Source organism: Dromiciops gliroides, chromosome 1 (assembly GCF_019393635.1).
Source record: "Dromiciops gliroides isolate mDroGli1 chromosome 1, mDroGli1.pri, whole genome shotgun sequence".
NCBI lineage: Eukaryota > Metazoa > Chordata > Mammalia > Microbiotheria > Microbiotheriidae > Dromiciops > Dromiciops gliroides.
Window position 1 is genome coordinate 620,947,079 of NC_057861.1, and position 121,896 is coordinate 621,068,974.

General features: G+C 45.7%; 2 protein-coding genes across 2 annotated transcripts; one reads left to right on the forward strand and one right to left on the reverse strand.

Moving 5' to 3' along the window:
• The first annotated feature begins 5,246 nt into the window (after positions 1-5,246).
• LOC122734259 (coronin-7-like) lies at positions 5,247-120,042 on the forward strand. Its single transcript, XM_043974970.1, has 28 exons — positions 5,247-5,443; positions 17,158-17,254; positions 18,024-18,098; positions 22,583-22,653; positions 24,447-24,636; positions 26,647-26,723; positions 37,837-37,887; positions 51,452-51,538; positions 52,662-52,744; positions 107,121-107,175; positions 109,263-109,320; positions 109,490-109,635; positions 109,814-109,906; positions 110,227-110,358; positions 110,748-110,877; positions 111,661-111,836; positions 112,706-112,814; positions 113,148-113,234; positions 113,370-113,512; positions 113,769-113,873; positions 113,985-114,070; positions 115,233-115,374; positions 115,578-115,667; positions 116,135-116,251; positions 116,536-116,671; positions 117,306-117,394; positions 117,751-117,837; positions 118,035-120,042. The coding sequence occupies exons 1-28, from the start codon at positions 5,384-5,386 to the stop codon at positions 118,038-118,040; spliced, it is 2,778 nt and encodes a 925-aa protein (XP_043830905.1). The 5' UTR covers positions 5,247-5,383; the 3' UTR covers positions 118,041-120,042.
• Positions 64,257-80,463, reverse strand: VASN (vasorin). Its single transcript, XM_043974979.1, has 2 exons — positions 80,286-80,463; positions 64,257-67,093 (listed from the first exon to the last, which is right to left on the reverse strand). The coding sequence occupies exon 2, from the start codon at positions 67,082-67,084 to the stop codon at positions 65,063-65,065; it is 2,022 nt and encodes a 673-aa protein (XP_043830914.1). The 5' UTR covers positions 67,085-67,093; positions 80,286-80,463; the 3' UTR covers positions 64,257-65,062.
• Positions 120,043-121,896: the final 1,854 nt, after the last annotated feature.

Here is a 121,896-nt window from a genome sequence, read left to right on the forward strand (position 1 = left end):
GCAAATAAATATTGGAAGTCCTCATGTACTGGTATGGAGAAAAAAGCAGAGCAGAGGTCTACCACTGTAAAGCATGTAGCAACAGGGAATGGACACACTATCGTGGCAGGATTCAGGACTATAGGGTGCCTAGGAATAACATGATTGTTAATCTCTCTAAGATCTTGCACAAAATGATAAACAGGTTTACCATCTGGCCCAGGCTTGGGTTTTTTAACTGGCAAAATGGGAGTATTGCATGGAGAGTGATGACATGGAATAATAATACCCTGGCTTTTCAAAGCCTCAATTATAGGCGTGATCCCTTCTATTGCTTCCTTAGACAATGGATACTGTGGAATGGAGGGGAGTGGTCCCCCTTTAACCTTAAAGGTAACAGGCATGGCAGATTTAAGGAGCCCCACCTCAGTAGGAGATGAGGCCCATAAAGACTCAGGCATTTAATAAATGTTTGATGAATAAAGGAAGGTGAAAGGGTGATGGAGTGTATTTGGGCCCAATACTAAAAAAAAAACAGGATATATTTTTGTGTCTCTCAATTCAGTTAAATAGAACTACTAAGCTATCTATAATGAATTTGGCACTTTTAAAGGTTTGCCACAAGTTATACCTTTACTTGTTATCTCATTTGATTCTCATAATACTCCTCTGAGGTAGGTGCAATTGTTATCTTAATTTTACAGATGAGGTTAAATGATGTGCAGGTCAGAGAATTAGTGTTTATTCAGGCAGGATTCAAAATCAGGTCTTACTGTTTCCAAGTCCAACACTGTGCCACCTAGCTATCCTAGATCTATCCAGACCTCACCTTGAACTCCAGCAGGCACATGACTATTAGTTTAAAATACCTACTAAGCTTTTTGATTGACTAGCTGCTGCTTTAATTGAAAAATACTTTAGGGGCAGCTAGATGGCACAGTGGTTAAAGCACCAGCTCTGGATTCAGGAGTACCTGAGTTCAAATCTGGCTTCAGACACTTGACACTTACTAGCTGTGTGACCCTGGGCAAGTCACTTAACCCCCATTGCCTGAACACACAAAAAAAGAAAAAAGAAAAATACTTGAATTGAAGTTGAAATTAGCAGTAACACATTAGGAAATACTCATATCCCTCACCACACATTCTTTACATCAGGATCAAAGTCCCATTTCCAGTGTGGTCTCTTTAGTTTCACTGGAATTCATGTTTCAACATTCCCTAGCAAAAAACAAGTGCCATGGAATCAAGAAAACAGTGTTTTGTTTGGGTATGTGAAACCAGGAATCTCTATTATGTACAGATTGCTTTTCCATGTAAGTATGTAATAAATTTTAACTTTCAAAGCTGTCCTGTTTGTTTCTGTGCATTTCTGGCACTAAGACAATTCCTGAAGCACAATCCAGGAGGGTCCTGCAACAAGAGGAAGTCCTTTTTGGAAGGCCAGTTTAGGGTAGGACACATTCACAGGATTCCAGATGCCAGGTCTCCCAAGTTTTATGTATGAGATCACAAGTCACTGATTTTTTTCTGTGCCTGTGATTTGTTACTGATTTCTCAATAAGGCCTAATGTCAATATATCCAATGTCAAAGGTGACCCAGTTCAAATGCTACCTCCACCCCTCCCCCCAACTGAAAGTGATTTAACTCTGATCTAATCCCATAGCCCTTTATGATCATCTTATGAAATTATAATATGTTGTTATACTTACTATATGACATTGGATTGGAAGTCAGAAATGTCTGAGTTAAAGACCAAGCTCCACCCCAATCCATCAACAAAGTGTTAAGATGGGAAAACAAAGACAAAAACGAAATGATCCTTGCCCTCTGTGATCTTCCATTTTAGCAGGGGAGACAACACGTTCATATAGAAAAATACACCAAATTCGAGGCAATATTGGCAACTTGGATGAATTTGGCAAGGACAGCATTAGAAGCTAGTAGAAGGGGGGTGAATCAGGAAAGGATTTATGAATATGGTAACACTTGAGCTGAATTTTGAAGGAAATAAGGGATTCAAAGAAGGACCAGTGAAGAGGGAGTGAATTCTAAGCATGGAAGATAGCAAGTACAGAGGTATAGAGAGAAGAGATGGAGTGCTATGTGTGAGCAACTGCAAGACAGTCTGACTGGACCACAAGAATATAGGAAGGGAAGTAATAAATAAAAAATTGGAAAGGTGGACTGGGACCAGATTATGAAGGGCATTAAAAGCCAGACAGAGTGTATCTTGGATCCTAAAGGTAATAGAAAGCCATTAGAGCCAGGATTCTTCTTCTTTTTTTGGGGGGGGGTGGGACAATGAGAGTTAAGTGACTTGCCCCAGGTCACACAGCTAGTATTCATCAAGTGTCTTAGGCTAAATTTGAACTCAGGTCCTCCTGAATCCAGGGCCAGTGCTTTCTACACTGTGCCACCTAGCTGCCCCTAGAGCCAGGATTCTTAAACTTTTTTTTTTATATCTTGACACCTTTGGCAATCTGATGAAGCCTATGGAACTCTTCTCAAAATATTTTTCAATAATTGAAGTCAATTTCAGTTAGAGATAGTGAAAATAAAGATGTGACTTCTTTCCTCATTCAAGTTCATGGACCTACAAGTACATGATCCATAGATCAAGGGGTCATGGACCCCAAATTAAGAATTCCTGGGGCAGCTAGATGGCGCAGTGGTTAAAGCACCGGCCCTGAATTCAGGAGTACCTGAGTTCAAATCCGGCCTCAGACACTTGACACTTACTAGCTGTGTGACCCTGGGCAAGTCACTTAACCCCCATTGCCTGCAAAAAAAAAAAAAAAAAAAAGAATTCCTACATTTGAGTCAAGTAGCTGTAGGCAAATCACTTTAGCATCTCTGAATATAGTTTGGACTGGGAGAGACTAAGGTAGAAAGAATAAGTAATCCAGAGGGAAGGGGACAGGTGCAAGAGATATTGTGGAAGTGAATAAGTGAATTAAGGAAAGTGAAGAGTTGAGGTTACAAACCTAGGTGACCAAAGAAACAGTGCTATTCTCATCATAAGTGGGAAAGTTCAGAAGAGGTGTGGATCTGGGGGGAAAGTTAAAGAGCTCTGTTTTGGACATACTGAAATAACTGAAGAACAACATCCACTTTCAAATGTCCAGCTAAAAATTTAGGCAGCTAAAATCCAACAACTTAAGCTCATGGAAGAGCTTCAAGTCACTGGTATAGAGGCAATAATTGAACCCACAGGATTTGATGAGGTCACCAAGTGAGAGACTAGAAAGAAAAGAGGTTGGGGCAGCTAGGTGGTGCAGTGGATAAAGCACCGGCCCTGGATTCAGGAGTGCCTGAGTTCAAATACGGCCTCAGACACTTAACACTTACTAGCTGTGTGACTCTGGGCAAGTCATTTAACCCCAATTGCCTCAACAAAAAAAAAAAAAGAAAAAGAAAAAAAAGAAAGAAAAGAGGTCAAAGAGAGCCTTGGGGTACACTAAAGTTAGGAGGCCTTATATGGATGATGAACTAGCAAAAGAGACAGGGGGGGAAATAACTAAGACTGAGGAACAGGGAAAGAAATATATTACAGGAGGAAAGGATGATCAATAGTGTCAAATGCTACAGGGAAGTCAGGAAGTATGAAGATTAAGAAAACACCATCATATTTGACAGTGAAAGGCTTATTGGTAACTTCAGAGAGAATAGTTTCAGTTGAGTTGGAACCCTGATTTCAAAGGGCTAAGAAGCAAGCAGAGAAAGTGAAGGTAATGAGCATAGAAAGGTTTTTCTAGAAGTTTGGCTGAGAAAAAGAAGAGAGCTATGGGATGGTAACTTGAGGGGATTGTAGTATTTGGTATGGTAGGCTTGGAGTTTTTTGGGGGGCAGTTTGTTTTGTTTTTTAAGGACGGGCAAATGTATGCAGGTAGCAAAAAGGAACTAGTCGGGAGAAGATGAAGATGGGCAAGAATGATTGTTGGAGATGCAGGGCAGACCTTACTTAGTTAAAGAGAAAAAGGAGCTCACAGATAATGATCTCCATTTTTTCAGTAGAGTATAAATTAAGACCCTCAGCTGAGAGGGTGGGTGCAAAGCAGTAGAGAGGCAAGCTTTTTAGGAGAGAGAAGGGGTCGAACAGCCTCAGTTGAACAGCCTAATCTGGGAGTGAGAATCATTTAGGGAGAATTAAAGGGATTGCTTTGTCCAAATAACTTAATCTTTTTGCCTTGGTTTCCTTATCTGTAAAAATGAGGATGTTTTCTACACCCTACCTCTCAGAACTCTTGTGAACGAAGTATTTAGTAATTTGGTATCATTACTAAACTAAGCTCCACGAGGTCGTGGAACTCTAATTTTATTTCCACGTCTCCTCCGTCCCCTACAGTACCCAGTAGAGTAAATGTACAATAGCCTCTTCGGGGTCTTCAATGACAGTAAGCAATGGAGAAGCTGAACCGTTGGCTTGGTGAAATGTTTAGGGGTGGAGTGTTATTTGGGCTACTCTCCCTCTGCCTCGTTGAATCCCTAGCTTCTGCTGAGTCTCTGCTCATCCGAGGTCTTTCCTGGTGGTAAAATTATAGATTTAAAGGAGTAAGGTGGCTTGGGGATCAAGGAGCCCCAATCCCGCCGTTCGACAGGTGAGCGAACTGCGCACCGAGAGGTTGTGACTTCCCAGGGTCACACAGCTCATGCCAGGTCTGGCAGAGCCCGAGACCTTTCCACTACACCCTGCTTGATGCCTGTCTTTATTCTTCCCCGCTCTGGTGCTCCCCGAATTAAGCAGTATCGACTTGGCTGTCTACGGCTGTATTACTTATTACTGTATTACTCAGTGGAGCGTAAGCTCGTAGAGGGCAGGGAATCGGAGTTTGTAGTTTTTGTTTTGTCTTTGATCCCAACTAGGACTTGTCTAACCCAACGGAGGTTGTAAGTCACTAGATTCAACGAGAGATCCACTAGGAAAGTCGCACCGGCCACGTCTTCCGGGAGAAATGCCACCGCGCCGAACAGCCGACAAGCGGTCCCCCTCCTCACTCTCGGAGGCGAGGGCGGAGGCCCAGAGCAGCATCCGCACGTGACCCTCTTCCCAGATTCTCTCCCTCCGCCCCCCGCTCTCCGCCGCCGCCGCCGGGGGGCCCCGCCACTCAGTATGGAATCGGGGTGGGGCCTAACGGGGCGGATGGGTTACGATTGGTAAGGAGGCAAGCCCTCGAGGCCGGTACGGAAGAAGAGGCTCCGGAGGCGTGGTCCGGAGAAGCGAAGGAGGCGGGGATTGGCTGAAAGGAGGATGGGGGCGTGGCCTCGAACGGCGTGCGGCGGGGTCTGAGTGGGGGTGGAGGTAGCTTCCTCGGATCTGGAGTTGCCGCTGTCGCTGCCGCCGCCTCCGCCGCTTCTCGCTGTGCACCTGAGAGCCGGCTCCGCCGCAGCCTCCGCCAGCGCTATGAACCGCTTCAAGGTGTCCAAATTCCGTCACACAGAGGCCCGGCCGCCTCGGAGGGAGGTAAGTCCCATCGCTCCGGAAGAGGGAGGGCGGCCGGGGGTGCGGAGCCCAGCCCGGAGCGTCCTGGGTTTGAGGGGAGCCGAGATGCGGAGGCTTCTCGTTTTACAGAGAGGATCCAGTCAGTTCCCAGGTGTCTCCCTCCCTCCCCGTCCCCACCCTGTTATGGCAGTTTCCCTGCATCCCCTCGCGCGCTAGGGGCTGGGGCTCCCCCCTCGAAGGGGGAAGATTTGTGGGGCCCTCTAGAGAAGGACCAGCATCCTCTCCTGCGGGCTGGGCACCCCTGCATCCCTGGAAGGCTCCACCTCACCTGAGGTCCCTCTCCTGCACCTGACCCATCCTGTTGTCTTTCCTTCCCTCCTCTTTCATTGCACTGTCTTCTCAGCTCATTCCTCTCCCATCGCCGAGGTCCGGCCAGAGTCCAGCTGTCCGATCACAAGCTTAAGCCCTGACCTAGAGCAGGCAAGCAGCGCCTGTATTTCCCTGGGTCGCTATTTTCCTATTTCTAAAGTGAGGATAATACTGTACTTTTACTATCTCCATCACAGGGTTGTTGTTTTTCGGGTGGTGGAGGGGCACCGGTTTGTAAGTGCTCTGTGAATATAGGCAATTTTTATCCACCCCAAAGACTGGTTTCAGGCTGCTGGACTAGCCTTAGTTTATTAGCCTCTGACTGTAAAAAAACCCAGCTCTGTTGCTTGAGGTAGAAAGAAGAGTTGCTTTGACTTTTGCTTTGTTGACCTGTCGTTCCTACAAGGTCTCTTATCCTAGAAAACTTTGGTAACCAAGAGCGATTAAAACCAAAAATAGATCATGCTGCATTACGTTCAAGAGGTGACAGAAGGATGGATTTAGGATCTCCATCTGCCGCCCTTCCCTCCCCCTTCCCCCCACCTTGTTGGGTGGAGGAAGATCTCAAGCTTCCCTTACAGCCATCACTATCTTCCGGTTTTGCTTCCTCAATTTAGACCTTGGTGTATTTTTTAATTTAGTTTCATATTCTCCTGTCCCCTTATTCAGCTTTGCTCCAGTGCAGTGAGAATCTCAGTTGGAGGGATTTTGTGGTGTTTGCTATCTTGAAATATGGTCCTCTTCTTCGAATCACTAATGCCTCTATATCTGAGTCGTTTGAATTGAAAAGTGAAGTCCTCTGCCAGAGGTTGTGCTCCCCATGCTTCCGCTGGCTCTGTCTCTTAATGTTTGCATAACCTCTTCCCAGTCTTAGAGGTTTCTCTTGACAGTAGTTTGCTGCTTAACCTTCCCTGGAAAGGTTCCAATATGTCTTTCTTCTTCTAGAGCTAAAGCTTTTCATTTCTGGCTAGGAAGAGAATGGGGAAGAAATTTTTAATGCCGTCTGTAGAATCTTGATCAGTTTGAACAGAGAAATTGCTGATCTCAGGTGTTCTAGCTGCCATCTCAGCAACATTAAATAGATTTTGTACTGGAGACCTGGTTACTCTTGGGAAGTATTGACTTTTTTCCTTTCTGCTGTGACTAATACGCAAAGATATTCTGGTTTCAGTGTCCTTACTAAAGGACCAGTAGGTACAGTGCTTGTGCCATGAATAGAAATATACAGCCAGGTCCCAATTAGTATACATAAGAAATTCCCCATGGAGTTGTTAAATTATTTTAATTTGCACTGTATATTTCTACTGGACTGAAACCATACTTAATTATTACTTTGAATAGTGTGAATTAAAATACATGCGACCTCTTTAGGAGATTCATTATTTGCTCTAAACAGGACCTAGCTGCATATGATCATAGAGAAAGGTATGCCAGTCACTTTGTGAGAGTGAGCAATAACCAGTGGACAGAGAGCCTATATGCTCTGTTTATGGAAATACATAAGTTGTATAGAGTGAAGAAGTATGGGTGTTATCTCCACCATCAGAGGGCCCATGGGCCCACAGATTTATAACTGAAAGGTACATTAAAAGCCATGTAGGGGGCAGCTAGGTGGCACAGTGGATAGAGCAACGGCCCTAGAATCAGGAAGACCTCAGTTCAAATCCAGCCTCAGACACTTGACACTTACTAGCTGTGTGACCCTGGGCAAGTCACTTAACCAAAATTGCCTCACACACAGAGAAAAAAAAAGCCATGTAAGCTTCCTCATTTTACAGACGAGGAAACTGAGGCCCAGAGAGGTTAAGTGATTTGTCCAAGGTCACACAGTGATGTTTAGATTTGAACTCAGATCCTCTGACTATAAATCCAGGGCTTTTTCCCACTGTACCATGCTGCATCTGAGAGAATACTCACATCGTGATAAATATATCAACATATTTGCAGAATACTGTATTAGTGAAGTAGGAGGTACAAATTTGGAAAAAAAAAAGATAGTCTCTGTCCTTAAAGGAACTTATCCAATAGGACAATGACGTATACATATAAATATAATAGAAATTATGAGGTCATCTCCATTCCCAGACAACAACAGTACAGGTAAGAGATAATGAGGACATTAATTAGAGTGAAAGTGAAAGGATGTGAGATTGGCATTGAACTTAGGTAACTGGGTGGTTTGTGGTATTGTCAGGAGAAATAAGGAAGTTGTAAGGAACTTGAAGTTTAGGTAGGAAATTTGAATTCAGTTTTGGATATTGGCATGACAGGACTTAGAGAGAGCTGTCCAGCACAGGCAAATGCGGATGCTTGAACCAGAGCTAAATGGTAGAGATTTACTGAGAAGACTGAGGCCATCTGTCCTGGACCCTCTCATCTTCCCTCATTTTCAACTTAACACTTCTTTTTTTTTTTTGAGGGGCAATGAGGGTTAAGTGACTTGCCCAGGGTCACACAGCTAGTAAGTGTCAAGTGTCTGAAGCCCAATTTGAACTCAGGTCCTCCTGAATCCAGGGCTAGTGCTTTATCCACTGCACCACCTAGCTGCCCCCCTTAACACTTCTTTATCTCTATACTTAAACTCTTCCCCTTCCTTCTAGTCTCAGGGGATGTCTTCTTGTCAACATTAAGCTTTCTCTTTGTGTCCATGATTCCGTCTTCCCTGAATCTGCTCTGGGACCTTGCTCCAACAGTCATTCTGCCCTCATCTCTCATCTTCAAACTTCCTCTTTGTACTGGTTCCTTACACTCTGCCTGCAAACATGCTCAGGTCTCCCTCATCCTAAAACAAATAAACACATAAAACACCGGTATCCGGTCTTCATTTGATCTTGCTACCTTGTTCCCCATACTTTCTCTTCCCTGTCACTGTTGAGTCTAGAACAAAAATAGGCTACACTGGTTAATTCTACTTCCTCACCACACACTCATAACTCATAACTTATCATAAAACTGTTTTCTCTAAGATCTTGGAAACTTCTTCTTTTTTTTTTTTTTTTTTAGTGAGGCAATTGGGGTTAAGTGACTTGCCCAGGGTCACACAGCTAGTAAGTGTTAAGTGTCTGAGACCGGATTTGAACCCAGGTACTCGTGACTCCAGGGCCGATGCTCTATCCACTGCGCTACCTAGCTGCCCCTTGGAAACTTCTTAAATGTTAAATCCACTGACCCTTTATAAACCTTTTTGATCTGGCTGTGGCATTTATTACTCTTGACCACCCTCCTCCTTCCTGGTACTTTCTCATCTGTGATTTTGATGACACTGCTTTCTCCTGGATTTCCTTGTCACCATTTGGTCATTCCTTTTCTATTTCCATGGCTGGTTCATCTGCCTCCCTTGGTCACCTAAGTGTAGGCCCTGCCCTCAGCCGCCTTCTCTTCTCACTTTCTGTTCTTTCTCTCAAGTACATCCACACCCACTGCTTCACAATTATCATCTGTATGCAGAAGACTGATACATCTGCACAACCCACCACAAATCCCCGCTAATCATCTCCATCTGGATTTCTTGACACCACCTCATTTGATGAACAAGTAGTTATTAAGCACTTCTATATATCTCAAACATAACATATCCAAAACTTAACTCATTATCTTCCTCCTAAAATCTTCCCTTTTTTTCAGATTCATTTCCTTTATCATCATCTTCCCAATACTTGGGCTCAAAACCTTAGGGTCATCTTTGCCTCTTCCTGTTTCCATACCTCCTACATTTCATCAGCCCCCAAGTTCTGTCTCTTCTGTCTTAGCATTATCTCTTTTTTTTTTTTAATGTATGAGGTATTTTATTTTTTCCGTTACATGTAAAAATAGTTCTCAACTTTTGTTTATACATGCTTTACAATTTCAGATTTTTCTCCCTCCCCCCTCCCCTAGACAGCAGGTAATCTGATATAGGTTATATCTATATATCTCTATACATATACATATAGGTATATATATATATATATACACACACACATATATATACACATAATAACATTAATCCTATTTCTGCATTAATCCTGTTACAAGAGAAAGAATCAGAGCAGTGATGCAAAACCTCAAAATAGAAAAAAAAACAACAGCACCCAAAACAAAAGAAATAATATGGTTCAATCAGCATCTATACTCCACAGTTCTTTCTTTCTTTTTTTTTCTTGGATTTGGAGATCCTCTTCTATCATGAGTTCCCTGGAACTCTTCTGTACCATTGCATTGGTGAGAAGAATATAGTCCATCACGGTAGGTCAACACTCAATGTTGATGATACTATGTACAGTGTTCTTCTGGTTCTGCTCATCTCACTCATCATCAGCTCACCCAAGACCCTCCAGGTTTCTCTGAACTCTTCCTGCTCATCATTTCTTACAGCACAATAGTATTCCATTATATTCATATACCACAACTTGTCCAGCCATTCCCCAATTGATGGGCACCCCCTCAACTTCCAATTCCTTGCTACCACGTAAAGAGCAGCTATAAATATTTTTGTACATGTGGGTCCCTTTCCCCCTTCCATTAGCATTATCTCTTTTATTGGTTCCCTGCTCTGCAGTCCCACCATCACTTCCCTCATTCAGGCCTTCCTTTATCTCTCACCTGTGCTCTTTTAATAGATTCCTAGCTGATTTTCCTCCTTGCTATCAGAATTCTCTTCCGAATGCTTAGGTTAGATTATGTCACTTTCTGCTCACAACAGTACAATATGGATAAAATGCAAAGTCTAACCTGATATTTAAGGCTCTCCACAATCTGGCCACAACCTATCTTTTCAGTCTTAATTTACATTAATCCTTTTCATGTACTTTCTCCTTCCTTTCTTTCTTTTCTTTTCTTTTTTTTTGGCAGGGCAGTGGGGGTTAAGTGACTTGCCCAGGGTCACACAGCTAGTAAGTGTCAAGTGTCTGAGACTGGATTTGAACTCAGGTCCTCCTGAATCCAGGGCCGGTGCTTTATCCACTGTGCCACCCAGCTGCCCCATACTTTCTACTTTCAAACAAAGTTATATGTTTCAAACAAGACTGGCCTCCTAACTATTTTCTGAGTTAGTCTTGCCCTACCCTGCTTCTGTTCATCTGTTCATTCTTGGAATATGCTCGCTCAATGGCATCTCCACTTATTGACATTCTCTCTTTCCAAATGCCTAGCACAGGTGCCACCTGCTTCCTAAAGTCTTAGATTCCTTGACTCCCAGGGATGAAAATGATCTCTCTTTTTTTTAAATCATAAAAGTATTTGATTATTTTCCGTTTATGTGTAAAGATAGTTTTCAACATTTGTTTTCATAAGATTTTTAGTTCCAAATTTTTCTTCCTCCCTCTCTTCCCCGCTTCCCCAAGACAGAAAGCAATCTGATATAGGTTATATATGTACAATCACATTAAACATATTTCTGCATTAGTCATGTTGTGAAAGAAGAATCAGGCTTACTAGCTGTGTGGCCCTGGGCAAGTCACTTAACCCTCATTGCCCTACAAAAAAGAAAAAAAGAAAGAAAGAAAGAAAGAAGAATCAGAACACAAGGGAAAAACCTCAAAAAAGAAAAAACAACCACCAAAAGGTAGAAATGGTATGGTTCAATCTGCATTCAGAATCCACGGTTCTTTTTTCTGGATGTGGAGAACATTTTCCATCATGAGATCTTTGGAATTGTCTTGGTGAAAATGATCTCTTTTAGAATCTGAGTTGGAAGGGATCTCAGGGGCAGCTAGGTGGCACAGTGGATAGAGCACCAGACTGGCCCTGGATTCAGGAGTACCTGAGTTCAAATCCGGCCTCAGATAATTGACACTTACTAACTGTGTGACCCTGGGCAACTCACTTAACCCCACTTAAATTTAAAAAAAAAAAAAAGAAAGGATCTCAGTGACCTTCTAGTTCAACCTGTTATCTGAACAAGAATCCCTGTACAACATACTGGACATATTTTCCAGGCCTTTTCTTGGAAGAGCTCTAGTGAGGAGAAACCAACTACCTCCCCAGGCAGCCTATTCCACTTTGATAGAGTTCTGATTCTTAGGAAGTTTTTCATTCTGTGAAGACTAAATTTGTTTTCCTCCAGCTTCTCCCTGTTATTCATAGTTTTGCTCCCTGGGATCAAGCAGAACAAATTTAATTCCTTTTGAAGCTCTTGGCTGTCTTTCATATACTTGAAAACAGCTGATGTCTCACCTAAGTCTTCTCTTCCCTGCGTTGAACATTCCCAAATATTTATTTCTTCAAACATTCCTTCAAATGATCCTTAGATGTTTTAATCTCAAGGCCTTTTACTACCCTAATTGCCCTCCTGAACTCTCCAGGCCATCTCTTCTTCTCTCTTAACTCATATACTTCACAACACTCATCTAGATGTCTTCATTTGCCTTTAGCAAAACGACTTTGTTTGTATACTTATCTTGTTGTTCAGTCATTTTGTTGTTGTTCACTCATGTCCAGCTTTTTATGACCCCATTTGGGGTTTTCTTGGCAAAGATATTAGAGTGGTTTTACCATATCCTTTTCCAGCTCATTTTAATGATGAGAAAACTGAAGCAAACAGGATTGAGTGACTTGTCCAGGGTCACACAGCCAGTAAATGTCTGAGGCCAGATTTGAATTTGAGTTTTCCTGACTCTAGGCCCGGTGTTCTATCTTCTTTGCCACCTAGCTGCCCATACTTTTCTTACTCCCACTTATTGAACTGTAAGTTTCCTGAGGAGAAATTACTAGATTTTTTTTTTCAAATTTATAACCCTGACATCTAAAGGACAGTAGGCATTTGTAAATGTTTATTCAAGTTGAGTTGGAGATAAGAATTATAGCATAGAGGTGATGATTAATTCCATATATGAGATTGCTAAGGTAGGGAGGGCAAAGAATAGAGTCTTGTGGGATGATCATAGCTGATGCTATTTCAGAAATTTTGGAGATGTGACAAAAATTATATTTGCAGAGAAACTTTTAGGTGATCTGAGGAGTATGAGCTCTCATCTTTTCCCCAAAATTCATCTCTCTTCTCAATTTCCTTTTCTCTATCAAGAATACCACTGTCCTTCCAAATGCCAAGGTTCATACTCTCAGTGTTATTTTTGACACCTTATTTTTCCTCACCTCATAAATCCAATCATTTTCTTTTCCCTTATTTCTTTTCTTTCTTTCTTCCTTCCTTCCTTCCTTCCTTCCTTCCTTTCTTTCTTTCTTTCTTTCTTTCTTTCTTTCTTTCTTTCTTTCTTTCTTTCTTTTTTTGGGGGGGAGTGGCAATTGGGGTTAAGTGACTTGCTCAGACACAATAAGTAAGTGTCTGAGGCAGGATTTGAACTCAGGTCCTCCTGACTCCAGAGCTGATGCTTTATCTCTACTATGCCTCCTAGCCGCTCCATAGCCAATCATTTTCTAAGTGTTGCCCATTCTACTTCTACATTATGTCTCTTATCTGTCCTCTTGTTTCTAACTTGACCACTGCCTTAGTTGAGACTCTCATCACCTCTTTCTTGGTGTATTATGATAGCTTTCTAACTAGTTTATCCGCCTCCAGTCTCTCCCCTTTCCTACCCATCCTCCACACAGCTGCTAAAATGATTTTTTCCACAGCTCTGACCACATCACTCCCCTGTGCAATAAACTCCAATGGCTTCCTTCAACTCCTCCATCTGACTTTTAAAGCTCTTCCCAAACCAGTCTTAACCTCCCTTTCTAGCCTTATTACTTCCCTTCTGAATTCTGTGGCCCAGCCCAACTGTCCATCCTCCACGTTTATACCTTGGCACTCCTCCCTCTCCCTCCTTTTGCTCTCTCCTGTGGACTTCCTTTTCACCTCTACTTCTTAGACTCTCTTCTTGCCTTCAAAATACAATTCAAGTACCATTTTCTTATTTTATTTTATTTTTATTTTTTTTGCAGGGCAATGGGGGTTAAGTGACTTGCCCAGGGTCACACAGCTAGTAAGTGTCAAGTGTTTGAGGCCAGATTTGAACTCAGGTATTCCTGAATCCAGGGCCAGTGTTTTATCCACTGCGCCACCTAGCTGCCCTCATCAAGTACCACTTTCTACATGAAGCCTTTCCAGATTTTGTCCCCCCAGCTGCTGCTGTCCTTCCCCTCCCCCCAACAACAATTGCTCTTCTGGTGTTTTTTATATATGTATTTATATATGCTCCCACTGCCTCCCATGGATAGAATGTAAACTCCATGAGGGTGTCCCCGGCATGATGCTTGGCACATTGTAGGTGCTTGTCGTTTGATTGCATAGCTAGAAATTCTTTGGCCTAGCACAAGGTATAGAACTGCAAGGTGGGCAGCTCAAGCAAAATCCCTGAAGGATTAAAGGCTAAGGAACTTGGAATTGGATTCTGCTTCTGCTCTCTACTTCTGAAAGAAGAGAAGGTGTAAGCAGTGTGCGTGGTCTACAATAGAGGTGTCAGATACTCCCAAGTATAGCCTGAACCAGATTGAAATGTAATTGGGAAAGATGATTCAAAATAAATAAAAACACAATAAACCTGAGATCATATTAATATTTGATTTTCTTTTCTTTCTTTCTTTTTTTTTTGGTGAGGTAATTTGGGGTTAAGTGACTTGCCCAGGGTCACACAGTGTCAAGTATCAAGTGTCTGAGGCCAGATTTGAACTCAGGTACTCCTGAATCCAGGGCCGGCTAGCTGCCCCCTATATTAATTTGAGATCTCTCTTCACTTAACACGATGAGGGCAGATCCATCAGATGTCACTGATCATTTCCATATTATGAATCCCGAAAGGCATCATTTGTGCTCATCATTTCCATTTGTGTCCAAACAGCCAGTCTGTTGATTTATTCTGCTGAGTTTTTAGCATCTTGAATTTCAGTGAATTTGCTGGTCTCTGAGAGTGAGAGGTTGTCAGATCACACATCAGTATTCTCTGTGTGAGGGACTTTTGGGAATATTTCCTTTGATAATTATATTATCTCAGTGAGAGGCAAGATCAGGAAAGGTGAAATTCTCTGTCTTCCTCTCCTTTTCCATTTGAAAGATGGGAAGTGGATTCTTTAGCTTAACAGTAGTCAGCCCATGACCAAAAATTTAATCTGTAAAGAAATCTCCCTGAGCATCTCTCTCTTTCCCCTGCCTCAACCTGTCACTCCTTTATGAATCCTCCTTGCTTTCTAGCTCATATTCCCTGAGATGATGGAATAATATATGTAAATTGCTTTGCTAAGTCTTAAAGAACTGTATAAATGTCAGCTGTTATTATCATTATTATTCTCTGCCGCTTATTTCTTCCTAGCCTCTAGAACATCTACATATTTTTCCAACTTTCCTGGCCTAGTCAAAGAAAGAAAACAGTTTTCCTTCAATCTTACTGAACTGCTGTTGTTTTGTTTTGGTTTGTTTTTGTTTTTTTGCAGGGCAATGAGGGTTAAGTGACTTGTCCAGGGTCACACAGCTAGTCAAGTGTCTGAGGCTGGATTTGAACTCAGGTCCTCCTGAATCCAAGGCCAGTGCTTTATCCACTGTGCCACCTATCTGCCCCCTCTGCGGTTGTTTTTTTGTTTTTGTTTTTTTTTAATATATTTTATTTTATTTATTTTGGGCAGGGCAATGAGGGTTAAGTGACTTGCCCAGGGTCACATAGCTAGTAAGTGTCTGAGGCTGGATTTGAACTCAGGTCCTCCTGAATCCAGGTCCAGTGCCTTATCCACTGCACCATCTAGCTGCCCCCTCTGCTGTTGTTTTAAAAGCAAAATTTTACCAGTGAATTAAGGGGAAAACAGTATGAAATAAAAGAAGGTACAAGGCTTAAAGATAGTCAGATTACAAAGGGGTAGAGTTTACTTGTGTAGTATAGAAGAGAAAAGAGGGCTGTACCCAGAGTCAATAGAAACCTTTGCTCATGCAAAGTCAGCAACATCAGTCAGCAACAAGTGTTTGTTTAAGCCCTCTACACTATGTCCCTGGAGATACAGTTGCAATGAGGAGATGGGCCTTGTCCTTAAGGAGCTTACATTTTACTGGGGTGAATTGGTGTGTTCACAGATAACTAAATACATAGTAAATTCCCCTCGAAGTTCAGTAATTTTAATGGAGGGGAGTGGGCACTAACAGATGACAAACTAGGTACATGGCACTTGACTTGAACCTTGAAGGGAATCAGGCTTGCAAGAGGTAGTCAAGGTCAGAAGGGAGACTGTTTCTGGCATGAGGAATAACATGAATAAAAGCATTGAGGTAAGAGATAAAATGTCTTGTTTGGAGAAGAGCAAGAAGTTTGGCTGGGCCCAAAAAAAAGGGGGGACAGCTAGATGGCCCAGTGGATAGAGCACTGGCCCTGGATTCAGGAGGACCTGAGTTCAAATCCAGCCTCAGATAATTGACACTTACTAGCTGTGTGACCCTGGGCAAGTCACTTAACCCCACTTGCCTCACCAAAAAAAAAAAAAAAGAGAGAGATGTATTGAAATAGCAAGGTTTCACACAAATTGATTGAATCACAGCTCACCTCTGCTTCCAACTTCCCTCCCCCAACAAAAAACCAAACAACTTTTTTATTAGGTCTACGATACCACACATAACATTCTAATTCTTAAATTCTAAAAATACTAATATGAAGGAAGAGCCATGACCAGTGAAATGTCACAGGTGGGGCCCCAGGTTTCAGCTAATCTATGCTTTCCTCTCTCACTGCTGTTTGCATATGCCAGTTTCTCCTCCCTCCTCCTCACTAGGGCTGCCTGAGACCATAGGGTAAAAAAAAGATCCTTATCTCTCCTTTCTCAGTTTTTCTCCTTTCCTTTCAGGACTTCTCTGTCTCCTCAGGGCCTCAGTATTTTTTAAATGATCTTTTCCTGCTCAGGAAGAGGTATTATATGTAAACTTGTACCAAGATTAATGTATGATCTTTCAGAGCCGTGGCAGGGAGAGGTGTGGTTTTTAACAGGAGGGAGAGGTCTCTAATGGTAAAATTTTAGGTTCTTTGGTACCTGGGTAGGGTAATACTCAAGAATAAGGAGCTTATCATGGATCAGAGATAAAGAACTAGAAGGGACTTTATAGGTCATTTAGTTCAGCCTCTTCATTTCACTGGTAAAGTAGCTGAAGCCTAGAGAGGTTAAATGATTTGAATCTGGGTTCTCTGAAGTCCCCCACCCTTTTTCCTTTTGGGTTCTAGTCCTTGACATAACTGTTGGTTACTGCCTGCTCCCTCTAAAGATATCACTAGGTGGGGCAGCTAGATGGTGCAGTGGATAAAGCACTGGCCTTGGATTCAGGAGGACCTGAGTTCAAATCCAGCCTCTGACACTTGGCACTAGCTGTGTGACCCTGGGCAAGTCACTTAACCCTCATTGCCCTGTAAAAACAAAACAAAACAAAGCAAGATATCACTAGGCCTCTCCATCATTACCATTCTTCTCTTATTACTTACTTCCAGGCCTGGATCAATGACATTCGAGCAGGAACAGCTTTGTCTTATGGGAACCACATCAAGTCAAGCTGTAGCTTGATTGTGTTTAACGCTGATCCATCAGGTATGAGGGATAGGCTGGAATTAGAGATGTGGACTGGATAGGGTGGAGAGGCAGAGAAGAGGACTGGGAAGGAAGGGAAAGGGCAGCATCTTCTAGACTCCAAGTCAGGAGTGGGGGGAGGGCTTAGCTTTACCTGCCTGCCTTTCTCCTTGTATTTTTCTCCATTCTACAGCTGCGAGGTGCAAAGATTCTTTGGAAGGGTGGGGTTTATCCAGGGTGGGATGAGCATGAGCAGAGGAAGAATTTACAGGCCTGAGAAATAGTGGAATGGTGTCCAGACCCAATACCCCTTTGGGATCTTGTAGTCCAGTCTTCTCCTTTTATCTTTTTTTGTTTGTTTGTTTGTTTTAGTGAGGCAATTGGGGTTAAGTGACTTGCCCAGGGTCACACAGCTAGTAAGTGTGTAAAGTGTTTGAGGCCGGATTTGAACTCAGGTACTCCTGACTCCAGGGTCGGTGCTCTATCCGCTGCGCCACCTAGCTGCCCCTTCCTTTTATCTTTGAGACATCTTAGTCTCAGCAAGGCAGAGTAACTTGTCTTGAGTCACACAGATAGTTGGTAGCATGTCTTTGCACTGTATGGTGGAGTCATTTAACCCAGTCCTGTCACTCCAGGGCTGTGACTTTTAATAACTTACACTAAACGGCCTTTTCCTGTAGGGTGCTCCCCTCACTGAAGCATGTATCTGGGTCTCCGTGGGATTGTGGGGATCTAGATAAGGGGTGTGATGGTTTTGTTGCAAATCCATGTCAATTCATTCGTCTAACAGGCTCCCTGGGCATCGTGCCCCTGGAAAGCCAGGGCAAGAACAAGAAGAATGTGGCGTACCTGGGTTGTCATTCAGGTAGGTCACTTCTTTAGTCCAGGACACACCTGCTATTTCCTTTTTTTGTTTGTTTGTTTGTTTTTTGCAGGGCAGTGAGGGTTAAGCAACTTGCCCAAGGTCACACAGCTAGTAAGTGTCAAGTGTCTGAGGCCGGGTTTGAACTCAGGTACTCCTGAATCCAGGGCTGGTGCTTTATCCACTGTGCCACCTACCTGCTCCCTGCTATTTCCTTTTTACACTGTGTCTCATTCAGTTGAAAAACTGCCTACCTTGTACAAGGAATTGTGCTACGTGATGGAGATAAAAAGACAAAATTAAGCAGTGTTCAGACTCATCTTGACCTGCCATTGAACATTTATTGGGCTTGCTGACATCCATGCTTCCTCCCACCTTTCCAATCCAGCAATCATTAATTAAGTTTGCAATGCCCCAGGATTACAAAGATTACATGGAAAGCAATCCCAGACCCAAAGGAGCTTCTGATTCGGAAGATTGGTCTCTAGGGTAAAGTTCAGAGGTGGGGGTGGGGTAGGGGTACAGAGGATCACCATTAGGGCCTAGGAAGAGAGGTAACCATACATACCCCCTTGTGAGGAAGTTCCTTTTATCCACCTGGCCCTTGATTCTTTGCTGACTGTGTTTTCTTCTTCTTCTTCTTTTTTTTTTAGTACTTTTTTTTTTTTTTGAGTGGGTCAATGAGGGTTAAGTGACTTGCCCAGAGTCACACAGCTAGTTAAGTGCCAAGTGTCTGAGGCCGGATTTGAACTCAGGATCTCCTGAATCCAGGGCTGGTACTTTATCCACTGCGCCATCTAGCTGCCCCCAGTTTCCTCTTCTGATGCCACGGCTCCTCAGTAGAGGAAGATTGTTTTTCCAGGTTACTCATGGCCTGTCACAGGGCAGCGAGTAGAACAAATGCTAGACTCCCTCTTTTGTTGCTGAAGCGTGGTAGTGTAGAGATGGGGAGGACTCTGCTGGACCCGTGGACTCTGGCCGAGATGGCCACAAAGGGGTTTTGGCAGGAGCAGTGGTAACTTCTTTAGGGTGGAGCTCTTTGTCCTGGCACGGCTCCAGCCCAGGCCAAGTGACTTGTTCTGTGCATGCTCCAATTGGCCTGGCCTGTATTTTCTTTCAGTTACAGCAGCTGTGCCAACAATCCTGAACTTCCAGTAGCCCTGTTCATGCATCATGACAGGGACTAAGGAGTGATCCCTGCTAAAGCTTTGGAGGGGTGTGAATGTGTGGGTGTGCTCGTTACAGTCTTTGATTCCTACATTCTAGAAATGTTTGTGGGGTGCCTGCGTTATACAGGGCCACAGCTGGGGATGTAGAGATGAATAAAACAGCTCCCTGCCTTCACAAAGAAATAGAGTCAGTGTAGGTGTGGGGGGGAGGGGGATGAAATAAAGCAAGATACATATGCTGATAAACTACAATACAGAGTAGAATGTGGTCTGTGCATAAGAAATGTGTTAAACTAGGAGATCTTTGGCAGTCTGGTGAAGCCTGTATTTCCCTTTTCCGAATAATGTTTTTAAACACATAAATCAAAATAAGATTATAAAGGAAATCAATTATATTGAAAGGTGCTTATCAATATTAAAAAAAAAAATTCAAGGACCTCAGATTAAAAGTATAAACAAAGTACTCTGAGAACTCTGAGAGGGAGATCATTTGTTTTAGTAGTCTAGAGGCTCTTCATCTTGGGAAATTGCTGTGATTAGGAGTGCTGCCTGGTAAAGGCTACATACCTTCTCTTTGGATTTTTCAGAGGCCATCAAGACCTCGATAAATGCCATTGGCACTCTAATGGTGACTGTGGTTTGTTAGTTTTGGGGGAAGGGTCATAGAGCATCAGCCCTATGAGGAACCTCAGGATGTTGACAGTGGAATGTAATTGCTGCAGGGGTTCTTAGAGAGCTTCGCATCCCCTCCTCTCACAGATGAAGAAATGATACAGGCTAGCACAGAGGTGAGAATAAATTTGTGCAGTTGGGGGAGCTAGGACAGGGTTCCTGGGAGTAAGAATGAAAGAGATAGTGACACCAGCTGGACAGTGTTCCATGACACAGAAAGGGTCCTTTAGTCTATGATTGTAGTATCACAAGTGGAAAACAAAATCTAGTCTTTTTTATACTCAGTGGCGAATTGATAAATGAGTCCCCTTACTGATCAAGTATGCTTACTGGATCCAAGCTCCCCATCCCAGCTCATCCATCACCAGAAGCCACACTACTAGAAAACCAGTTAAAGGGAAAGGGCTGAAATCCTGGGCATCCTAAGTACTTTGCCACAGCTTCTGTCCCAGACTCATAGGTGGCAATGTGCACAGCAGATGCCAAGACATGAGATAAGAAAGAGATGCTTCAAGGATGTTATCCAGGGGATACCTGGAGAAATAGAACATTCTTATCCCCAGTCTGAATGACCCCAAATCTCTCGACAGCCATAATCACTCGGGAAACTTCTTCCAGATGTATCTACTGTGCTGTCTTCAGGTGCCACAAGGGCAATAGAAACAGCTGTTCTGTTCACTAGTCCCATGGGTCCTCCCAAAAGCCGGCGAGGCAACTCCTGAAGCTTGCCGTGAGAGGCCCAAGGGAAACAAGGCCTGGCAGCCTCTTGGACCTGGGCTCTTGGGGCTCTCCTTTATCACAGGGCATCTACGAGGTAGGAAGAAGTACCAGCAGCCCAGCCTGAGTGTTCCCCTGAGTTACCTCCTAAGGGAAAGGTGTCCAGTTTTTGCCATCCCCACCCCGACTGCAGCAAGACTGAACAAGCATCCACAAACAGCTTGTCAAGGCTGCCATTCCAGAGGGCAGCTGTTGTGACTCACTATGAAGGAAGCATCAGAGTTCAGTGGAATAAGGGTACTAGGCAGGAGCTGTTCATTCAGGAGCCTGGGGGCCACCTTCCAGGATTCTGTGGATGGTAGTCAGGCCTCAGGGGAGTGTTCATAGAGTTGGAAGGAACTACACAGGTCATCGAGTCCAGTGGTGACAGACTTAAATAGAGCCACATATTGATTTTGAGAACCATGTATTAACATTATGTTGCATTGTATTTTAATTTTTTTTGTTAAATATTTCCCATTACATTTTAATCTGGCTCAGGAGGCATTTGGGACTTTTGCAGCCCCCCACTGGAGGTAATTAATACCTCTGGTCTGGTCTAACCCCTAGGTGATGTCCATCTAACTCTTAAGAGTTTATAAAGGAGATTAAAAGTGCTAGATGGGGAATAGACTGCTTGTTTCTCCTTGGCGTTCTGCCTTGCCACTAAAAAAAAATTTTGATCTCTGTTTTTATGTCATCTCCATTTCCAAATATATCCTTTTCCCTTACCATGCCCAACAAGCCATCCCTGGGATTAAAGAATAAAAAGATAATAACAAGAAAATAAAAGAAAGAACTAAATATATATTTATTCTATACATAATAAAAACATTTAAAAGAAAAGGTTTGAAGGGGGAAGCAGCTGAGCAAAACTAACCATTACAGTCATTGAATTTGATAGTGTGTGCTGTATTCCAAGTCTACAGTCCCATGGCATGTACAATATTCCAAGTCTAAAACCCCAGTATTCCAAGTCTATGGTTCCTGGAGGGAGGTAGTTTTCTTCTTTCTTCCTTGGGGCTAAGCATGGTGTTCATTGTAATTACCAAGAAATTGGGTGTTTTTTTCATTTACTTTATTATTTTTGTGGATTGTTTTCCTGGTTGTGCTTACTTCACTCCACATCAGTTTATATAAATCTTCCCTTTTTCTATTTTTTGCTTCCTGTAGTAGTATTCCATTAAGATTCATGTACATTGGGGCAGCTAGATGGCGCAGTGGTTAAAGCACCTGCCCTGGATTCAGGAGTACCTGGGTTCAGATCCGGCCTCAGACACTTGACACTTACTAGCTGTGTGACCCTGGGCAAGTCACTTAACCCCCATTGCCTTGCAAAAAAAAAAAAGATTCATGTACATTTCATTTAGTCATTCTATGATTGATGCTTGCCTTTTATACATGTTATATATGTGTGTGTGTATATGTTTATGTATATGTATGTTGTGTGTATGTATGTGTATATATATGTGTGTGTATGTGTATATATATAGTTCTAGAAACATAGGAGATGTTTTATAAATAGTTGATTGGTTCAGTGAATGGGGCAGGATTCCCCTAGGAATCCAGGGAAATATTCAGTTTTTCTTCTCATCCCTTTGCTAGCCTCCTTGACTCTGACTTTCATCCTAAACCAGAAAAGCCTTAGTTGGGGATGTGAAACTTGGGAAGGGCTTGTCTCCAAGGTGCCTGCATATTCCATTGTATTTCAGGGCTACTTGGGCTACTTTGGGATGGGGGAACTGTGTATAAGCAGTAGAAGGCAATTTAAGGGACCTTGCTTAGGGGATTCTGTCCCAGGGGTCCAGGAATTGAAACTACTTTGGGAATCAGACTAGGCACTCTAAGGGTGGTATCTCCTTCAACTCATTGACCATACTTCTTCTACAGATCTGGTGACGGATTTTGATTTCTCGCCATTTGATGACCACCTCCTTGCCACAGGATCAGCAGACAGAACGGTGAGCGGGGGGATTGGGGAGCCCATGGGAACTGCTCGGGCCCCTTTTCCCAAAACATCCTACCTGATGATTCTTGAGGTTACAGTAGGACTATAGCCAGGAGCTAACCTGAACCTCTCCCCAACAAGTTCCCATTGTAGGGACTTAGCTATCTACCCAGGGACTGGGAGCCTTTCAGATTACTCCTTTTTTTTTTTTGTGGCAGGGCAATGAGGGTTAAATGACTTGGTTAGGGTCACACAGCTAGTAAGTGTCAAGTGTCTGAGGCCAGATTTGAACTCAGGTCCTCCTGAATCCAGGGCTGGTGCTTTATCTACTGTGCCACCTAGCTGCCCCCTCAGATTACTCTTCATGGAGAGAGAACTCAGAAGAAACCCAAGTATATATCTTTAAAATTCTAGACTTCATGGCTTTTCTTTTTCTTATGGATTTTGCCTCCCACTAAGTCACAGAGGCCATATTGGATCCCCTGTGAAGGCTCTCCTTCTTTCATTCCACTCCTCTCACCCCACTTGAATACTTTTTAGTCTTGGGTTGTTCCATATGCTCAACGTTCTCCAGCCCCAAAGTTCAGCAGTGTAATTTAAGATTCTAAATGTGGGTTCTAATCTGTTCCCCCAGTTTTGGGGGAAACTGACTAAAATCACTGGTAAAACGAGTTTAGGTTTTTAAGGGTTTATTGAAAGATAGAAAGAGAAAGATTGAGAACAGAATTCCAACAGCCTGGCATTCCTATCTTTCCTCAAATTTCCTGTGAAGTCCTCTGCCACCACCACCACCACCAAGTCAGGATCCCAAAAAAGAACACAGAGCTCTCTGCGCAGGCCCTCCTTTCTCCTTCCTGTCCCTTCCCAGAAAATAGGAGGCTCCTCAAGTTGATTGGCTGGTAGCCTTGATAGACAGCACCCATGAGTAAAACTTCCTGATGCCAAGGAAAAGCCGCATGGCCTTGCCCTCTGAGGCATTCTCCTCATGGTGGAGCTTTCCTATAGTAAGTCTCCAGTAGGTGGCATCATTCCAATCATTACAGTACATGCCACCCTTTCTTGTGCCTGAATTCCTCTCCTGGGAGCTGTAGAAAGAGATAGAGGTTTCTAATTTCTCTTCTAACCTGCTATTAAAAACAAGCAAATGTATTTTTTGTTTATGAATATGTCACTTCCACCTGGTGGAATATAAGTACAAGGACAGGGTTTTTTGTTTGTTTGTTTTTTAGTGAGGCAGTTGGGGTTAAGTGAGTTGCCCAGGGTCACACAGCTAGTAAGTGTCAAGTGTCTGAGGTCGGATTTGAACTCAGGTCCTCCTGAATCCAGGGCTGGTGCTTTATCCACTGTGCCACCTAGCTGCCCCTGTCCCCATCTTTTTTCATAGAATACTAGTTCTGGAAGAGAGGTTCCTTAAAATTCCAACCCCTTCATGTTACAGATGGAGAAACTGAAGTTCAGAAGTTAAGTGACTTACCCAGAGTTATACAGCAAGTCAGTAGAAGAGGTTGGACTAGAACCCAGGGCTTCTGATCCCAGTTCAATGTTCTTTTCACTGTAACGTAGTTATTAAGTTGGAGAATCTGTGAGGAACTTGGACTCTCCAGACCAAATAGATAATAGATGGCAGGGGGTTAGCTAGTTTGAAAGAGCCCTGGGGTGGAAACAGTCTTCCTTCATTCAGCTTTACATGGACACCAGGGTTAGGAGGAGCAGAGCCCAACATGACTTGAGTGGAAGAGAAACCATCCTTCCCTGTTTCCATTCTCCCTCACAAAATCTAACACCTGAATCTGTTTGGTGTTGTAGGTGAAGCTATGGCGACTGCCGGCTGCCCCAGCTCATCAGGACCTGCCTTCTGCCCCTGGGGTGGTGTTGGGTCCTGAGGACTTCCAGGTGGACGTCCTGAAGTTCCACCCCACATCAGACACTGTGCTGGTGAGCGCCTCCAGCAAGGCTGTGAAAGTCTGGGATTTAGCCTTGCAACACACCTTGACTGGTAGGTATCCCAAGTTGGTCAGTCTACCCATAGTACCTCAAGCTGAGTGGCAGTACCTTGGAAAGAGTATGTCCAGTCACCTGAGTTATTTGAGTTGTTTCTTTCTTCTTCCTCCCCCAAATCTCTTTTTATTTCTTTTTTCTTTTTCTTTTTTTTTTTGCAAGGCAATCAGGATTAAGTGACTTGCCCAGGGTCACACAGCTAGTTAAGTGTCAAGTGGTTGAGGCCAGATTTGAACTCAGGTCCTCCTGACTTCAGGGCTGGTGCTCTATCCACTGTGGCACCTAGCTGCTCCTTTTATCCACTTTATAATACAGACCTGGAGTACTGGAAAGAATTTTGAACTTGGAGTCAGAAGAGACATTTTTTAGAATTCTTACCCTGCTCCCCCCCCACCCCCAAATCTGAAACAGAGACTTTCAAGTTGAGGCCCAGAGCAAGCCATTTAACCTTGGAGCCTCAGTTTCCTTATTTGTAAAGTGGGAATAATCATATGGTCACAACTTGTCTCACAGGGCTGTTAAGGATCAAAGGGAATAAGGTATTTAAAACTCTGAAAACTTTAAATCTCTACAGAAATTGATTATAAAAAGTTATTCTAAAATGTCACATACCCCAGAGTGACAACAGCATTGGAGGCACGAGTCCTGAACTTTATTCTCAACAGTACCACTAAGCCATCTGATGAAAGCATATTGCTTCATTTCTCTGGAAATTAAATGGGACTGGGTAAACTCTGAAGTCCCTCATGTTTCAAGGCCCCACAGACCTCCCCTGTGCTACTTGCCCTGCAGGATATGAACACATGGAGGACCCTGTTTCTGCCCTCAGGAGTTTTACTGTCCAATGTAAACAAAACTGGTCATAGCAGACAGTTAAATAGTACACAGCAGTCTGTGATGAGGTGTCAGGGCTAAACTGAGACGCCACAAGGGTGGGGATGGTGGGGGGACACGAGTGACCCCTTGTCAGGTATGTTAGAGTCAGGGGACTTTAGGTGTATAGGTTGACTGAATGACCACCGGGTTCTCTTCGAATTCTCAAATTTTATTAATTCAGAAAAGGGGGAAATGGTGTTATGGGCTTCCTGAAGGAGGGGGGCTTAGATAGGATTTAGATAGATAAAGAGGTGAGTGCTGAGCTTCCAAAAAAGGAAAGGAGCAAAAGACTGGAGGTCAGGAATTAGTGGGACCTATTCCAGAGATAGTGAGCCTAACAAGGGTAGAGAGTGAGTACGTCGAATAGTATGTCGGCACATGGATGCTTAACAAATATTTAATGCACTTGAATAATGTTGGTAAGGTTGGGACCAGATTACAGAGTCTTGAATGACAAGCTAAGTTATTTAGATTTGAAGAGGTTGGGGGCCAGCTAGGTGGCTCAGTGGATAAAGCACCGGCCCTGGAGTCAGGAGGACCTGAGTTCAAATCCGACCTCAGACACTTGACACTTACTAGCTGTGTGACCCTGGGCGAGTCACTTAACCCCAATTGCCTCACCAAAAAAAAAAAAGATTTGAGGAGGTTGGAAGGTTTTCACATAAGGTTTTCTGAGCAGGAGAATTTTGATGAAAGGAGTGATTCAAGAATGACTTTGGCACAAGTACAGGTGCAGTGAACACCTGTCGTTTCTCTCCTAAACAGAAAAACTTCTAGGGTGGGATATAATAATAGTTCATATTTCAATAGCACTTCAGACTTTTATATTCCCATTATACAGATGAGGAAACTGAGTCTTAGAGGGAATGGAGGATCTTGCCCAAAAGTTACACAGCTAATAAATGATGGTTTCTGGCTCCATATTCAAGTTTGCTGACTTCCAGTTCATTGCCTTTTCATAACACCAGGACTGCCTCTCTGGAAGGCCCCAGTTGCTGTCCATTGCCATCTGTAAGAGTCCCATTTGTCTTGAATTTCTCGAAGAATCCCCATCTGCTCCAGATTTTCCTCTGGTGACTAGATACCTCCCCTAATGCAGACTCCTTTTCCATTTTATTGTGCTTCTTCCTAGAGCTGGACACCCACAGTGACCAGGTTCAGAGCGTGGCCTGGAGCTCTGATGGTGTTCTCCTGGGTACATCTTGCAAGGTGAGTGAGCTAGAGGGCTGGGGTTATCGATGGGAGCCGTGCCTATGAACTGTCTCTCAGGATGGCAAAAGGGTAGCTAGTGTCTTAGGCTGAGCCTGATGCAGCCTTTGGCACTTCACAGCCTGGGTGTAGCAGGATTGAGGAGAGTCCTCAGGGCCAAAAACCCAGGGATCCAGTCCCTTATCTTCAGGATTGGGGGAGAGCTCTAATGGGAGCTTTCCTGCTCTTCTTTCCAGTTATCGGGCCAGTCCAGTAGGGACTGAATGTCCCAGCAAGCTTTCCCCTAGTGCTCTCTCCCTTCTCCACAGTCTTCCCTGAAGGCTCCCTTCTGACCTTGACTACCTCTTGCAAGCCTGATTCCAGGAAAGCTGAGGAGAGGAAAAAGTGAAAAGAGGTAATACATCTGCCCTGATCTCATGTTCTCTCTAGTCCAGAGGATCAGATGTACTTAGATTTGGGATTTCTTCCAGAGCAGTTAATCAAAGGCTCCTGAGTCTAGCAGGAGGCCCCCTCCCCTTCCTCACTCCTGTCCCTACCCACAAGGCCCTTTCAGGTTTCTTTTGGTTAGAGTCATACCCCAAAAGCTGGACTAGAGTTAGGGAGCCTAAGGTGGGGGTGGGAAGGCTTTCCAAAAAGGCACATTGACACCAGGGCATAGGAGTATTGGCTAGATTTTCAGGAGAGCCCTGTGCTTCCCTCTGTTGGTCACTGATTGGAAATCCCTTGTCCAGCCCATGCCCATCCAGATCTCTCTGAATTAATAATTCATTCACCAAACATTTGCTGAGTAACTGTCATGTGCAAAGCCCTGTGTTAGGTACTGAGGCAGATGCAAAGATGACTAAAAGAGACTTCTCCTGGATGTTAGAAATATTTCTTGGGCATTAATTATATGTCAGAGCTGTTGGAGATAAAGAGTGGCTGGCACAGTGGGACTGCTCCAGCTCTCATCTCTGTTTACTAAAAGGATAGCGCGTGTTTATGTGCTAAATAACATCTCTCTACTCAAGCACTTCTTAAGCCTTTTGGTGTTATTGATATTGCCCCTCAACAATCTGAAGCCTGTGGATTCTTTCTCAGAATACAGAGGATTATGAAGGACACCAATTACATTTCTATACAATTATCAACATATTAAAAATCAAGCTGGGGCAGCTAGGTGGCGCAGTGGATAGAGCACTGGCCCTGGAGTCAGGAATACCTGAGTTCAAATCTGGCCTCAGACACTTAACACTTACTAGCTGTGTGACCCTGGGCAAGTCACTTAACCCCAATTGCCTTACTTAAAAAAAAAAAATCAAGCTCCTTGACTGCAGGTCCTACAGAGCAGGAGGAGAGAGCTTACCAAGCAAGATGCTGTAGCACGTGTGTGAAGTGTGGTACAGGGGACAAGGGCGCAGGATTTGGAGTCAGAGGAACTGGGTTAAAATTCCAACTCTACTACTTAGTACTTGTGTGACTTTGGGGTAGTCACTTAACCCCCCCTAGATCTTCATCTGTGCAATGGAGTTAGATGAGGTAGCCTATGGGGTCCCTTCCAGCAATCGCTCTGAGAGCCTGTGAGCCTCTAGTGGTTGGTTTTAATGAGTCAGATATTTAGTGAGCACCTACTGTGTGCTCGTTAGCAGTGTGGTGCAGCAGATATCACCCTGGATTGGGAGTCAGAGGACCTAGATTTGAACTCTGCCTCTCCTCCCCTGCTGTGGCAGCCATGGACAATCTTCCAGCAGCTGGTAGTTGAGATAAGACTGAAGATTTAGGGAGGCATCAGATTTCACAGGACCTTGAATGTTTTTCCAGACTGTTAGAGCTAGAAGGGACCTTAAGAATTACCTGGTCAAGGGGCAGCTAGGTGGCACAGTGGATAAAGCACCAGCCCTGGATTCAGGAGGACCTGAGTTCAAATCTGGCCTCAGACACTTGACACTAGCTGTGTGACCCTGGGCAAGTCACTTAACCCCCATTGCCCTGCAAAAAAAAAAAAAAAAAAGAAAAAAAAGAATTACCTGGTCCAACACTTTCATTTTACAGATGAGGAAACTGAGATGCAGACAGAGAGGGGAGATATTTTTGCCCAAAGACACAGTGGCAGAGCTAGGCAGAGGATCCAGGGCTTCAGGCTTCTAGACCAGGGTTCCTTTCAAACATGTGGAAAAAAGAATTAAGACAAAGCAGTAAAAGAAATGACTGATAGGGGCAGCTAGGTGGCGCAGTGGATAAAGCACTGACCTTAGATTCAGGAGGACCTGAGTTCAAATCCAGCCTCAGACACTTGACACTGGCTGTGTGACCCTGGGAAAGTCACTTAACCCTCATTGCCCCACAAAACAAAACAAAACAAAACAAAACAAGAAATGACTGAGCTGCGAAGGAGGAGGCATAGATAATAATCTGGTTCTGCATTTATAGGCTCACCCAGTGTAGGGGCAGCTAGATAGTGCAGTGGATAGAGTGCTGGCCCTGAAGTTGGGAAGACCTGAGTTCAAATTTGACCGTAGACACTTACTAGCTGGTGTGACCCTGGGCAAGTCACTTAACCCTAATTGCCTTAAACATCCTGGGTCATCTCCAGTAACCCTGATGTGTATTTTGCCACTGTACCCAGATGGCTCTGGAAGACAGAGTGAGGGTGGTAACTTTGCACAGCCCTCCCTCATTTAAATCCAATTCACTGCAAGTCATGACATTACCCTGATATCATGGTCCTCTTTGAGAACAAAGGACAAATAACAATGAAGCCCTAAGAAGGTTCAGGAAGAACTTTTTTTTAACATCTATGGACCACTAGGTGTTGTCATAGTACACCCACCACTGGGCCTGGAGTCAGGAAATCCTGAGTTCAAATCCAGCCTCAGCTACTTTGCTTTGTGACCGCAGGCAAGTCATTTCACTTCTGCCACTTTCCTCAACTGTAAAAAAAGGATAATAACAGCACTTAACTTACAGGGTTGTTGTAAAGATCAAATGAGATAATATTTGTCAAGTGCTCTGCACATAGTAGGTGTTATATAAATGCTTATTCTCTTCCCTTCCTCCCCCATCTTTTGTGAAATTTTGTTCATCTGCAGTAAACTGCTCTGTTCTTTTTGTCTCCCTTTCCTTTTCCTCCCTCCTCACTTTCCCTCAACTTCTCCAGAGCTGAATGAGAGACTATCCTTTCACTTCCGGGCTGAGGCTTTTGTGGGAATGGGAGCTGTTCAGAAGCCCAACCTCCCTTCCCTCTACCCCCTCCCTCCTCCCTACCCTAATTGATTGAGAGTAGAGGGTACAGAGCCAATGGGTGTGGCAAGGGCAGCACTTAGAAGCATTGACAAGCTTCTTGGAGGAATTTCTTCCTTTCTGTGCCCAGGACTTTTGTAACAGAGTGGAGAAGCCTTAATTTTCTAAGCTTTCTGGAAACCCAGTCTTCTGTAGCCTGACTGTGAGGGACAGCCAGATGGAATGAGAAAAGGTTTATCTTTTTTATATAAATATTTTTATTTAAAGTTTTAAGTTTCAAATTCTATCCCTCCTTTCCTTTCTCCCCTCCCCCCTCCCTGAGGCAGTAAGCATTCAGATATAGTTTATACATGTGCAATTATGTAAAACATTACCATATTAATCTTTTTGTCTAAGAAAACTCAAAGAAAATTTAAAAATGAAAGGAAGTAAAAAACTGCATTCTTCAGCCTGTGTTCAATCAATATCAGTTCTTTCTTTGGAGGTGGATAGTATGCTTCATCATTAGTCCTTTGGGATTGTCTTGGATCATTGTATTTCTGAGAATAGTCATTCACAGTTCATCATCAAATAATATTGCTGTCTCTGTGCACAATGTTCTCTTGGTTCTACTCTCTTCACTATACATCAGTTCATACAAGTCTTTCCAGGCCTTTCTGAAATCATCCTGCTTGTCATTTCTTAGAGCACAATAATATCCCATCACCATTATATTCCACATCTTGTTTTGCCATTACCCAATTGATGGGAATCCCTTTGATTCCCAATTCTTAGCCACCACAAAAAAAAGCTACTATAAATATTTTTGTACAAATAGGTCATTTTTTGTTTTTGGAGATGTCTTTGGGATAAAAACCTAGTCGTGGTATTGCTGGATCAAAGGGTGTGCACAGTTTTATAACCCTTTGGGCATAGTTCCAAATTGCTCTCCAGAATGGTCGGGTCAGTTCATAACTCTATCAACAGAGGTTAGTGTCCCAGTAGCTGGGACTAACATTCAAGAGCTGTGTATGTTGCATATAAATCCTTGGAAGTAAAAAAAAAGCTTGTAAAATAAACAAACAAACAAATAAATAAATTCGTGGGAGTAAGCCAAGATAATCAAAATATAGTCTATTTCCCTGGGAGATAGGTATCTGTTTTACAGATGGGGAAACTGAGGCTCAGAGAAACAGAGGCGATTCGCCCAGGGTTATACAGATAGGTCTCCTGGCTCCTAGTTCAGTCCTCTGGACCCACTTCATGCTGTACCCTGAGGAGACAGAAGTGATGTTCAAGGTGCTCCTAAACTGGAGAGTGTCCCAGAGGGGACATTTGGTTGGGAAAATAGGTGTCTTCCAGGGAACTGGGTGTCCATATCCAGAGAGATACATACAGAATGGGAAATGCCCTAGACTATGGACTCCTCCTCTAAGGAGCAATATGGCCTTGAGCAAATGACTTCTTTCTGGCCTGGTAAAATGGTGGGACTGAACTCTGGTTTGACATTCTGTGATTTGGTTTCTTGCCATCTCTGTATCTGTCTACAGGCCCCCCCTTCTGCCCCTCTCATTCTCTTCCCTCTCTTCTCTTCTTCCCTCTTTCCATGCCTTCTCAGCAACCACTTATTAATCTCTTCTGCCTTTTCTCATTTGATGCCCTTAATATACCCTGCATCCTGTCAGGGCAGCCAGTGGGGCTGACTAGGAGGGGGCAAAGGGGAATCTCCAGTCCTAGGGGAGCTGAAGGGAGCCATTCTGACAGCTAAATGTGTCACCTGCCTGAGCAGGCTTCAGAAAACTTGGCTGTGGTTTCCACAGTAACAGTTCAAGTTCCCAGGGTCTGGGCTCACTGAGGCAGCAAAGCTGCCTCTGTTGGTTGACTCATAATTCTGTATCACTCTGGCAGGCGAGGTGGGGGAGGTATTACAGCGTGTGTGTGCACTTCACATGAAATAATTTGTACTTTAATAATGTGCTACATTTAGACTGGGTGGCAGCAGCCTCTTTAGTCCTGAGGGCCCACAGCAGGGATAAACAATGTTAGAAGATGCTACCAGCTCCCTTAGTGGAGGTAGCAGAGGAGAAAAGAAAGATAGGAAGGAGATCACAGACATCAAAAGACAGAGAGAAGAAAAACCCATGGTCAGCAGGGCAGGAGACCACCAACAATTAGGCAGTATCAGGGGCAGCTAGATGGCGAAGTGCATAGATGGCTGGGCCTGGAGTCAGGAAGACCTGAGTTTTGATCTGGTCTCAGACGTGTACTAGCTGTGTGACCCTGGGCAAGTCACTTAACCCTCTTTCCTTAGTTTCCTCATCTCTAAAATGAAATGGCAAGTCACTCGAGAAAATCCAGAAAATCCCAAAGTGGGTCAGGAAAAGTCGGCCACAATTGAAATAACTGAATAACAACAATTAAAGTCGAAGGAACACTGAACCCATACTAAGAAGACCTGGCTTTAAGTCCCTGATCTATTGTTTATTGATCATTATACTACTGTGGACAAGGCACTTTATGAAGTTTTAATTTTTTTAATTAAAAAAAATTTTTTTTAACAGGGCAGTGAGGGTTAAGTGACTTGCCCAGGGTCACACAGCTAGTAAGTGTCAAGTGTCTGAAGCCGGATTTGAATTCAGGTTCTCCTGAATCCAGGGCTAGTGCTTTATCTACTGTGCCACCTAGCTGCCCTTGACATGGCACTTTAATGCTCTGGTCTGTACTTTCTCATCTGGGAAGTGATCATGATAATATCTGCCTCCCTACCTCATTCAGTAAAAGTGTATTAATTGAATGCAGTGTGCAAAGCATTGTACTGAAAAGCTTTGATAAGGTACATTTCCTTTCCTTGTGGAGCTTATGATCTAGTCTAAGGATGACGTGTTCATGATTTTGGATGATAGTTTTTTGTGTTACTTCCATAAAACAGGTTAAAATAAAGGGTCATACGGGTCTTTTAGAAGGCTTCCTGGAAGAGGGGGCATTTAAGTTGGGCTTTAAATGATGAGGAGGAATTTGATTGCCTGAGGACAAAGTTGGGAAGGGGAAGGAGAAGTAATTCCAGATGAAGAAAACAGCATGAGTAATGCCATGGAGATGGGAAGGTAAAATATGTTGTATGGATTATAGTAAGTAGTCCAGTTTACCCAGAGTGTGGCATGTGGACAGCAACAGAAAAAAATTGAAGCTAGATGGTGACATCGAATTGTAGAAGACCCTGAATACCATGGAAAGGAGTTTGTACTTGGAAGGTAATAGGGAGCCATTGAGGATTTTGAGCATGGACTTGAATGAGAAGCCTTTATGTTGGGGCAGCTAGGTGGTGCAGTGGATAGAGCACTGTGCTTAGAACCAGAAAGACTGATCTTTATAAGTTCACATCTGGCCTCAGACACTTACTGGCTGTGTGAGTCACATTTGCTAGCTGGGCAAATCGTTTAACTGTTTCCCTCAGTTCCCTCATTGGTAAAATGAGCTGTAGAAGGAAGAAAACCCCCAAAAGGACTATGAGGAGTTGGACATGACTGACAAAGGACTTAACAACAACAAAATATCTGTTGCTGTATTGATGCCCTATAGGCAGCCTGGAGGCAGTGTGGTATAGTAAAACATACTATAGTTTTAAGAGTCAAAAAATGGGAATTCAAATCTTTGGTCTTTTATTGACTAGCTGTTTAACCCTGAGCAAGTCCCTTACCTCCTCTTTGCCCCAGCTGCCTTATCTAGGACAAGTAACTAGGGATGATCACACTCGTGCCACCTGCCTTGTGGGATTGCTATAAATAAAGCACTTTGTAAGCCTGAAAGCACTAAAGAAATGTGCAGGTATTGTTAGCCTGTTGGTTGTCAACCCCAGAGCTAGGCATTGACTCCAAATACCAGTTCCTTATAAACATATCTGGGCCTTGTCTCTAGTGCCATCTGTCCTTTCCCTGAAAACTTTATTTGTTTTTTATGATGACTGCCTCACCTCAGGGGACTCTGGCCACCGTATTTTGTTGTTGTTGTTGTTAAGGGGCTCAGGGTAGTTAGGTAGATAACTCTGTGGTGACTAAACTCCTTGTTGCCATTTTTGCCTTGAGTTCTGATCTGTCTCATTTCTGAGCTTGGCGTGGGGTGACAGCACCTGAAGTGGTAGATCCAAGGGACTTCACCTAGGGATGTCAGGGTGGCAACAGGTGTTGCCTGTGACAGATATGTACCCTTAGACAGGGCTTCTGACTCCAAGCCAAGCATTTTTATCATTTTACTGCTGGATTCTACTGTGTCCTGGGAAGAGCTATTTTAGTACATGAATAGATTTGTTCTTTGAGGAGTTTAGATGAAAAGATAAACACACTGGACTCATGCATAGCGTCACAAAAGCCCCAACCTGGGAGGGTCCTCAGAGGTCATCTACCTCATGCCCTCCCTGGAGTAGGAATCTTTTCTGCACCATCACTGCTGGGCTCCTGCAACGAGACCTTAATTCTTCCTCAATTCAGCCCATTCTTTTGCTGGATAATTCTTATGATAAGAGTTGTATGATTGGTTCCTTCTCATCCATTCTTAGTGTTGGAAAGGATGTTAAAGAGGTCTTATCCAGCCGCTGTTTTTTTCTGTTTGTGTTCCCTGTAGAGCTTAAGGGAAGCAGTGGAGAAGAGTGCCAAGAGCAATGAAAAACAGCAATCTCCTGGGGTTCTGGGTTCTAGTTCCAGTTATTCTACTAACTTAGTAGCACGATCTTGGGGAGCTTAGCCTCAGGGGAATTGGAGTTGTTGCTCCCACAGCCATTCTCTGGACCTTAGTTTCCCCATCTGCAAAACACCAAACAGATGCTTTGGAAGGCTTCTCTGTTTCTGGCATTCTCTTATACCAGGAGGCCAGGTCGCTGAAAAGGTTTCCTCGATGTAGAGAGTTTGGTGTGGAAGTGGCCACTAGAGGTCGCTCTCCCCTTGTTGATCCTCAAATGGGATGCTGCTTTGTGTCGTTCTGGTCAGGTTTGGAGTCGAGACAGCTCAGAAATGGATGATCCGAACATTGGATTCCCTGGCTTAGAAACTGTACCCCACCCTTCTTGTGCTGGTTGTCATCACCAACTATTGGCTCAGTTCTTTGTAGCTTTCAAACTAGCCCACCAGAGTAGCCGGAGGTCTAGACAAGTTCAGTCCCCTCGTATTTTTATTTTTTGTCATTCTCATTCTTTTGGTTCTTGAGCTAGAAAATAAATAATAATACCTGTTGTATAGACACATTCATAGTGCCATTGGGAGTCGTAAGCTTTATCCCAGCCTTTACTGTGTGTCTTGGTTTTGACCTATACCTTTTCCTCTCACCTCATGCATATTTCTTCAGTATTTCAGTAAGGTGCGACTACTCCCTCCAGCAAGGCAGATGACCGTACGTGTCTGCCATCTTGGCTTTTTCCTTCTATCCATATGCTCCCACAAATCTTCCATAACAGGCCTCTTGTTTTGCAAGTGAAGAAATGGGATCACAGTACAGGAAAGAAAAAAGGCCTGGGCTGGGTTCTTGCCTTTGCCCTTCTATCAGTTTGCTGTGTGATCTTGGACCTCCTTGGCCCTCAGTTTCCTCATCTGTAAAATGGGGCTTAGGATACCCACCAACTTAGAAGAATAAAGATAAAATGAGATAACTGAAAACCTTTTGGAGTTACAAAGTACTGCACAGCAGGGGTTATTATTTGAAATGGGGGGGGGGGTTGCCAGCTTCCATTCTATGTGAATTATGGGACCACTGTGGCTACAAGTTAACGAGACCGTATTAGGGCAGAGGATAGTTCTCCAGGAGAGACTGAGTCTACCATGTAGTACCTCAGTGCTCCACAGGCAGCCTTGGATTAGTTGGCCACAGGAGCTGAGGCTGTTACCGTGTAGCCTTCCGTCAATAACATCGTATTCCTGTGCAAATTAGGAGCCTTTGTTTGGGAGCTGGGAGATTAGTTCCCTTTTTTTTTTTTAACTGGATAGGGATCGCAGCAATAGGCTGGGTGTCCTGGCTTCACCCGTGAAGTCTGAAAGTGTGCTTTGTTTGCTTGGATACAAATCTTAAAGCAGAGGTGCTCCATTTATCATATTCTGCTCTCAAGGACTTGTATGAAGTCATGGTATGGTGGAAAGGGCTCTAGCTTTAGATGTTAACTAGAGTGAGAAAACCTGGGTTTGAATTCTACCTCTGCTTCTTAATATCTGGGGCTAGTCACTCAGCCTTTCTGGGCCTCAGTTTTCTCTTCTATAAAATGAGGGAGTTGTACTAAGATGTCTTTGAAGACTCCATCCTGCCCTGAATCTATGATCCTATGAATGTTGGAGCTAAAGAGGACCTTAAAATATAAAACAGCAGGGCAGCTAGGTGGCACAGTGGATAGAGCACCGGCCCTGGAGTCAGGAGGACCTGAGTTCAAATCCGGCCTCAGACACTTAACACTTACTAGCTGTGTGACCCTGGGCAAGTCACTTAACCCCAATTGCCTCAAAAAAAAAATATATATATATAAAACAGCTGGGGGAGAATTGTAGGGGTTCGCCCTATCCCCCATCTTGCAGATGAGGAAGACACTGAGGCCTGCTGCCCACCCAGAAAAGTCACGTCTTGCTCAGGAACACATTTAAACAATAGCTCACAGTGGAGCTTAGAACTTAGAACCCAAGGAACATGCTGTTATGTGTAGATTAGTGTAACTTCTTCTTACCTGGCATATAGGATTCCCCCACATTTTTACCTTGCCCTGTTTCTCTCATGGTTCTGCACCATGGACACTCTGCTTCTGCCTGGCCAGTCCTTTCCCTTCTCTGCCCTCCTTCCCAAGCTGTTTCTCATTCCTTTCTCTGTATCTTTGTTTTTTTGGGTTTTTTTTGAAGGGCAATGAGGGGTAAGTGATTTGCCCAGGGTCACACAGCTAGTCAAGTGTCTGAGGCTGGATTTGAACTCAGGTCCTCCTGAATCCAAGGCCAGTGCTTTATCCACTGAGCCACCTAGCTGCCCCTCTCTGTATCTTTGTTAATGCTCATGTTGAAAGGAACCCTAGAGGATTGGTTAGCTTCTCAAGACTCTGAAACTTTTTAGGTTATCCAGGTAACCAGGTACCTGAGGCAGGAACAGATCGTCTTCTAGGCTCTGGGGATTGGGAAGGGAGGTATGAGTACAATTAAAAACTGGAATGGGGGCTGGATTGGCATCAGTGCCTGACCCCTATGGCAGATAATTTATAACTGAAGAAACACAATCCAAATTATACTATTTATAAGCTAAACGGGTCAATGGACTCCTTCTCAGTACAAGGACTCTGTATACAGGGGGAGAGAGATTTTTATGTATTAAAAACAATTAATGAAGTAAGACCAATTAATTGAAAGAAAACAATTAACAGGAAACAAACCAGGATACAAAATTAGGTAATCTGATTCCTAATTTGAGAAGAGATTAGAGGCTTTCCAAGTTGGGAGGGAGGAAGAGTGAGTTTTGGTCAAGTTAGGAGAGGTTGAGTGGGTTCTGAGGACTTTTCTAGAATTGGGACATGCTGATTAATTGCATTCACCTGCATTAAAGAAACAATAGATGGCTTATACCATGTAGTTGCCCATGCATAATTTGCAGAAAAACAAGATGGAGGCTAATACTTGTGGCAGCACATTGTGGAGTCAGTGTTCATGAGAAAGAATCCAACTGATTTTCTCAGTTCTCACCCCAACCCAACTCCATTTTGTAACTAGCCTTCACTCTATCTCATCACCCCAAACCTTCCTATGGATCCTCAATGAGTGAAGCTCTACTATATTCCTGGTGGGTACTAACTCTAAGGAAGGATCAGGGATCACTACACTGGCCTCTTAGGCCTTCAGGGAAGGGAGCTTGGTCACTCTTGTTTCCCAAGGTATGGTAACAATACTGATTTCTTCTCCTTTATCTTTTCCAGGACAAGCAGCTACGGATCTTTGATCCCAGAACGAAGCCCACAGCCTCTCAGGTATTTATACAAGGATGATGCCAAAGATGGAGCTGGAAGGCATGTAAGGGGTCTTAGTGTACCCTCATTATATAGATGAAGAAACTGAGGCCTGGAAAAGTTGTGACTTGGTCAAGGAAACTCAGTAAGCAGAGCAAGGACTCAGGCCCAGCTCCTTTGATGTCACATGCACAGAAGCCTATAGTTGCAGTCCAAAGGAACTTAAATGTCGGTCTAGTTTAGACCATACCTAAATAGGAACCCATTCAAAAACATCCCCAACAAGTGGTCCTCTAGAAAGCCAGCAGTCCATTCCACTTTTAGGGAGCTCGAGGGAGGAAATGTTTTTGTCATATTGAACTTAAATCCTGTCTTTCGGCAACTTTTACTCATTGGTCTGGGTACAGAATCAGGAGCAGTGGACAGATACTCTTTCCACTTCCGTGGCATTGGCACAGGTCCTCTAGCTGAGGTGGAACTGCCAGGAAGGGCTTAGACTGCACTTCCCAGACACTGTGGGCTGCCACAGGGACAATGGCTCAGGTGGAAGAGGTAGGATGGTGTCACCCAGACTGTTAGGTGACAGTGGTTAGAAGCCATTTCTGGGAAATCAGTACTAACAAGCCTGATCCCATGTACAAACCTGAACCACGGGGTGGGGCACCGCCTCTAGCCTGGCTGTCCAAATGGTATCATTAGCTGTTTCCTGTGGCTTGAGAAGCAAATTTAAATGCTGACTTCCTCTTCTCCTTTGTCCCCTTAGCACAGTCTTGGGGATGGGGAGGACTTGGAGAGAAACGAACAAAAAAAAAAATCCATGACATTTGTCCCCAGACTTTTCTGAATACTTAACTTTCACCTCTGCCCCTTATATAGATCATAGCTGTAAAGCTAGATGAGATGTCAGAGGCTGTCTAATCTAGCTGCCTTATTTTTTTTTGTTTTTGTTTTTGTTTTGTTTTTTTTTGGGGGGTGAGGCAATTGGGGTTAAGTGACTTGCCCAGGGTCACACAGCTAGTAAGTGTTAAGTGTCTGAGGCTGGATTTGAACTCAGGTCTTCCTGACTCCAGGGCCAGTGCTCTATCCACTGCGCCACCTAGCTGCCCCTAGCTGCCTTATTTTAGAAGAGGAAACCATGGTCCAGGAAGGCCAAATCATTTTCCCAAAGTCACATAGGATTGGAACCCAGGTCAGTCAGTCAACCAAGAAACAGGAGACTTCAGGGAGAATGGCCCAGCTCTTGGGCTCTGTCAGGAGAAAGAGGGTTCAGAATTCAGGGCAGTGAGGACTGGGACAGACCTTGTTGGCTGTTGTGCATCTGGGGACTCATTGCAGGGTCAGGTGGAAACACTACTTGAAGAATCAAAAGACTGGATACATCACCTCTCTGAGACTCAATTTCTTCATCTTGTCTAATGGAGATAGTGAAGTTTGCACTCTACACCCCATAGGGTTAAAATAAAGAAATCGACTAAAGTCCCATCAAAATATGAACAGTGATGAGGATGGAGAGGCACATTAAAAGTCTGCAACTTCATTTTGCCTGATTTCCCCATAGGGTCAGTGCCAGATAGAACTGCTTTTCTTTTCTTGGCCAGCCTCAATTTACCTCCCTCCTCCTCCCATCTCAGCCTTTTGTTTTTCTTCCGAAGTCTTCCTGACTCCCTGGAGCCAGGCTGTCGAGCCCAGGAGCTCTGGGGGGTAGGAGCAGGGTGACTGCCCCAAGAGAGCAGGCTGTGAACCAGGCTGTTGGCAGGCCTCTTTGAGTAGGGGAACAGATGTGTCTGTAGCCACTTACCCTGGGCCAGCTGAGCCTTCAGAGACATGAGCTGACTTTTCCAGCAGTGATTCCGACACCATCACCTCCCTGCCAAGAGCATTTGGCACCTTAATAATCCTGCCTAGGCTTACTCAGTCCCAGCACCAGCCTAATATCCAGCTCCTTGACAAATGATGAGCCTGTGAGGATGCAGATAAAAGCCCCAGTTTGCCCAGGAGAGGCCTTTCCAGTAGATTTGGCACAAGTTGGGTACCTTAGAATCTCTGAGTGGGAAGCAGCCTCAGGCCATCCAAGACAACTGTGTCTGATAGGAGCTTGTGCTAGACTTAGAGAGATCACCTGGCCCAGAGATGGCAAGCATGTATGTGGCCCCCTCCGGAGGGCAGCCCAGGGATCCTTACGGATGGTTTAGCACCCCCGTTTCTCTTTGAGTTTGATACCACAGACCTAGTCCAATCCCCACATCTTACAGGTGAAGAAACGGAGCAGAATGCAGAAATAATTTGCCCATGGTCACACAAGAAATAACAAAGCCAGATTTCAAACTCAGCTTCTCTAACTACAGATCCCATAGGGTTTGGTGTTTTGGGTTTTTTGGGCTCCATTATGGTATTTTTCATCACTGATAAGTGTTTATCCAGCCTTCTATTTAAGGTCTTCACTGAAGGCAGCCCATCCCCCTGTTGACTGGCACTAATTATTGGGAAATTTTTCCTGACATCAAACCTCAATCTGTCCTTTTGCAACTCCCATCCATTGCTACTAGTAGCTCTGTGTTTTAATCCTTCTTGCATAATCTTTCTGATACTTCCGGTATGGATTTCCCAGTCTTTTCTCTTCTTCAGGCAAATCACAACCAGTTCTTTCTATATATCCTTTCTTTCTTTCTTTCTTTTTTTTGGTGAGGCAATTGGGGTTAAGTGACTTGCCCAGGGTCACACAGCTAGTAAGTGTTAAGTGTCTGAGGTCGGATTTGAACTCAGGTCCTCCTGACTCCAGGGCCGGTGCTCTATCCACTGCACCACCTAGCTGATCCCTCTATATATCCTTTCTAAGAGAGGATTTCCAGCCTCCTTCCCATTTTGCCTGGGCTCCAGCCAGTCTGTTCTTCCTAAGATGTGTCGCGTTGTGAACATACCACTAGATATGGTTGGACCAAGACCCGATAGAGTGACGCTTTAACTATGACTTTCTTTGTCAGAATGAGGCCCAGGAGGCCATGTAAACTCACGTTAGCCTCTTGGCCTGTCCTGTCACAGTTTACTCATAACTCCAACCCTCAGATCTTTTTCATCTAAATTGTCAAGCCTTATCATATCCCATCTTTGAGTCCAGTGTTAAATGCAGATACCCGTGGGAGTAGTAACACCTTCACTCAGCATTTAGCAAACTCATTTGACCAAGGAAACTTCTGGACTTGAAATATATTGACATAAGTCATAATAACAACAACTCACATTTATTTAGTGGCCTTAAGGTTTACAAGAGTGCTTTCCATAAGTGGTAACTCCAGGTCTGGGATTTTTTTTTTTTTTTTTTAGTGAGGCAATGGGGGTTAAGTGACTTGCCCAGGGTCACACAGCTAGTAAGTGTTTAAGTGTCTGAGGCCGGATTTGAACTCAGGTACTCCTGAATCCAGGGCCGGTGCTCTATCCACTGCGCCATCTAGCTGCCCCCAGGTCTGGGATTTTGATGTATCTTTGGAACAGATTCCAGGGTCAAGAGAGAGGGAAATTTTTATTTTTTGGGGGGGAGGGGTGGGGAAGCTAAGGAAAATTAAGCCTATTTTTGTGCTGAAATGTTTTAGCATATATTGAGCATTTTTATACATGTGCATCTTTTAATATTTTCAATGGGAAAATCTTGCTAGCATTGACAACTGTTTGTGGAAGCACTAGTCACATTGTACAGAACACTGGGGTTCTGCAAACACTGTTGGGGCCACATAGCCTTAAGCCATCCATTATCAACAAATCCCTCTAAAGGGACTTAACTGATGGATAGCTGAATGCGCTGTCTTCAGGGCCGAGTTCAGGCTGTGTTTGTTCAGGAGTAGGACTCTCCCAATGACAGATTTTTGCTGATTTTACCATTCTGTTTGTCTGACCCTTGGGAGGTAGGGGCGAGTAGAGACTTTAGGAGGTGGTGGGACCTGGCATATACATTATCTGGGAAACCTGTTTGTGGCAGTGTGATGGGTAATGGGAAGAGAAGGGACTGTGACCTAAGGAACCACTGGAAGAAGTTGGGGTTGAGGGAGGCACAAGGCTAGTTGATTGGGGGGGTGGGACTTTTAAGGAATGAGACAGTCTAGGTATCTAAAAAAGAGGGAAAGCCAGGCCCTTGAAGGCTGGCAGGGGGTAGGGGAGGTAGTTTCCTACTGATAATTCTTGTGGCCTATAAATCTGTCATTAAGGAGTTCCTCTGACTCCCCAGAGATGGGGAGCCACAGCTCAGATGTCCTCAGATCACACAGGGAAGTTGATATATAAAAATTCCCACCCTCTACTCCCTAACCCACCTCTCCCCAGTAACTTTCCCCTCAAAAAAATTAACCTGTAAGAAGCTGATCTGCACAAAAACCCCAGCCCCACTTGAGAACAGGAGACCCCCAAGGGGCTTTGCCCACAGAATTTCATCTTGTCTCTCCAGTGAAGGCTTGCCTGCCCTTCTCTCAGGAGGGCTCCCTCAGCTCCCAGAGGAGGCCCTCCAAAGGCCCACCCTAGGTGTCCTATGGTAACAGGATATATTAGAGATGAATAGGGTTCTAGAGCTGAAGGGGACCTAAGAAGCCACCTAGGCCAACACCCTCCTTTCATAGGCCAAGATAAAAGGTCTTGTCTGATGTCATGTGCAGAGGAAGCATCATGGCAGGATTAACTGGTGTCAATCACAGCCTCTGTTCTAGAATTCTAGACCCACCCAGTCCTGCCCTGAGTTGTGTACCTGAGCTAGGTGCTTCAGCCTCTTGGGGCCTGAGTATGTTTCTCTTCCTCCTCCAGCCTATTGAGAGAATGGTAGGGGCCTCCAGACCCTCTGGGAGACAGTGGTGGGGAAGAAATTCTTGTTGACCCAGTGATTTGAGCTCCTCTCTGAAGTGGGGGAAAGGGCCTGAGGAATGTGGATTTGGAGGGATTCATTCCTCCTACCTGACCCCTGCCTCACACCTTATTGGGGAATGGGTAAGGGCTGTGCCCAGTGTGTTCTCAATGGGGTCCTGTTAACTCTGTGTGTGTGTTGGGGGTGGAGGGGAAGGGGAGGGGGAGAGGAGTCAAAGGAGAGGGACTCTGAACTGTAGTAGAGGACTGGAATGCTACCCCTCCCAACCAGCCCTGCCCCCACTTCCGGTCGTGGCATCTGGCCCACACCTGGCTTCCATTAGGGAACACTGGCCCGCTTCAGTGTGCGAGTGATGCAGGGGCCTGGTGTGGGGGAGAGGGGCCTCACAGGGAGGGTGTTCTCACGAGAACCTCCCACTGCACACTCACCAACATAGTGGGGGCTTGGCATGGATTTTGGGGGAAATTCAGGGAGTCATAAAAGAAAGTTGTACTGGCCTGGAGGTTGACAAATCCCACTCTCCTCCCTCTCCTGCTAATGAGCCTTTGGGGAGAAGATAAGAGACATCAATCTCCATCCCCAGCCATTTCTGGGGTGTCTGCCACTGATTATACTCTGTGTCATATATCTGCTTCTTTCCCTCCTGGGGTAGAATAATAGAATGTCAGAATAATAAATTGGAGAACATGAAGAGAGCTGGGAGAGACCTTAAAACCTAGGAAAGAACCCTAAAGGTTGTTTATTTAGTCATCCCCTACCCCCCACCTCCACTTGAAAAAAAAAAAAAGATAAACCAAGGCTCAGAGAGTTTAAATGACTTCCCCAGTCACACAACCTATAATGAGATGGGAGTGGACCTCAGACTAAACTTGGGTCTCTTGCCTCTCAGTTCTACATTCTTTTTACTGTATCAGGAGGCCTTCTAGCTTGACTTTAGAGCATAGCTCACATCTCTGGGGGAAGACAGTCTGGTATGGTGGATCAAGAACTGGCCTGAGAGTCAGGAAGAACTGAGGTCGAGTCCCACTTCTGAACCTATTGGTTTTATGGGGGTTTTTTTGTTTTTTTTTTTGTTTTGGCGGGTCAATGGGGGTTAAATGACTTGCCCAAGGTCACACAGCTAGTAAGTATCAAGTGTCTGAGGCCGGATTTGAACTCAGGAACTCCTGAATCCAGGGCCGGTGCTTTATCCACTGCGCCACCTAGCTGCCCCAGAACCTATTGGTTTTGTGACCCAGGACAAATCATCTGATCTCTTGGTGCCCCAGCCTCTCTCTAGGATGCTTAAACTAAGGCCCAGTTGCCCATCTCCTTACACTAATAAAATCACATCAAAAGATTGATTCCCCTCTCTCTCTCTCTCTCTCTCTCTCTCTCTCTCTCTCTCTCTCTCTCTCTCTCTCTCCCTCCCTCCCTCCCTCCCTCCCTCCCTCCCTCCATTCTTCTGAGACAGACCCATAAGGTTGTAGATGGGCATCAAAATGAGAGATATACGGGGCAGCTAGGTGGCGCAGTGGATAGAGCACTGGCCCTGGAGTCAGGAGTACCTGAGTTCAAATCTGGCCTCAGACACTTAACACTTACTAGCTGTGTGACCCTGGGCAAGTCACTTAACCCCAATTGCCTCACTTAAAAAAAAAATTAGAGCTATGCCTTGGGGCTGTTGAACTTCAGTTGCCTGCAGAGTGTCCTGAAAGTGCCCATGGCATGGTCCTCCCCTGGGAAAGTTGGACCTGGGAACCCAGCCCTCATTGGTGCTGCCAGTGTCTAGGATCCCAGTGTTGCTGCTGGTTGAGCTCACCATCCCCTTTCTTTCTACCTCTGGCACTTACATTTGAACCATAAAAAGCCTTTTTGTGGAGGTCTTGTCCCTCTTTGCTGGTTCCAAGCAGGGTACCAAGGCCCTCCCTATTGCAGACTGAGGAGCCAGAGTGGTAATCTAATGGGTGATCTTAGGGTGATCTAGTGGGAAAAGCCTGAGACTTTTAGAGATGAAGGCATAGGACCATAAACCAGGAGGCTACTTAGTCCAATCCCTTCAATTTACAGATGAAGAAACAGACCCAGAGAAATTAAGAGACCTGCCTGATATGACACAGGTAGTATGTAATGATTGGGATGACGCCACCTGCTGGAGACTTACTGTAGAAAAGCTCCACCATAAAAGGAAGGTCTTTGAGGGCAAGACCAGGAGTCTTTTCTTTGGCATCAGGAAGTGAAGTTTGCTGGTGGGAGGAGGAAGGGGGAGCCAGGTGCTCTGCCTCCCTCTCTTTTCCTGAGGACGCTGGTGGAGAAGGGAGCTAGAAATGCGCTCTCCCTTTAATAGATAGGAATCTAGGCCTTTCTCTCTCTCTTTACCAAATTCTTATTCTTCTTAATAAATGCATAAAAGTCTCTTGCTAAAGCTTATAATTTATTGGCGACCACTCATGAGATATTTTAGACAGACTATCTAGAATTTTAGCCCTTAACAAGTATAAGGGGAAGAGCTGGGATTTGAACCCAGGTCCTCTGACCACAGAGTCAGCACAGTGGCCCTTCCACCACCTTCTTTCCTCACCACTAATAAGTGTTATGACCATGGCAAAGTCACTTAAATTCTTTGGGCCTCGGTTTCTTCCTCTTTCAAATGGGAATGAAAATAATAGCTCTCATTTAAGGTTTGCTGAGCACTTTACCGGTATTACTTCATTTGAGCCTCCCTAGCTCCTGCCTCTCTGCTTCCCAGGTATTGTTGTCAAACCCAATTGAGAAAATAGAAAAGCCTTTGAGAAAGTCAGAAGGTCAATGATTGTCAGTCTTCAAGCATTATTTAAGGTGATGTTACTCCCCAAGACTCCTGGTGGTGGGACCTGGAGACAGAGGTAAAACCCTTGGGCTTGATTGGGGTTTTCTCCCCTGGCCCAGCCACTATTTTATATAAGGATGATAGGAATAATACCTCTTGTTTGCACTGCACTCTTACAAGGAGAATAATCAACAATAATGCTGCAGATGCAGTAGTCACTCACATTTGTAAAGTACCGTAGCTATGAAAACCATAGGAGCTTCACAGCACCCTGCTAGGGAGCTGCTATGAAGGCCATCATTGTCATTTTACAAATAGGGACACTGAGGCAGGGGTTCAGTGACTCAGCCTTGGTCACCACTCCTTCCCCTCGGTAACACGGGTAACACAGGTACTATTGGACCATTTTACAAGGAAGGAAACTGAGGTTCAGTGACTTGTCTGGGTCCCTGCCTCTGTAGGTGGCAGAGTCACTGACTTTAGAATTCAGGCCTCCAGCTCCCAAGTCTACTGTTTCTCTGCTGCTACACTTGCTGTTTCCAGAGATGGGGAGGAAGGCACACTCTGGGACCCAGGAACCACGTCCTACCTCTGTTTTTCCATAGTGCTGATTTCCTGCTGCTTTTAGGGACTGGGGGAGCCTCCTGGACTCTCTTTGGAGCTTGGGGGGTGACCAGAATGTCCAGGAATGCTGCACCATGGAGCCTTCCCCGAGATTTCCATCTCTGAGGAGTTTGGTCTTCTACATTCTTTAGTCATAGACTATCAGAACCAGAAGGCACCTAGAAACATTTCTACCGTGCCCTTTAGAACTAGAAGGAACCTCGGAAGCCATCAAGTCGGAGCTACTCCCTCCTCCCATTTTTCAGAGGAGGAAACTGAGGCACAGAGAAAGTGATTTGCCCAAAGTCACAAGTCTAGTAAGTGGTAGAGTTAGCACTTGAACTCAGATTTCCTGACTCCCAGTCTAGTGATCTTATCTTTATTATGTCCTAACACCTTCTGAGTATGTGGCCTCAGGCCACAAGTAGTGGGTTTGCTTGGTGTTTGTTTTCTGCACCATTACCCAGGTCTTCCCCAGACCTCAGTGCTGGTGCCTGGTTCCCCAAGCCTCCGATCCCAAGGATGGAGCCCTACAGATCTTACCCACTGAGCTGCTTTTCCTTTGAGCCCTGGTTTGCCACACACAGGAAATGTTACTATGGAGACTTAGCAGGGGATTTGACTGATCTATAGATGGAATGCCTGCTATGCGCCCGAGAAAGCTCCATCTGGGCTCTGGGGGCTGGGAGCCCTGGATTTGGAGCTGACTCCCAAGGGGGCTTCTGGGAGAGCCCCAGGTGGGGCCAGGCTGGCCTTGGAGTGATGGTCCAGGTGGTGTGTGTGAGAGGGACAAAAGAAGGGGGAGAATGAAGGTGGTATCAGGGTTGGCTTCCTGTTGGTACTCACTAAAGGTGGCTAGAGCTGCTGCCTGGGTGAAACCAATGGAGATAGTGCTTTTCTGGCCTCCTGGGAGACCCCTGGTCTGGCCTCAGGGCACTCCTTGGACTTCTGTGACCTGGGGAGGTAGTAGGGAGGAGCTTTGATCTGGGGCTGCTGCCTTACTAAATGAGGGGGGAGGGCAGCTTTCCATAGAGATTTTGCAGGGGAGTTGAGAGATTCCCTGGGGGGGTGGGGATAGGGGGGCGTCTAGTGAGCAGGCCAAGCCATTTCTGTCTTCCCCTGTGGCTTTTGGCCAACCACAGTCTCAGAGCCATAGCCCCAGTGCCCTGAGTTCAGTTCTTATTTCCTCCTTTTCCCTCGGGGAGGGAAGCAGGGAGTTAAGGGGGGGGGGGGTAAAGTGTTATTAGGGCCTAAATAGACAGGCTTTTCCTCTCTTGGATTTTTAATAAGTCAGGGAGGAATAATTTCCTTTTTAAAAAACTTGGGGTTGGTTTCTTCCTTTTGGTGGAGAGGAAGTTAATGTGGGCCTCTCTCCACTCTGGTGGTTTAGGAAGGAGGAGAATATGAATGTATATCTCAGAAAGCTTGGGAGTGTATGCGTGAGCCAGCAGAAAAAGAGGGGGGTGATGGGAGGGTGGTCCTGGGGTGGCTCATGAGTGCAGGGGATAGGGGGTGACCCTCTTGTCACCTTCCTGGTGCCCAGGTCTGGCACATGAGCACTGCCACTTACCTAGCAGCTTTGTGACTCTGACCAAGACACTTAAAAACTCTGAGCTTCAGGGTCCTCTTCTGTAAAATGGGGATAGTAATGCCTGCCCAAGCTATCTCACAGGGTTGTGAGAAAAGTGCTTGGAAGAAAATAGCAGGGCGAGGGCTTAAACCCAGAAGTTCAAATCTGAGGTTCTTCCCACTGCACCATGCTGCTCTCCTAAAATATCAAAGGGGCCTTCATATCTATCTTCTCCAAATACCTCATTTTATAGATGAGGACACTGAGGCCCAGAGAGATTATTTAGCTCATCCAAGGATTCCCAGGTGGCCAAGTCAGGATTTGAACTCAGGTTCTCTGACTCTTTACCAAATAGGGAACTCTGGGAGACCTACAGCAAAAGGAAGTAATCTCTCATGGTGGGACATTAGGCCTCAGACAGTGCCCTCTCCTTGGTGGCCCTCCTAGGTGGCCACCTGTTCTGCTTATGGGTGAAGCTTTCTTCCAGTTCCCTTCAGTGACCTCCAGGCACGACTTCTCTGGGGAGAGCTCCTTTGAGGACTTGGTTCTCAGGCTTCAGCACTAACTTCCTGTGTTGGGTTAAGTCAAGGAGGGAAGGGAATGGTGAGAAAAGACCCTTTTAATGACATCGAGCTGTTTTAGATTGTCCCTCTTGGGGGGGGGGATGAGAGAGGCAGCGTCTCCCACGCTGGGGTCAGGCTTAGTGGGGGTCGGGGGAAGGGGAGAGGACTTGCAGATCATCAACTTCCATGCTTGAAGCAGGGCTGCCTGCCTTCCTTGTTCCCAAGGAGATCGTGGGAAGCACAGAGGAAGCTGGCCACAGTTTGGGGTGAGCTATTTTTGGTAACAGAGTCCACGCTCTCAGGCTCCAGGGGCCCGGGTGACTGGGAGGGATCTGTTCATATTTCCTTCTTCTCTTGTTGCCCCCCCACCCCCGCCCCCAGTTCTCCCCTGCCTCAGCACAGCTCCTTTCTGAGGTTGTGCGGCAGAGACCTGGCCATGGTGTGAAATCGTCTCCTCTGTCAGCCTGGTTTCCCTGAAGTCTCCCGTCTGGGAGCTAGTTCCCTGACGCTAAAAGGACTGAAGGAGGGCACTTCTTCTCTGCCTTCTCCAGGGACACCACAAAGCCTGGCATCATGATCCGTCTCCAGGGCTGGCCCTGGACAGCATTGTACAATAGACAGAATTTGTCCCAGCATCCTTTCTGTTCTCTTTGTAGACCCCTCTGCCTCCTCTCTTTGGCCTCCTTCCTTTTCCCGCTCTAGGTATCCAAGTCCTAAAGCTATCTCATCACCAGCCGGCCTTGGGCTTCACACAGGCCATACGACCTTCTTGGAGACTTCATTTTTCTGCACTCACTCACCTATCCATCCCATCCCCATCCAAAACTAATCTTGTGTCGTGTTCGTAGCATCTCAGAATCTAGACCTGAAAGGATGACGATGAGGGCAAATTAAGAGGCGGATTTTCACCCAGAGTGAGGAAGAATTTCCTAATAATTGGCCTGCCTCAGAAGACAGTGGCTCCTTGTCACGGGAGAGTGAAGCAGAGCTGTCGTCAGTATTGTAGAGGGGAGTGGGGTAGGGCCTGAACCAGGCCTTCTAATTCTGAAGCACTTTGACCTGGAAGGAAGGAGTACCACACATAGGCCCAGCCACAGTGCCTGAGTTCTAGTCCTAGAGCTGCCATAGGTTTATTCTGTGACTTTGAGCAAATCAATTCTCCTTGACAAGCCTCAGTTTCCTTCTTTATAAGATAAGGAGGTTGGACAAGATATGATCTCTGAGGTCCTTTCCAGCTAGTAAGTGACAGAATTAGGACTAGAACCCAGGCCTTCTCAGGGGCACTGGAAAGGGGAGACAAAATCTTGAAATTTGAGCTTTGAGGAAGAGGCAAGTTGGAAAGCCAGCTCTCCTTGGGGAGGGGGGGGGTTAGGAATAGACTCTTGGTCCCAGATGCCACTACAGCTTTAGTAAGTGGGTTCTTCGGGCCCAGCAGGGAAAATCCTTGTCAGCCTTTTGGAGAGGATGTTGAACCCAGTGGCAGCATCTGTGTTCCCAGGCTCCCAGGTGATATCCTGTGGCGTCTGGGAGTCAAAAAAACATACCACCATCCTTAAACTGGCCCCTGCCTTTTGAAAGCAAACACCCTCCTGTCCTTGATTCTTTCCTTATTTGTTTTTTTTTTTGAGGGGGCGGGGCAATGAAGGTTAAGTGACTTGCTCAGGGTCACACAGTAAGTAAGCATCAAGTGTCTGAGGCTGTATTTGAACTCAGGTCCTCCTGAATCCAGGGCTGGTGCTTTATCCAGTGCACCACCTAGCTGCCCCCTTTTTTCCTTAGTATTAAGTTGGTTTCCTCTCTTCTACATATCCTTCCTAATGGCTGATACCTCGAGACAATGTATCCTTCCATTAAAAGGGTCTTTCTCATTCTCTCCTTTAATCTCTCTATCACCTTCCAGGGTGCTCAGAGCCTTCTACCTTGGGGAGGCATAAAGGGTGAAGGAGCTAAGAGCATTGGGATTGGGCAAATGTGGCGTGGCCCTCAGCTTCACTGCATGGTCTCAGATTGGCAGCAGCAGGTTAAGGCACTTTCCACAGGGCCTCAAACTCAGGGCCCTGCTGAATTCTTCCCATCTTAGGGCCCATAAGTGTCAGCGCATCTGTCACTTAGGGATGACCAAGGGAGACTAGGTTCCCCTAGAAAGTGGCATTTAGGGTACAATGCTTCATTGAAGAGCATGAAGGGAATCACAGATGGTGTTTCGTCTCCTGTCTTCTCTCAACAACACTGTCATTTTCCCCAACCTCCTACTTCCCTTACTCATCACCTGGCAGTCCTTGTCCTGGCCACAGGCCCTAGGGCCAGGGCCCCGTTGGCCTTTGCCCCATTTTCTGTCCTTTTCAAAGAACTTTGCCCATCTCTCTACGTATGAAGATGAGCCTCTCCTTAGCAGGAAGAGGAGGATAACGTTTTTTTTAATGCCCCAGCACCTGAGTTCCCAGTCTCCCTTTTTTTTTTTTTAAGTGAGGCAATTGGGGTTAAGTGACTTGCCCAGGGTCACACAGCTAATAACTGTTAAGTGTCTGAGGCCCGATTTGAACTCAGGTACTCCTGACTCCAGGGCCCCCAGTCTCCCTTTTACAGGGAAAGGGAAAGTCTGGGGAGCCAGACTCCTGCCTCTGGGTCATGGCCATATTGCTCTGTGAGTCATTCACCCCATCCCTAGTCAGGAGGCAAGGCATAGGGAGAGAGAGTGGTCTGGGGCTGTGCCAAGAAGAATTCGGAGTTATCTTTACATTATAACTAGAAACTCTGGTGTCTTGGTTTCCCCCATCCACCCCAGGCTTTGTCTCTGAAGCCCCTCATTTTTTTTAGACAAGGGTTGGGTTAAACAGTTCTGAACTTGAAGTCAGGAGAAACCCCTGGGTTCAGATCCTCTCCTCACCATAAGTACTCAACAAACATGGATTGGATTAGATTGGATTGACCTTGGACAAGTCATGTCACCTCACTGAGTCTTAGTTTCTTCATCTACAAAATGGGGCTAAGATATTTGAACAACCTACCCATACGGGTTGTTTTAAGGAATGCACTTTGTAAATTTTAAAGTACCATAGAAATGTAAAGTGTTATTATTAGCTTGATGGCTGCCCTTCCTTGGGAAGGCTTCTATTCTCTGCTCTCCCCATCTCCTGCTCTCCAGGAAAGGCTGCACAGTCCTGTGTTTTAGGAAAACAGGCAGGTTTCTCATTTCTCCCCAACTGAATCTTTTCTTTCAGAGCACCCAGGGCCATGAGAACCACAAGGACAGTCGACTGATCTGGACCAACTCCCGGGAGCATCTGCTGTCTACTGGATTAAACCAGGTATGGTGTCTTTTTTCTTTTTTTTTGGCTGGGCAATGAGGGTTAAGTGACTTGCCCAGAGTCACACAGCTAGTATGTGTCAAGTGTCTAAGGCCAGATTTGAACTCAGGTCCTCCTGAATCTAGGGCTGGTGCTCTATCCACTGCACCACCTAGCTGCCCCTAGGTATGGTCTCTTTAAGGGAAAGAACTGGTCATCAGGGCCCAGAGCCTCTTGTGTAGGGAGGGGTTCTGCAGCCCAAGTTGGGGTAGTCTATATGCACACTCATCTAACCCTAAACAGCCTGGCTTGGTATATGTGATAACCTCATTTGAAGAAACACTCTGATTACTACAACTTTGTATGTATGTGTTTTGGGGGGAAGAGGGAAAAAGAAATCCCTCTCTCTTGGTGGCCTGAGGGGGAGTTAGAGATGGGCAGGGCCTGCATGAGCTCAGAGGGGTCACTGTCTGCCCAGGGAATGGGTGGAACCAGGCGTGCCTTACCCCAAATGTGCCCATATACGGCCACAGTCACATAGCCAGGTCTCAGAGCCCCCAGGGGACCCAGCTGCCGAAATCAACAAATTCCATTTGGAATAGCTAACCCTGACCCTAGGAACCATGGCCAGCCCCTGCTGAGGACAAGGAGTCTGGGGTGATAGTTCAAATCAAGGAGGAGGGGATGCTGTTGTGAGGGATTAACAGGGAAGAAAACACTCCTTGGCCACTTCATGCTCTTATCTAGGACACTGTGCCTTACCCCACACCACACACACCCTGCTTCCTTGAAGGGCCTTCCTTCCCTTAATCCTGTTGGTGAGGAAGTGGGCATAGTCACTCTGAACACAAGCTTCTCTTCCTGGGTGATAGACTTTGCTGACCCCGGAGAAAGGAATTTGAAAGGAACCCCTCAGGGCCCTAGGTCAAAATGGATAACCCTGAACCTCTTGGGGTTTGTGTGTGTGTGTGTGTGTGTGTGTGTGTGTGTGTGTGTGTGTGTGTTTGGTGGGGCAATCAGGATTAAGTGACTTGCCCAGGGTCACACAACTAGTAAGTGTCAAGTGTCTGAGGTCAGATTTGAACTCAGGTCCTCCTGAATCCAGGGCTGGTGCTTTATCTACTCCCTTGATCTCTTCTTGTAGATGCGAGAGCATGAAGTCAAGCTTTGGGACACTCGCTGCTTCTCCAGCGCCCTCACCTCCTTCACCCTGCACACCTCCCCTGGGTAGGAGTTTCCATGTTCCCTGGAATATATGTATAAGTGTGCTCAGGATGTGTGGTGGGGGCAGGGGGACAAAGAAAGGTCTTCATGGTCACGCTTGGGGGAGGGGAGCGAGAAAGAAAGCTGGGGGCCTCAATCCCAAAAACTTTTTTTTGTGGGGGGTGGGAGACAATGAAAGTTAAGTGACTTGCTCAAGGTCACACAGCTAGTAAGTGTCAAGTGTCTGAGGCCGAATTTGAACTCAGGTTCTCCTGAATCCAGGGCCTGTGCTTTTATTCACTGCGCCACCAAGCTGCCCTTGATCCCAAATACCTAACAGAAATACCAATTGCTTCAAGATACCTGGGAACACCTGAGCTAAGGAGGGGGTCTCGTGTGGGGATATGGCTTTTGAAGGTTTTTACTGGGGAGTCACTAGAAGGTGGCTCAGGACTTGGCTTGGCTGCTGGCTGGTGGTGGTGGTGGTAAGTTTGATCTGCATCCACCCTGGACCGTAGTATGAGGTAGCACGATGTAGAAGTGGCCACAGCTGCTGGCTTTGCACCTTGCCATACCTATGAGACTTGGGGGACCTTGAGCAAGTCTCTTCATCGTGTTGAATCTCATTTTCTAATGAAGGGGTTGGACTGGATGAACTTCACAGCCCCTTCCAGCTGTGAATCAAACATCCTGGAGTGGGTAGAAGCTGAATCTCCACCCTCTCCCGAGCCTTTGCTTCTCGTTTGGGTCACCATTGATCAGTCAGGGCTTTATTGGCAGCGTGTGAGTGCCGGCAGCCTTGGGAGGGTTAGATGTGGCCCTCGCCTTCTAGGAATGCCTACAAGCGTAGTCTCCTGGGAGGAAGCCGGTTGGCAATTAAGAACTAAATCGTGTGGTCCTGACTAGACTGACTTAAACGTTAGGAAAGATCATTACCATGTGGCAGGATCGGGGGGAGGCTTCATAGAAAAGGGAGATTTGAAGTGGACATTGAAGAAGGGACAGGAATTCATTAGGTACAATGATTGATACGGGCTGGAAGAGCTAAAAAAAAAAAATAAAGCCTCCCTGGGGGGATTGGAGCTTGAGGCAAGCTTTGATGCAGTGAGGAGCAGCATTTGGAGAGGAGAGACAGAGTGGCAGAGAGAAGGGAGAAGGGAGGAAGGGAAAATAGGGTAAGCAAAGACAAAGGGGACAGGAAGGAACACCACATTTTATGTCACAGATTGGGACTAATGAGGAGATGGATCTCCCCGGAGTGAGGTAGGCTGCATTCATTTTAGAGCAAGGACTTCTTAACTTGTGGTGTGTGAACTTGTATTTCAGTATGATCGGTTTCCTTTGTCATTCTCTATGTTTTATTTTATGTATTTAAAAGCAGCATTCAGAAGAGGGGTTCTTAAGCTTTAGCAGACTGCCAAGGGGAGGGGGAGGGGGCATGGCACAAAAAGGGTTAAGAACCCCTGGCCTAGAGGGTTAATGCCCAGGGGAGGTAGAACTGGCTTCAAGAATAGCTGTTCAGGGGCAGCTAGGTGGTGCAGTGGATAGAGCACCGGCCCTGGATTCAGGAGTACCTGAGTTCAAATCCGGCCTCAGAAACTTGACACTTACTAGCTGTGTGACCCTGGGCAAGTCACTTAACCCCAATTGCCTCCCTGAAAAAAAAAGAATAGCTGTTCGGGGGTGGCAGTGGTACCATATATAAGAACCTGGCAGAACTGGGTATGGAGACCAGAGCTAAACCAACCCTGAGGGCCAGAACCCCACACATCTATAGCTCTTCCTGCTTCAACATTTATAGAGTTCAGTTAAGTGTGTGCATGGGGCAGGGGGGAGGGATAGAGGAGAGTTGCAACACTCAGCACTGTTCACCCTTCTGGGTCATCTCAACCCCAGAGAAGAAAGGTAGGAGCGGGGTTACCAGCAAAACTTTCATTGGGAGCCAGGAGTCCTGGCCTATGGGCCTGTTTCCTTCTGAGCTCTGGGAACAGACATGATCAAAGCACAGGAGTCCATGAATTTTCTGGTGTTGCCAGGACATGGCAGCCAGGAAGACCCTTAGGACTAAAAATCACAGAATGCTGCTGTTGAAAAGGATCCCTGAGGAGGTAGTCTGGCACAGTAGAAATAGCGCTAAGTTAAAATTCGGCTTGTGGGATATGGACAAGGGACAGAGCCCGCCCTGGCCCACAGCTTCCAAATCTGTAAAATGAGAGGGTTCCACCAGTTGGACCTGAGGTCCTTTCCTGGCCTAGATCCATGATTCTATGAACAAGCTATAGCAGCACTAGGAAGGACCTTTGAACATTGAGCAGAGATTGTCTGAGTTGGAAACCGAGGCCTAGAGGGACTTTTTAAGGATCACACCAACAGCCAGAGGTGTGACTAGAATCATTCCACCCTGTTTCTGGGTTTATCATCATGAGGCTAGGCACAAGGAAGGGTGAAGGCAGGCAGGCCTTCTGTGGCCGAGTGGCCAGGAGGTGAGGCCTGGGGGGCACGGCAGAGAACTGTACCCTTTAGGAATTGTTCTACTAAGGAAACCAAGCTGCCTGTACCAAATTCATCCAACACACATTTGCTAAGCGCCTACTGTGTGCAGAGCCCTGGGCCAGGGTCTAGATGAGCTGCAAAGTTTAAAGACAACCTGATCCCTGCTGTCATGAAGCTTATGATCTAACAGAGGGAAAGGCCCCACAAATAATGGTAAAACTAAGATATTGGCTACATACAAATCACTGTGCCAATTCCTCAGTGACACACTTTGGATATGAGGGAGTGGTCACTGACAGGCTTTGTGCACTTGGCAGGTGCTTAAGAAATGATTGGATTGGATCCAGTTTGTAGGGAGTCCTGAGGTGGTCAGATCTGTTCATTCCCTTTGGCTTCTGTCAGGGTCAGGAATCAGGTTGGTCCAACTCAGTCAACATTTATTAATTGCCTACGGTATATCGAGCTCTAAGAATCATAAGTAAAATAGCAAAGTCTAAGCTTTCTAGCTTGTGTTTCTTTATATTTTACAAAGTCCTTTCCTCCCCATGATTGTGTGAGGTCAATGGAACAAGCAGAAGAATACTGTGATTAGGAAAACTTTTAACATTTGACACATGAGGAAACCAAGGTTGTGAGGGAGTGAAGTAGCTTCTTCAGGTCACAGAATTTGTAGAGGGCAGGCCCCTATAGCACACTGTCTATCCCTTCTCCTCCCCCTGACAGCTCTCACTTTGTCAGGTTGGGCTGACCAGGCCTAGAAAAATAACCCATTGGGCTCCACCTAGGGATCGAAACATCAATGTTTAAGTCTGTGGTGCCCTGCCCTCCACCCACCGTTTCCTGCCTTCTGGGCTCTGCTCCCGGCACATGTGATACTGAACGTTGTGGTTCTCCCCCTCCTATCTCAGTTCTGTTTCCCTTCCCCCACTGAGTCACCCCTGCCCCAGCAACAACATGGCCCGATCCCCTGGGCCTCTTGAGGGGTTAATGGTTCTAGGACCCACAGTACCACTGGACGGTGCGGATCCCATAATTATAGGGTTTAAGAATAGCCCAGCAGCCTGCCCGGGGCCAGTGAGCTCTGGAATCTCTCAAATCACTCCCAGATGGGCCGCCAGTCATCACACACCGCCCCCATCCCTCCCTCCTTACCGATAGACTCTTCCCCCTTAACAAAGGCAGTCCTCTGGAAATTCATCGGCTTATTACAAATATTGAGCAGCCCCCAACAGGGCTCCAGCTCATATTTGAGGGATAACATGTCTTCTGCCCCAGGTATCTAAGGCTGTCTTTGAGGTCCAAAATGCCTTTCCTCTTTCCTGGCCCAGCTTGCTCTTGGAAGTGGCCAAGCATTTCCGGCCTCTAATGGATGGTTTGTATGGCATCAACAGCAGGGCGCCGGTGGTCGGGCAGCTTGGCATTCCCTCCCTCCTTTTCTCTCCCCAGTTCCCTTCCCTTCCCTATTTTTCAGAATCTCCTACTTTGTTTTAATAGAACAGTGTGTGCTCTTACAAGAGCTCATGCAGGGAAGACCAGGGGTCGTGAGCTTTCCCTAAACTCCTCCTCTCTCTCCCTGGGAGTGAATATTCCTTCCACTGCACCTAGCCAGCTCCCCGTACCCTACCCCTTCAGCCTCATGCCTTAGGAGCAGAGCTGGGTCTGGCTTTCTCCCCCCACAACTCTTTGCATGAGTATAGTGCTTTGTATTTCCGTTCACTGTCTACCATATTCTCCTCACAGTGGCCCTGCACGGTGGACAAGAGATTATTAAGCCTCCTGTAGAGGTACCCACAACTTTTCTGTGGAAGAAGTTAGTTTTTCTAAAGTTATATAGTGAATTAGTAGTGGGGCCAGGACTAAAACCTAAGTCTTCTCCCTTCTGACACCAAACTGTTTCTTCTAAAACAGACCTAGTTCCTCCTGTTCAGGGCTTAGAGATGGGATGGGCTGAGTGCCAGGAATGAGAGTCAGCCCCTGCATTCTGGGTTTAGGGAATTTCATAGAACAGTAGATCTAGAAGGGAAAGATGTTGGAGATCAAACAACTCAATCCACTCATTCTACAGAGAAGTTGTTCTTGATAGTTAAATGAATTGCCCAAGATCACTAGGTAGTTAGTGTGATGCAAGCTCCTCTAACTTCAAGTCCACTGTATTATGGATGTGTCTCCTGCTTATGGGGTGACCGGGAGATCCCACCATTGACTCAGGGCTAGGGACGAGGTCAGTCACCCTTCTTTTTTATGAAATACAATTTTTTTTTAAGTGAGGCAGTTGGGGTTAAGTGACTTGCCCAAGGTCACACAGCTAGTAAGTGTTAAGTGTCTGAGGCCGGATTTGAACTCAGGTACTCCTGACTCCAGGGCCAGTGCTCTATCCACTACGCCACCTAGCTCCCCAGTCACCCTTCTTTTAAGCCAGCTGGCATTTCCCCTGGAGAGCCCCACTGGCCCGTGGAAATGTAATGGCTAAGTCACTGGTAAAACCAGGACCAGAACTCTTGAGCTGAACCTTGGGCTGAAAGCTGGGGCTTTGGCCACCATCAGAGCCCTAGAGGTGGAGTAGAGCCTGCCTCCAGATGAAATGAAAGAGCCCTCCCCAGCCTAAACCTGTCACTGCAGAGTTAGAGGCCCTGCTGAGTACAGCGACTGCCCGGGGAGAGGCAGCCTTGTCTCATGGCGGCATCCAGGGTGCTGCTGTCCAGTTACCTATCCCAGCTCTGCCACTCGCTGCCTCTTCAGCCTTTCGAGGAAGTCATTTTCCCTCTTTTGTAAAATGGGACTATAATCCATGCACAGCCTGCTTCGAAGAAGTGTTGCTATGGAAACAGTTTCCTCAGATTTCAGTGGGGGGATGCAGCTGCATTGTGCCCCCACAGGGCCACTAGGTTTTGCTATTAACCAGCCCTAGCCCCCAGGTCTTTCCTTAACTCCCAAGCCTTAGAAATGAGAATACCCTTCTTCCCCAACTCCATTTCCTGGAATGGGAAATTGGGGCCCGGAGCAGGGCCCGGAGGAGGCTGAGAGGTAGCTGAGAAGAGAATGCCTTCCCTTTCCCCTCCAGCCCACAGCAGCCTGGTCCCCTGCTCGAAGGCTAGTTTAGGACACAGTTGTGGTTTCGTAGTATACTGCTTCTCCACCCTTGTCCCCTCCTGTAGCCCCCTTCGGATTGACGCTCTCCCCACTGGGGCTGTGGAACAGACTTGGGCTGGCAGTGAAAATATTTACTCAGCAGCAATTTTCAGAGGAATCTGGGCTGGTGATTTAACAAAGCTGCCGGCAGGACCACAATGGCCCCTTTGACAGCTAGTCCCAGCAGGCTCCCTCCCCTCAGTGGGGGGAAGGGAGATCTTTCTTACTCCCCCTTCCCTAACAGAACCCAGCCCTTCAGGAAATCCCTCCCCCCCCAACTCCCCACTCAGGGCCTTGGGAGGGGCTTGGCTCACCCACCCAGCACTGTACCCTCTGTTACACAGCTGATGGATGAGCCACCTGGATGGCTCGTGCCACAAACCCTTTGACTCTGACATCAATCCTGTGAGCCAAAGAAGCAGCCCCAAGGTCAGAAAGGCCTGTGGCCTTCTTCCCCTCCTGGGCCTGATAAAGAGACAGCTGGGGCGCAGAGACAGCCCAATATAGTCAGAAGAGCTCTGGGTTTGGAGGAAGAAGGTCTGGGTTCAAGTCCACATTCTGCCAGCTGCTATTTTTGTGACCTGGCCAAGATCATCTCTTTTCTTAGAACATCAGTTTCCTTCTTTGTCAAATGGGAGTAATAACACTGGCACTGCCCACCCAGGCAAGTGCTGATAGATGTTTAACAGCTAACTCTCTGAAGAAAAAGCCAAACAAACACAAAAACAAACCATACGCACTACACATTCTCAAGTTCAGTCTGCACTTTTAACATTTTCTCCATCATTTTCTTTTTTTTGTTTTGTTTTTGTTTTTGCGGGGGCAATGGGGGTTCAGTGACTTGCCCAGGGTCACACAGCTAGTAAGTGTTAAGTGTCTGAGGCCAGATTTGAACTCAGGTACTCTTGAATCCAGGGCCGGTGCTTTAACCACTGTGCCATCTAGCTGCCCCCATCATTTTCTTAAGTCTTCCACAAAGCAATAAATCAAGCCCTGATTTTGTAGCCCTTGCTCATTTCCAAGATGTAAATACCCACACTGAGAATGTCACAGTCAGCAGCCAGTAGGAACTGGCTCCAGAACACCCCATTAGCCTGCCTCATGATGACTATTTAATGTCTCTGGGGGCCTCAGAGAGCACCTGGGCCCTTTGAAGAAATATGGGATCAGAATCCACAGTGTCTGTGACTTCAGGGCCCAGTGAATCAGATCCCTCTGTGTGAGGAAGTATCTTAATGTCTCTCCACCTGCTTCCCCATTTTGAAAATGGCAATGACAATAATGGTGCCTCCCTTGAGGAGTTCTTGGGAGGATCCTGTGAAATTAAGTATAGAAAAAGAATCCCATTTTCTGGGTGCTTTGTAATTTCATAAAGCCCTTTGCCTCACAACAACTCTGCAGTGGAGGTAGTATTAGGTGTGATTATCCTTAATCTGCAGGTGAGGAAACAGGCTCAGTGATACGACTTGTTCACACTCCCATGGTCCATAAGTGTCTGAGCTGAGATTAGAATCCAGGACTTCCGATTCTAAGCCAGGTGAAGCTCTTTTTAGTAAACTTGTCTTTAGCTCAGGGCTAGATACTTGTGAGTGACTTCTCCGCTGTCTTTGGTGGGGAAGACCATGTTGGTGAGGTAGAGACATTTTTTGAAGTTTGAGATTCCTTCCATTTCTCTCCCTACCTTAACACCCCCCCCCCAAAAAAAAAAGACACTGTGCTTGTCCAAAAGCCCTTGACTGATCTGGACTGCCAGGATACTTGGTTCTCTTCTACCCCTCCCTATCCCAAACTGAACTCATTCTTTCTGGCTCAGCCCCTCTTCCAAGCAGACAGCTTTCCTGGAAGACACGCCCATTTCCTGGGTTCTTACAAAATCCTGGGCATAGTCCCACTAGGAATTGCTGGACCACTATAAGCACCAAAGCCCTGGAGCTATTGAGGGTGATACAGATAAGGGCCTATGAAGCCAATGATAGAAAGGACTTCCTTGTCCCAAACCCTGGGCTCTGCTCTTTGATTTTCCCCCGGGCCTAGTACCCACGGCTCTCTCTGAGACCAGATTTCTGCTATCAACCCTCCTTCTCTTTTTTTTTTTTTTTTAAAAAAGATCTTTTTTTTCCATCCCCCAGTTGGATCCTTCCTTGCCATCCAAAAACCCCCTAAGCAAAACCCCAACCACAAAGTGGTCAGGACTAATGGCACATGTGTTGTTCCGTATCTAGAAGACCTCACTTCACTATTCTCATCTGCGCTCTGTAGAACCAGGATTGGTCAATTCAGTGAATTCAGGCTCACCTGTGTTTTAATGTTGTTTGCATTTATCATTGCCATTTTGTGTGTTTTTCTCTGTCATTTTAATGCCAGTTTTCCGGTGTTTCTCTGGATTCCTCATTTTTGTTGTTTCTTACAGCACAATAGTATTGCATTACATTCAAATGCCAACATTTCTTCAGTCAGTTCCAGTCCATGGACACTCACTTTGTTTCCATTTTTTCTTGATGCCTCATTTTTGTGAGTTGTTTCCTGTTTTCTATCTCCAATGAAGGTGAGAAATCTCTCCACTAGGAGAAATCCACAAAGTGTCACTGCTCCTAGAAGAGGAGCCACGGGGCTAAGAATTCACAGAGATGAAATTAAGTCAGAGTTCACAGAAGAAGCCCAGAACTTGGGGAGTGGGCAAAGGCCTTGGAACTGATTCAGGTTGATTTATGGGATCCAGAGTTGGGAGTAATTTGGGAAAGAAAGGTAGAAAGAGGAGAGGAAAGGGAGAGGAGTTAGGGGCTATGTTTGAACTGTAAGGGAGAAACTGGTTTAAGGGTATGAACCCTGACTACATTAAATGTAGAAACTCAGAGTTGGGAGGAGCTCAGAGCTGAGGTAGTTTAACCCCATCCTGGAAGCTGAGTCCTCTTGTTAGCATCCCTGATGCAGGGTCCCCTAGCTTCACTTAAAGATCTCTAGGGTTTGGGGGCAGCTAGGTGGCACAGTGGATAGAGCACCAGCCCTGGATTCAGAAGGACCTGAGTTCAAATCCAGCCTCAGACACTTGACACTAGCTGTGTGACCCTGGGCAAGTCGCTTAACCTTCATTGCCCTGAAGAAAAAAAACAAACAAACCAAACAAATAAATAAATAAACAAGATAATTGAGGGATAGGTCTTTGGGAGAAGGCTTCATGTGATGAAGACTGGAAAGGTAGACTGGGGCCAGGTTTTTGAAGGTCTTTGAAAGCCAAACAGAAGAATTTCTATTTGATCCTAGAAGCAATTGAGAACCCTTGGAGCTTATTTAGCTGAGTTGTAACACAGTCAGATCTGAGCTCTGGGAGAAATGGGTTAGAGTGGGGCCAGACCCGATGAGGCAGGTGAATCAGTTAGCAAGGTGCTGCATTGGTCCAGGTGAGAGGTGATGAGAGCCTGAAGTGGAGTTGTGGGGCATGTAAGGGGTGGGGTGGGAGTGGGTGGATATAGAGAGATGATGTGGAAGTAGAAATAAAAGGATTTAGCCATTGATTTGATAGTTGGGACGAGGGTGAGTAAGGATTCTATAACACCGGGGTTTCAATCCTAGATGACTGGAGGGATAGTGGTCCCCTCAAGAGAAATAGCAAAGTTCAGAAGATAGTGGGCTTAAGGGTAAAGGTATTGTTTCTGTTTGGGAGAAGTTGAGTTCAAGTGGCAGAATGATGATGCCAGGGAAATACTAGTTCCAGACGTTAATGAAAGGGGCCAAGATGGCACTAGTTTGGAAAAGGAAGAATAGGACAAGAGGTTTGGTTGGAGTGCCCATGTATTGGGCTTATTCCCAAGGCAAGATTGCGGGTATGTGGCAGATGCCAGGTTAATAGAAGTGCCCCTAAATTTATAGGATTTGGTATCTGAAGTGACTTTATAGATCATGGTCACCCTATTCTCCACTTCCAACTCCTGTCCCATTTTACAAAGGAAGAAGCTGATGTCCCTAGAGGGAAATTGATTTGTCCAGTGTCACACTAACAGGGATTCAAATTCGGGTCAAGACCATCCATCCAGGACTCTTTGTTCCCAGCTCACTGCCTCTTGAAGTGACAGTTCTGTATTCTCTGTAAATGCTGGTTTTATTTTCTTATTTCTCCTTAAGTGTTGGTGATGAATGAATGAAAAGGCTTTTACTGGATGCTTATGATAGGCCAGTCACTGTGCTAAAGACCTTTTGAAAATCCACCCTCTGTCTGGTGGAGTGAGGGTGGGGGACCTTAGCCTTTGGCCAATATATTTGAGAATATTTGAGCATACCACCTGGTGGCAATGGTGGGATAAGAGACACAGAAGGAGCTGCATTCCAGCTGGTATGGGGGGGATGGGACATCTCTCAGTAGAGGTTGAATGTGGAGTAGTACCTATAAATAGAAAAGAGGAGGCATCCCAAAGTGCTGCTAGTGGTATATGAGTCTCCTCCCTCCCTCCCTCCCTCCCTCCCTCCCTCCCTCTCTCTCTCTCTCTCTCTCTCTCTCTCTCTCTCTCTCTCTCTCTCTCTCTCTTTTGGTGAGGCAATTGGGGTTAAGTGACTTGCCCAGGGTCACACAGCTAGTAAGTGTTAAGTGTCTGAGGCTGGATTTGAACTCAGGTCCTCCTTAATCCAGGGCTGGTGCTCTATCCACTGTGCCACCTAGCTGCCCCTTGAGTCTCCTCTCTTGTCTGGGTTGTGTTTTCTTCCAGAAAGACCAGGGGAGAGTGAGGCTTGGGACCAGGGACTCTGGGACCCTGAAGACCCCAGAGGAGAGGGCATCTACTGTTCTTGTCAAGAGTGAAAAAAGCTGAGAGAACTGTGACCTGTCCCTCCAAAGACTGAACAGAAAATTAAGCACTAACCAAGGCCCAGTCTCTGAGACAGAGATAGGAGCTGTTCATTTTAGGGTACGAGGAGTGGACAGGCATTGTCTTCTGGCCCCACAGAGCTCAAAGTGAGGTTTTGGGAAAGAAGATTTACAATACTGAGAGCCATCAGCACTGAAGCCTGAGCCAGAGGAGCTTCCTTTGCTGTGCCTGCTCAGAACCTAGGTGAAGGGTTGCCCAGCCTCCCAGGCTGCCCTTCTCCTCCACTGGGGAGAAGAGGGCAAGTTAGACCCTCACAGAGTGCCTTTGGACACAGCTAGTCAGAGCAAGCACTCGTCCTGGCTTGAAAGGAAGGTTGTGCCGGATAGATCAGGAAGGAATGGTAAGAGCTGGGGCAGCCCTGGATTGACTGTGTCCCATGACACAGGCAGGCCTCAGCGGTGTCCACAACCAGCCGGTGCCCTGGATAGAACCCTGGAGTCAAGAAGACCTGAGTTCAGATATGGCCTCACTCATGAGCTTTGTGAACTCAGGAGCAAGACAATTCACCTCTGCCTCAGTTTCCCCAGTTGTAAGAATGGAGATCGTAATAGCACCTACCTCACAGGGTCCTGGCACACAGCAGCTTCTGATTAAAGCTTGTTCCCTTCCCTTCTCAGAGATGCTAGTGGAGCTTTTGTCCTCCACCTCTTGAAGTTAAGGGACCTAGAAAGAGAAGCTGCTAATGGCTACAAGCCCTATTCTATATAGTCAATCCATCACCTGCTTTGATCTTGCCTGATCTTTAGAATCTGCCCCAGCCAAAGACAGGAAAAGAAGCTCAGGAGTTCCGTCTTTGAACCATAGGATATGAAACTAAAAGGAACCTTAGACATCATGTAGGCCAACCTCACCATTTTACCTTTGGGTAAACTGAGGACCAGAAAGGGAAAGTGACTTACTCATGCAGTACCCGGTTAGCAGAGCTAGAATTTTTACCCGTCTCCTGACTCCACAGTCCCAGTCATCCTCCTGAGAAGCCAGAAATTAGCACTAGTCACCCAGGCAGCAAAAAGTCCCCAACATGATTTCCTCCCATACAACATGGGGCCAACTCCATGGACTGATGTCCGATTTTATTTCACGTATTTCTTTTTATTACAAAAGGCCTTCATGTCATTGTCTGTCTTACAAAAACCAAAGTCCTTGCCTCTGGGTTTGAAAAGTGCTTTCCCAGAAGAAATGGGAAAGAATATGATATAAATATTTTTCCAAAAAAAAAGTTCTTAATCTTCTTTCCAGTTTCTTTTGTTCCTTCTCTTCCTTGAGGCTGAGGCTGGAGAGTCAGCACCCTTGAGGAATATCTTTCCCTCCTGTGTCCTCTTCACCTCCAGAAGGGTTTCCTTCATTTTTGTATTCTCCCCTCCCCCCAAGACCTCTCAGGGGAAGGGGAGTTGGCAGGAGCTACTCCCTGAGAAGCTCACGCCCGTGTTACCAGCACACAGGGGCCACCCGTGGGCTCTCCCCACCCCAGGGGCTTCCAGACATGGGAAGGAGTACAGAGGAGGGCGAGGCTGTGTGGCTCCAGGAGATTGCACCTTGGCAGGGATGGGTAGGGGAGCTGGGATAGAGTCTGAAGAGTTGGAAGCGATCCTGAAGATCAAGTCCAACCCCCTCATTTTACAGATGAGGAAACTGAGGCCCAGAGAGAGTGACTTTGCTAGAGTCACCCAGTTAGTGGCAGAGCCAGTACTAATACCCAGGAGCTCCTAACTCCCAGCCCTGGGGCCTTCTTACTACCTATGGCTGCCTGCCACACTGGCCTGGAAACCTTTGTGATTGGGCATAATGAAACAAAACCGAGTGCTTAGCAAGGGTACCAGAGAAGGCTCTTGGGCCCTGCTGGCTCCCTCGATCCAGGCAGGATTCAGAAGTAGGAGGGCTTGGGAACAGGGGCTCTGTTGTTATTACCAGCAGCATAGTGCATGAGTGGCACTTCGCACTCAGAACCACCTGATGGCACCCCAACACACTCCGGCAGCTTAGGGCCTGTGTCCTCCAGTGGGGCCTTCACCCCCCCCAGTTCCATAGGCCCAGTCTCTGCACCCAGCTGGCCCCGCCCTTTATCCTGGGCACTCCTTCGACGTAAGCAGTACATTGCTCCTGCTGCAGCCAGCACCCCGAGGAGCAGGGTGGCCAACGCAGGCACTATCATGAGTGGCAGGTTGCCTTCCTTGGTCTGTGTGACAGGTGCGTGGTTGTAGCGAACGGATGGGGAAGTGCGGGCCTCTCCACAGGCCTCCTCACTGTCAGGTCCCCGAGCCCCGCCCAGAGGCCCGACACAGATGGAATAGGTGGCATTGGGCCGAAGTTGTGTGACCGTGTAATCAGAGAGTGTGGCAGGAAGGCTGAGGGTCACAGGCCTTTTGTCAGGGCCCGAGAGGTTTCGGTAAGTCAGGCGAATACCCTTGAGCTGGGCCTTGTTCTGGGTGTAATTCTTGAGCTTTACCCTTAAGGAGGTTGCGCTCACCTGCTCGATACTAAGCTGGGACATACGAGTTGGCAGCCTCGTGAGGGGTGGCGGCGGCAGGGTAGGCCGTTTGGTCTTCACCTCACAGTACAGACCTGAGAAGCCATCAGGGCATAAGCACTCAAGGTGATGCCAGGCATTGAGCCAGCAGGTGCCCCCATTGAGACATGTGTGTGCAGGGCAGTCCTTCAGCTGGGGGCCAGTGCTGCCGGTTGGGGCTGTGACAGAGAGCAGGCTGGGGCCGTCTCCACTGGACGGGGCCACCGTTGGAGCCTGGGTGCTAGGCTCTGCTGGGGGGAGGCTGGTGAGGGGGAGGGTTGGCCAGGAGGTGGAGGGCCTGGGAGTAGCGGCGGTGGTTGTGGTAGCAGGGCAGCCAAAGTCTGCATAGTCCAGGTGCTGGAGAAGCTTTCCTGCATTCTTGGGGGGGAAGTGGCACCTCGTCTCATCAGAGCTCCATATCATCACCCGGCTTTCTCTGGCCCACTGCCCAAACCAGCTCAGCTGGCATACACAGTTGAAGGGATTTCGGGCAGCTGTGACCTCTCGGAGCCGGGGGAACCGGCTGAAGAAGTCCCGAGGGAGGCCCTGCAGGCTCAAGTTGCTGAGGTCCAGCACCTGCAGGTTGGCCAGTCCTTCCAGGTCATCGGGCAGCAGCTGGGTGATGCGAGCATTCCCTGCGAGATTGAGGCGGGTGAGGCCTCGGAGCCCCCGTAGCACAGCAGGGGCCCCTTCCAGCTGGTTCTCAGAGATATCGAGCTCATGCAGGTTTCGTAGGCCCAGGAACAGCTCTTCATCCAGTCGACTCAGCCCCAGCCCAGCCAACTTTAACGACTCTATGTTGCTCATTCCAAAGGTGCCTGCCTCCAGGGCTGGGATACGGTTGTGGCTGAGGTCCAGCAGTAGCAGGCGAGGCAGGTGCAATGGGGGCAGCACCTGAAGCTGATTGTCTTCCAGCTTCAACTCTAGAAGGCTCTCGAGAGTGTCAAAGGCATCCACCTGAATGTGGTGGATGCGGTTGTGGGACAGGTAGAGGCGCTCAAGCAGGCGGAGGCCCCGGAAGGTCTCATTGGTGATCTCCTGCAGCTGATTGGAAGACAGGTCCAAGTTGCTGAGGTTAGCTAGTGGCTGAAAGACTCCCCCATGGAGGGTAGTGATCTTGTTCTGTGACAGGTCAAGGAGCTGCAGGGCAGGGAGGCCAACAAAGCTTCCTGAGTCCAGTGTGGTGATACCGTTCTCAAAGACATATAGATCAGCTGTGTCTGGGGGCACATCACTAGGGACCGTAGTGCCCTTCCGGGCAATGCAAAAGACAGTCTGTGGCTGGTTGCATTGGCAGCCTGCTGGGCAACCTTGAACCTGTGGCCCATGGCAAAGCAGCATCAATAGTGGCAGCAGAATCTTCCTTAACCTGGCAGTCATGGTTTGGCCCTGGGGTGGGGAGACAGAGAAAATGAGAACTGGTGAGATTTCAAATTGTGAAGCCCATAAGCTAAAAGGAAAGTCTGGGGATCATCCCCCTCCTTCGGAGCAAGCTTCCCCTGTCCTACTCTATCCTAGACAAGTGGGAATCAATCCCGACCTCGGAAATTGCCACTAACAGACACCGTACAGCCACCAGCAGCATCCGTTCTGGCCAGTCCTCACTTTTTCCTATTTGCTAACCTAAATCTCTCCTTAACTTAGAAGGCTGGTTCCCTGGTAAGGCCTGTAAAAGTAGGCAAATAACTCCCAGCATACCTTTTAGGAACCTGATTTTGACCTCCTTCTGCTTCCAAAAGACAGACAGACAGAGACAGACAGACACACACACACACACACACACACACATTCAGATTCTTAGCCCAGGAGGCATTCCACAAATGACCTCCTTATTCACTTTTATTGCAAAACTCCAGCAAAGAAAGAGGGCCTCTTCCTTTGAAGAGAGTCCTTATAATGTTGGGATTTTTCTAGATTGAACTGATGCACACACAGTTGCCACTGTGAATAGCAGCCGGAGCTTGGGAGACAAGGGAAAGCCCAAGGTACTAGTCAGGAAAAAAATCTGAAGACCAGCAGCTGCCTATCCAATTCACGTCTTTCCTTTGCTCCTCTCCTTCCCCAAGAGCACGAGGAAAGACCGCAGCTGGGAAGACTTCACATGGAAACTATTGGGATTGGTGTTTTTCCACTTGTTAAGTCAGCAACCTGCCTGGGATGGAAGCTATTGAGCCCAGCAGTATGTGACTGCCAGGCCTTTCACCTAGAGCCAGGCTAGTTGGGGGAGGGGGGGAATGGAGAGCTGATTTCTTTTCCCCCTTCCTACATTTTATATGCAACTTTTTCCATACTTGGGGGTGACCACATTGCTATTTAAGGAATGATGACAGGAAGAGAGCCTAGCCAAAGGAGACTAGCTTTCCCAATGTCCCTTCTTTTCCTGCCCTTCCTCCACCCCACCAAGTCTTCCATTTCATCTCTGAGGTTCCGAGTGTAGAATTGGAAGCAGACGTGGTGTAGAATCTCCTGGGGAAGGCCCCAACCTTCTCATTGGCTCTGGGTCTCTGGGTTCTAGGAGACACTGATATCATGAAGATAGCTACCTCTGCCTGGGGCAGCCACATAGGAGCACCTGAACACCTTTGGGCCTCTCTTGTGTCCAGCTGTCTCCCTCTGTTGTCTCAAATTCACAGTGGGGTGCCTTATATAAGATCCCTCCTGTGGTTAAAGCTTAATCCCTCCTCAGATTACATGGCATTTTTTATTTGTATACATGTAGTAGCCCCACAGTAAACCGTAATGTTCTTGAAGGCAGGGACTGTTCCATTTTTGGCTTGTACACAGTAAGCATTAAGTAAATGCCTGTTGAGCTGAGGGCCAGCACTTGAGGCTGCCCCCATGCCATATTTCAGTGTTAAATGCCACAAGTAGCTCCAATCCATAAGTGTTTCTCTCCTGCAGCTCCAGCATTGTGGGAGCCACAGAGCTAAGCCAGGTGCTAAACAATCCCCTTTCTCTGACCCTATTGGGAAACGGCCTAGAAGAGTTCCTGAGTTGTGAGCCGAGGGTAAAAACCAGGCAGCCCGAACAGAGGATGTATCTTTATGAGAGGCCCAGGGTCAACAGTCACACTTTTTGTTGTTCTCCTCCTTCCAAAATTGTTACATAAATGTGAGGGCTGAGGCTGGTGTTGCCTTTGTTTGTGCCAGGGACCTTGGGGGCATAGGAGAAAGCAGATTGAACAGTCTTTGAAGGGGAAGTCCTTGCCTCCACTGGCTGGGGAGCTTACTCCCACCCTGAGCTCTGAACACTCCCCTTTCTTCCTAAATCACAGACAAGAGTCCTTTGTCCCAAAGTCTTAGCCCTGCTCCCCTGACCAAAGAATCTGGAAGGTCCGTATTGGGTGAAACAGCCCCAGATTCTGACTTTCTGTTTTGGGTTCTGAACAAATGTCCAGAATAATACAGAAGAATAATATGGGAGAATGCATGAAGTTGGGGGACAAGTGGTAAGTAGGGAGCAGGAGCATACTGGTTGAGCTGTGGCCACAGTGGTCAGGAACCAAGCAGCATCTTAATCTCATCTTCTTTTGGACATATACTTTGTTGGGTTTTTTGTTGTTTTTGTTGTTTTTGAAGTGAGGCAATTGGGGTTAAGCGACTTGCCCAGGGTCACACAGCTAGTAAGTGTTAAGTGTCTGAGACTGGACATATATTTTGTCTTGGCCTCTCTGAAACCCATACCTGTCCTTGGACAGATCATATTGCCTAAGTCTATGAAAAGAAAATAACTCATCAGGTCTTCCACTCCCTTGTCCCAGGTCACCCCAAACCCAAGAAGAGACCTTAGAGATGCCTACTTATATAAAAGATAGATGCTTGGATGCTCTGGTCATCCATTAGCCCCTCTCCACCATTGCCTATCTCTGTGTTCTCTTGAATCCTCTGTGGGTCTTGTTCTACATGTTTCTCTGCTCCTAGAATGTGGTACTTTATCAGAAGACTGTCCAGGAGGCTAGGACTCCATGGTCCAGCCTCCAGCTCTGATTCCCTGACCCAGTACATGGCATAGTCTCTATGGGCTTAAGTCTCACTATTTCTAAGTCTTGTTTAGTGTTCCACACAGAGCTTCACCCATTGAGTTCCATCACTAGGTTAGAATCCTTGCCAGGCTACCACCCAGACTCTCCTTAGCATCATAGCCTCTTGCCAAGTTGATGAGGGCTTTGAGGAAAGAGCAGAATGGACTTTCAAGAATGAACAGGTTTGACCTACTTTAGGGGAGGAAGATATAACTCTGCCGAGGCTCAGTTGTACCATCTCTTCCCCCATTTTTTTCCTTTGTCAACAGAGATGTCAGGGAGACTGGCCTCCGCTTGGTAGCCTCTGTTCCCAGCATTTGTTCTGCCATTTGAGTAACCAGTGAAGTGGCTCAGCCTTCTTGTCTGTACTGGCAAGTGCTGGTCCCTAGAGCTAAGGCTCTGCCTCCAGTCCTCAGCCCCGGGCTTGGGGCAAAGGCAAATCATCATTAATCCAGAGAGGGGTCGGGGCAAGCCTAGAGGGACCTGCCACTTAGGAACTCTTAGGAGCACTGGCACAGCTTTCCCTCCTGGCTCTCCTCCTACTTCAGGTCCTTGTTTTGTGACCATTGAAGGCCATGGGTACAACAGTTAAGTCACATCACCTCCTCAGGGGCTTTTGCTACTTCACCCCCTCCCCCCCAGTCTGGTCTGTAAGTCTTTACTGACCTAAAGCAAATGTCCTGGGCATAAGCAGTGTGACATGGAAGCAGTACACTAGCCTGAAAGTTTAAAGACCTGGGTTGTAGTCTAGGTTCAGCTCTAGTGTGTCTTGGACAAGTAACTAACCTTTGGATCAAAGATTCTTCATCTATAAGGAGGATTACACAATTTGGGGGGGGGTGGTAAGGCAGTTGGGGTTAAGTGACATGCCCAGGGTCACACAGCTAGTAAGTGTCAAGTGTGGGACGCTGGATTTGAACTCAGGTCCTCCTGACTCCAGGGCCAGTGCTCTATCCACTGCGCCACCTAGCTGCCCCAGATTAGACAATTTTTAAAGCCATTTCTAAATCTAATATTCTTTGACTGGATGCCATGTGCCTCAGGGCTGGGCTATACTTGATTCTGGCTTCTTGCCCCATTCCAGCGTCTTGGCAACTAATTGGGTCTGATGATTTACTCTGCCTAAACCCCCCCCTCCACACGCACACACACACCCTCCCATCTCTTCTTTCTCTCCCCCTTCCTGGACTTGTCACTAGTTCCTTACTCCTTCCCTCGCCCCCAGCTCCCTCCACTGAGTCAGAAGATGCCTGGGTGGGGCCTGAGTTCCAGCTGGCAGCCCCCGCCCTTGACTGCTTATCATCTCCAGCCCCTCTGGGAGCATTGGCCTCTTGGATCCCCAGGTTAGGGTTCCATCTGGCCTAACAGCACCACAGTCTTGTCAAATGGAAGTCTCAGCTCTCTATCTGGTCTTCTCAGTGGCCCACACCTGGTCTTCTGGTGTCTGCAGAGGTAGAGGGTGGGGTAGGAAGTGCCTTGGTCTGGAGTGAGTTAGGGCCTCTCAACAGGAAAACACAGGAGCTGATGATTTAGTTCAGCTCATCTGTCTTTTAGCCCCTTTAATAAGCAAAATAATTAAAGGGGGAGCAGGGGATTTGTCCAGAGTGGGCATCTGGCTGACAGGTAATAAGCTTTGGAATGTGTGGCTGGAGGTGGTGGGGAGAGGAAGGGGGAGGGCAAGGGACTGAGCCAAGAAATATGCTGAGCAGAAAGGAGAAACTGAAGGCAACGCTTTCTTCCCAAGAGGCTGTTTTCTCTTCTTTGGCTGGAACCCACCCCTCATCAGCCCCAAAGGGGCGATAGTAATAACCGAGATTGCTGTGCTGTATATAGTGGACCGTGCACTTTCCATACAGTATCTCATCGGCTCTTCACAACCCTCTAAAGTCGATAAGGCAAAGACTGCCCTCCCCACTTTACAGATGAGGAAAACAGAAAGTTTTGGTGACGTACTCAAGGTTACATGACTGCTAAGTGTCGGGGAATCAGAAATCCAAACCGGAGCCTTCTGCCTCCAGAGCCACTCTGTTGGAGTGGGATGAAAAGAGGAAGCTGGCTAGCCCTGGGGTCTTGAAAAATGATTACAAGGTTGGAGTGTGCAAGACTGTAGTGGAAAGCCATCTGAAAGCCTGCCTGGCCCGAGCGAGCTGCAGAGCAGGAGCAGAATAGTCAGCAAGCAGCTCTGTTCCCCTGCTGGGTCCCCCAGGGCCACCTGGGGAGGAGCAGCTGGGGTTAATTCCAGGGCTCTGCAGCCCCCACCCAGGGACTCCCGTTATTGCCTACCTGCTGCTAACTAATTAGAATTGACAGTTATATAGGTCTTTACAGCACAAAGGCTTCTTTACATACAAAATTCATTTGATGCTTGAAATGAGGGAATATTCTTTTCCCCATTTTATAGATGATCAATAATAATCAACACAGCTAGGAATCGATAGAGTTAGGGCTAGAACCAGAGTGTCTGGAATCTTTGCTGTACACTGAAATACCTCCCCAAGACATTACATCTTCTACCTCCCACTAAAAAACAAACAGACAAGACACGCACATCACTACTAAATCTGCTTGAGCTCAGGGTGAGCTCCTGGGCCCCCTGCTGATATTTGGGAGCTCCTTCTCATTGATAGCTGTTGGGTAGCAGAGAGGTAGCTGAGGCATCTGTATGGCTGTGTGAAGTGTGAAGGCCTCAGGAGGCCTGGGTTCTGATACCTTGTTTACTTGGTGAGGTCACCAGCCCAGTCTCCTTTTCTGTCCCATAGCAATAATAATCCCTGCCTTGATTCCTGTATCCTACAGGTCAAGTGAGAGGTGCTCATGAAATTTTGATGTGGACGTTTAAAAGTGTTGTATAGATATATGGTGTTATTGTTCTTTGTGGGTCTGGTGTACAGTATCGCATATGTGCATGCACACGTGGTGCGCGTGCGCACACTCACACACTTGGGCTATAAGCAGTCCGTTTGCCCCTGGCTGGGTTCATAACTGCTCAGACAGAACTTAGGAGTCTGGTGCTTTGATATTGGATACGCTAACCTGGGGCCAGTTTAGGGGGAGCTGGGGGGGGAATGACAGATTCTGGCTCTTTCCTAGAAAGAGGGGGAGGGTATGGGGAAGGCAGAGGCTTCTGAGCTGGTTGCTGTGGGGACCCAACCAAGTCCTGATTTAGCCTGATTGTTACCTCTGCTCTCTCATCCATCCCCCTCAACCCCTTGCCCCAGCCCTGTTTTAAAGAGCTGGGTTTGTTTTCAGATGAAAACCAAGCTCCTAGAAACCCACCCTAGACTCAGTGATCCAGAAGGAGCCAGGGTGCTAGTTCTGAGGGTCCAGGGAGTGGTAAAGTATAGACTCAGAACTGGGGGAGGTGGGGCAGCTAGGTGGCTCAGTGGATAGAGCACCGGCCCTGGAGTCAGGAGTACCTGAGTTCAAATCCGGCCTCAGACACTTAACACTTACTAGCTGTGTGACCCTGGGCAAGTCACTTAACCCCAATTGCCTCACTAAAAAAAAAAAAAGAACTGGGGGAGGTGCTGCACTCCCCCCCCAAAATCTACACATGTACCTGTGCCTCAGAACCCGAGGACACCTAGCTCAAGGGTTTGGAGAGGTTAGTTCTGCTCACCTCCACAGGGCTGTCTGGAGCCAGCTGGATCAGGGGACACCCTGAAGACGGCCCAAGGCATGATTGCTCTGGATGACCCTCATGTTGGGTGGATCTCCTCTCTGACATGCGGTGGAGTTTGGGTGAGAGGGGAGGCCCTCAAAGAGATGATTCAGGATGAGGGGGGGTTACTGATGAAGGGGTGGAGTGGAGATTGAGCTGTCCTTTGGACAGGCCACACTAACCCATGACCTCAGGGCCCATGGGAGGGGATGAATAACACCAAGGAAATACCTCATCTCTTTTCTTGGGAACCCTTCAGTACACCCCAAGCCCAGTGTGGACATGAGTATATACACACTCATGCCTTGCCAGACACAGGCCCAAGGACTCTGGCACCCACTTCCCTGTCCTCTCACTCACCCCATACACACATATTAGATCCACCCTTTGCCTCACACACACCTCCTCCCGTAACCACACCCCCCTGTACTAGCGACCTGGATCCCTGTAATTCACACACTCTTCCTGTTTTGCATATACCTTGTCCTTCCTCAATTCTGCCCCTCCCCCCACACACCCATAAAGACCCCCTGTGCTGCAGTCCCTTCTTCCCTTGCCTCCTCTCCTTTGCTGGGACTGAGGACGTCGTTATGAGGGTGAATCAGTTGTATTAACCGCCAGAATTCTGCTCCAAGAAAACCTGATTCCTTCTGGAGAAACAAGCCTGTGTGAGAGGCTGGGCAAGACTCTGAGATAAAGCATCTCACAGCCTCTCCTCTCCCAGGGCCTTCAATTGAACAGTTTCTACCCCATCCCTATTTTTGTGGACTGGCTCGTGGCAGTGATTGCTTGGCTGGTTCAAATACCCCAGGCCAAGGTTCGCAGGGGCACTGGGGGGTGGGACTTTGGCCCCAACGGAGCCTCTAGACTCATCCCTCTTCACCTTGATCGGGGGACAGGCAGGGAGCCAGGACACCTGGGCTCAGGTTTTGCTGACACGTCTCCATCCTGGGCTGAGGCAGCAGCACACCTCATTCCAATGGGTCACCTCTCTCCAATGTGGGTAGGAATGAGAAGACAGAGGGATGGGGCTCCTGGCTGCTGTTCCTGAAGATCTCGGGCTGGCCCCAAGATCGACAGTGTCCCTAGGTCTCCAAGAGCCAGGCTTAGAAATTAAATGCTTGAGTCACTGGGCTTACTCTCTCTGACCCCAAGGACCAGGGAAAACCCAGATAGATTTGACTCTCCCCAGAGCAGCTGCTTGTACCCCACCTAGACTGATGTCCATACTTGTGAGTCCCATCCTTTGGGATCTCCAAAGATGCCTGAAGGCTAGAACAGTAGCTTCTGTGGAGGTCCACAGGTAGATTGGACCAAAGGGATGAGGTCATCCTGCTTCCAGACGCTTCCCCCAGGGAGCCAGCTAAGTGGTCAGAGACAGTGCTCTGGGGGAGAAATACCAATGTCCTGTGTTGTCACTGCCACCCCGCCTTCCATTTGGCCTGCCACACAGGGCAGAGACACCAGCCTTGCCCAGAAGTACATACCAAGTGGTTTAGTGACTTGCTAGCCACCAAACCTGTCAGCCCGGGGTAGGGGGTTGAGCGACTAAGGCTAATCATTATCCCCAGGAGGGCACCTGAGGGCAGGATGCCCCAGGCTGGCTGATGGCCTGAATCCTGGCACTTTGAGCCTTCTGTTTGGGGAGCTTAACTGCAGGTGTACCTTACAGATTTTACAGGGTCTAGGCAAATTCTGTTATCCTCACAGATGGGGTGGGAGATTGGAGAGGGCTGAGGTGAAGAGGCTACAAAGCAACAGATAATTCAAATAGCTTTTTTTATTGGGTTTTGGAATGCACTGTCCACGGTTGGCCTTGTTCTTGGCAGAAGAACGACATTCCTTATTGTCCCCAGCTTTTCCTGTGTGCCCTCCCCTTAATCAACTAGAGTGAGAGGTGATGGGGAGTTACTGACATTCCCCAGCCCCAACCCAGTGGTTAAGCACCTTTTTTGGAGGGTGAGGCTGGGGGTGGGTCTGTTCCCCCTCTGGCCTAGCCAGTCTAAGACCTGCAATTAACCCTGAATTGGTACCACAACAGGCCTGACTCATGAAGGGTGGACATGCAGTTTAGCCAGAAGGTGGTTGAAAAAAGACCTCTCTCTCTGGATCTCAGGACAAAAGAAGCTTGGGGATTTGGTGGGTGGGCAGGCATGCCAGGGACCCAGACAGCCACTTCTCCCCAGTCAGCAGGCCTCTAGGCTCACTATAGTTCATCACAGTCTCTGTCTGGGGTGTGGGATTCTTCTCCTCCTCCACCTGGTTAAGTCATATCATTTCCCTTCCTCTTTACCACCACATACACACACTGTGATTCCCTGTTCTTTCCTCTCATCTCCTAAGAGCAGGGAGAGGTAAAGGAAGCCAATTCCACAGAGGGAAGCAGCAGCAGATCACAGCCTTACAACCAGCCCTCCCTCTGAACTGTCTTTCCTTTCTGACCCCCAGGTCCAGCCAGGCCCTAGCCCCTTATTTATTCTGCTCATACATCAGAGCAGAATTTATTTAGGGAGGAGGAGGAGGGAGGAAGCTACTAGCTACCCCACTGTCCATCCCCTCTTTCCTTAGGAACTAGCCCCTTCTATTTAATGAAATCTCTAAGGCAGCCTCAAAGGAATGCCTCTGGCTTATTGCATTCCCTTGGGAACAGTCTACTAGGAGGGCCCCCCCCCCACCTGGGCCAGCACCCAGTGTTGACTCTTGATCCTCTCCAGAATTCCCCTTCCCACACTGGGGCTCCTGCAGCCAGAGGAGCTGCCACAGGGCCTCTCGCCCACCCCAGGTGCCTGGAATGAGGAAAACTCCCTGGCCAGGCCTGCTTAGAGGAAAAGCAATCCGGCTGTCTCAGGAATGTGGAAGCTGATAAAAGGAAGGAGGGCTGAGCTTTGGAGCTCCTCCCTCGGCCTTTTCCCCAAGCCTCCCCCATTTTGCACTCCCCCCCACAGATGCACTCTTGAACAGTCACGTGCACCCCAGACACAGGCCCACGCGCCGAAGCACACCCACTAGGCCACACTCCCTCCTCCAGACACACGCACACAAACACAGCCGCCCCCTTTCTCCAGAAACTCATTCGAATTCCTATGCGATGAGGGGAGCGGGTTTTCTTGGCAGCACCACCCCTCTGGCTTCCCAGCCTTCGAGGTAGGAGCTGTGCTCCCGGGGCGCAGGATGAGGGGTTGCTAAGGGCAGCCCAGCAGGGCTTAAGCTCTGGGAGGTGTGGATGGCACACTTACAAGGGGGGCCCCAGGTTGGGGCTGATCCAAGAACTGACTGGTCAGAGAATGGCTAAGGGAATAAAACTACCTTTCCCTCCTATTCTGCAGGCAGGTCCAAGTGCCCAGTGCCCAGAAAGATGTGGTAAAGAATCTCTCTCTGGACATCCTCATTGCTCTCTTCTCTGCCCAACATGGGGGTGCTGTTTCCTTCTTGGCTCCTGGAAGCTTGTCTTCCCTTGGCTGTTGGGCTCAAAGAAAGGGGTTCAGCCTTCTCTAGGCCTTGCCCTTTGCCGTACAGCTACCTTCTCACCCATTCCTCTCAAAAAGCAAAATCATCTCCTGGAGCAAAATGATCCCTAGGCCCTTTAGGTCCCTGCTCCCTGCCATTCCTGGGGCTGGGTAATTTCTCTAAGGAGCCTGATTCTGTGGGCACAGTCAAGAACTTAGGGATGGGAGAGCGAATGAGAACTGTAATCATATGGTGGTCCTAATGAGGCTGCTGCACGTTACCAATCATAAGACCAGGCTTGATATAATGCAAAGAGAACCAATGTTTAAGGCAATCAAAAAAATAGAATGGGTTTCCTTGTGAGGTAGTGAGTTCCCTGTCACTAGAGGTCTTCAAGCAAACCATTTCTCCAGGATATTGTAGAGGAGTTTCTTCCTAAGATATGGGTTAGAATAGATGGCTTCTCAAGTCTTTTCAAATCTGAGATTCCAGGGAGCGCTTCTCTTGCTCTCAAGCATTGGATCCTAAGGTCACAGATTGAGGGTCCACAGAGGTCTTGGAGGTTCTTTACTCCCCCCATTTTACAGAAGAGAAAACTGAGGCCCAGAAAAGTGAAAGCCCTTGCCCACTGTCATACAGGGGCAGAGCTGGGATTCAAACGCACATCATCGAACTCTAGATTCGGAGCTCTTTCCACTGCCCCACACTGCCTCCCTTTGAGCTTGAGCTAGCCGCTGTGGCAAGAAAGAAGTATGGGGCTCCCAGATGACTTGCTACTTGGGGGAGCAGTGCATCTGCCTGCTACTGTGACAAGGACTGATACAAGACTGGTCCTTCCAAACCCCTCGGTTCAGCGTGGCCTTGGTCCTGAGCCCCCCAGCCCTCTACGTCCTTACTCCCCAGCTCAGGAATGTTGCTCCAGAAATCAGCAGCGGTTTCTGCCTCCTACCGCCTTTACATTTACTTTATTAAGATGGCTCTCTGGGCCTCAGTTTCTTCATCTGTAAAATGAGGACATTAGACTAGATCTCTGGGTTTTCTTTCAGTAATAAATCCTCTCATCCTTCTTGTACCTCCTTCTTCTGGGGCCACATGGCAAATATCTAGGACCTTTCATCCCCAAGCTCTAGCTCACCCTCCAGGCCAGGATTTCCTCTTTGCCATTGCTGCTCCCATACCAAGCCCCACAAGTACCTGGCCTTTTATCCTAGGCTGCACTCAGGTGATGGACCAAGGGCATGGGGCATGGCCAAATGACCCTGTCTGGCCAGTGCTTCAGCTCCCTAGCCCCACACATTCCAAGCCCCCATGCTCACAGCCTGGCACGTACATGCACCCACATCCCTCTTTCCTTCCCTCCCTCCCAGGCCCTCTGAGCCAGATAATACTCTGGAGGGAGTCCAACCGGGCTGCTTATTAACAGAACCCTCTTCCTGCCTCTGACACTCTGTTTACAGAATCTCCAGGGTCTAACTCGACAAAGGGAGAAGAAAATAAACAAAGCAGGAGAATGGGGGCTGCTTCCCTGTCCCTGGCCGACCAGTACCCTTGCTACTATCCCTTATTCTCAGCTCCCCCAGCAATCCCTGCTGGGCCCTCCAAACATCTCAGCTCTTAGCATAGCATTTATTCAGTTTGGGCAAGGACTCCCCCACCCCACCTCCTTTAAAGTCCGGGCACCTAAGCCCTGGAGGCCAATACAGGCCCCTTCTTCTTACTTCTTGCCTATTGTAATGATGCTCCTTCAACAGGCATCGAATGCTCAGGGAAGAGCACCTCTTGTGTCTATTCTCACAAGGACTTCCTCCTCACCCTTATCCCCAGCACATTTGTATGGACTGTTCTGTTTGGCCACCCATTCCTGAAGAACGAGCCTGTACCTCATAGAACAGAGAATGTTAAAGCCAGAAAAATACTAAAAGATCACTGAGTCCAACCCCCTCATTTTTACAAGGGTGGAGTGACTCATCTAAGGTCACTAAGCTGAACTGAAACTAGAACCCTCCACATCACTATACAACCTCCTCTTGGCATCAGGGCAGGGAGAGAGATCTGTGCAACTCTGTTCTCCATTCCCCTAATTCTGCACTCCAGAAAGGGCAACAGGAATAGTAATGCCTCAGTCTTTTGGACCTGCTGGACAAGAGCAACCACAGAAGCCAGGAACCCTGGTGCTGGAGAGAGTTGAGTGACTCCCAGAACTGTAACCATTAATAATTGGAGAGAAAGGTCTATATAGTTTCTGCATTGGGAATATTGCTACTTCCCTGTTGGAGCTGTTGGGGCCACGCAGCAGTGGCCAAGGCACTTGGATCTTATCAGGGTTTCGGTGGTGGTGGTGATGGGGACAGGTGATAAGGAGACCAGGCACTGGATCATTAAGTTTGAAACCTGGAATTATTCGACTTCTCAGAGACCCCTGAGGCTGTTCCTTTGCAGAAGTGGAAGGGTTAGGGTGGAACACAGTTCATCAGTGTCCCTGGCTCCTGACCATTCCCCAGTACCAATCCAGATTGGGCCCCATGGAAGGAGGCAGAGCTGCCCAAAGGAGTACCTTAGCTAAGGGCCAAGGCCAAGGCCATGGACAGACCAAGCCCCACGCTGTGGAGATGAGGACCAGTGCTGAGGGCTGAGTATGAGTGGCCTTTCTCTGGAGATCAGTCCCACCAGGAGAGCTGTGTTACAAAAGGCACTGCCCTCAGATCATCTACTTTTACCGAAGTTGGTATGGCCCAAACTCCGAGACAGGAGTAAAGGGAGACAGCCGCTTCCTGGCCATCCCAGCAAGCCTTAATTCATAAAACTGGTGGAAGCCTACAGGAACGGTGGCGTGGCGGGAGGGAGCCAGCGAGGTGGTGGTGTTTATTTTGTCTGCCTACGTGTGTGCAGTATATACACAGTACACACATGCACAGCCTTGGGACAGACAGGCACTCAGGGGAGGTGCGCCGGTCAGTGACCTGTGGGGAGCTATTAAGTTTCTGAAGCAGCGAAGAAGTCCAGAAAGGCTTGACAAAGCTGAATGAGTCTGGGGGGAAAGGGGAGGGGGAGAGAGAGAGAGAGTGAGCGTGTGTGTGTGTGTGTGTGTGTGTGTGTGTGTGTGTGTGTGTGTGTGTGTGCTCTAGGTGTGAAGTCCAGGTGTGTGTAAAAATGCAGTTTGGCATAACCCCTCTAAGTTTGTTGTGAGAGGTCTTGGGGTGACCAGGTGTGTGTGTATGCGCGCTCGTGTGTGCGTGTGCCCGCGCGCGCGCCCGTGCGTGCGTAATTTATCCTGTTTCTGGATAAATCTCCAGTTTCTTGGAGTCTGCCCAGTCCGCGGGCTGTGTCAGCAAGATTTTCCGCTCCCCTCCCCTCCCTGGCCGCCCCGAGCTGACTCCGAAGCCGGGCGGGAGAGGAGCCCGACGTGGAGCAACCCGGGCAACCCCCAGCCCCTCTGCGGGGCTCGCACTCACCGGCGCAGGCGGCCGAAGGCAGGATTGGGGGGGCTCTTCTGACTGCAGTCGCTTGGGGGATCGCTGGCGGGCGGGCGGGCGGCGCTTCAGTCCATCCCCGCCGCGGGCCAGGGAGCGGGGCTCCGGAGCTGAGCAGCTAGGGCCCCGGAGCCGTCTCTTCCGTCTCCCCGCCCCCCGACTCGGGCTCTGTGGGCGCTGGACTGGGCTGATTGCGGCTTTAAGAATGGAGAGGGTGGAGCCGCGGCTCTGGGCAGGCTCCCCATTGGCGGAGGGCAAGGAGGGAGGTGGGGAGTTGGAGAGGGAAGAAGTGCCCTTTTCATCCGTGTGGACTGACGGCTGATTGCGGTACCTGGGGTTAGAGGGAGGGCGCTGGAGACCCGACGGCTTCTTCTCCTTCCTCTCACGTTTCTCCAGAGCGGGCCTGCCTGCCCAGGGCTCTTTGAGCCAGAGCGAAGCAGGCGTCTTTCTTTGCCCTGCTTGGCTCGGGGAGAACTGGGGGAGAGGAGGCAGGATGCTGATGGTAGTGATCGCCCGCTTTCAGGAAAACATTCCATTTTTTCCTTAAAATGCTTCCACATGTTTTGTGGTTTTCTCCTCACATCAGCCCGGTGAGGTAAATCAGGGCAGAGCATTCCGCTCCGTCCTGCCATTGATTCCCTATGACTCTTACTTAGCAAAGCAGGACCTCTCTCTGAACTTCACTTTCCTCTTTCAAATGAAAGACTAGGTTATCCCCATGATCCTGTGGAGCTCGGTGGTTCAATGGACTTAGGATTGCTTCCCCGTTTTACAGATAGGGAAACTGCGAAGTGGCAAAATGATTTGCACAGTATTTAGTGGTAAAGTTGGAATTAGAAGCTGATGAGATGCGGGAAGGAGTTCAGTCTACCATATTCAAGGGGGTGTTGGGGATCCTGTTGGAAACCTCACTATAGGATGGAGCCAGGCCCTACATCTATTAGAACCCCAAGGGGCCCAGATCAGTCCAGAAATTCCCAGCCCCAAGGATTCCAGGAAAATGTATCATTTCTGCCGTCTTCCTTTCTGTCCCCTCCCTGGGGCTTTGAATCACCAACTCCTAGTCCTGGGAAGTAGAGTTAGTTTGGAAACCACCAAGGAAACCTGGAAGCGAAACAAAACTGGGGTCTTTATAGCTAGGAATTCCCCATTCCCCATTATATACACACCTTGAAAAGAGACCTCCCCGGTAAGACCTCTTTTCCTGGGAAGCTTACTTTTCACCTTTTCTCTGCAGACATGTCTAAGGGTTTCTGTGCTTGGAGCAGTGCTTTCCCCCCACTGTCCCTCTCACTTCTCCCAGAAGGACTGAATGCAGGTCAACAAACACTAAGGAAGATTTAAAATGCTTTTTTAAAAATTGGTCCCAGAGAGTCAGTCTGGATATAATAAAGACAGCATGGTATAGTGGAAGGAGCCCTGGATTAAGACTCAGACTGGGTTCTAGTTCCAGTTCTGACAGCTTTGTGACTTTAGGCAAGTCACTTCATTTTCTGGACTTCAGTTTCTTCATCTGTAAGTGAAGGGGGCAGCTAGGTGGCACAGTGGATAAAGCACCAGCCTTGGAGTCAGGAGTACCTGAGTTCAAATCCAGCCTCAGACACTTAACACTTACTAGCTGTGTGACCCTGGGCAAGTCACTTAACCCCAATTGCCTCACTAAAAAAAATAAATAAATAAAAACATCTGTAAGTAAAGAAGAATGAGGGCAATAATACCATCTACCTCACAATGTTATTGTGAGCAAGATGCTTTGTAAATGGTAAAGCATTACATAAGTTAGTAGTAATAATAATAATCCTGGGGCAAAGTTATTTAGCATAACCTGTCAGGCCTACTTAATGTAGACTCTTCTCACCTTAACCTGTCCCAGTGACTCTTCATAGTCCCTATTTATTCCTCCATTTTTCACCCCAGGGCCCTTAGCACTTCTTCCCAGAGGTTGGTTACCTGATCTAAAGCCCCTGTCTCCATGGTCACCTCCACCCCCACTAGCCCAACTTCACTCTTCTTCTGGCCTTTTGCTTTCACAAGTATGACTTACTGGGATCTTCATCCTGCCATCCATATAAGATGTACATACCTCTGGAGAGGAATAAATTCCTTGGCCAGTCATAGAATAAGAATCAGCTTGGTGTGTGGTATCAAGAGCCCTAGACTTGGATTTGGAAGACCTGGTTTTGATTTCTGGGTCTGACACTTAATAACTACATGGCCTTGGGTAAATCACTTTACTTTTCTGACTGGAGTTGCCCAACTATCTCCCCAAGTTGTTAAGAAGAAAGAATTTTGTAAACCACAAAACACTCCATAAATGTGAGGTGTGATTATCTGGCACAGTCTTCTGACAGGGTAGTCCTGCCCTGGACACAGCCCATACCCCTCAAGTGGCATCTTAAAAGTGTTGACCTTGACTATGGGGGCCAGAGGGGTCGGCAGGGAAGGTCACGAAACAGGAGAGAGGAGAAAGAATAAAAGGAACCTTCAGGCTCATCAAATTGAGTTAGCTCAAGCATCTCATTTTACAGATCAGGAAGCTGTCCCTTTCTATTCTTCACTTTCTTCCTTTCAAATGAGGGGATTGGATTAGGGTCCTCCCAGCTCTAATGTTCTAGGGGACTGCTATGGAAATAGAGAGCCAGGTGGCATTGGAAGCAAGGGAACAACTAACAGAGCTGGGATTTGAACCCTAAAGCTTTAGAGAGGGTGAAGCTGAACTGCCTGCCTTTACCCCCACCAATCCTCACCTTGGTTTAAGCAGAGTGGGTGCACATGTGACAGAACTGTGCCTCGAGTATCTCTCGTTGGACAGATGAGGCCTGGAAATTCACTGTGGTTCTGCCCTGCAGGTGAGGCTCTGAGCTCTAGATTCTGGGATTGGAAGTCTGGGCTCTAAGATGTAGCGTCTGGAATTCCTAAAGATTGACACTTCCCTCGCTTTGCCAGGCCTGGAGGGGCAAGGCCTGATGCTACAACCTGTTGGTTGCTCAACCCTTGGGGCCAGATTCCATGTTCCTATTTCCAGACCCGTGCTAGGACCTGGGTGGAGTTATTATTACCTTTTGGTGTAGCTGCCTGGACAGTCATGTCTGTGTGGGGGAAATAGGACTGGCCTAACTAGTTTGAAGAGAAGGTCTTGCCCTTCACAACTTCCTGTCCTCTTGCCCCCCAGTGCCTGAGTCAGTGTGCTGGAACAGGTGCCAGACTGGTTGGGGAGCTGACCCAATGAGAGCTATGGCCCTCTTCTTCTTCTTCTTCTTCTTCTTTTTTTTTTTTGGTGGGGCAATGGGGGTTAAGTGACTTGCCCAGGGTCACACAGCTAGTAAGTGTCAAGTGTCTGAGGCCGGATTTGAACTTGGGTACTCCTGAATCCAAGGCCTGTGCTTTATCCACTGCGCCACCCAGCCGCCCCTATGGCCCTCTTCTTGTTGGTTTCTGGAATGTGTGCCCAACACCTTAGATTCCACAGTCTTAGGAGATGAAAGGCCTCAACATTGTCCATGTCCAACTGATTCAGAAGAGTTCTGGGTGGTAGTAGGCATTCACATAAGCCAGAGAAATGAGATCCATCAGTAGCCCAGAGACTACTGCCCCATCGGATTCTCCCCCATCAATCAAACTGTCCCATAGGTACACATTTCCAGGCTTTTGCTAAGCAGGTGGGGAGGTGTTAGCTCTCTCCAACTGCTTCCTTCCCCCCACCCAGCTCAGTCAAAATAGATTTACTGAGCCCTGCTCTCTGCCTCCTTGAAACCTAGTAGAGATAGCCTCCAGCCCCATTTCATTCCCTGCTTAAATGAAGCGTGAGATTTCTCCTCCTGCTCTTCATCCTGACCCAGTTTAAGATGCAGCTAGTTCTGGCGTAGAGAGCACTCTTCAGTGGACAATTATTAAGCACCTACTTAAAGCTGGAGACAATATAAGAAAGGCTTCTCATAGGGGGTGACATGGCTGAGGTGAGGAGGGAGTGCAGTCCAGGCATGGAGGCCAGCCTGTCAAAAGTGTAGAAGATGAAATGTCATGAAGAGCAATGATATACACAGCATGCAGAAAATCTCAATGCCACTATTTGAGCTTAAAATGGCACTAAAATGTTGGGGACAGCCTGTATAATAAGTCTGGAAAGGATGGGTTGGGGTCAGATTTTCAAAAGAGCTTTAAATGCTAAATAGAGAAGTTTGCTTTTTTTTTCTTAAAATGTCCTTTATTTATTTTTTCTTAATATTTTTTTTCCCAATTACATGTAAAGATAGTTTTCAGCATTCATCTTTGTAAGATTTTGAGTTCGAAAATTTTCTCCCATCCTCCCTTCCCTTCCCTCTCCCAAAGCCAGCAAACAATCTGATACAGGTTATACATTACATTCATGTTAAACATATTTCCACATTAGATATTTTGTGAGAAAAGAATCAGAACAAAAAGGGAGGGGGGTGGCTCGGTGGCACAGTGGATAAAACACCGGCCCTGGATTCAGTAGTACCTGAGTTCAAATCTGGCCTCAGACACTTGACACTTACTAGCTGTGTGACCCTGGGCAAGTCACTTAACCCTCATTGCCCAGCAAAAAAAAAAAAAAAAACCCACAACAAAAAAACAAAAAGGGAAAAAAGACATGAAAGAAGAAACAACTAAAAAAATAACAACATAAGTGAAAATAGTATGCTTCAATCTTCATTCAGATTCCATAGTTCTTTTTTTTTTATTTATAATGTGGAGAGCATTTTCCATCATTAGTCTTTTGGCATTGTCTTGGATCATCATATTGCTGAGAAGAGTTAAGTCTGTCATAGCTGATCATCACACGGTGTTGTTGATATTCTGTACAATGTTTTCTTGGTTCTGCTCATTTCACTCAGCATCAATTCATGTAAGTCTTTCCAAGGTTTTCTGAAATCTGCCTGCTCATCATTTCTTACAACACTGTAGTTTTCCATTACATTCATATACCACTTGTTTAGTTATTCCCCAATTGATGGGCATCCCCCCCAATGTCCAATTCTTTGCCCCCACAAAAAGAACAGCTACAAATTTTTTGTACATGCGGATCCTTTTCCCTTTTTTATTATCTCTTTGGAATATAGACCTAGTAGTGGTATTGCTGAGTCAAAGGGGCATGGTTCCAAATTGCTTTCCAGAATGGTTGGATCAGTTCACAACTCTACCAACAGTACATTAGTGTTCCACTTTTCCCACATCTTCTCCAACATTTATCATTTTCTTTTTTTTTTTTGTCATACTAACCAAATGAGAAGTTTACATTTGATTCTAGAGGCAATAGGGAGCCACCAAGGATTAGACTTGTATGTCAGGAATATCAGTTTAGCATATATAGGGAGCATTGGTTGGAGCAGGGAGAAGTTGAGAACCACCTGACACTTTCAAATGTGGGCTCTCTGTTGGGGGAAAAAAAAAGTAAAGGTGGACCAGTATTCTGGGACAACCTGTTCAAAGCTCCTGAAGTCTCTATCCTGCCAGCTCAAAAGCCTGGTCAATGTCCAGCAACTGGATTGAGTTGGGGGGGCGGGTAGAACCCAAACCTGTCCAGGGACTTTTCCAGGAAAATTGGGAACAGGAGATCAGAGTCCTTTTCCTCAGGTTTTCCAAGGGCTGGAGCGGACTGCTCCCAAATCAATTGTTTCCCCTTCAGCAGGAAAATAGGAAGAGGTAGCTATTGCTCCTTCCAGCTGTGGAGGAGGTATAGTGAGTATATATGTCCTACATGTAAGTGTGATACTGTGTATTTGGTTCTTGGGTGATCTTGGTGTAGCTTCAAGATGTGAAGGATTGATTGATGGGCAGAGTCCTAGTCCAAGATGAACTACAGTCATGCTATTACCACCAGGGTCATTACTTTTAGATTTTTGCAATTGGGACTATAAGGAGGAAGTACACACCAGGACAGGTACTATCAGTATCTTCTAAATTTGCTCCCTCTGGGCAAAGTCCTAGTGACCATAACCTAGTTACTGTTCTGATCACCATATTAGCAGTAATCTGTGTCCCACCTCCCACTTGGCTACTGTTGGCCAAGACCGGGCCCAAACCTCCCTGTAGCGTAGGTACGTGAAGCTCCAGCTGTTTGGTGGAGGGGGAGTGGGGTGTAACAGGAAGAGGCTTCACTTTGTTGTTATGAGAGTTTCTGGATGTGGGTGACCAAGAGCCTGGGTCTCAAGTCTGTAAACATCTTTGCAACTGCATTTACATTAAACTGAGTATACATACGATTTTCTTCCTGTGACTGTATAAGTGCCTCTGTCTATATGTCACACATGATCATATATGTGTGTGACTTTGTGTGATTCTGTATATGGGATCATGACTATATTTGTGCATATGTGCCTGTATTTATATATGTATGTGTGTGTGTATAAAATAACTTTGTGTCTGTGGTGTTATTGGGTACACATTCATAATGTCCATCTCACTGTGTGTGCCCATGTATCTTTGATCTTTGATCACTCACTAGGCACAGAAAGACTCCCCTCAACACCAGCACCACCCCCACTGGTCCCATAGCTGCTATTTAACTCCTTCCTAGCCTCCTCGGTCAGTAATTTAGGACAGGAAATGAAGAGGAGCCTGCTTCAGTGCAAACACTGACAGGGCAGATTGTAATTACGGGGCCGGGTTACTCACAATGAACATGCCAGATGAACTCAGGGAGGCTTCCAGAAAGATTGAGGCCAGGCCACACCCAGATCCTTGGCCCACTCTCCAGCTTTGCTTCACCCCACCCTCCCACGGGCTGGCTGGGCTTGGTTTGCCAGGGTGCGTGGGTGTTCCTGGTGGGGGGAGACGAGTTGGGCCAGAGGCTGCAGCCAGCTGGGGAATAGGACGGGGAAGACTGGTCCACAGCGGCAGCCTGTAGGCAAGTGACAGATGGAGTCTCCTGTGGTGGGGAACAGGAGGGGACAACAGCCAGGCATCCAGATGCCCAGGCCTAGTGTTTCATAGCCCCCAGCCACTGGGCGATTTAACCCCAGAGCTGGTAGCAAAAATAATAACAGCTCACATTGCTGTAGCACTTTAAAGTTTTCTGAGTACTTTCTTACACTGGCATTACGCTCCCTATTTTGTCAGTGAGGCACAAAGGTGAAGTGACTTGTCCACAGTTACACAGCTGGTAAGGAGAGCTCAGCACTGAAGCCTGGGTCAGTGCTAGAGTCCAGTGCTCCTGCATCATTCTGCAGTTTTTCATTGCTTTTTTTTCCATTGCTTCCCTATCAAATGAGATAATATGTGCAAAGTCCTTAGCACACAGCCTGGCACATAGTAGGTGCTATACAAATGCTAGCGTATGAATGTGGCATGTAAATACATATCCCACGTGCATGTGCATATTTCATATTCAGTTTGAAAAATGTCAAGCACCTAATATGTGTAAGATATTAAAGGGGAGGCAAAGATAAATACACGGGGTCCTGAAGGCACTTCCTCTCAAAGAGCTTAGTCTAGTGCTGGTGGGGTGAGAAGTAAGGCATATATATAGGTAATAGTGACACCAAGCAGCAGGCAGTGGGTATTTGAGGAAGCTGTAATAATGACAACAGGTCACATTTATAGAGCACTTAAGGTTTACGTACTGCTTTTGATACATCCCATTTGATCTTCACAAAAATCTCTTGTAAGGTAAGCAGTAAAAATATTTTATACTTTGCAGCATCTGTGATCTCATCAGTGTGGATTCTCCCAAAGCCTTAACTCAGAATTTCAACACCAGAGGCAAGCAGTACAAATCATGCCCTCAAATCAACTTTGTAATTCACCATGTGAAAATGATACAAAAAGTAATTATAATTAAATAGAACCTTATAAACTACATATTTAATTTTCCTTTACACATGTACAATGTTAACTTTATTACGTAAGAAAGAAAAAGATAACTTGTATTTGGACAAAATAATCATAACTATTGATACCAAATTATAATTCAGTATGGCTAAACAGAAACTGATTTATTATTTAAGAAAAAAAGTAATAAAAACGATTTCTAAAATCTCCAATTTCTAAAATCTCTATCTCCAAGTTGTGTTCAAGCATTGTAGTTTTGTCCATTTATTGTCTGTTTCTTCAGCTTACCCCAAAACTACAGACACTCATATAAAACATTTTTGTTGTTGTTGTTCAGTCATGTCCAACTCTGTGGATCTTATTGTCCATGGGGCTTTCTTGTCAAAGATGTGGAATGATTTGCCATTTCCTTCTCCAGTGGATTAAGGCAAACAAACAGGTTAAGTGACTTACCTAGGGTCATACAGCTAATCAGTGTCAGAGGCCAATTTGAATTCAGGTCTTCCTGACTCCAGGCTCAGAACTCTATCCTCTGAGCCATTTAGCTCCTTGTATTAAACATTACAAGCTGGTTTTTTTTCTTTTCTTTCTATTTTGAGGTTTTGCATCACTGCTCTGATTCTTTCTCTTGTAACAGGATTAATGCAGAAATAGGATTAATGTTATTATGTGTATATATATGTGTGTGTGTGTATATATATATATATCTATATGTATATGTATAGAGATATATAGATATAACCTATATCAGATTACCTGCTGTCTAGGGGAGGGGGGAGGGAGGGGTGGGAGGGAGAAAAATCTGAAATTGTAAAGCATGTATAAACAAAAGTTGAGAACTATCTTTACATGTAATGGAAAAAATAAAATACCTCATACATTAAAAAAAACACATTACAAGCAATTAAAAATTATGAAAATGCAAAGAAAAAATGCTGACTGATTCTACTACAAATATATGTTATGCAATATCAGTTGTTTATCACTGCTACATGCCTTTCCTTTTATATTTCCCTGATTATACAGTGACTGTTATAAACCTCTTCTCTCAAACCACTTGCACCACCACCACCCCTACCCACTTTTTCTCAGCTTCATACTTCATGGGAAAAAAATGAGTTTATATGTCAAGAGCTTCCTCTTCTCTCTGATTCCATACTTACAGATCACCTCAGCATCATTTCCCATCTTTTCTTCCTTTGTTCAAGTCTCAGAGCCAATACTAACCCCTTCTGCTTGTGCACTTGGTTCTATACCCTGCCATCTCCAAGAAACTGCCCTTCAAATAAATAAAATAAAAAAAGTTTTTTAAATTAAAAAAAGAAACTTTCCTTTTGATCATCCCTTCCCTTTCTAATTTTCAAATTCTCTTTATCCACTGGCTCCTTTTCTGCTGCATAAAAACTTGCCGGTATGAGAGCCTAGCCTGGGATCTGTCTTTTTTTCTCTATACTGTCTCTTTTGGTGATTTCATTATCCCCCATAGGTTCACTATGTAGATGACTATGTAGATGTTTTTTTTTGTTTTTTTGTTTTTGTTTTTGTTTTTTTAGTGAGGCAATTGGGGTTAAGTGACTTGCCCAAGGTCACACAGCTAGTAAGTGTTAAGTGTCTGAGGCCGGATTTGAACTCAGGTACTCCTGACTCCAGGGCCGGTGCTTTATCCACTGCCACCTAGCAGCCCCGATGACTATGTAGATGACTCCCACATTTGCAATCCACCCCTCATCTCTCTCCAGAGCTTCAGTCCCATATTTCCACTCAACAGATCCAAAAGAGAACTCATTATTTGTTCCCCCCTAACCCTACCTATCCTAACTTCCATATTTTTGTAGAAGATAGCATCATTTTCCTCTCACCCAGGTTCACAACCCAGGAGGGATTCTTCCTTAATTCTTCAGGCTCCCTCCTCTCCATAGCCAATCCTTTACCAAGTCTTAAAGATTCTACTCCTCAGCAATTCTTTTTTCCATCCCTTTCTCTCTATTCATACCCAAACTGCCCAAATCCTGGCCTTTTTCACCTCTCAGCTGGACTATTGAGGCAGCCTCCTAATTGGTCTCCCTGAAACTAGTCTCTCCCTTCCCCAACCCATTCTCTAGAGAGCCAACTAATTGATAATTGTAAAGTACAGGTCTAACCATGCTCTCCCCTGCTCAAGAAACCTCCGTGACTTCCCATTGCCCTTAGGATAAAATACAATCAGTCCTTCCCAGCCTGGCTCCAGCCTATCTCTTCCATGCTTATTATACATTACTCCTCCTCACACACTCTGGATTCCAGCCAAACTGACCCACTCACTGCTGCCTGTAGGACATCCTGTCTTCTACCTCTGTGCCATTACCCTATTCACATGCTCTTTCTTCTCATCTTAACCTCCGGGAGCCTCCAGCTTCCTTTGAGCCTCAGTGCTACCACCCTCAGGAGGAATTTTCTCATTCCTTCATTCCCCAAACCCCACAGCCATGCTGTATCCTCCCAGTAGGATATGAGACTGTCTCCTTTTTGTCTTTGTATCCCCAGCACCTAGTCCCGTGTCTAACACATAGGAAGAGGTGCTTAATACAACATGCTTGTTGATCTTGACTGGAAACGTGTCTTGCTTTTCTCTCAAGTGAACACTTGGAGCTCTGCTTGTAACACAACTAGCTATAAGTTGGTCAAAACGGATTTTGTAATTTGTTGTTGGATAGAGAGCATGGTTGTATTGGATTCATTTTTCTTGAGCAAGAGATAGATTATGTTTTTTATTAATTTCAGGTTACTGAAAGATCTCTCACATGATGCTGCTCTTATGGGTGAGGTTAAAAATAGCTTCATTGTTGTTTTTAGGTCTGGATCAGATTCCATAAGACCAGATCTAGGTATCATTTTAAGTAGATCTGATGTTGCTGCTGACTCTGTCTTTACCAGGAGAGTTGATAGAGCCTGATATTTAAAACTTTCTGTTTCTGTGGCCTTAAGTCACTACTATACTTTTTTTTTTTAGCCAGTTGCAGCATTTTGGGCTATACATTTGTCAAATTCATTGAAAAAAATGAATTTTTGTTTCCAAAAAGAAATTTAAAATCAGTAGAATCTTTAATTTGTTACACTTCCAGTTTAGTTGAAACCAAATTGTATTTTCATGTTAGCCTTCAGCTGAAAGATTGCATCTTTGATTTTGTGACTCATAGAAATTTGGTCATTTGACTTTCTGTTTCTGATTATCAGGGAATTCTGAACAGTCCTCTGCTAACAACAGCAATAATAATAGCTAGCATTTGTATAGTGCCTACTATATAATATTTTGCTAAGCCCTTTACAAATACTATCTCATCTGATCCTCACAGTATTTTCATTTTACAGTTGAGGAAACTGAGGCAAATTAACTGACTTGTCCAAAGCTACACTGTCAGTGTCTGAGGCCAGAATTGAATTCAAGTCTTCCTGATTCCATGTCTAGCTCTCTATCCTAGCTCTTCTTTTAGCCTTTTTGAGTCTAATAGATTTTCTCACATATTTTGTAAAAACGATTTTTAGTCCATGTATCAACCTACTCCCTTGACACTTTTTTTTTACCTTGTAGACCTTTGTATGGCTTTTGGTCCCCCCCCCACCCGGTTTGGCTGAGAATATCATTCTATAGAGATAATAAGCCTTGCCATTAATTTGCACAAGAACATTTATCATAGCAGACACTGAGTCTTATATTGAGGCATCTGATATTAAACCATTCAAAACTCCCTGGACTTCTTTACTATGTCTATGTCAGGCATGAACAGCATTAGCAATTATCAGAATGTACAACTATGCTCTTTTGAGCAAGACACAGTATGGCCAGGACAAGTAAAAAAAAATGGATAGACCTTTTGAACTATCCCCCCAAAAGATATCATGGATAGACTTATATACTCTAAATGCAAAGTTTATGGAACAGGAGACAACATTGACTGGCTAATTTTCTTTTCATATAACTGCCTGGATGACATTATAAATGCCAGACATAACTGAAGCATTATCATAACCTTTATCTTGGGATTTTTTTTAATGTCAATTCCAACAAGTTTTAGTTCACCCATTATTTTGTTTGTTGTTCCCATGCTTAATAACAACAAATACTTCCCAGGGTTGTTGTGAGGACCAAATGAGATAATATTTGTAAAGCATTTAGCAAAATTGCCTTCCATATAGAAGGTGATTAGTATTTCCTTCCTTCCTTCCTTCCTTCCTTCCTTCCTTCCTTCCTATCTCCTGATTAGTTTCCATGAAGTCAATACAACTTTCTCTAATTAATCATCATGCTTCTGAAAGTATAATGTGGACAGATCTAAAAAGTTGGCTCATTTGTTGAAGGCATAAAATGTTTGAAGTACAACTAAGTAGTCAAGAATAATATTTGAGTCTTAATTCTATGAATTATTATAATATTTCTCCCTAATAATTGGAGAAATTTACATTGTATTTTTGGTAACAAGTACTTCTATAGTTCCTTTTCAGTGGTTTAACACTTTTTTTTTCTTTTTAAAAATTTTGTCTTGAATATGTTGTTTTTACATCCTCTTCATTTTCCAAATATATTCCTCCCCACCCCTATTCAGTAAGCCATCCTTTGTAACAACAAAAAAAAAAAAAAGAAAGAGAAAAAAACCCCAGTATATCAGTATAAACTAAACATTAAATTTCCTGGCCATGTCCTGACTGTGCTGCCTACATTGGCTATCATCCTTATCTCTTCTGGCACTGTAACCTTAGACTTTGCTCCAGGATCACTAAATTTTGATAATTGAACTCTTGCCTGATCTTGCCCAGAACAGGCTTCCATGCCACTTCTTGGACATCTTCATATCCTGCTGCCTCTTCCAACTCTCCTTTTTGTTGTCTTCTTCCATTAGAATATAAGCTCCTTGAGGGCAGGACTGTCTTCCTTACTTGTGTTTGTATCTTCAGTGCTTAACACAGTGCCTGACACATAGTGAAAACTTTAAAAATGCTCCATCTATTCCTCAACCAGGTCTAACCACCTCTGTATTCCATACATAGTTCCCCATCTTCAGCACATGTTTGTGCATACTCTCTCTCTGTATTTCTCTGTATATATTTATGTATATATGTGCATATGTACATACATATACATATATATGTACATATATAGTATTGTCATAATGATTAATTTAATCAAATTAATAACATTTAAAATTTTGGAACTACTTATGATTTCTTCATTTCTCTAAAAAGAGAAAGGGAAGGAGTTGTATAAAAGACAATAACATCTAAAATAACTTTCAAAATGTTGCCATTTTTCTCATACAGAAAACTTCTCTTTTATAGCATCACCAACTAACACCCTCTCTTCTTTTCTAAACATTTCCATCTCAGAAATTTATTTCAATTATCTATTTTATTTTATGATCTCACTTTTTTTTAAGCTGTATTGGAAAAAAAATGAACCAAAGGAATAGAACTTTTACTTGAGGTGGAAGGCCCAGCAATGATTGAAAATAGGCAGAAATTGGGCAAGGTTACTTGATTATTATTTTGTTCCTGTTTTATTTGCAAAGGAGAATGATCCCTCTACTGAAAATAACAGAGTAGAAATGACCAGCAGGGAGAGAGTAACAGAGCACCTTGCTGCTCTGGGTGGATTCACATCATTGCCTGGTTCGGGTCTAACCTACTGTGTGATGGCTGGGCCGCTGTCAGTGATATCAGGAAGATCATGGAAAATGGGGGAGCTGCCCTAAAACAGACTATGGCCCCAGATGCCCCAGGTCTCCGAAAAGAGAAGACCATAGAACCTGTAGGCTTAATGTCAGTCCCTGGAACAATTTTAGAATGAATAATTAAAGAGGCAGTTGGCAAATGTCCAAAACAGAAATAAATGATCACGAAGCAGGCAGCATAGCCTCATTGAGGATAGGTTGCACCGAAAAAATCTCATTTCCTTTTTTGTGATGGGGTAACTTAAACTAACATATATGAGGGGGCGGCTAGGTGGAGCAGTGGATAAAGCACCGGCCCTGGATTCAGGAGTACCTGAGTTCAAATCCGGCCTCAGACACTTGACACTTACTAGCTGTGTGACCCTGGGCAAGTCACTTAATCCCCATTGCCCTGTAAAAAAAAAACAAAAAACTAACATATATGAGGAGAATGTTTTAGATAACAGTTTATGTGGATTTCAGCCAAGCTTTTGACACTCTTCTGGAGCAGGTGCCAAGACATGGGTTGGAGAATAATATAATCCAAAGGGATTCCAGAACTGGTCAGATGGCCAGGCTTAAAGAGGAATTAGTAGTTCAGGGTCACCTTGGCAGAATGTCTCTGGTTCAGTGCCACAGGGATCTGCAAGTGACCCTTTGCTATTTAGCATTTTTATCAGTGATTCAGATAAAGGCTTACATGCTATATTCATCAGATTTGCAGAATATATAGAGCTGAGGAGGTTTAGCTAAAATAGTGAATGACAGTCAGAATCCAAAAGAATCTTAAGGTGCTAGAGCACTGGGCTGAATTTTATAAGATGACACCCAATAGCAATAAATGTTGAATTTTGACTTGGGTCCAAAAAAATCTCCTACTTCACAAGTATAAGATGTGCGAGGCCTAGATAGATAGTGGTTGTTCTGAAAAAGATCAGAGAGGCTTAGTGGATTGTAAGCTCAAATTGAGTCAACAATGTGTTGGGGCAGCCAAAAACACTGCATCAGGACAGGGATGGCTTCTAGGAATAGAGACATAATCATCCAGCTGTCTTCTGTCCTCTGAACCCCTCACCTGGAGTACTGTTTTCAGTTCCCAGTACTAAGGTTTAGGAAGGTCATTGCTTGCTTGTTATGTATTTGTTTGTATGTTGTGGATCCCTGCCCCTCCCCCCAATAGATTGTAAGTTCCTTAAAAGCAGTTTTGTTTTGTTTTTTTGCCTCTTTTTGTATCCCCAGCACTTAGCACAGTGCCTTGCACATAGTAGGTGCTTAATAAATGTTGACCGATTGATTAATATGCTAGAGAATGTCCATAGGAGGACAACCACAGCCAGGATGGTGAAGGGCCTTGAGTTCATATTGGATCAGGATCAGTTGAAGAACCTAGGTATGTTTAGCTTGAAGGATCCACAGTTTTACCATTAGGTTATTATTTTTTTGTTTGTTTTGTTTTTTGTTTTTTGTTTTTTGTTTTCGGGGGGTGGGGCAATAAAGGTTAAGTGACTTGCCCAGGGTCACACAGTAATTGTCAAGTGTCTGAGGCTGGATTTGAATTCAGGTCCTCCTGACTCCAGGGCTGGTGCTCTATCCATTGCTCCATCTAGCTGCCCCTATTATTCTTTTTTTAAACCAAGAAGCAAAAAGTTTGTACCCATCTCTCCTTGTTCAGGTTTAGGAGTGGTCAACCTAATATTTTGTCTGTAATTTCAGGCAGTGAGAAAGGATCACAGTGGTTATCAGCGTTAAATTGTTTGTACTTCATCTAACACTTCATCTTTGAGGTTAAGATCATAATTTCTGTTATCTGCACATGGGTCAGATTCTTCTGATAGAAATACTTTCCCTTTCTTTGACTTATTCAGTAGGATTCAGTCATAAATTTAAGCAGTACAAGGTTTGCATTTAGTAATTCAATCTGAAAGCCTCACACTGGATTCACCAAAATTTAAAGATTATGCTGGGTTTTCATTTTCTGTTGAAGAAGTTTTAAGACAATCTGTTTGTGAAGTTATCTCTTTGAGTAAAATTAGCCAGATGTCTGTCTCGTTGACACTTTGTGACATTCTTTATTGTTTTTCATCTTTTCTTGTAAGCAGTCCCCCCCCTCCTTTTTTAATCAGTCAAGTAGGAAATGCATTACCACAATAGTTTACAGAAATAAGAGCTTTATCAGCAGTGGGCCACCTGGTAGCTTCGTAGTTTAACTAATTATTCTTGCTAACTAGCTCATTTGTTTCTATCTGCTGAAACAGTACACGTGTTAAGATATTGCTCTTCCTCTCCCTTGAGAGGTGTTGGAATAATCACAGTTTTGCCTAGCTTTAATAAAAACGACAAGGGTGGGTATAAAATTACAAGGGAGTTTATAAACTTCAAATATGCTAATAAATCATTTAACAGGAAAAAAAGAATATATATTTCAGTGTTGGCCTCTGCTGGTAAAGCCCTGCTTACCCAGCCCTAGTTATAGCTCTGGATAATACTGGTACAGACTGTGACCCCCTCCACCACCTGCTTTCCCTGGTCAACCTGGTTTGTGTCTTTATATAAAGAAGATTCTGCAAAAGGGATATACTCTGGGTGAAGCTAGGGGGCACAGAGGACAAAGCACGACCCTGGATTCAAAAGGACCTAAGTTCAAATGCGGCCTCAGACACTTGACACTTACTAGCTGTGTGACCCTGGGCAAGTCACTTAATCCTCATTGCCCTGCAAAAAAAAACAAAGAAAAGAAAAGAAAAAACAAAAAACAACCAAAAAAGGGATATACTCCTGATAGAATTAAGCCTTTTTCTGAATTTGTTAGTATTTTGTATTAATTTTTTTTGTGGGGCAGTGAGGGTTAAGTGACTTGCCCAAGGTCACACAACTAGTAAGGGTCAAGTGTCTGAGGCCAGATTTGAACTCGGGTCTTCCTGAATCTAGGACTAGTGCTTTATCCACTGCACCACCTAGCTGCCCCCTTGAATCTATTAGTATTTTGTGGACAAGCCTCTGGCTGACTTACATGACTAGGTCACTTGCCAGGTTGCTTGCTCTCCCTACATGACTAGGCCTTCTTTCCCAGCCTTATATGTTCCTGATGGCGACAGAAAGGAAATGTGGAAAGAGTGCTGGATATCCTGAGAATTTCTGCTCTGTTACCCTGGGCAAGTTACCTACCCTCTCTGGGCCCTAGGTTCCTCATCAGTAAAATTAAGGAATTAGGTAAAATGGTCCCCAACATGCCTTCACACTCTAAATCCCATGATTCTGTCTTTTGTGATTTGCCAATATGATAAAAGTAGTATTCTTCCCATTTTACAAATTAGGAAACTGAGAATCAGAGAAATTAAATAACTTGCCCATGGTCCCATGACTAATGAATAGCATAGCCAGGACTTCAGGTTCCTTGATTCCATTTATTCTGAGTGAATCTATATGTACATGTTCATTTATGGGTAGTATGTCCATCTGTGCAAAGTATAAGTATATTTCTATTATATTATATTTTATGTATGCATTTATGTAAGTATGTTTGTATTATATGTCTGTTTGCCTGTCTATATATAATATGCTTGTATGTGTTGGGGAGGAGGGGGCAGTTCCAGGACAGAATCAGAGAGGGAAAACAGGCACGCAAATAGCAAAATATATTTTGACCTTTTTTCCAAGATCAGGGTCAAGAGGTTTCTCGATAAGTCTCTGTGAGGAGATGGTGTCCCACGGTCCCAAGTTCTTAATGCCAGGCTGTACCTGGTGGGAAGCAGCCCCAGAAGGCTGTGGTGTGGGCAAGAGTATTGTTCCCAGGGTGAAAGGGCTATAAAGAGCCATCACAAAGCCCAGAAAGGGAAATTGTAAATTTTAGGGGCTGTCAAGATGGCCCTGAGCCAAACTCAGAGGTAGGGAGGAGGCCCCAGGCAGGGCTGGCCCTAAGTGTCCCCTGAGCCTTTCCTGGGGAAGCAGAGAAGAAAAGGTTCCCAGGAGTTTGCAAACATTCTTCCTCTTTATCCTACCTGTCCCCTTCACTACCCCTTTTCCCCAGCTGGCACCTCGCCACAGGATACCAAGGCCAAAGGAGAGGCCATTGGAGTATTAGTGCTATGAATTTTATATTGGGCAGAGATACTAGAAAATCCCTGAAGCAAGGGCTGTGCTGAGGCTTCAGGGAGACATGGGGTGAGCACTGTGGGTCACAAGGAAGGTAAAATCTAGTCTTTAAAGTTTGCTTTGTGCCTAGACCTGTGCTAAAGAGGCCATAGGAGAAGAACCAAGAAGAGGGCCCTGCCCTCATAGAACTTACAGCTGACTTGGGGAGACAAGACTCAAACAAATGAAATAATGAATAATAACTCACATTTCTGTGGTGCTTCTCAGTTTACAGATCATTTCCCTCACAACAGCCCTGAGAGATAGTTGGCACAAGCGTTTCCCCCTTTTTTGAAGAGAAAAATGAAGCTCACAGGTGAAGTCATACGCCCTGTGGGCCCACAGAGACCAAGGGGCAGAGGGAGGATGCAAACCCAGGTCTTCTGGGCTATTTCTATGGTGAATACACGTGTACAACCAAATGCTGAGAGCAATACAATCCAAACTGTGCAAGAGGTCGTAGGAGAATGAGCGCAACAGAAAATTAATTCTTAGGTTGTGCTGAAAAATATAGTGTTTAACAATGGAGAGGGAGTAGTACTGTTGCCTTCTCCCCTGGTTAGACCACATCTGGAGTATTGTATTTAGTCCTTGGCACCCTCCTGTTAAGGGTTAAAATTCTAGCTAGTCTGTCTAAAATATCTAATGAGTGGTCGCCAATAAATTATAAGCTTTAGCAAGAGTTAAACTTTTAAGCATTTATTAAGGAGAATAAGAATTTGGTAAAGAGAGAGAAAGGCCTAGAGTCCTATCTATTAAAGGGAGAGCACATTTCTAGCTCCGCTCTCCACCAGAGTCCAAAGGCAAGAGCCCCAGAGTCAGCGCCAGTCTCTTCCTTCCTCCTCCCACTAGTCCGCGTCACTTCCTCCTGCCAAAGAAAAGACTCCTGGTCTTGCCCTCAAAGACCTTCGCTTCATGGGTAGAACTCTTCTACAGTAAGTATCCAGCAGGTGGCGTTATTCCAATCGTTACAGTCCCCCCGTTGTTCCTCAAGAAACAAAATGTTTCCTTGACGGAACAGTAAAAACAATATAATAACTATTGCTAACTAATAATATGTGAACAACAATATAGAAAAGGAAGAGAGGAAAGTTTTGTCCAGAGGGGCGATTTTTTTGTCCTCATGAACCGACGCTTTGACATTGGTCTTGCAAAGGGAGGGCCTCTGCAGAGAATACATGTTACAGATGGTGTATATTATAACAGAAAGAGAAAAAAAAAACAACAAAAACAAATCAAAACTGTTCATTTAAAGTCTCTGAAAGTCTTTTCTCAGATGTCCTCTAGGTGTAGTCGTGGAATGGAAGTCTTTTCAGGGGTTGAGGTATGGATGCTGGTAATCAGCCAGGAAATTTCCTACAAAATTGAGCTTAACACAACTTTAAAATAGCTTTGTCAATAATAAAATCAAACAATGAAAGTTCTCAAAAACATGTCTAAGGGAATACAGAATCTTAGTTGTTACACATGAAACATATAATAAAACAAAAATTGAAACATTCTTTAAAATTATAATATTACTATAGTCCCCCCCCTTATGGAGGGTAATTGAGAAGACAATTGCTGCAATATTAATTATTAAAAATAATTTTTATCTGTTTCATCACTTTTTGCATCATCTGCCTAATTATCCTCATGCCATTATGAGAAATTTTAAAATCTAATATAATTAGTAACAGATGTCAAGGCCAAATTCAACACTGTTATTTATCATGACACCTGAGATAATTATGGGGGTTACCATAAAAGAACAGAGAAATGATGGGATATGAGCATTCCCACACTTGAGCAATATGTGCTGCCCATACAGTATGCCAGGCTTAAAATAGGTGGATGGAATATACGTCCATGCCACCGAACATATTGGAGGAAACTGAGTCAGACTTAATCAGATGCATGGGATTGAGATGGTCCATGGCATCAGGCATATAGGAGGGAGCATAGAAGCCAGGTGTAGAAGTGAGATGGGTGGGATCAATACTTCCAGCCATCTGTACAATATTGTGGGGAAAAATAAAATAAAATATTAAACCAAGAGAATCCAACCTCAACATTTGTCAAAAGCCGTTCCCTTGGCCATACCTTGACTTCATGCATGTCTCCCCTCATGTAACAGTTCAGTGTCTGCTCTTGCATGTATTCCTCTTGTGATTGGATGGCATCTTGGCCAACTGGCATCTGATAACTCAGAATAAAGGCAATTAATGTCTTAAATGATAAGTTCCCATAATCCAAGTCTCATATGGATTTAAAAATTGAGGATAATAAATGATTGCAAAAAATGTGAATACATCTTGACTCAGAATATAATATATAATTATGCAACAATTTCAAATAATACCTTTTTTTTACTTAGCATACAATTACTTTTTTGAAAAATCTGAACATATTTAAATACAAGTTAAAGCACAACACAATCTCAAAGACAACTTTTACAAATGTTCCCCTCTTTTTTTTTTTTTTTTTTTTGGAATATGCTTATCAAAAATAATACTTCTAGAATCAATTTACACTTGCCATGGCAAACAATTTGCTAGGGAAATGCTTTAAAGAGTTTGATCAAATAATCAGTTGAGAAAAAATAACAAAAACAAACAACTCAGAATATGGGAGCACAATACTCCTAGAATTAACATTGTATTATGAAATCAAAACCATGTTTCAAAATTAGATAGATGAATGAATAGAAGATACACGTGGAACAATAAAAGACAATGAAATTCAAACTAGGGAAATCTAAATGAATATGAACTTAATATCAATAAGAGTATTATAAAATATAAACTGGACCACATGACTATAAAAAGCTTTTACAAATATTCTCTTTGTTTTAGAAACTAAGTATAAAACACAATCTCAAATGCATGAAAACCTCTACGAAAATAAACCTATACCATTAATTTCAAAATGTATATATAATAGCATAGAAATCCTATGTAACCTCTGAACTGATACTATTACTCTGAGTGAATTCAGAACACTTTTGATTCCGATATCTAAAATCCCCAATACTCATATCAATACCTTGCTGCTTACTTCTACATTTCTGTAAAATATATACCCTTCCATGGCAAAAGAATCGGAGTCTTGAACTATGTTGATGATTGTCATTCTTATTCGGCTTAAGTTTTTCTTCTTTAACCCCTCTATATTGTCTGTCAGCCTTTTCACCATACAAATGCTTTATAAGATTACTAATTAAAGACAAAAGCAGGTTAGCAAAATTATGAACAAAACGAGCATATCTGGAATTTAAAGGGTTTTCTAAAGTTGTCTCAGAAGCACAGCCAGGCTGGGGAAGGGGTGAGCCTGAAGCTGCAAATGCAGTTAGAGAAAGTTGAGCATGCGCATTAGATCTTTGGACTTCCCGGGCCAGGGAAGCAATGGGCTTGGCCATGGGAGGAGTAGAGGGTGGGGTTTGGAGAGGAGGGGAGGGACCAGAGCAATTAGAATCAGACTTGATTTTGAACTCAGGCCTGGATTCCTCTTCCCCCACTTGGCCTCCAGGTGCTAGGGGATTAAAAGCTTCTAGAGGGTGGGTCATTGCCTCCAGGCATGCAAAATTAAAGCAACAATTAGTGTTAGAACTGGGAAAAGCTGCAGGAATCTCTTCAGGTTTCTCTGAAAAAGCATGGTTGGGAGAGGGAGAGATATTTCCTTGTGTGAGTAAGTTGCTGGCTCTTCTAACAAAAATAAAAAGAAAAATAGAAAATCCACAAAAACAAAGCATTAACATGATCTTATCTCCCATTTGTCTGGTTAAACAGACTAAAATCAAAAATAGGGTAATTAGGGAGTTTAAAAGGTCCATTCGAAAAAATTTAAAGGAAAACACAGCCAGTACACCAGTACTTAGCAGTTAAAGGGAGAGGGAGGGGAAATTTCTTACCCAACCAGCAGATCAGAAGACTGAGGTTTAGCTTTCCTCTTCGTGGTCAGCCATCTGTTAAGGGTTAAAATTCTAGCTAGTCTGTCTAAAATATCTAATGAGTGGTCGCCAATAAATTATAAGCTTTAGCAAGAGTTAAACTTTTAAGCATTTATTAAGGAGAATAAGAATTTGGTAAAGAGAGAGAAAGGCCTAGAGTCCTATCTATTAAAGGGAGAGCACATTTCTAGCTCCGCTCTCCACCAGAGTCCAAAGGCAAGAGCCCCAGAGTCAGCGCCAGTCTCTTCCTTCCTCCTCCCACTAGTCCGCGTCACTTCCTCCTGCCAAAGAAAAGACTCCTGGTCTTGCCCTCAAAGACCTTCGCTTCATGGGTAGAACTCTTCTACAGTAAGTATCCAGCAGGTGGCGTTATTCCAATCGTTACACTCCATAAACTGGAGAGCATCCAGAAAAGGGCAACTAGGATGGGGAAGGGTCATTGAATTACTGCCATATGAAGATCAGTTGAAGAAACGGAGTATGTTTAGCCTAGAAAAGGGAATGGGGAGCAAGGGAAGTGGACATGATAGCCGTTGTGGACTGTTTCAAGTCTGTCTTGAAGAAGTGGGGTCAGACTCAATCTGCTTGGCTAGAAAGGGCCAAGGAGCAGTTGGTGGAGGTTGTAGAGGCAAATTTAGGTCGTATGTAAGGAACACAAACTGTACAATTAGTACTCTACAAAAGTGAAATAGGAGGTAGTGGGTTTCCCTACACTAGATATATTTGAGCTAGATCTAGATCACCATTTGTTGAGTATATTGTGAAGGGATTCTTATTCAGGTACAAATTAGACCAGATGTCCTCAGAGACCCCTTCCAATTCTGGATTCTGTGGTTCTGTAAGAATCATGATACATAATAGACTCTCTTTTTTTTTTTTTTTGCAGGGCAATGAGGGTTAAGTGACTTGCCCAGGGTCACACAGCTAGTAAGTGTCAAGTGTCTGAGGCCAGATTTGAACTCAGGTCCTCCTGAATCCAGGGCTGGTGCTCTATCCACTGCACCACCTAGCTGCCTCCCATTATAGACTCTTTAACAGGAAGGACCCTTAGAGGTTTTCTAGTTTAACCCTCAGATTATGAACATGGCATGTTCATGGTAGAATGACAAGATCTGACCGAAGTAGAGTGAATATTTGGTGGTAATACTGTACATAGAAATGCTGGTGATTTATGTGGGTTTATTTTAGATCCTGCAACTTTGCTTAAGTTATTGTTTCAATTAATTTTTAGTTTGCTCTTTAGTGTTCTCTACATTGACTGTCATAATCTTGTTTAGGTATTTAAGCCATATTTACATCATAGAAGGAATTTGCTATAGGTTGTTGTTGTTATTGTTGTTGTTGTCCTTCGCTTTTTTTTTTTGGCAGGGCAATGAGGGTTATGTGACTTGCCCAGGGTCACACAGCTAGTAAGTGTCAAGTGTCTGAGGCCGGATTTGAACTCAAGTACTCCTGAATCCAGGGCCAGTGCTTTATCCACTGCGCCACCTAGCTGCCCCCTTCATTTTCTAAGAGGACTGTGACATAGGGAGGTGATGTCATGATTTGCAGTGAAAAGGATTTAAGTAAGGAAGGACTGTGGAAAGTCACCAGCCTCACTTTCTCCTCTAGAGTCATATGGGTCCAGTAGCAAGATATAGATCAGGATGACTGGAGATGGCCCCAGGTGTGCTTTACCCTTGATCTTACTGGAAAGGCTTCTAGCCTTTCTCCATTACATATAATGTTATTTCATGGTTTTGTACAGAAATGATATACCATATTAAGGAAAGGCCCATTTATTCCTATGCTTTTTAGGATTTTTAAACATCAATTTGTGTTGAAATTTTGTCAAAAGTTCCCCCCCCCAGCATTTATTGGTATAACCATGTGGTTTTTATTATTTTTGTTGTTAATATCATTATGTTTATAGTGTTGCTTATATTAAACCAATTCTGCATTCCTTGTATAAATACAATCTGGTCCTGGTATTTTTGTCTCTTTGCAAATATTTTAATATTTTTGTGTCAGTATTTGTTAAAGATATTGATCTATAGTTTTCTTTCTCTTTGTTTCTCCACTTTGAGTATCTAAACCCTATCTTATAAGAAGTTTGATAGAAACCCTTTTTTCCAAACAGTTTTTTTTTTCCAAATAGTTTATGTAATACCACAATTAATTGTTCTTTGAATGTTTGACTGAATTCATCTGTTAATCTGTCTGTCCTGGGTCTGGGTTTTTGTTGTTTGTTTGTTTTTAGTAGGATTTTTAGTTTTTTCTGTTTTCTTTCTCTAATTAGATTATTTAAATTCTCTTCCTTATTTTTTGTTTGTTTGTTTGTTTTAGTGAGGCGATTGAGGTTAGGTGACTTTCCCAGGGTCACACAGCTAGTAAGTGTTAAGTGTCTGAGGCCAGATTTGAACTCAGGTACTCCTGACCCCAGGGCCAGTGCTCTATCCACTGCACCACCTAGCTGCCCCCCTTATTTTTTTTAATCTGGGTATTTTTATATTTTTGCAAATATTTGTTTCATCTAAGTTTTTATTTTGTTGTCATATAACTGGGTATAGTTTCTCATGGTTTCCTTTATTTACTATAAATATTCCTTTTTCATTTCTTGATATTGACAGTTGTTTTTCTCTCTTTTAAAAATTAGACTGGCTAGTTACCTATTTTATTCCCTTTTTTAAAGCTCTTTGCTTCATTTTTCAATTCAGTAGAGTTTTTTGCTTTCAGTTTTGTTAATCTCTTGATTATCAGAATTTCTAATTTGGTATTTAGTTGGGTTTCTAAAATTTGTCGCATTTCGAGTTTTTTAGTTGCCTTACCAACTCACTGATCTGGTCTGTTTCTTTTGTTGTTGAAAGTGTATAGAAATATACATTTTCCCCCTAAGTATTGCTTTGGCTAAACCCCCAAAGTTTTTTATGTTGTTTCATTGTCATTTTCTTTGATGAAATCTGTTACTTTTATGCTTTGTTCTTTGGCCCATTCCAACTAATATAGGATTCAGTTATTTAGGGTAGGTCAAAAAAAAGCATAGAAATAACAGATATAGATTTAGGATTAAATTATTTAGTCTCTAATTGATTTTAATCCTTTCTGCAAAGACCCTTTATTGTTTATAAGTTTTGTTGAATTGTGGTCAGTAAAGGATGTATTTGGGCAGCTAGGTGGCTCAGTGGATAAAGCACCAGCCCTGGATTCAGGAGGACCTGAGTTCAAATCTGCCCTCAGACACTTGACACTTACTAGTTGTGTGACCCAGGGCAAGTCACTTAACTCTCATTGTCCCACCAAAAAAAAAAAGTAAAGGATGTATTTAATATTTCTGCTTTCCTGCATATGTTTGTGATGTTTTATGCCCCAATATAGTCATTTTGTGGGCAAATATGATATGCACTATTGAAAAATATGCATATTCCTTTCTGTTCTCATTCAGTAATTGTCAAAGATCTATGATAGCTAACTTTCCTAAAATTCTGTTCAGGTACTTGATATCTTATCACCTGTCTGGGCAATTTTAATTTATTATTTCTTGAAATACAGTATTTGGGCTTATTTTTTGTTATCATTTTCAGGTAATCTCATGATTCTTTTGTTATTTCTTTTTGACCTTTTTTCCAGGTCAATTGTTTTTGATAGTATATAGCTTACATTTTCTTCAATCTCTTGTTTTTGTTTTAATATTTATTTTTGTCTCATAGAATCATTGCTTTATTTAACTCATCTTGATTTTTAGGGAATCTGTTTCTTGAATAATGGTTACTACTTTCTATTCCAAGCTATTAATTTTCCTTCCCATCTTTTTCATCGTACCTATCATTTCATTTAAAATTACATTTTATATCTCTTGCTTCATTTGATCCAGGGAACCCCCTTTAGTTTTTATAGCCAAGCCGTTCTTTTCTCTACTTGGACTTATTGTAGTGTGTTACTCTCTTCTGTATTTCTTCATTTTTATTCTGTTCAATTGTATCTATAGCTTTCATTTCTGAATTGGGACTTTATGCTTAAGTCAGACTTTGATCCCTCCCATAATCTAGCATAGAGGTGGGAAAGTACTACTTGATTTTGGATGTGATGGCTAAGACTAGGCCTTACCCTCTGCAGAAATCCCGGGGTTTGAACTAAGTCTCCTGGTGACCCAGCTTAGATTTTGGCCTCAGCAACTTTTCTGTCATCTTTTCCATGCCCAGCTTTGAATGCAGAGGTGGCTTCAATCCTTCACTGTAACCTTGACAGGTCTCAATCAGATAGTATCAATTAGCTGATTGCTGGCCTCCTGCCAGACACCGAGTGATTTGCCTCTGAGGTGCTTCCCTAGCCCCTTCTCCTACCTTAACATACGAATACACCATGGTTCTAGTGCAGGCAATGTGCTGTCCTTGTCCCCTACTGTGGCTCAGGGAGAGGTTTCCTGTGTCCTGCTGTGGCTCCAGACTGCTCGTGTCTATTTTTTTTTGGTGAGGCAATGAGGATTAAGTGACTTGCCCAGGGTCACACAGCTATTAAGTGTCAAGTGTCTGAGGCCAGATTTGAACTCAGGTCCTCCTGAATCCAGGGCTGGTGCTTTATCCACTGCACCACCTAGCTGATCCCTCGGCAGGTTTTTGACAGTTTTCTTTGCAGTCCTGAGGAGCTTATAGCCTTTTTTGTTTTCTCATTGTTCTGCCAAATTTTAGAACTTTATTGAAGGTTGTTTTTTTTTTGGAGAGGTGGGAGTGGGAAGACGGGCTCCCAAGTATTCTCATGTTGCCAATTTAGCTGGAATTCTAGAGGATGTGTCTAGGATAACAATAGGAGATCAAATTTGATAGAGGAATTATTCCAGCTAACTCAACACTCCAAATCTCAGCAGCCCTAGAAACCTTTCTCTGGGGGTTGGATAGTAATACATTATATTTGGCTATTATTCCCCTGACTTGACCAAATCACTTGTGCCTGTCATTCTAAGGATCAGATGGGCTTTAACCTTGGGTCCCTTGACTACAACTGGGCTCAGGTGGAGGCAGGCAAGAATTAGCATCTTGGAGATAGACTTACCCACTACTGAGCCCATTCATTCATTCATTCACTAAACATTTTAAAAACATTTTTAAAAGCTCCTTGCAAATTAGTTGAGTGGATATAGACCTTCTGACACTTATTAATAACCTTGTTGCCCTGGAAAAGTCACGACTTCTTTGTGCCTTGGGGCACTCTCTGGGGCTGGTTATAGAGGGATTACAATTTGCATTTGTGGAGGGAATTCATATACAGAGAGATCCCTGCTTCTCATTCACTATACCCTTCTGTGTTTTACAGATCTCTGATCCCACTCCTGGATGCTGACTCTGGGCTACTAATCCTAGGTGGAAAGGTGAGTGAGAATCACAGACTCTCAAGATTAAAAGGCACCTTAGAATTCATCTACTATATATCCTATGTAGAACATGAACAGGGGGCAGCTAGGTGGTACAGTGGATAAAGCACCAGCCCTGGATTCAGGAGGACTTGAGTTCAAATCCAGCCTCAGACACTTGACACTTACTAGCTGTGTGACCCTGGGCAAGTCACTTAACCCTCATTGCCCCACAAAACAAAAACAAAAACAAAAACAAAAAGCAAATCAAAAAGGACATGAACAGCATTTCAAGGAGGTTTGACTTGAGTGAAAGGTCCATGTTGAAGAAGATAATGCTGAGAATTGGCTTCCCAATCAATCACCATTTATTAAGCACCTACTATGTGTCAGGCACTGTGCTAAGCTCTAGGGATACAAAAAGAGGCAAAAGACAGTCCCAACCCTCAAAGAGCTTACAATCTAATGGGTGAGACAATATGCAAACAGATATATACAAAGCAAGCATATACAGGATAAAAAGGAATTAACAGAAAGTACAAGAATTAAGAGGGGTTAAGGAAGTCTTTCAGTAAAAGAAGGGATTTTAGGGGGCAGCTAGGTGGTGCAGTGGATAGAGCACTAGCCCTGGATTCAGGAGGACCCGAGTTCAGCCTCAGACACTTAACACTCACTAGCTGTGTGACCCTGGGCAAGTCACTTAACCCTAATTGCCTCACCCCCCCCAAAAAAAAAAAGGAAGAAGGGATTTTTAAATTGGGACTTGGGAAGCTAGGGAGGTTAGTAGGTAGAGTAGAAGAAGGAGAGACTTCCAGGCATGGGGAACAGCCAGAGACAATTCCTGGAGCCAAGAGATGGAGTATCTTGCTGATAGAACAGCCAGGAGGCCAGTGTCACTGGCCAGTGTCCCCATGTTGGGAAGTAAAGTGTAAGAAGACTTGAAAGGGGGTAGCTAGGTGACACAGTGGATAAAGCACTGCCCTTGGATTCAGGAGCACCTGAGTTCAAATCCGGTCTCAGACACTTAACACTAGCTGTGTGACCCTGGGCAAGTCACTTAACCCTCATTGCCCCGCAGCAAAAAAAAGAGAAGAAGAAGAAGACTGGAAAGGTAGAAGGGGCTGGGTTATAAAGGAGCACTTTGTATTTGCTCGTGGAAGCAAGAAGAAGCCACTGGAGTTTCTTGGGTAGCATGGTGACGTGGTCAGACCTGAGCTTTAGGAAAATCACAGGAGAGGCTGAATGGAGGATGGATTGGCATGGGGAGACTTGAGGCAGGCAGACCCACCAGCAGGCTACTGCAGCAGTCCAGAGGTGAGGTGATGAAGTGGTGGTGGGGTCAGAGGAACAAAGGGGGCTTATTCCAGTGATGTGGCAGAGCTAAAATGGACAGGCCTTGGCATATACTTGGATATGGAGAGAGAGAGAGAGAGAGAGTGAGAAATCCCAGTTCAACTCCTAGGTTATGAGCCCAAGGGCCTGAGAGGATGATGGGGTCCTCTACAGTAAGAGGAAAGAAAGGTATAAGGGAAAGATGGCTTAGAAGGAAGATGATGGGGGCAGCTAGGTGGCACAGTGGATAAAGCACCAGCCCTGGATTCAGGAGGACCTGAGTTCAAATCTGGCCTCAGACACTTGACACTTACTAGCCTGGGCAAGTCACTTAACCCTCATTGCCCTACCCACCCCCTCCAAAAAAAAACAAAGAAGGAAGGTGATGAGTGCCATTTTGGACATGTTGAGTTTAAAATATCTACTGGACAGCTGGTCCTAATATCTGAAAGGAAGTTGGGGAAGCAAGATTGGAGGTCAGCAAAGAGTTTTCAGCAGGATAGGCAGACTTAAGAATCCTTAGCATAGAGATAGTAACTAAATCCATCCCTGACAAAATGTGGTAGCCTCCAGGTGTCTTTTTGCCCTCACTGGGAAGGATCAATTCCTTTTCATACCTACATATAGACTGCCCAAAGGGATCTCCTAATCACTTGGGACCCTGGGGGGCTCTGTTGAGGACCCTGGCCCATAAAACCCTTTGCGAGGTATTATGAGCCAGAATGATTGGGTGGATGGCTGGGAAGGTAAAGGACTAAAAGGCTATGTTGCAGGGCGAGAATCTGATATACTGCTATGAAGTGTCCCTGCAACAGGCCACAATGACCCAAGGTAAGTGCCCTTCCCCTTCAGTCTTTCCCCTTTTCTCACTCTGTCCCACATTTCCTTCCCCTCCCCACTCCTGACTTTCAGTCCCTTCCTACTTTGATCTCCCTCCCCGTAGCCCTGTCGTTCCCATAGCCCTGGTTTAGACCATGACCCATGTCTGGGCACCTTCCAGTGAACCAGTGTGTCCTAGAGACCAAGTGCAGAGGAATGGGCCTGGTACCTCGTCGGGCACTGGCTGTGCTGGCCTGTGAGGTGCTTCGGCTGCTGCAGCTCAGTGAGAACGCCATCATACCCGTCAGCTATGTCGTTCCCCGAAAGGTAAGGAGGTCTGGTGCTTGGGTTCTGCCCTTCACACTTCTCCACCGGGGAGAAATGGGACTGGGGAAGACAAACCCCTTATTGGGAACTGGAGGAGAGAATTCCCTTGGGTCAGTAGGCAGAAACAGGCTGGAGCATTAGCCTGATTTTAATGGCTGATGCTCCTTTTTCCATCCAGTCTGTAGAATTCCACGAAGACTTGTTTTCTGATGCTGTGGGCAGTGTGCCTGCCACTAGTGCCCAGGGCTGGTGGGCTGGAGACAACCAGCAGGTGAGCTCTTAGCCCAGGGAGGGGAGCTCTGGTATCTTTCAGACACAGTCTTTCCCCTTCCTGCCTTGTGCAGCTTAAGATAGCTACCCCCTTTCCAGGGAATTGGGGAACTATGTGAGCGCACATTCTTGGGCATGAATGCATGCCTGCTTCAAGTGACTGGGGAGGGAGGAGTGTTTTTATTTTTACACAACTGTGTCCATCCTGCCCCCACAGCCAGTGCTTTTTTCTATCCTCCCCACCCCCCAACCTCCCGCAACTTGCTGCCTTCCCTTCACGGGCCCAGCCCATGATTTCACTCTCTGGGACACTTAACACAGGTCCAGAGGGTTAGTCTGAATCCTGCCCGTCGGCCTCATGCTAACTTCACTTCCTGCCTGGTGCCCACGGAACTCTCTTCTCCTACCACCACTCAGCTTCAGGAGGTGCCAATGGGTGACACAGACCCAAGTGTAAGTGCTGCTAACTTTCCCTGACTAGGCATCAGAACCTGGAATGAACATGTTGAAAAAGACATGACCTGGCACTTAAACAGGCCCAAACCCAAAGAACCAAGAGCCAAGGGACAAGTGATGAGGGGCAAGTTGTGTGTCTGGAACACTGAGAGGAGTGTTTGAGTATAGCCCGGTCTAAGGCCAGGACTGTGAGACTCAGACTTCTTCCTGGTTTGCCTCCTTGTTCACTGAAACTGTGCCTGGTCACATTCAGGACTGACTTAGAGGGTGGCTCCATTCTGAATAGGGTATAAGGCTTCTCTGTCTTTCATCTGCAGGGGTAAAGGAAGGAGAGTCCCAGGAGCTAGAATCCCACTGACCCTCACCCATTTTCCTCTCTCCTGTAGGAGGGCAGCTTCTCCTCCCCACCCAGCTCTCTCACCTCACCCTCCACCCCTTCTAGCCTGGGCCGCTCGCTTTCTAGCACCAGTGGCATTGGCACCAGCCCCTCCCAGAGGTCACTGCAGAGCCTTCTGGGTAAGTTGGAACTGGGAAACACATATGGCTCCCTGGACCTCACACAAAGCAAGAAAGGCATCTCTAGGGGCAGCTAAGTGGTACAGTGGTAAAGCATGAGCCCTGGATTCAGGAGGACCTGAGTTCAAATTCAGCCTCAGACACTTGACACTTACTAGCTGTGTGACCCTGGGCAAGTCACTTAACCCTCATTGCCCTGCCCTACCCCCCCCCCAAAAAAAAAGAATAGTAAGAAAGGTGTCTCTACAATCATCTAGAATTGGGCTATATATCTGTGACTTTGCTGTGTTACCCCAAGACAGCACCCTGGAGATTGACTCCCCACTGTCCAGTCACCTACCTTGTAGGCATCCCTTCCTTGGGCATGTTGTGTCTCAATGTTGTGCTTGTGGAATGTGGAAAGTCAGTTTGCCTCGTCATGAGCTCTGGGCAGCAGCCCATTGTAATATCTTCCACAGTGTTTTCCACTCTGTTTTCTCACAACACCCCTTTGAGGGAGAGCGATATTACAGGTAGTATTCCCCCACTTGACAGAAGAAGAAACTGAGACTCAGAAAGTAAATCATTTCTGTTCAAGGTCACACAAGTTAGTGGCCGAGCTGAGATTTGACCTAGGACTTCTGGGGTCTTATTCCATTGCTCTCTCCAGACCGCCCGCAGAGGTACCTGAAGAAAAGAGCCCATCCTGGGAGGCCTAGGGTAGGAGAGTTGCCCCAAGGGGGTGCATTTATCTGTGGAAGTCTTTCTGAATGTTTCTTTATACCTCCTCCCCTTTTCCCTTAGGCCCCAGCTCCAAGTTCCGCCATGCCCAGGGTACTGTGCTCCACCGTGATACCCACATCACCAACCTCAAGGGACTCAACCTTACCACACCTGGGGAGAGTGATGGGTTCTGTGCCAATCGGCTCCATGTGGCTGTACCTCTGCTGAGCACAGGCGGGCAGGTGGCTGTTCTGGAGGTGAGGACCCATGAGAAAGGAATCTGGCTTCAGTTTCCTTACTCCTTGGTATTTTGCTTCCCTTTAGCTCTCTCCAGTTGACCCATACAGGGTCCTAGATTCTGCTGCAGGGCAAATCCCTGGGGTAGGAACCAGTCCCAGGCATGAGTAGGAAGTAGAAAGGGTTAGTCCTCAATGTCATACCCTGTGCTCCATTCCTTGGCCCCCCATCCCCTTCTACCCCTTCCATACACACAAAGATCCCCCTCTACTCCCTGTCTCACAGATGCCTTGGGCCTCTTAACACTTGATTTCACCAAACATCACAGTGATTCCCTGCTCTCTGCTAGTTGGCAGCAAGAGATGAGGGGCTACTCACAGGTGCTGATTCTTGTGAATGCCTTGACCAGCCAAGGTGCTGTCCCTCCCAGAGGAAGATGAGGCTTTATTGTAGTTATAATGCACAGGGAGTTATTGGCAGCTACAGTAATAGAGGAGGGGAGATATCTATGGGTGGAACTTGTGGTATCCTTTAGATCTGACAGATAGATCATTGCTCTGCCTATTGTGCCTTTGGAGAGTAACAAGCAATTGTCCCTTGTGCCAACATCCCTGAATTCCCTGAACAGTTGGAAAAACTAGAGAACCCTAAGTAGGGTGTGGAGAGTGGGGAGCTGAGGCAAAGAACTTGAGCCATCCATATGGTTAGGAGGATCTGGACTCTGGGACCCCATCCCAGCTCAGGTCTCTTCCCTGCCTAGATCTAGATAGGCGTCTAAACATGCTTGCTTGGCTGTTGGCACTGAAGGTTCAGGGTTGGAAGTATTGTAGGTGCCTTTCTTCTGCCTGGCACTTATGGGCCCTGAGACATGGGGCACCTCATATTCCAGCTGCGGAAACCTGGCCGTCTGCCTGATACTGCACTGCCCACGCTACAGAACGGGGTGTCTGTCACTGACCTCACCTGGGATCCATTTGACCTGTACCGCCTTGCTGTGGGTAAGGGAGGGTGGGGGCTCCCTGTTTGGAGCTTGGCAGGCAGATACTGCCCCTTGGTGCTGATTCTCTAGTTTCCCCTGATTGTCTCTAATTACTTCCCTAGCCCCCCACCCTGAGCTTAGCTTATCTCTCTCTGCACTGGCCTTGTTATGCCACAGCTGAATCTCTGGGCTCCCTTGCTCCACTGTGACCAGTCTAGATCAAGAAGCTTTTCTGTGGGTATTAAGACAGAATATGGAAACTCGGGAGCATCTGGGAAGGGGGACAGGGTTTCTGACTGAATGAAGCAGAGACTAAGCAGCCAGGCCGGGTCACCTCCCCTCCGGTCCACAGCTGGGGAAGATGCTCGGATACGGCTGTGGCGGGTTCCCCCTGAAGGACTGCAGGAAGTTCTGACAACACCTGAGGCCGTACTAACAGGTGAGACAAGGAATATGGAGAAGGTTTGGGGTGTAGAGGGAGTAAAAGAGAGGGGGGTATGAGATGAGGAGGACAGAGGGCAGAGGGCAGGGTGCCTTAATCACTACATGATCCTGCTTCCCTAACCTCTGCCAGGACATACAGAGAAGATCTACTCCCTTCGATTCCACCCGTTGGCATCCGATGTGTTGGCCTCATCTTCCTATGACTTGAGTGTGCGGATCTGGGACCTGAAGGCAGGGATGGAGAAGATAAGACTTCAGGGTCATAGGGACCAGGTGAGAAGAGGTCAAAGGATCAGACTCTGAGGGGAAAATGAGCCACAAGGACCAGATGATCAGGCCTGCTATTCAGACTGGGATAACTTATTCAATCCCACATTGTCATCCTGGTTGGGTAGAAGCAAGGGACAGCACAGAAGTTCTAGATAGGACAGAGTGGAGGGCTAGAAGCCAGTCATGGTCTGGAATGTTGGTTTGGGCCACCAGAGGAGCGAGAGCAAGGCCGTACTTCATCCTTGTGCCTCTATTCCAGATCTTCAGCATGGCCTGGAGCCCCGATGGACAGCTCTTGGCAACAGTGTGCAAAGATGGAAGGGTTCGGATCTTTGATCCCCGGCGTAGCCCAGAACCTATCCAGGTGAGGGGACAATAGGGGTTGGGCAAGGTAGAGAGGTCATTGGTCCCACCCAGGACCTGTCATGATCAACTCAAGCCAATTAGGCCATACTAGTTATATTCTGCCTTACAGGAGGGTCCTGGCCCTGAGGGAAGTCGAGGAGCCCGTGTGGTCTGGGTGTGTGATGGTCGGTGTCTGCTGGTGTCTGGTTTTGACAGGTGAAGGGTCCCATTATCTTCTAAAACCTGCTACTCCCCCTGAAACTTTCTTTGGAAGAATCATCTCCTAGCTACTAATCCAATCCTGAGTGAAGCTTTCAGCCCCCATGTTCTCCTAGTCCTGATCATATTCATTCAAGAAACACTGAAGGAGTACCTAGTAGGTGTTAAGAGACAATGTTTGGCATTGGAAAAATAATACAGATAAGTAAATAAGACACAGCTCATGAAGTTACAATCTAGTAAAAGAGATAAAGCACGTACACACACCTGTAATATAAAGCAGTTATTTAATAAGTGAGCTTGGAGTCAGGTATAATCAGAAAATGGTGAGTAGTGTAGAATGACTGGAAAATACAGGACATAAAGAGGATTAATGAGAGATGAGGTTGGAAAAGTAAAAGTCAGGATCACATTGTGGAAAGAAATGCCAAATAAGGAATTTGAACTTAATTTTTAGGCAATAGAGAGCCACTAAATTTTTTCAATCTGGGGCCAGTTAGGTGGTGCAGTGGATAAAGCACCAGCCCTGGATTCAGGAGGACCTGAGTTCAAATCCAGCCTCAGACACTTGACACTTGACTAGCTGTGTGACCCTGGGCCAGTCACTTAACCCTCATTGCCCTGTCAAAGAAAAAAGAAAGAAAGAAAGAAAGAAGAAATGTTTCTTGATCTGTAAGGTACCTTCAAGAACTCACATTGTATAAGTTTTCAATCTTTACATTTCGGGGTTTGTTTTTGTTTTGGGGGTGGGCAGTGAGGGTTAAGTGACTTGCCCAGGGTCACACAGCTAGTAATTGTCAAGTGTCTGAGGCTGGATTTGAACTCAGGTCCTCCTGAATCTAGGGCCGGTGCTTTATCCACTGCGTCACCTAGCTTGCCCCCCCCCCATTTTAGGGTTTTTTAATGAATTAGAAGGTATAAGGAAGACTTGTTTAAAAAATTACTGAAAGAATTGAGGGCCTGGACTAATTTGAGAGCAGTGGGAATATTGGAAAGGATGCATCCTAAAGGCACTGCAAGGGAGGCATTAACAGTTCCTGAATCCAAGTGTCCTATACCCATGCTTATCTTTCTCCCCCATGCTGCCCCTCTGATCCCACTTCTATTCTTCCCTGTTAAAGACCAAGTTCTGAGGCCCTTTTCATGGTTACCATTGCAGCCGGAGTGAGCGCCAGCTCCTCCTGTATGGGGCAGGATCATTGGCTGGGGGCCCTTTGGCTGTGCTGGGCCTTGATGTGGCACCTTCCACCCTATTGCCCAACTATGATCCCGACACTGGTCTCGTCCTTCTCACTGGCAAGGTCAGTCTGGGGCCTGGCGTGTGTACATGGGCCGCAGTGGTATTGGGTGTGCTCTTTGGACTGAGAAAGATGGTTTACAGGAGGGTAGGACTGGAATGGGGAGATCTGGGCTGGATGCCCTTGTGGGCCCTGGGGGTGGCTTAACCTAGGTCAAGTTGGGAAGAGATGATTGCAGCATTTTCTCAGTTCCCTCCTACTACCAGGGTGACACACGAGTATTTGTGTATGAACTACTCCCTGAGGCCCCCTTCTTCCTGGAGTGCAACAGCTTCACCTCATCTGACCCCCATAAGGTAAAGGTCCTCTCTTTCTATTCGGCTTTGGGCATCCCCCAACCCCTTTTCCCATCCCAAGGTGATGCAGCCACTTCTGGGTTATGCTCTGAGGACCCTGTTTCCTGGAATGAAGTGGATCTACTCTACTCCATGACCCAATACTGCCCTCACAAGGGGCCATTTACCTAGTCAGCAACGACAAGGCATGTGGCCCTAGATCAAAGAGCTAATAGCAAGGAGACCCTGCCCTCTAGTGGTCACTTAGAGAAGTGGATTCTGACCTGGGAAGAGCTAGGGAGCAGGTGTTCATCTCTGCAGGAGAAAAGGAAACTGGTTGGTGAGATCAAGGTGATGCCTGGCTAGTGGCTGACTTCTTCCTAAAGCCTAATGGAAGGAGGCCTGCTCCTTCTGATGGGTAGGGAAGCACCAGGTAGCCTGGCTTGCTCTGTCCAGAGCTCTGACCCTGCCTCTCCCCTTACTCTCAGGGCTTTGCCTTCTTGCCCAAGACGGAATGTGAGGTGCAGCAGGTGGAATTTGCCCGGGGCCTTCGACTCCGTCAGACTTCCCTAGAACCTGTTGCCTTCCGACTTCCCAGGGTCAGGGTGAGTTGGGGAGCCAAACCTAATGACAGAAAACTCTGCCACCCCATCAGGAAAAACCTACTTACCCCCACTAACAAAAGGTGACATATGTAGCCCTGCCCATCTCACCAGATGCCTTGGGATAGTGGGGATTCCCTCAGCTGCCACTCTCTCCAGACTAGAGGGGAAGGAGCCTGGTTCCCTCCAGTTGCTTACAACAAATATAGCCTCCTGTAGCTGTGTATGCCCAGGTTAGCAAGCCCTGGGCCATGCAGACAGGATCTCAATGTCACTACTCCCTACAGAAAGAGTTCTTCCAGGATGATGTGTATCCAGAGACTGCTGTTTGCTGGGAGCCTGCACTCAGTGCTGCTGCCTGGCTGGGGGGTGCCAATGGACAGCACCGCCGCCTTAACCTCCAGCCTCCTGGAATGACCCCAGGTAAGGCCAAAAGAGTTGGAAGGTTTGGGGCCAACAAGGGGGGAAAGGGAAAGAATCTCAAGAACTATGGAGGAGGAGGAGGCAGAAATGACCAAAAGGGCTGAGGGTGAAATGAGTGGGCAGGGAGTTAACAAGATGGGCTATTCCTAGAGCCAGCCTCAAACCAACCTCCTGGACATACAGTGACACGGTTGTTCTTAACTTCTCTTTGTGTTTCTGTGCATGTGTTTTGACTCTTTGATGAGTCCCTAAGATCTCAGAGGTGTCTTTTGTTCATTTTCATGCTCCCACGGTGCCCAACGATGTGTTTCACACATCAGGGCTTAAATGGTTACTATTGCTCCTGTCCCCCTTACACAGCTGACTCTACCACAGGGCAAGCTAGTACAGCATGAAGACAGTTGGCTCATCCCCCAGGGCTTTTCCAGTGGTAGTGAATGTCACGAATGGAATGGTCAAAGAGAGGCCACCTGGTCCCACAGTCACTATTTCCCAATTAAGTATCTACTCTATATTGAATGTTGCGCTGGCCACAGAAATACAAAAGTTAGGTGAGAAGTAGCCCTTTGCTTCAGGTTAGTAAGGGGATAAAAACCCCTCAAAGCGAGCTATAACACAGTTATCACATCCACAGTGAGTGAAGCCCCTCGGGAAGCTCCACGGCGGACCCTGCCCTCAGCTGTCTACCTTGAAGAGAAGTCAGACGAGCAAAAGAAAGAAGAGGTGGGACTGGTGGCATAGATATGGGTCAACAGAACTGGGTAAAGTGTGAATCAAAGCCAGTGATTGGCAATTGTCCCTTTGAAACACCTCCCACCCAACTATCCAGATGAGGTTGAATGTTGATTCAAATTGACGTTTAGAAGAACAGCACTAGATTCTATACTCTTCTCAGCTACCAATTCCTTAATGTTTCTGGTCCTGCCCCAAACTATTTCTGACTTGTTAACCTTCAGTTTACAGAAATGGTCTATGTGACCCACTGTCTAGTCTTGCTTCTCTGAGCTGGAGTTGGGGAGTCGCTGTTGGTGGCTGAATTTTTCCTTATACTCTCTTCCCTCCTTTTATTTTTTCCTCAGCTGCTAAGTGCCATGGTGGCAAAGTTGGGTAACCGAGAGGACCCCCTCCCCCAAGATTCCTTTGAGGGAGTGGACGAGGACGAATGGGTAAGAAATTGGGCAAGGGGTGGGGGTGGAGGGGCCTGCATAATTACAGGCACAGCTCACCTGGCTCTCAGCCCTAATGACTCCTGGTTTCCCATCTGTCTCTTACTCCTCCTTTTCCCTCCAAGTTATTTCCTTTCCTCCTCCTGATTCCCTTACATCATCTTTTATCTCTCACACCTGGGTTCCTCTCTTTCCAGGACTAGGCCACACTATCAGCCACACCCACAGCTGCCTCTCCTCTGGAGCTGCCTGGCCACTGACCCCTTTGCCTGCTCTAAGCCTCGTTCTTGAGCTGGAAGATGCCTCTTCAGGCTTTGGTGCTGCTGTTGACCTGTGGAGTGGCTCCATAGCTCACACGACCCCATCTCTTCATCCCAGGAACCTCCAGACATCTTTGTGATCTTAGTGTTGTATCCTGGTCCCAGCTTTCTCTGAGGCCTCAAAACCCTCTGGGCTAGGCTGCAGTGGGAACACTCCAAGTGGGGCCTTAATTGACCATATCCTATTTCTCTCCCCTGGGACCAGTTTTTCTTTTCTGCTACATATTGTGGTCAGAAGGGACATTAGTTAGCACTGTCCTGGGCCTACTACCTGGCTGTCCCTATTAGACGAGGTACCATTTGCCCTGTAATTATATAGATTACTGCCTTGCTCTTGAGAGCCTTGCCTACTGCTTCCAAAAACAACAGTTCCCCCTCCAGCTACTCTGCTGTTCTTCCTACCTTATGGATTGAACCTTACCTCCCACTTTTCCCTTTCCATATTGCCTTTTCTTCCTCTATAATAGTCAGGATCCTCAAAGGGGCTGGATCCCCCTGCAATCACCAATCCTACTGGATCCTTTCTTTCTTCAAACATGAGACAGTAAGAAAAGGGTGAGAACCAGGGCCTAGAGAACTAAAAAAAAAAAAAAAAAGAATGTGAGCCCCACTAGGGGCTTATGAATTTATCAATGCCTCAGCCATTAAATTTTTCTAAGCAAGACCACCACCTGCCTCCTGTACTGATTGTACCTGCTACTCTGGGGAAACTTTGCTCCCATTCAGCTTGTCAAGATTGGCCTTACTCATGAAACAACCTAAGTGATGTTTGAGGAGCAATAAAATAGTGCCTAAAATAGAATATGGAGCTTCTTAACCCATATCTGAGTTCTCTGCCATAGCCTTCTGAATCTCCAGGAAGGGAAAGGTACATGCAAAGAACAAGAATGGAGTCAGTAGAACCGAAAAAGACAGAGGAATGCATTTTTTTAAGCTTATAGATTTTAGGGAAGAGCCTTTGGAAGTAACAGTTCTATATACTGATTTAAAAAAAAACTATTGCAGGCTGACAGTTGGGATGGAGAAGTGACACAAGATGGACAGAGACCTTTGCTTACATAAGGCCGCTTTCAACCAAACATTTACAAAACATCTATTACTTATGAAGCCATGAACAATACTTCTGGGGAGATGCTGGTGTTCCTCTGAAAATAGGAGAAAAAAAAACAATGGGGCTAGCCAGCAAGCAGCAACTTTGCACATGGAAATCAAGAGTGATGCTGGGAACTTGTTATTCTCAGAATCTCAAAACATCGAAGACAGGAGATCACAGAGGTTACTTAGTACAGCCAGTATGTAAACAAAACCCTGCTCTATAAAACAGGCATCCATCTAGCCTTTGCTTGAAGACCTCTGAGGAGAGGGGATGCTCCATATTACTTTCCAAGGTAGCCCATGCAATTTCTGGACGGCTCTAAATGTTAAGGAATCTTCCCTACCTGAAGCTGAAATGAACATGTTTGCCCTTTTTTGGCCATGCAAAACAAGTCTAATCAGTCTTCCCACATGACAGCTCGCAAAACACTTTACAGCTAGCTATCATGTTCTTCCTTCACACCCTCTCCATCTTCTCATGCTGAACATCTTGAGTATCTCTCACCAACTTCAGGATGCCTTCCCTCTGATCAATACTCATATGAATATGGGATCTCATCAATTTGGAAGTTCCCTCCAACACTGTAGATCAAAACCTGTTCATGCTTGCCCATCCTCTGACTTGTCCACATTTTCCCATAAGTTTTCCAAGGGAAGTTCACTCAACCTGCTGGACAGTTTCCTTGACTTCTCCTGACATCACAAAGGTACCAGCAGAACATCTGGCTTCCTTTAGTCATCCCTGGTTTTCACCAGATGACTAGCCCATCTTCCTGTCACACAGTTTATTTTACTTATGTTCTTCAGAGTTCCTCATAACAGTTCTATATTGTAGCCTGCTCACACCAGCTACATGCCCCTCCCCCCACGGGATATTCATTTTTAATTCTTCAGAGATCATTGTCTTCTACGTCTTGTTGCCATCAAGGCATGCTGGCAGAATGTTGCCACTAAAAAGGAAGGGCCTTTGTTAATGTTCTACCTAAAATCTGGTGTCCAGAAATGAACCCAAAATATTAGATGTCCTAGCCCTAGATGCCATGCCTTTCAATGAAGCCTGAAAGCACATTAATTTTTTTGGCTGGCCTATCAGAAGACTCCTTGAACTTACAATCCATCAAAACCCCAAAAGATTTTTTTGATGAGCTATTTTTTATCCATACCTTCCTCATTTTTATACTTAAGGTTTTTTAAACCCACATGTTTATTTTTCCTTTTCTGTTTCATCTTTTTTTTTTTTTTTTTGGTGAGGCAATTGGGATTAAGTGACTTGCCCAGGGTCACACAGCTAGTAAGTGTTAAGTGTCTGAGGCTGGATTTGAACTCAGGTCCTCCTGACTCCAGGGCCGGTGCTCTATCCACTGCGCCACCTAGCTGCCCCTTCTGTTTCATCTTAGTAATATTTATCCCTGTTAAGTTTCATCTTAATAGAATCAGCCCAATGTTCTAGCCTTTCAAGTTTTTATTTTTGGGGGGGAACAGGTAGAATATGTTAGCCACCCCTCTCATCTTTATATTATCCTCAGATTTGATAAGCATGCCATGTATGCTGTTATTCAAATCACAATTAAAAACGTGATATGACCAAGTACAGATTCCTGTGGCACTCCACTAGAGATCTTCCAAGATGGCATCAACCCTTTAATGACTACTTTTTGGATTCAGCCACTTAAGCAATTCTGAAAACAACTAACTATATTCTCATCTAGTCTACATCTCTTCATATTGTTCGCAAGACAGCAGGAGAGAATTTTTCAAATGCTTTACTAAACATAAATAAATTATCTGTCACATTCCCCAGATCTGCCAAGCTAAATAACCCTGTCAAAAAAGGAAATTGGATTACACCGTAAATACCTCTTTTATTTAATTTTTAAAATCTCATTTTCTCTTCCCATTTGAAAAGGAAGAGAAAATCAAAACCCTTCTGACATATGCTGAGTGAAGTGAAACAAGTTCTTGCATTGGCTATATCCAAAAAATGTAGGTCTCATTCTTCACCTGAGTCCAGCACATCTGTCAGAAGGTCAGGGCCATATTTCATCATCACTCCTGTGGAACTGGTTGATCATTGCATTGATCAAATTTCTTCTTTTAAAGGGAAACACTTGTTCTTAATGAAACCTTGGACAAATGACCTCATTCCTCTGGGCCTCAGTTTCTTGATCTGTAAAATGATAGGGTTGGGTTAATAAGCCTTTAAAGTGACTAGCATAAATCTATGATTCCATGATCCTAAGCCTTGCTGGTTCTTTCTGGTCACTGTTCCCTTTTCTAGCTGTTTATCATTAAAATCATTCTAGAATTTTGCCAGTAAAATCAAGCTCACTGGGCTTGAAAATTAGGATATTTGCTTTTCTCCAATCTTGTGGAATATCTCTCCATGATTTTTCAAAAGATCATTGATAGCAGTCATATGTGCTTGTTCCTTCAATCCCCTGGGATGCAGTACATCTGGACCTAGTGACAGAAACTTTTCAAGGGCAGTGCACACATAGTGATACAGTGGACATAGCCCTGGACTGAGAATCAGGATGGCCCGAGTTCAAATTCAGCATCAAGCACTAACTGTGACTCTGAACAAGTCACAATCTCTCTCCATTGTGAGGCTCAAATAATATTTATAAAGTGCTTTGCAAATCCT

Bases quoted from the DNA above. Each gene is read 5' to 3' on its own strand.
- VASN (XM_043974979.1), bottom strand. From the start codon at position 67,084: ATGACTGCCAGGTTAAGGAAGATTCTGCTGCCACTATTGATGCTGCTT.
- LOC122734259 (XM_043974970.1), top strand. From the start codon at position 5,384: ATGAACCGCTTCAAGGTGTCCAAATTCCGTCACACAGAGGCCCGGCCG. The intron at 24,637-26,646 runs GTAGGTATCCCA...GCTTCTTCCTAG, and splicing joins CTTGCAACACACCTTGACTG to AGCTGGACACCCACAGTGAC. The intron at 114,071-115,232 runs GTGAAGGGTCCC...TTACCATTGCAG, and splicing joins CTGGTGTCTGGTTTTGACAG to CCGGAGTGAGCGCCAGCTCC.